Source organism: Strix uralensis, chromosome 6 (genome assembly GCF_047716275.1).
Source record: "Strix uralensis isolate ZFMK-TIS-50842 chromosome 6, bStrUra1, whole genome shotgun sequence".
Classification (NCBI taxonomy): Eukaryota; Metazoa; Chordata; class Aves; order Strigiformes; family Strigidae; genus Strix; species Strix uralensis.
Window position 1 is genome coordinate 18,415,078 of NC_133977.1, and position 144,179 is coordinate 18,559,256.

General features: G+C 38.5%; 3 protein-coding genes across 6 annotated transcripts; 2 read left to right on the forward strand and 1 right to left on the reverse strand.

Annotated features, from left to right (window-relative positions):
- Positions 1-2,366: 2,366 nt before the first annotated feature.
- Positions 2,367-5,188, forward strand: NEUROD1 (neuronal differentiation 1). Its single transcript, XM_074873060.1, has 2 exons — positions 2,367-2,725; positions 3,967-5,188. The coding sequence occupies exon 2, from the start codon at positions 3,976-3,978 to the stop codon at positions 5,065-5,067; it is 1,092 nt and encodes a 363-aa protein (XP_074729161.1). The 5' UTR covers positions 2,367-2,725; positions 3,967-3,975; the 3' UTR covers positions 5,068-5,188.
- A 10,321-nt stretch (positions 5,189-15,509) lies between these two features.
- On the forward strand, positions 15,510-74,352 carry CERKL (CERK like autophagy regulator). Of its 3 annotated transcripts, none has more exons than XM_074873057.1 (13): positions 15,510-15,801; positions 40,886-41,128; positions 48,809-48,940; positions 55,014-55,077; positions 59,401-59,543; positions 65,648-65,722; positions 67,185-67,362; positions 67,640-67,708; positions 68,040-68,068; positions 68,153-68,261; positions 71,259-71,355; positions 72,587-72,762; positions 73,563-74,352. In XM_074873057.1, exons 1-13 carry the CDS (start codon positions 15,510-15,512, stop codon positions 73,642-73,644), a joined length of 1,689 nt encoding a protein of 562 aa, XP_074729158.1. In that variant the 3' UTR covers positions 73,645-74,352. The 3 variants fall into 3 exon arrangements, with proteins under 3 accessions (XP_074729158.1, XP_074729159.1, XP_074729160.1); XM_074873058.1 differs by lacking the exon at positions 15,510-15,801 and adding an exon at positions 16,189-16,303; XM_074873059.1 differs by lacking the exon at positions 15,510-15,801 and adding an exon at positions 40,179-40,254.
- A 1,138-nt stretch (positions 74,353-75,490) lies between these two features.
- Positions 75,491-114,213, reverse strand: ITGA4 (integrin subunit alpha 4). Of its 2 annotated transcripts, XM_074873054.1 has the most exons (28): positions 113,965-114,213; positions 113,737-113,858; positions 106,590-106,696; positions 106,362-106,491; positions 104,956-105,023; positions 104,125-104,254; positions 100,999-101,084; positions 100,605-100,664; positions 100,375-100,512; positions 99,268-99,379; positions 96,175-96,269; positions 95,707-95,797; positions 94,335-94,380; positions 93,803-93,957; positions 92,148-92,302; positions 88,787-88,936; positions 87,447-87,523; positions 84,618-84,768; positions 83,782-83,880; positions 83,269-83,348; positions 82,859-82,945; positions 82,221-82,311; positions 81,438-81,545; positions 81,045-81,164; positions 79,514-79,633; positions 78,913-79,011; positions 78,577-78,696; positions 75,491-77,740 (listed from the first exon to the last, which is right to left on the reverse strand). In XM_074873054.1, the coding sequence occupies exons 1-28, from the start codon at positions 114,153-114,155 to the stop codon at positions 77,648-77,650; spliced, it is 3,081 nt and encodes a 1,026-aa protein (XP_074729155.1). In that variant the 5' UTR covers positions 114,156-114,213; the 3' UTR covers positions 75,491-77,647. The 2 variants fall into 2 exon arrangements, with proteins under 2 accessions (XP_074729155.1, XP_074729156.1); XM_074873055.1 differs by lacking the exons at positions 75,491-77,740; positions 78,577-78,696; positions 78,913-79,011; ... (7 more) ...; positions 84,618-84,768; positions 87,447-87,523 and having other exon boundaries at positions 88,794-88,953.
- Positions 114,214-144,179: the final 29,966 nt, after the last annotated feature.

Genomic DNA, 144,179 nt, shown 5'->3' on the forward strand with positions numbered 1-144,179 from the left:
TCGGGGCTCAGCCCCGGCGGCGCCCCGCGGAGGGGCTGCGTTCCCCGCCACCGCACCGGCCCCGGGGCTTCCCCTCCGGCCAGGGCCGGTGGCCGCGGACGAGGCGGGAGCTGGCGGGGCGGGGGACGGCCAGGCCGGGACCGGAGCTTTGCTGGGACGCGTGCGGTTCGCGTGCCGCGCTGCGGGGGACGGGGAGGGGAGAGAGAGGAAAAGGAAAAAAGCAAGGAAAAAAGAAAGGAAAAATGAAAAACAAAAAGAAAAAGGAAAAAGAAAGAAAAAGAAAAAAGGAAAAGGGATTCGGGAGGAAAATAAACAGAAGCCGAATTAGAAGCCAGATGGAGAAGGAGGAGTCTGTAGGTCGGGGCTTGGGGCGGGCGGGAAGAGACTCTTGGAGCGATAAAATCAAGGGTCTGGGGGAAGAGGAGAGGCAGGGAAGGTGGGAAACCGGCGCTACGGAGGCAGGGGACGGCCCGAGCGGGGAAGGCAGAGCCGGCTGCCTGGGGGATCGGGAGGGGAAGCGGGGCCGGAGCAGCGACAGGAGCGGGAAGGACGAAGCCGGCCCGGCAGAGCCCCCCGCACCCGGAGCGCAGCGCCCGTCCGCGGCCCCGACGCGCTGCACCGAGCAGTTCCCCGCACCTGCCGGCCCGGCTCCTCCACGGCCACGCGTGGCCCCTCGCCCACCGCCGCCTGGGGCGGAACCAGCCCCCCGCGCCGGGCTCGGCGGGCTTTAAGCCCCCCTGTCTGACTGCCTGCCTCTTTATTTGTGTATCTGCTGATCCGTCTACCGACAATTTGTTGACTTTATTTTGCTCTCGGGGAAGCTGACTGTACTGAACTCGCTCAGAGGCACACGCGCATCCCAAAGCTCTCACCGCTCCCCGGGATGCAAGTTTTCTGCCCTGGTGTTTTTGCCTGGTGTTCCCCCCCCGCCCAGCCCCACGCTCCCGGGTGTGTTCCAGCCAGTCCCGCGGGTGACATTTTCCAGCAGCCCCATCCCTGTCCCGCGCGCTCAAAACCTGTTCAAACCTCACCGCTTCCCGCCCGCGGCGCGGCGGCCCCAGCAGCGCTCCGTTAACGGGGTCGCGCTCCCTGGGGGGCGGCCGGTCCGGCGGGGCGCCCGGCCCAGCCGCCCGGGGCACGGGCAACCCTCCCGGCCCCTGCCCCGGGGGCAGCTCTGCGGGCAGAGAGGGGCTCGCCACGGGCAGGGGCTGCTGTTCAGTGGGCAGGCACCGACACCGCCCTCCCGGCCGTGTCCCAGGGAAGGGCCGCAGCCGCCGGTGACCCGAGCGTGCCCCGCTCCAGCCCGGCTCATCCGAGCCGGCGGAACACGCCGTGCTGCCGCCCCTCGCTTCACACCGAGAACCGGCCAGCTTGGAAATAACAAAACGCAGCCGTTTGCCCTTCGGATTTGATTACCGAGAAGGCAAACAGCCCGCCAGCCCCAGGGCTATGTAGGTCACGAACGGGAGAGAAACATTTTAAAAATAACCCGACCTGGAAAAATATCTTTCGAGTCTGTCTCCGCAAGGCGGAATTACTGGTTTCGGGTTTAAAGCCGCATGAGGCGAAAATAAATGATTTTTTGTTTGTTTTCTTTTTTATTGATTAAATCTCCGGATAACGCGTGCCGGTAGCAAAGCTCCCCCCGTGTTACCATGCGAGGGGGGGTACCTCCCTCGTTAAAGCGCATCTCTGAAATTCCGCGGTGTCCGCGAACTCCGCCGAGGCGTTTAAAGACTTTCAAAGCCACCGCTCAGCCTCTTTCTTTCAAACTCCCCGTTAAACCGACCGGATTTCCATCCAAAACCCGGGCAAAGCCAAACAACGTTTACTCCAGGCGGCAGGACAGACCGAGGGGCACAGAAGCCCCGGGACGCCGCTCCACACACACACCCCCCCCCCCCCCGCCCCAAGCACCGGAGAAAGGCACGGGGGTCTGCGGCGGCGGGGGGGGCGGCAAAGAGGGGGACAGGGAGTCTCCGGGAGCTGTACAGGGGGGCGGCGGGGACCGGCGGAGGGTGCACCCCGGAACAATGGGAACAATGCGGCTCCGCGGGTCGGGGCAGGCGCGCACCCCCCCTTTTCACCCCGGGTGGCGGCGGGTCGGGCGCGGTGCGGAGCGTAGCTCCGCTCCGCACCGCGCCCGCCCCGCCGCCCCCCGGGAATGTTGAGGGGGGGGGGAGGAGTGTGTGTGTGTGTGTGTGTGGGGGGGGGGGGGTCCCGGTGACAGATGGCGGCGCCCGGCGGGGCACAAAGGGCGTGGCGGCTCAACGGGCGGGCGAGCGGCCGCATACAAATAAGGGGTGTCACGTGGCGGGGGAGGGGGAGAAATGGGGGGGGGGAAGAAGAGCCTGACGTGGGCGGCCATATGGCGCGTGCCGCCGGGCGGGGCGGGGCGCGGGGCGGGGCGCAGGCGCGTTGGGCGGTGGCGCTGGAGCGCGCGGTACCCAAGTCCCGGTGCCGGCCCCCCCCCCCCTCCTCCCCTCCCCGTTCCCTCCCCCGCCGCGCATCCTCGGTCCCGCTATATAACGGGGGAGCCCGGCGCTGCGTAACCTCGGGGAGGAAAAAAAAAAAAAAAAAAAAGGAAAAAAAGAAAAAAAAAAACGGAAAAAAACCCACCCAACCAACCAAACCCCACAACCAACACGCGCGGCGCCCTCGGACGGGAGAGAGCTGCACCGGGGTTATGAGACCGTCACCGCGCAGGAGAGGCTGAGCAACGGAGGTAACGGGAAACCGGGTTTTCACCCCACACGCACCCTCCCTCCTTCCGCGGGAAAGGGGTTGGCGGCGGCTACCGGGATGGGAGAGGAACCTGCGGGGTCGGGGCGGGCGGGACCTGCCGCTGCCGGAGCGGCTTCGGTTTGTAGTGCCGCTTGCGGTCGTGGGAACCGGCGGTCGGTCCTGCCGGTGTGCGCAGGCGGCTGGGTGCGTGCACACCTGTATCCATCCATACGCATGTATGTGTGCTTACATTATATATATGTAAAGGTATATGTGCGTCCATACACACATTTAAATACGTGTATGCGCGTCCATCTACGCACACACCTATTATATACGCGCTTGCACCTACGCGCGTCCTAACTTCCAGCTCCCTCTCCTCCGCGGAGGGCGGCCACCGCGGTCCCACCGCAGGCTGCGGCCGGGCGGGCGGGCGGCATTGTTCCTCCCCGGTGTGCCCGCTGCGACCGGGGGACGGTCGCAACCCCTAACGAAAAGCCCCCGCGGGAAGCGGAGGGACGATGCCCGTCTGCGGCGGAGGGGCCGACGGAGACGGAAAGCCGCGGCCGGTCCCGCACCTGTTAGGGCGGGCGGGGGCCGCGCGGCACCGCCGCTCGCCACCCCGCCGCCGGCACCCGGCGACAGTCCTGGGGACGGAGGCGGGACCGGGGGGGGATCTCGCCGGGAGAGGCTGAGCAGCGTCGCTCGGGGGAGCAGGTGTCCGGCGCCCGTCGGGGCGGTGCGGGAGCCCCGCACAAGGCGGCGGCGAGGGGGAGCCGCGGAGAGCGGGGGGGACAGGTGTCACGGGCGGCCGGCTGGACGTCCCTGTGGGTATCCTCTGTGTCGTGTGCCCCCCCCCCCCACCCCCCCGCCTTTCCCCCTCACCGATTCAGCAAGTGTGTGTGTTTGTTTTGGTTTTTTTTTTTTAAAAAAAAACGCTCGGTCTGCCCGCGCCGTGCCGCTCGGGCTGCCTCCCGCACACATAATCTGCTTATATTCCCCGCTAACATGAGCGAGTTACATAACGGCATTTGAACATATGTCAATTTAATTATAAGGCAGGACCGCGGAGACAATTAAAAGTTTGCGCTGGCACCCGTGGGGAAGCCGGGGCTTCCCTCGGGAGGGGACGGGGGCAGCAGGGGGCGGCGCGGGCGGCTTCTCCCCGCGGGTGGCTGCGCGGGGCCGCGGCCGCCGGTCCGGGTGCTGATACGGCTCTTTTCTGTCTCCTCCGCGACGCAGAGGCTCACCATGACCAAGTCGTACAGCGAGAGCGGGCTGATGGGCGAGCCCCAGCCGCAGGGCCCCCCGAGCTGGGCGGAGGAGTGCCTCAGCTCCCAGGACGAGGAGCACGAGGCGGACAAGAAGGAGGAGGACCTGGAGGGTCTGCACGCCGAGGCCGAGGAGGACTCGCTGCGGAACGGCGAGGAGGAGGACGAGGAGGACGACCTGGACGAAGAGGAGGAGGAAGAGGAGGAGGAGGAGGACGACGACCAGAAGCCCAAGAGGCGGGGGCCCAAGAAGAAGAAGATGACCAAGGCGCGCATGGAGCGGTTCAAGCTGCGGCGCATGAAGGCCAACGCCCGGGAGCGCAACCGCATGCACGGCCTGAACGCGGCCCTGGACAACCTGCGGAAGGTGGTGCCCTGCTACTCCAAGACGCAGAAGCTCTCCAAGATCGAGACCCTGCGCCTGGCCAAGAACTACATCTGGGCGCTCTCCGAGATCCTGCGCTCGGGCAAGAGCCCCGACCTGGTCTCCTTCGTGCAGACCCTCTGCAAGGGCCTGTCGCAGCCCACCACCAACCTGGTGGCCGGCTGCCTGCAGCTCAACCCGCGGACTTTCCTGCCGGAGCAGAGCCAGGAGGTGCCGCCCCACGTGGCGGCGGCGGCGGCGGCGGGCGGGCCCTTCCCGGCCGCCCCCTACCCCTACCAGTCGCCGGGGCTGCCCAGCCCGCCCTACGGCACCATGGACAGCTCCCACCTCTTCCACCTCAAGCCGCCGCACGCCTACGGCGCCGCGCTCGAGCCCTTCTTCGAGAGCGGCCTGGCGGAGGGCGCCAGCCCCGCCTTCGACGGGCCGCTCAGCCCGCCCCTCAGCGTCAACGGCAACTTCTCCTTCAAGCACGAGCCGGCCGCCGACTTCGACAAGAGCTACGCCTTCACCATGCACTACCCCGCCGCCGCCGCCGCCGCGCTGGCCGCCGCGCCCGCCCACGCCGCCATCTTCCCGGCCGCCGCCTCCCGCTGCGAGCTCCCGGTCGACGGCCTGGCGCCCTACGAGGGCCACCCCCACCACGAGCGGGTCCTCAGCGCCCAGCTCAACGCCATCTTCCACGACTGAGCCGCCCCCCGCCGCGGGAGGGCGAGGGGGCGAGCCCGGCCCCGCCCGGGCGCCACCGCCTTGTTTACAGGGGGCAGCCCGGCGGGGCCCGCCGCCGCCGCCCCGCTCCGCCGCCCCGCTCCGCCGCCGCCCCGCTCCCCCGCCGCCCGGCTTCCGCGCCCCGCAGCCACGCGGGGAAGCCGTGGCAGGGGCACCGGGATCGCGTCAATCACCTGATCGGGATAACAAAATCACAAGCAATAATTAGGATCTATGCAATTTTTAAACTAGCGATGGGCCAATTGCAAAATATATATGAAATCTCTATTTTTCAACCAACGTTTTACTACTTGTTACCTTTCCCATGCTGAATTATTTTGTTGTGATTTTGTACAGAATTTTTAATGACTTTTTATAACGTGAATTTCCTATTTTAAACCATGCAGCTTCATCAATTTTTATACATATTGGAAAGGTAGAATTATATCTAATTTATACAAAATAATTTAACTAATTTAAACCAGCAGAAAAGTGCTTAGAGAAGTTATGTTGCCTTAGCACTTCTTTCCTTTCAAATAGTTGAAGAAGAAAAAAAAATGCACGATCCGGGCAATTTCTTTCCCATTAAAGTCTTTTTTTTTTTTCCCTTTTTTTTTCTTTTCTTTTTCTTTTCTTTTTCCTTTCCCCCCTACAACAAGAACCAGATCCCCTAGGTCTTGAGAAGATATAAGAACGAGAGACTTATTTTCTATTAAAACATATCAATTCAACACATTACTTGCACAAACTTGTATATAAAGATTATAAGCAAATGCCAACACCCTTTTTAAATCGAAAGCTGCTTGACTATCACATACAATTTGCACTGTTTCTTTTTAGTCTTTGAACCCCTTGGCATTCCGTGGTTTTTTTGAAGAGAACTTGAAGATGTTAATGTTTCCAGGCGATATAAATGCATGATTTTATACATGTTCACACGATCCGTGGTTGTCATATGCTCATCTTATAAATCGGAACCTAAAACTAATCAGGTTGTAAAAGTCGGGCTATATACCTATTGTAGTCGATTAGTACGGTAGCTTGAAACAAATTCAAACCATTTAATCCGTAATTAGAACAATAGCTATTGCATGTACAATGCAGTCCAGAATAAGTGCTGTTTGAAATGTAACGCTGGTTCAACTGGAATCAATCTGTACTGTAATTTTGTTTGTAATCCTGTATATTATGGTGTAATGCACACTGGGATTTTAGAAAAACATCCATCCTTTGGCAACAACATAGTATTGAACATTTGGTCGAATGTTGCATTTCTCCTTAAATGTGATTTTTTTTTTTTTCTTAGTGTAAGTAATTCCTATGGGATTATTGTTTTATTCGGATAGCTCATGAAAGGTGCAACACTTATTATTTGTAGAATAAAATTGGAGAAAAAAAAAGGACACGGATTCTGGAGTTACCTTGAGGGGTTCCGGGGGGAGGGGGGGGCATTTCGTTCGTTTGTTTACAGCGCGCCCGGCCATTTGCAATGCTGATTTGTTGAATGAGGGGAGCGGCGGCAGAACCGCGGCTCGCCTGGGACCTGCGGCGACCCGTGTGGGCAGCGCCGAGCCCCCCGCACCCGCCTCGGCTCGGCCACCCACCCGCGGGGCTCCCCTCCCAGCCCACGGGGGGAGCATGCCCCCCCCCGCCTCGTCCCGGCATCTCGGGACCGGCACACCGGGGAAATGCCGTTTCGGCCCCGGCTCGGCCCCGCCGGCAGCAGCTGCTCCTTCCCCCGCAAGCCGGCCCTGGACCCGGCGCTATCGATTCGCCGGGCCCCCGCCTGCCAGCCGCGAGGCGTGCGTGTCTTTAACCGTCACTGCTGAGTCTGGGGCTTAAGGAACCGGGAGACACCACCTGCGGGAGGGCAATTCCCCTGATGGCCGGGAACATTTAGCAACAGGTCTTTGCCTCCGACCCTCAGAGACAGATTTGAGACGTTCCCTGAAATCCCTTAGATGAACCCGTCACAAAGCAGAGGTATTTCATAAATATTTCACTGAAGTCCAGCAGAAAGGGAACAGGCTCTCCTGTGGATGAGGGCATTTTTTCACGAGAAAACAAGCTACTGGCGTCTATTTTAAAAGGTTTTCATAGCTACGGAAATCCAACGCGTAAGCGTTGCAAACCTCCGTTAGTACTGCCGCACCCTCACGGCCGGTCTTTCGTGCTAAAAACACGCTGAAAATTAATTGCGACGCCGGCTGATGCATTTTGCAGCATCTCGCTGCGTTTTGCCCGAGCCTGCGGCTCCGCACTCCAAACTGTTGCTGCATCTGAAAAGGAAGAAAGCAAAAGGGAACTTTTCAAGTACCCGATTAACCTTTCCCAGTCAGTGGTAACAGAGTTAAATATACCCTAGATAACCCGAGGGGGGGAAATGAATGACAATTTTTCAGATAAAATTGAAAAAGCTGACCCAGGCTTGCTCGCCTTTTGGTTATGCACCTTCTTCTTAAACATAAGGATTCTTCTAGTCAGTCAAGGGGCAACTCACATGCCACCATCTTTTATTCAAAGGCAGGCACAGATGTTCCTTCTGCAGGGGAGGTTTTAATTTATGAAAATGATATTGTTTATGCATGAATGCACTCTGCATAACACACAGTACTTCCATCTGATGAGAGAAATACCACAGAACCAGTGCCAATGTCGGGAACATATTCTGCAAATTTAGTCGCTTAAATGTTTAATGAATATTTGGAAGGCATTTCCAAACCACAAGAAACCTTTTCAATTACCTTTTCTTTTTCCACGGTTGATAACAAAATTCAACTCCTCTAGCCAATGCAATTTACTTAAAAGATCTGCCTAGGCTATCTGAACGTTCGCTACTGTGATACTTTAGAGAAAAACAATATTTTAATGTTATGAGCAACCTAATAAGAAAAATTAATTAGGCATTTTGGTAACTAGAGGCTCCATTTTACAAATCACCTGTGAGTTCTGTTATTTCAATTAGTTTAGAGTTGGGTTTTTTTTCCCCCCACCCGTATAAAATATTGGAGATCTCCCCCACACACCCCCTTTGCTGCTGCTTCTGATGCCTCCATGATATTTATTTTTTTGTACTGTTAATATCAAATCTTGAAATCTCTGCTCATGACTCCCACAGGAAGGTCTATCAAGGTCTCTTTCGAAGGAAAGAATTACTCATGCTGTTCCTCTCTTATGAGCACATCGCTAATTAACTAAGGCTACAGTGGGATTATCTAACTTCCGCATGCGGAGGAAACTCCAGGGTTGAGTCATACCCACTCACATACTGGGTCACCCAGCACAGGCCTAGGAACTCTATTTTTATGGCTTGTTGGGACCTTCTTCTTTATGCCATGCTTCTGACAGTAGGGATTGTTCTAGCACCAATGCACGCTCGAGAAGACCCTGGTGAAATCTCCTCTGCAGGTACAGCACATGAGTAGCAGTCACAACTTGCACCTTTCCCCTTCTTGGTGTTCTGAAGCAACAGAAGAGGGCCTGGAGGTTGCAGACCCATTGCTGTCTGTGATGCAGCTGAGGCCCCAGCTATGGCAGAGGGATCTGAAATGGTGGAATTCCAGGTTATATCCACAAGATGTCTGAGAGACTGAAAGCCTCAGGTTTTACCTGGCCCGAATGAAAAATGTGCCTGCACGTCATCAGACTTTGGTCCAGTGCCTCCAGGAGGACTCCCCAAGGGAAGGGAAGTAGATTCATGGAGAACCAAGATTCCTGAATTCACCAGAAGACAACAGAGTGTCACTTTCTCCAGAAGATACTGTTCCATAATTTTAATAAACTAATATTAAAAAGCAACATACAATTCCAGAGGTAATAGGAATTAATAGAAATAATTCTAAGTCTTGAGAGCAAGTTAAACAAATATTTTCTGTCATCTGTAACAGTAAAAATTCTTGCAATTATTTCAGTATTGTAAATGAACAAAACTGGATCCACCATGACCTTAACAATTGCTTTTGACATATGAAAAATATAATGAGTCTCCTTGTTTTTAAAAAAAGCAACAAGAACCATCTTGTCAAATGGTTTTAGAAATTAAATTCCATTCTCTTGTTTATATATAAAGTATCTAAAGATAAAAAACCAAACAAACCCCACTCAGTTCTCACTCATTCCTATTGAGGAAAAACTCCAAGAAATGAAACTTGGAGTTCTGCCTGGTGCTGTGTCAGGGAAAATATGCAGAAATTGGCCTTTGCTTTTATTGACCAAGATGGGTTGTATGGTTATTCTTTCAGAAATTGTAAATGGTCTATACTCTTTCCTTAGCCGAAAATCCCATATTACAGAAAACCTCAAAAACCATAGTACATGAATATGTGTTGAAACAGTGAGCTGAAGATCTACAAATAGACTGTTATTTAAATATGTACATAAATGTTTTTTAAATAATTCATATATGTATTTAACAAACTGTCAGAAGCTATGCAATACAAAATTAAAACTGACAATGCTCTCAAAGCATTCACTTAAGTATTTAGGTTGCCTACAGGGTATGTAAAACATAGAATATCAGCCCTGGCTTTCAGTTTCCTAGCTTGTAGTAGTTTGCAGCAGAAAGCTAACTGCATTTTGTATGACATAAAATAGAAGCAACTAAGATTTACATTATTGCCAACATTTTGATGACAGAGCAATAGAAAACAAGAGTAAAACTTTATTACCTTAAAAAGATAGCGTATCAACTTTAATGCAAAGAAAAAATAAAATGTCCTCTGATCAACATGTTCTCATTTTACATTCCCTCCCATTACCACATTTTCCTCTATTGTTCTGATTAAGATCAGTTTCAACTCATGGTGATCTCAGGAATGACTTCAACTTCAGACTCCATTCTTGCAGCTTCTTATTCCTGTGTAATAATTTCACTCATTTTTGTTCTCCTTTTTGCAGAGATTTGTCCATCTCCACAATTTCAGATTTTCTTTTCCTTACCTTCTTTCTCCCTCTTGTTATGCTTTCCTTTTTTTCCAGACATATAGAAAGATGTATAGTAATAGTAATGCTCTCTTCTACAGACTATTGGTGCCATTTTTCTTCAGAATCATCTATGACTTTGCTTATTGTGTAAAAAGTTTGGTGTTCAGCTTAATGTCTCTTCTTCAAAGTCAAGGAAAACCAACACAATAGAGCTGAATTAATATTGAGAGCTATAAAAGATTCTTTTCTAGAGTAGCGATGTAAGAAGGGAACATAGGAGAGCTAATATTTGGGAATGAACAGCTGAAGTGTAACTGACTACACGCTAAACCTTCATTGTATAAACAGACACTGTAGCCAGAAAAACATACAAGCCAAGGGTATGCTGCCAATTTCAAAATTCAGGTTTCTCCAGAAGCAAATCTCTATTAGCCACTGAAACAAGCCAGCTACCAGAAATGTCCAGTGGAATCCTCCAGAGTAGGCATAAGGTATTTTCCTCATAGCATCCCCTCATCTCTTCTTGTCTTAATGCCTGTTTCTTAACTTCAGCATCACATTATCCATGAATGAAAAACTGGCCTTCCCATTTCTTGCCTATTCACCTCATTGCATTTTTCTATGCATTTTTCTTGAGGTGAGAGGATTTATTTTCCAGTAGCATGCTTTACCTGCTTGCTCTCCTTCAGTAAACACTACCTGTACTTCCCTCACTTGCTATTTCGGCCAGAGGTTGTCCTACTTCTTCTCGTTCTTCACTTCACAAGCTTCTTCTGGAAAAGACTACCGAGACTCCCTCTACTTCTTAGTATCTAGATAGCAAGAGATTATTTCCTTCATCCAGAGAGAAGCAATGTTAGTTGAATTTAGCTCATCTCCTTGTTTCCTACTACCTCTTGTCCAGGCCCAGAGGATTCTCCCCTCTCCTAGTTCATCTGCTTGTGCTCAAGGCCAGCACCCTGGCACAAAAAAAACATCTCCTCTGGGTCCAGACTGCTGAGAACAAGCTTTAAGAAACCACAAGGTGATCTCCTCTCCCTTACACAAGAATTGTGTTTAAGAAGAGGTTCTCACCCTTGGTATCTGCCTTCATGATATTACAGCCATGTCTGTGCCTGGCCATATCCAGACTCTGACGCACAGACTTGATATCCTTGCTTAATCTTGGACTTGCCTTGACAATATAGACTTCCCTGGTGGCTGCTGGGCTAGCACTGACACCGGTTACTGTCATCAGACCTGACCCTGACCTGCTGACTCTGTTATTCAGCTTGATGTTGAAGCTACCTCATAACAAGGGGTTTGTCTAGCGATTTAGAGTCTTAGCTGAACTAGGCTACACACAGCCCTGCTCACTTTGGTCAGGTATGCAAGACCCTACCTGACTTAAGGTCATTCTCAGGTCCACTCCCTTTATAAAGCAGCCTGCCCTTACTGCTCCTTGACATTCTTCCTCTTGTGTTTCTGGCTGCTAGGGTCCTGAGCGCACTACCGAGCCCTAAAAACCCTGACCAGCCCCACCTGAACCACCCCCCCACCAGCCCTGCCCAAGGGCCTGGAGCTCCATTTAAGCTCAGCCTGGGGCTACCAGTCTTTCCTTTAGACATACTGTAGGATGCTGGTCTCCAGTTCAGCCACAGCCCTGATCTGGCTATGAGCCCTGCTGATCCAGATCTGCAAACTGATGTCCTGGCCTCAGTCCTACTTCTTAGATTTGGATTCTTGGGGGATCCTAGCACCCTCCCCCGGGCTGCCTTGCTCAGCTACCACCACGTGGGTCCTGACCAGAAAGGCCTCTGCCTTGCTAGCCTTGGGGTTTCCCTTGGCTCCCTGGCTCTTGGGGAGTAGCTGGCCCTTGCTGTGCCCTGACAATGCCTTTGCTTCCCCTCCTGGTGTGCCCCCCACCTCTTTCTGCCCTTTCTACTTTACTTGAGCTATTTGTTTAAAAAAGCAAACAAAGTAAAAAACATTAAGACAATTTCTAAGGCAACTCCACAGGCTCTCTAAGTAAATAAAATGGAGTAACAGAGTCACCTGGGATTCAGACTATAAAACACATCAGAGAACTCTTCTGTTGACTCAGTTCTAGGAACTTTTTTATTCCTGGTATACTGAAGAATGTATACTTTTCATACTTATCACTAGCAAAAGAGAATAGCTATGTCTCGTAGAGAACTACTGATGAACTAGATGTCCTTGTGCACTGCATATTTAGTCACCTGTAAATTGAAGGAGGTACATTAAATTCAAAGACAAAGTTACTTTATGCGTGAAAAACACCAAATAATTCTAAATATTTGAACAATACTTCTGGAGGCTATCTGAAGAGCTGCAAAATTTAATTTGAAGGATATTTATAAAAAACGTCCTTCAACTTACTCATTATTAAGAGGTGAATAGGGCTTCTCTATGTTCATGTGTCTATTGCCATTGAATCAAAATGCACATGAGAAAACAGGAAAGTAAAACACATTTTAGCTGCTCTGGGTGACTCGCAATGCTTTCTGTATCATCCCTATTCCTCGTGCAGCATACTGTATTTCTAGATGTCCCTTGATCATTCTGCCATCACAAGTACCTGTGTGCTCCAGTTCCAAACTCTGGCTATGATCAAAGGTGCAGAAGAAATCAAGGCTGTTACATGTAGGTTCAGTGCTCTGTGCTATTAAGCTGCCTACTATACAATTACTGCTAAACATTTACTGTTTGCCTTGTCTCTCTTTTTTTCTCTAATATGGGAACATCACACAGCATACTACATGAGATCATCAATACACACAACCCTTCTTACAAGAAAGGACAAGGAAGTGCTATGTGTGAGAGTTCCAGACATAGTCTAGAAAATGGATAAACTTATATTGCTGGACTATTCCATGTTTTTCCAAATTCAGTGTGCAAATCTGAAAATTGTGATATTTAAAAAAAAAAAAAAAAAAAAGTCTATTAGAGTAGACTTGCTTAGAATAATTTTTTTCCCCCAGGAAAAAGTGTCTGTCTCAGACTTACAAGGGACTGTGGGGATTGAGGATTTGTGAACAGTAGCAAACCAAGAGTGAACAGACTTGTATGTTCCTCCTGTGGTTTTTGTTACTATATACAGTTCTCTTACTATTTTATCTACTACATTTTAGTATCTTAACAGTTACTGAATTAATACACCTCTCAAGTAACATCAGGAAAAGGGTGTTAGAAGTTTTAATGACATCAGTTGAAGGGTATTACAAGTCTCTTAGGAACTGTAATAGTCTTCCACTGATGGTACTGAAAGTAGTATCATTTTATGGTTCTAAGACAGTTATCAGCTTATCCTTTCCTGCACCTTACGAGAAATTATCTGATGACAACACATAATATACATAGATGGGATAGGCTAATAAATGGTCCCAGAAACAAATACAAATGACTGCAGAGGATTATAAAGGGCATACAGCCTCAAAATTGATTCAACTATATCCAGTTTCATGTTGTGCTTTAGCTTCTAGTTAATGATTTAGCTTTCCTTTTGAATGACATCAATGCAAACACATTAAAGATCACCGATGCCAAATAACAGACTCAAGTTTAATTGGTTCATCTAATGTTGTACCAGAATGATAAATTGGTAAGGCAGGCTTGTTTGTTTGGCTTGCAGTTTTTCCTGCTTTGTCACTTAGTTATCTTTAGGCAAAAAGACGTGTTTTGTACAAAACTTCCACTGTTTACACATAATTTCAATTCTTTACACTTTATCTGATTACTCTGGAGTCAAGATACCTATATCCCAACAAAGAAGATCTAAGGGACAAAAAATATCAACACAAAGTCAGAATAAGACTATTGATGCTAGCAGCTTTAAGCAAGCAGAAACTTTACGTGGTCGTGTTATAATTCAGAAAGGCAAATTGGTGATGGCTATATTTCAGTGAAAGCTGTATCAATGGTTCCATGCAAATTGAAAAGCACTTACAAGTTGTATATTTAACAAATATTCAGAGCATACTTTAAACGTGGCAAATAGATGGAAGTAAGTATCAAAAAGCTGTACCATAGTGACTTTTAAAATGTGTCTTAAGACTTTCTTCTCAGCTACATAATTAGCATCTTGGTACAGGTTATGGAACTACTAAGGAAGGAAGCTTAATAGTAATGAAATCATGTATCATCTCATGGACTCTCAGCTGGTTTGATTGCAGACTATCAGATTTCCTTACCCGTAACACCATTTCTCTTCTGGAGAGACAAACATCATAGGAAGAGCCTTGGATATTTTCAGTTGTGGTTTGAACTGTAATTTGTATCACCTTGCAAAAGGCAGTATTTTTAATTTATTGCTTTATTTCTCAGAGGGATGTTGTATATTTGTCTTATTACAAAAACTAAAGATAAAATTACTAAACTGCTCATTTAAAAATGTCCTTTTCATGCACTAATAAGCCACCATGACATTATAGAACTCAGAACTTAAAAAAACCCTTGCCGTTTTCCTTCAAATTAAGCCCTTACAGGCTCAGGAGCACCTTATAAATTGGAGTTGATGCTGCACATCTGATGTGATTGTCATCAGTGAATCTTACAGCACCTGTGAGTAAAGCCATCATACCTCCGAACTGTAAAATCTGTCATTTACTGAGGCGGGAATAAAGAGGCGGTCTCCCTCCTTTGCATTTAAGCTTTGAGGGTGAGAGATGACTGCGCAGCCTTCTGTGTGCACTTTCTGCATTGGCCCACTTGATACAGAATCTAATGTTGTACAAGTTTATATCAAATTCTGAGTCACTGTGTTCCTCAGTTGTTATGAAGGGTTATGTGTGACTGTGGTACCTCCACCTGGGTTTGTGATAACATTCTGTTTTGCAACATGAACGTCAACATGGTATTTATCTTGAGGCTAAGCCATAGACACAACCTGTGAAAGACTTGACCTTTTTAGTATGAAAGGGCTATTGCAACTTCGTGTCATAGCTCTCTAAAGCTAAGTAACAGTAATGTTGTTAGGGATAATAGAAAAGCAGAAGACATGGGGACTCCGACAAAGAAAACGCATTTCTGGAGGTAGAGTGAATATTCCTTCATTGCTCTCCCTGGGGAAGAAACTTAGACGAGCAAAACCGTAAGAAGCCCGGGTGCCTTTTGACGGTTCTCGCCGCCACCCTACGAAGCACGGTACCTCATTCGGGGCCCCGGGTTTGCGCCGGTATCCGCCGCAGGCCGGGGGCAGCGGCAGCGCCAGCAGTGCCGTGGTGCTCGGCCCGATGCCAGCGGCCCGCGGGGCCCTGCCCGGCTGATGGCAGCGAAGGGCTCCCCCTCGGCGGCGGGAGGGACGTTTCCCCCAGGAGGGGCTCGGCCTGGCCGCTGCCCGCCCGCCGCTGCCGGGCGAGGCCGTGGCTCCCGGCCCGGCCCGGGCGCCCTCTCGCCGGCCCCTGGGCGGGTGCGGCCCCTCCCGCGGGGCGGGGCGGGCGCTGCCTTGGCAGCAGCCGGGACGCCGCCAGCGGCCGGTGGCGCGGGGCGGCGGTGCCGCCGCCATGCCGGGCGCCGCGGCCCCCTTCCTGCGCCCGCAGCGACGGGCCTGGCCCGAGCGCCCGGCCGGCGGCCGCCCCCCGCCGGAGCAGCGCGCGCAGGCGGCAGCCGCTCGCGCTCGCTCCTCAGCGGCGGCGCCCGCGGAGCGGCGGCGACGGGTGGCCCCGCTGGCGGCGGCCGAGGAGGGAGAGGAGCCGCTCCTCAGGGGCATCTTCGAGATCAGCAAGAGGAGCTGCGACGTGGTGCTGAGCGCCCGGCGGCTCCGCTGGAGCCCCATCCTGCCCGAGAGCCCCACAGGTGGGACGGGACGGGGCGGGGCGGGGCAGGGCGGGGGGTGTCCGCCGCGGGGCCGGGCTCAGCCCGGGCCGCCTCCGGGAGTAGGCGGCGGGGCCGCTCGGGGCGGGCCGGCCTTCCCGCGGCGCTGCGAGGGAAGGTCAGCTACGGCTGGGGCCCCGCCGGGCAGGGCGCTGGGGAGTCGCCTTACAGCGGAATTACCACAAACTAGTTAAAGTCGGTGCTGACAGACATGTCTCTGTCCGTCAAGGTTGCGCTGGTGATTAAAAAAAGTAGAACAAGTTCTTCATAAGGGCAAGGAGTGGCTTGTACCTGAACCAACTCTTCCCTGGCAAGAGCCTTTACTTCTTGGCAGGTGATACGAAAAGGATGAGATGTAAGAGATGGTGTTTTTTGTGGCCTCTTAGCCCCAGGCAGAAAGAACAGTAAGAGGATTTGATTTTGTTTCTGCTGCATCAACTTTTCTCAGCTTACTCTCTTTGACAGGCACATAAACTGCGTGTAGGTGGGTATGGTTTTGTGAGATGTGCATGAGTTTTGTGATGAGGCTTCTGTGGCAGGTTGTCCTTGCTCTGTGCTTTTCCGATAACGCAACACGCTGTGAGAAAGTGCTGTTGCAAAAGGGTTTGATCAAGTGAAACAAATCATACATAGAAGTTTTGGAAGAAAAGGAATGCTCCTTAAATTTACCTAGTCCTTTTTTTTCCTAGAAACTGTGAAAACATAAACTTACTTTCAAAACTGCATATGCGCTCTTAAAAGTGCTTATTTACTGCAGTGACCTCCCCGTACTTATGTGAAGGAGAAATTGAAGTTGCGTTCAGGAACGCAGAGTTTCCAGGCGGCATTGCTGCCTTCTGGTACGGCACGGTTAGCTTGTCCAGGCCTAAAATTTACACCTTTGTATGGGTACGATCCAACAGCCGTAAACCCAGCATACAGAGAAACAGTGTTTCTTCCACATATCGGTTTTTCTCTGTTATGATAATCTGTTCATCTTCAAGGCAGTCTGTATGCTGCAGAGGCTTGAGGAAGCCTGTGATTCCAGTGGTGCTGCTGCAGAGGAATGCTCAGATGCTCACAGCTGAAGTCGTTATGCCTCATTTCATATAACCATGTTGGGATACCAGAGCTACTGAAATCAAACTGATGTGGTGCCAGGCACAACTATTGACTCTTATCCTCCAAATAGTGTAACCGTGTTAACGCAGTGTTCTGCTCAGACTTAGATACCTGCTTTTCAGCAGAACTGTTGAGTTCTGATGACGGCCGCGCTCATGTGCGTACAGTCCTTTCTCTTGGGGAGCCAGTCTGGGTGCCTTAGTAATGCTGTTATGCAACGCTGTAGCCTCTCTTCTGTCCCCTTTGGGATTAACTACAGGCCTCTCTATGTGTGATCTGAAGTGTGGTTTATTAATTATTTAGTTCTGTGTGCAATGCTCTAATTTGATTGCCACTTTATGTTCTGGCTACTTTTAATGTAGCTTGAATTGCCATATATCAGGAACTAGGGACCATGATTGTCTTTTAATTGTCACCAGTGAAAGATTTGAAGGTACAGACAGGAAGAATGAATTTCGGTATCTATTGCTCCATGCTTCCAGGGATGGGAATATATTCTGGGTTTGATTGGTCTGTTGGTTTGGGGGTTTTTTCCCCCTAGGAAAAATCCACCCCCTAAGTTGCTACTTTGTATAAGATCTTGTCATCCTTAAATGACTCATACAGACATCAGGGGCTTTTCTGTCTTAGTTCCTGCGAGGTAATAAAGTATTCAGTGCTTAAAGTCAGTCATATTGCAGATGGCAGAACTTCAGGAGTCTTGTGGAAAGGAGCACTGACAAGTTGGCATCAATTATATTAGGATTCAGGTGTTTACTGCACATGTATTAAATGTATGCCGATACTTCTTTGTCTCTGACAATTTGGTTTTGTACTATGTAGCATTGAACTGCTGAATATTTTGGTTTCTGAGAAGCTTTTAATGTCCTACTTCTTTACTAGCTTCAGTAGAAAGGGCAGTGGTGTCTTCCAAATGCTGTGTTTTTCTTGAAGTCAGTGGTAGGCTATGAGTTTTTACTATAGGATTTCCAAATTCTGAAATGTTGAGTACTGACATCGAAGATAAAGGGATTTTCAGTTCCACTGTTGGTATAGATGCTACCTCTGCACCTGTGGCTGTTCCAGGCTCTCTTTGAGAATGAAATAATCTTAAAAGGAAAACTATTAGGTTGTTTCTGAGACCCTTCTATCCTTCTGGATACATTGTGATGGGAACACAACAGTCTACCTGAGCAGTGTTCACAAGAATACTTGCGACTCCTTCCTTCAGGCCAGCGTGGCTCTATGTGTGCCTGCCTGTGCCTGCAGATCAGCTGAGTAGGAGCTGAAAATTGCACTGTGTAGGGCTTGTTGCCCTCTCAGGGATGAATCCAACAAAAGTCTTGTCTATTTTTCCTTCCGTCTCGGATACAGTAGGTCAGGATGGTTTTACCTCTGCAGTTGCAGAGGTCAAATACGGATTTTACAGCTTGAATGCTTTTTCTCTCCTACATTCTCGGATCCCAGTAGCAACTAGCCTCGGGTGTTGCACAGTCTGATTCAGCGTAACAGAGGTACAGCAGTGCAGTGCTCGGGTGGAGCTGTCAGTAGGTACAGTGGATGGCCAATGTCTGTCTGGGCAAGTCTTTTCCACTGGCATTTGGCTTAAGCATACTTTCTTCAAACCAAAAGCTTCATAACATAATTTGTCTTAGGTCAGGTCAGGTCTTTATGCTATGCCAGTGATGCTAAATGTCTTCTGCTTGGACTCATATGTAGTAATTCTCCCTGTTTTAGGAAAAGACCTTTCTTCTATGTCAGTCACTCCAGCTGTCAAGTCAGAGATCTACCAGGTGGTCGCTTTCTCCCCTTTCCCCAAACCTCCCATCCCCAGTAGTTCCCCCAACGTATTCCTGCCTTGCTGAAGTTGTTTGTCATACTCAGTTCTGCGGTTCCCATCATACGTTCTTACATGTGGTAGCTCGTGCAGCCTTGGCTCCTTCAGCTTCTAAATAGAACTCAAAGCTCCAACTTTAAGTTCCCAAGCAGGTAACATCTGCTGTGCCTGGGCTTGATCATGTCACGCTCATGTATGCGTAGTTCTGCCCCACTGCAGCGGTTCTGTGGAGCTCTTGGCAGTGTGGTTATCAGGCAGACTTCCTTCTTTACTCTCTCTTTGATTTCTGCAGCTTCTGTCTTCTAGAGGTTTCTGGCTGCCTGTGCTCGCTGAGGATTTTTGATGTCTTCCTTTGTTGTTCGCTCTCCAGACCTTATAGTAAGCTCCCTAGCAACCTCTTCCCTCTCAAACAAGCATGACCCATTATGAATTTTGTTCTCTATTATAACAAAGCTTTGGGCAGAAGTAAGGCCTGGGCAAGCAACTGTACATGGAGCCTGAAGGAATGAATGTGTCAAGTGGGAACGCAGGCAGTGTGAGGTGTGGCTCGGCTGCCCCCTCTGAAACGCTGCGATTACAACCTGGGTGTGCAGCGCTGCTGAGCTTTTTCTTCTCACCGGATGGAGCCAGATACCCTCTGACCCATACCTGGTTGCTTCCTTTTAACAATGCGGTGGGCGTTACAATAAGAAATAGAGCTCACAGTCAGTAGTTACTAGGTTTTGTTCCTAGCTTCTTTCTATGTGGCTTTCCTATGCTATAAATATAATCACTGAAATTAAGAAAAAAACCAGGACTTCTCTCTCTTAATAATCCAACCCCAACCTGTAGAGCTTCTAATTTTGGATGCTGCTTCAAAACCATAGCAGAGAACACTATCTTAAGTACAGATCTGAATATTTTATGTGATGTTTAGAAGTTCCCAGAGGACAATAAGCATGACTGAATGATGGAAAAAAATAATGATTTACATTTAAGTACAAATGCTCAGAGTGGATTTGGATTTTTTCTGGTGCAGCTAAAGTTTAAAAACTAATGAAGTGTAGGGGATTAGCAGCAGTGGCTGTAGGAATCACTTGTATTTTAGAACAGTTTCAGTACAAATAGTGTTAATTCAGTCGTCTTTATGCTGTTCTTCCAGTATGGCTTGTTTTTTGCTGTTGAATGAGAACTTTAATCCTGGTATTTCTTTAAAGCCTTCAGCATCTTTTTAAAGATTGCCACAGAATTTCCCAATTTACAATAATTGCAGTTTTTCAGCATATTTCTGTCAGGAAATGGAACAAGACTGGCACTCGCTTAGTATTTTACTGGTATGTGAAATCCGGAGGTTTTTGATCATTGTCAAAAACTTTGTAAGTATAGTTTCTTGTGTGTGTAGTGTACCTGACTGAAGGATATATGAAGTGTTCTCAGACTGACAGCATGTAGGCTGAACTGGGTATTTGGATAGCAATAATAATAATTTGGATAAAACTTGCTTTTTTAATGTAAGTAATTGAACATAATATTCTAAGTTAATTGACCAATAAGAAAGTAAGATCTCTGGAGCAATCCAGAGGTTAATGTATATTTGAATATATATGAATATATATTTTCATAATGAAGTAAAAAAGATCAATGTGTTGTTTAAGTATACTATTCTTATATAGTATACTATAGTTCCTGTTGATATTAATCTAAAATATAGATTTATAAATATTCTACATAAGTGCAGCAATACACTGATGTATTTCAACAGTGAAAGAGTTAGCAATAAAGGACTTAAAATTAATTCCAAGTGCATAGTGGCCTGCTGCCAAGGCTATTTAGCAACAGATGTGGCTGAAATAGATACCAATAGTCTGTTTGGGATCTCTAAAGTAAGACATCTGTCAGTCTATCGGTCAGTCAGGAATAATGAAAATGGGAACTGGCTGTTACAAAATCTGTGTTACTGAAGTTCCACGTTGGTCAAATTCAAAGCTTCTGATTCCACTTCTGATGTGTAGAGAACATAATTCGTCTATGTGGCTTATCTATTGTCCAAATAGGAAAACTATTTTTAAGGAAGAGACGTAAAAATAAATAATATGAAGTGTAACGGAGAGTGAGATGTACATGTATCACATCAATATATGGCTTTAAGATGTAAACTGAAGGAAGAAAGCATGCAGTTTTAAACTATCCCTTGGTGTCTGAACTTGAAAGACTCTTAAATCTTTTTCAAGGAAGTCCATAAAATTAATGTCTTTTAGATAAATGCTGCATGAAACTGTGAAAGAATTTATTAATTTACAACTTCTTGTGAAAAATTAAAAATATTTAAGGAAATGCACTATACTATTTAAAGATCTCTTAAAATTTGTTCTTTATTTCAGATGACTTCTAGACATAATGTCTTGATTCTCTGGGTGGCTTTTACCTTTTATCAGCAGATAAGTTCCTGACTAATTGTTTGTGGAACAGTTTATGTTGTTTCATGCTTTCTGGTGTTTTTCTTGTATTTCACATGTTTATGCACCTCTCTGCTTGTGTTGAAAGGGATTAACGTATCCTGGGTGTCTGATAGTGGCTCTTTTATGCGCTTTAATGCTCTACCTCCAAAGAGAGAGATCAGATATTTAAATCTTTGTTCCAGAAAATAAGTTTCTATGCTAGATCTTGCAAATTGTATTTTAGTGTGTTTGGGTTTGCATACATGTTAAGCTGCGCATGTGTTAGCTGGATTCTGAAGATACATGAATTTGAAATAACAGTATTTATTTAGCTTTCACACGAAGTGTTCTTCATGGCCTTTTCTTTTTGATGCAAAACTGTTTCTATTGATGTTGTGGTTTGTGTTATCTTAAAGCTGTTGTAGGCCATAAACCAGCAAGATTTAGACTTGCCTAAAGGTGATGGGTTTTGTTTTTGTGGTTGTTTGGGGTTTTTTTTCCCTTTGTTTCTCCTGTTGCGTTATGTAATAACTAGGCTTTGCCATGTACTGTTATTATAGATAAGGTGATGTTCTGCTTTATTCATCTCCTCTGCCTGCCTGGCGTGTGAGGGACAGTGGCTGGCTGGGTGCTTGGCGTGTTACGCATCATCAGGCAGTTGGCACACCAGTAACAAGCCAGACATAGCTGGTGCTGTTTTTTGGCTGCTGAGCAGGCCAATTGAAGAAAGATAAGTTGGAATCAAGGAGCAATCAAGAATACTGTGGTGGGGGTGAGCTGATATATTAAGGGAATGTAAGGGTTTTGGTGAAGTACCATATGGGCGTGGGAGGGATTTGTGGGTACTGTGGAGAGGGGTATTAGTGAACGGAGGGGAAACTGAAGCTGTTGCTGGGCAGACAGACATGCAGGGTGGTGGCTGTAGCGTGTGAGGTATGCGTGATACAGGGTAAGGAAGTTACTGGAAAGTCAGGGGAGACATAAGGTGGTGAGGTAAAGAGAGGTAGTATGCAAGTTTGTTAAAGTTACTCAACTGCCATAATTTTCCTGTTCATAGAAAAATTGCCAATTCTTTTGACTATGCTTTCTGTGCAAAGGTGTGCAAGAGTAAATTAATGGTCTTGCTTATATAGCATGATGGAAAGAATCCAAATGTGTATACTAAAAAAATTTGATATGCTAATCAGTCTTTGATGTCCGTGCTAGTGCTATTTTCATGTCTGTGATAATGTTATAGAGCTGAGTCCCTTCCTCAGTGTAGATTAATGTTCTTTTTTAATCATTAAAATGAGTATGCAGTCAAGTCCCTTATCTAAGTATAAATCTTGTATCTCAGTTTCTGAATCGTCCTGTTCTTCATCCTTTGAGAAACTATTGGGTTTTTTTTATCCCTCTTTCACATTCTAGATGCTGCTGTAATCTTTTCTTGGTTGTCATTTTACCATATCATCCCTGAATCTGTATCCCTCCACTATGCACCTTTACGTCTTTTCTGTTGTGTCTAATGTTGTCAATTTACCTTGATTTTTGAGTGTAGTTTATTGGAAAATGTGTGGTTTCTTTCAAGCAATTGCTTATGTTTAGAAAGCCAAGAAACTACATCATTCCTGAATTTTTTTTTTTTTTTTTTTTTTTTTAATGGCTAAAGGAAACAAATGCAAAATCTGATGAGTAGCTTGGCCATTCAGAGTCTGACACTACTGCCTACGTTCTTTGTCCGCAGCTGTTTCTCTCCTTGGACTATGTGTAGGATGTGGTTCTGTAGCACCTTGTGGGGGATAGTTGTGGGGATCGTGGTGCGTAACGCAGTCTTCTGCTATGGTAAATCCATACAAGCTTGTTTCCATAGTTGTAACTGTTCATGGTAATAAATGGGTTAGAATTCAGAATATGATGTTCTTTTGCATTTTCTTATTTTGTATCTTGACAAAACACATACTCAGATTAAGGCATTTCTATCTTTATTTTACAGTTACAAAATAAAAATAAAGTAGGAAAGTCTGTCATCTGCTCTGGTTGGAATCAAAATAAACAAAACTTAGATAAACAATTTTTCTTTCATTGTAGATATCTTATTTGTTAACTATGTATGTTATAAAAGCAGCAGGTAAATAATAGATGTTACAATTATGCAAAACCCAAACAAATCAGGTATTGGATAGAAGGAACCCCTTTTTGTTTGCTTTTTCATTTGGGTATATCCAACTATATTATGCATTGCCTTTAGATGGAAGTTTTTACTTCCATACACATAGTACTCTAAAAATATTTTTATCCTTCTTAGACCATTTATGAAAAAGCCTAAATGGCTGAAAATTTGAGAACAGAAACCTGAAGAATTGAGAAGTCTTTGTGACCATTAGTGGGGCGTGGAACTAATGTTTTCCTTTGAAGGAAATCAGTGGTCCTGGGTTTTATGACTTATGTTGTGACAGTATGTGCAGACAAAAAACCATAATGTGTTGAGTATCTGATACACGTATTACCATATTGCCATAAGGAACTGCTATTATGTTAGACACCAACTGATTTTGTGATAGTGTTGGATTTCTCTCACATATGCTTATGTTTTTGTACAGATGATCCTTTAGGAACATCTGCTAGTTTTGTGGTGGTATCTGCGGTTTCCTTTCAAAATTTGACCTTTTTGTCATTTACTACTGGGACTGCTATAGAATTGCATTATGCTAAGATCCTTTTCTAAGTTGATTCCTGTCTCATAGACATTAATTGGCAATTTTTTGAGTTACTTGTGTTTCACCGTTCTCTGACATACTACAGAGTTGAGTGCAACTGTAAAGTTAATATATTAACCTTTTAAAATACCATTTAATGATTTTTTTTTTTAAACTGCTAACTTGAAATAAGCAACTAGAACTTCCTCCTTCCAACTGTTTAGATGGTCTCAAAAATACTTGCATCTGCAGACTAAGTGTGAGGATGGTATTTCTCAAACTATTTCATTAGGGAAGAAGTTTTGGATCTCCCTTCTTGCTGTTTAGGAACCCTTTCCCCTTTATTTGGAGTGCAGATAGTATCCTTTGAACAGTGATACCAGTTTAGAATCACATCTTTAAGTGTAGCTGAATAAGTGAAAATGCATGCACAATTGAAATTCAGTTGTGTATGTGGGAGTGCAACTGGCAGGGAAGTCATGACTCTGTAAATGCAACCAAAAAAAAGGGCTCTTATCATGTTGGGAACTTCTTGGATGAATTACCAAGATGTATTATAATCTCTTTCACATGTAGATGTTGTCTGGGTAACTGGATTTTATGTAGTTACGATGAAGAGTTGAAGACATCTCTATTTCCTATTTCTGCACTCTGGCTGAGCATAGAAATCGTTTTTGTAGGACTTCAGATTTTATGATGAAAATGTTTTGCTGTGGCCTTCTGTAGGAAAACATGGTGTGTTGATTTTTTGTAATTTGGAAAGTGGCTAATTATTTTGTTTCCAACATAAGATGTATACTTGTACAGAAATAGTGGTTACTTTCACATAATAGTGTTCATGGTTTTAAAAGTTTAATGTGTATTTAAGCATGCATGAGACTTAATATTTTGAAAAATAATTAGGCTTCCAGTATTTCTTTAGCTTAATTTCTTGATAAGTGTTCTCAACCAGTTCTACCATTTTACTCCAAACTGTATTAATTCCAAAGGTGATTTTGAAGTTAAAAGTAATTGACTTCATATTTTTCAGTGACAATGCCGCTACAGGAAAAAAACAGTTCATTCATTTAAAATGCTTTTGTGACTTTCTTGTCACATGAACATGTGTTTTGTTATTATCAAAGTGTGCAGATTAAAAATGCACTTTGGAATGAGAACATTTTGCTTCCTGTAAGGTCTCAAGGTAGCTGTTTTCCTATTCTGTTTCCTTATGGAGCCATAACCCACCCTTCCTCCCTCTCGCTGCCCCCCACCCCCTCCCTCCCCCCGCCAGGTAAGTTCAGCAGAACAACAAGAAATATCCCACAAACCTGTAAGTTTTATGATACTAGAATTGCCAATATTACCAGCTCTTCTGTGGAGAAGAATCGGTCACCTGTGTTTCACACAACATCCCAATTCCCATTATTTAGGTACCATTATCAGAAGTGGCTTGTTTATGGTGTAGAACAGTATTAGCTGAGTTTATCTTTTGGGAATGAGTTTGGTGCTTGGAGATGAGTGCATTTGTTTGAAGCCTTGAGCTGTATTTTATATTTATCATGCTCGTAAACGTGAGTGTTTAAAAAAGCTTATGTAGTGATTGAGAGGGTGCTTCTGATTTTATTCCTTCCCCAAATTTTCCTAGTTTGTTTCTTTTTAAGACTGAAGAATATCCTCAGTTTATTCTTCAGTGGATGGATATTTGATTAAAAGAATTTATTTTTCGTGTGATTTACATTTGTAGTTCTAGCTGAATATTGTAAAATATTTCAGCATAGTGTCTATTGTAAATGCCAAATATTGGATGTTATTTTATGAATGTTAGAGATTAAATAAAACAAAAACACAGCACAGAACTCATGTCGAGCTCTTTATTGTGTATCTATCAATAACAACATAGCTCTTAGGATCTTTCATGCAATATATACATAAACCCTTAAATTGCAAAACCAAGAAAATGCTTCAGACCACACTTAATTTGGAGGGTTTGTAATATGATTGTAAGCCAGAGCGTGTAGAATGACTGTAAGCCACAGTGCTTGATTTTTGTAAAATTGATGCTCAGAAACCAGAGTAGATCACAAATTATTCAAATTATCCCAGGATATCTTGTATAAGAATTAGAAATTGTTTTCCAGGCCCACCATTGGCTTTATTTTACAAGGAACGATTATTTTTCTGTACTAGTAATACGGAAGCTGCTATTTTCTCTTATGGTCTGTCAGTGGTAACAGACACAGATAAATATATTTGCTTAAAAAAAAGAATAGAAACGGTGTTTTAAATAAAAATTGTAGGCCTGAATTTTCATGTGAGCCTTGATATATGGCAGCCTTTCTGTAAGAGATTTGATGAAAAAAAATTCTTCTTCTGTTTAAGATCTGGTGCAACTTCCTCTGGCTTCTTATTTAGTTATAGATGTAGGAATATATTAAATCTCTGCCAAAAAAAAAAAATGTACAATAACTTGGTTTACCTCACAGTTCTTTAATCTAGCACGTGGCTGTTTCTTGCCTGTGTGTTGCAGTTTTAAACAAATGGTCAGTTCATGAACAGAATTCAATGCCAAACTCTGGATTTCCTGGATTTTGTCTATTTAAGCTATGTAAGATGGTAGTTACTTAGATGCTTTTCAGTACGGAGTAGTTGTCGGTTTATTTAACTGTGACAATATATCTCTTCTGTCAGTCCATACACTTAAGTGAATATAGGAAAGTATGCTTTGCGAAGCTCAGAAAATGCAAAGCAACAGATGTTATGTACTGCACAATTAGACGTTTCCTGGAAACAGATCTTTACACAGTGCAGACAGTCTTGGAAAAACAAAATTTGACATACAAATGAGCAAGTTAAGGGTAACAACAATAAATACTTATGACTAAATATAATGCTGTTTTACAGATACTGTTCTGAGTTTCAGTAATTAAATACTCATCATTCTACTAAAACCCTCTATTTGACAGATGTTTAAAAATCATATTTATATTTTTTCTGTATTGTTTTAGTACAGTACAGAATAAGTATTCTCACTTAAAAATAAGGTTGTAAGAAAATGGCTTTTAAAAACAGCCTATGTTATTCTAACAAGTGAAAATTCTTGTAAATAAATTGCTAAAAGTAAATAGAAAAAATTTCAAGATAACTTGCTGGCTTTCTGTGTGAAAACAGCACATCTTTGGCTGGCTGCTCTCTTGACTGTTCTGAAGATGGTTCAAAATGAGATTGCTCCTGTCCAGGTCCTCTCCCTGGTACACTGTTTGTTGCAGGGCCTTTTGGAGACTGGTCAAACAGCTCTGTCAAGAAAGGTAGTGAATGATTTCATACTTGGATGGTTTTGGGCTTCCCAGAGGCCTGCTCTGTCACATCTATGTAGTGTACCTTGGGGTGAGGTAATTAGTTAGGGATCAAAATTATCATAGCATCATACCACTAGCAGTTAGATGGCTATAGATAGTGGTGACTCATGTCCATGTCAAACTTTGAACAGATTTATGGTTTCATTTAGTAGATTCTGCAGTTGACGCATTCCAGGGTAAACCTAAATATATTGATATGTTACAATAATCAGGAGAAGATTGTATATAGATGTCTATTTTTAACTTGGTACTATTTTTATTAAAGGAAAAAGAATGCTTCTGAATATTTCATGTGAAATGTAATGTTTCTTGGTCACTTGACTGCAACACGCTCATTAAACAAGGCTGTGATTAAACTAAGAATATCTTCCAGATCCTTTTCTGTTCCATAGATCTTTTGTGATGGAGGAGTAGTAATAACTGTCATTGCTTTAGCAAACAATGCTTAGCAGAAGAAAAGAGTAGTTGATAAATGTTTGGTTTTGTTTTTTTTTTACTGTAGTACAAACAAAAATTAAATGAAAAGGCTTCTTTTTTTCACTTACATTTGTTGAAGAGTTAATTATTTAAAATATGATGGAAACAAGCAGGTGGTGTTTTTGAAATTTTGTCCCTAGGTCTCACTTGTTTTATGGAAACCATTTGTGGAACGTACAACCAGAAATTCAGTACTGAACTTCCAATGTAATTTATACATTTATGCTTGTTTGTCTTGCTTAAAGCAGCTACTTACTGCTTTTTACATTTGCAAATTTAACAGTTTAGCAATATTAGTTTGTATGCAGGAGCATACCAATAAAATGAACTTACAGTAAAAAGAAAGCTGTTCTTAAATATGTTTCTCTTTGTTTTATGTTTCTAATGTTTGTTTTCTTTGTCTAATTCATGGAGTAAAGGCTGCCTGAAAAGTTCATAGTGCCTTTGGTATATTAACAATGTGGTCTGGAAGGAGTGTGAAAGAGGAAAAATGGCATGGAATAAACACAGAAAAGCAGAAATGCTAAGTTTGTCTGGGGACTGTTAAAATGAAAGTGGAAGAACATTTTGAGATTGTCAGTTATGTCCTACAGCACAGGTTCAGAGACATGGCCGTTTTACAGATTTGACTAGGCAATGGGACAGCGAGTCCAAGAGTTGATACAATTAAGCATAGTGTAATGTATTGATCTCTTATTTGAAGGCCATCAGCTTGGGATCAAGATCAGGATCTGTAGATAGACCTTTCCTAACGTATATGATCATAGGTTTATTATGTGGAAAATGTCATCTGCCACTTAAACAGTTGTTAGGATTATTATATTAAGGATCATTAGAACGTAAATAGAGACTAAACCAGGTGTTTTGTATGCTCTATAAACCAACGGTTCTTTTAACCACATCTTGAATACTGTGTGCAGTTCTGGTGTTCTCAACAAAGATGATGTGGGTTTGGAGAAGGTTCAGGGGTCACAATGATTAAAGGAAAGGAATGGCTCCTGGATGAGAGTGACGGACTAGGCTGGCAGCTTTTGGTCTGAAAGGGAAGCAGCTGAGATGTGGCCTGGAGAGAGTAGATGTCAATGGCTTTCTATCTTCCAACATAAGAAATATGGTGCATCTAATAAGGCTAAGAAGAACCAGTCTCCAAACAAAAGGAAGATGCAGCAAGTAAGAGAACTGCAAAACTTACTGCCGAAGGGTATTGTTAATGCTGAAAGACTTTATGGATTCAGCTGGAGATGGAAGGCCTCATTTGAGTGCTGTTAAATGTGTAGAAACTGCAGTCAGTTCAGGATGTCCCAAACAAAAACAGGTGGGGAGTGGAAAAGTGTTAGTGGAAAAGAGAATAAATGCTTCCTTTATTCCTTCTCTTCTTTTAGCATCTGCTTATGGCTGTGGTTTGACATAAGATACTGGGACAGATGGACTTTTGCTCTGACCAGGTATTGCTGGTCTTACATACCAGAAACTGGTTAAATTATGTTTTATGTAAAAGCACACACATCACTAGTCTGTAACTCCATCTGTATTTGCACTACTAAGCAAGCTTTCTTGGTAGAATTTGAACTTCAGTATGCCTAGCCTTCCATTTGCAAGGTACTTGTTTTTATGGGTGGATTGATATAGTTTAAAGAATGTGTGTTCTTTGTCTGACAAAATATCAAGAGGTTAATTTTATTGAACATTGTTAAGAATGATAATACAGTAGCAGACTGTATAGGATTTACAATACAGTAGCAGACTGTATAGGAAACCTGTATTTCTTAGCCATAAGTACCTTGAAAATGTTGTTGATACATATGTTTATAATTACTATACTCTTGGGGTTTTTTATTTTTATTGTGGAGAAGGGAAGTTAAATTCTAAATACCGTAGCAAAACTTGTACAGGGTATGAGGCTGAAACTGTTACAAACCATTCCAGAGGAGTAATGAGTTTCATCAACCTCAAGTTTAGGAAAAAGTGCAGCTTCAATATGCTTACCTGGTATTTTTCCATAAATCTCTTTCAGAAGGTTTCTGATGTTCACAGGGTAGAAGATGACCCCCAGTGTAAAACACCCATTTGTTATGTCACCAGTTTAAAGATGTGTGCCAAGGTATCTATGGTAATTAATTCTTGAACACAGGTGATGATAATTTTCTTGTACTGGTTCATTTTGAGACGAAGTCAAAGATTATTGTCTGATTTGTAATGTGTGGCTGGGTATGTGTAGAAACTCAAATTTGTTAAATTTACTTCTAAATGAGCAAGGTAAGTTTAATATTGTGATAGAGGAAAATTTAGGTAGAACAGTAACAATAATACACATAGTGTGCATGTGCCTGTTGGAGAGTCTGAAGATGCATCTCTGTTAGTTGCTGATGGGTGCTTTGAATATAAATCGCTCTCTGATCCTGCAACCGTATTCAGGATCTTTATGCTGTGAGTAAAATTCTTAAGATCTGCAAGTAAGATATTTACTTGAATCCTATAGTGATAATCCCTGTACATATGTGTCTGTCTGGTGTAATGCTAGCATTTAAAAGTTTGGGGGAGTAAAAACTCATATGTATTATGAGAGGTTTGAATTGTATCTTTGTCACCTGACATGCATTTCTCCAACAATGAAAACTCATCTGCAACTGCTTTTTTTGATATGTCAATCAGTATTTTTTCTGTTTGATTTTGGTGCTTCTTAGTATAGGATTAGGTATAGACTGCGATTAGGAATAGGTATGTAAATATGGTGTGTAGCTACAGTTACCATACTGGAGTTTAGAGGAGTAGATGGGAGATGTCAAGGAATTTGCTTAAAATAGATAGGAGACTCTTTGAGGCTATTGCTGCACGCAAGGATGCAAAGCATACGTCATGGAAAATTGTTGGGTGGTTTTTTTCTTGGTGTTTTTTTGACTGGTGGTTCTGTTTTGAAGCAGTTGATATGCTTGTCAGAAAATAAGTAGGTTTCTGTATGTATCTTAGTATACTAATGTGGTTTGATGTAAAAGTTATTTCTATGCTGATAATTAATTTTGAATTTCATGGTACTTAATGCTGAAATTTAATTCACAAAGCATTTTGTGGATTCTGCATGTTCTTTAAAATGCATTAACTTATTCTACTTTATGCACTGGTTATTACATAAATCAAAACCAAGATGGTGATCTTTCAATTTTTAAGAATCTCATGAAAATTTCAAATAATGTGTTTAAATGACTCATTACCTTTTATTCTTAAAATTCCTGAGCTGTATAACAACATAAAATATTAAAACAACTCAAAGTACTGGCTTTACCTGATAATTTTTGAGTATATTTTGATTTTTGAAATAGCATTGTATATAATTTTCTTACAGTCTAATAAGATATTTCCCAGAGTTATTTTTTTCTGGAAAACATTTTGTAGAGCTGTTGATACACTTTATCAGTGTCTTATGTACATGGTTTGAAATTTAAATTGCCTTAAAGGTATTTATTATTTACAAATTTAGTTTTATTTCAATGTAAACATACTGCAGTGTGTATTCAACAGTTCTGCTGCTAAATGAAGTAAGCATATACTTAGCTTGCTGCACAGATACATGGGCACAGGTGGACATCTTGGAAGCATGCACCATGCAGTGAAACACATGGCACTACACGACATGGGGCAAAGAGCACGCAGTTTGAATTAGAAGTCATTTTATGGATACCTTGTAAATTTGTGCTTGTTCATATATGGGCTGTAATTTCTAAAAAGGGTGTACGTGTTTTTATATTGAACTTTCGTGATACCCATATCACTCTAATGTAGTTGTCCTTTGTGGAGAGAGGCAGTATTGTATGAGCCTGTTTATGTCAATATTGTAATAATTTATCTTTATAACTGCTTTTGTCTATATTTATAGTAACATTGGCACCCTGTGTACAGAAGATACAATCAGCGCTGAAAGGAAACTTGCATCCATCTGGAAGCAATAAACTTTTCTAAAAGACTGCACAGTGTTACTTAATCCTGTGATTTCTTACTGTGAGTGAAATTAAGGTTTGGTTCAGTTGTGTCACATCGTATTGGTATCAAATCTTTTGTGAGAGCTTTGTCATAGTGTTAAGCTACAAACAAAATTTTAAAATTGATGGAAGTCTGAGAATGTAATTTCCTCAGCCACAGGATTATGCATCACTGCAAATGTAGTCAATTACATATAATAACAGTAATTGTAATATCAGAAAGCTTCTGGAGTATTGCATTTTGTAAGCTTTCTCTTTATATGAAAGGATAACTTGTATACTGCACAACTGACTAAGTATACCTTAAATTTTGCGTTGTGTTCTAAGGAATTTTTAAATCATGTAGTATAAAATATATTTTTAATACGCTGGAGTATTTTACAAAGTTAGAGAAATATGAACAGTTCCCCTAAGATGAAGGGAAAAACCCCATGTATATTGTAAAGAAAATCTAACAAAATTCTGTGGGTTTTTTTTGTTGCTTTTCCTTTAAGTCTGTTACAAGTGTGGTGTACATGAACAAAACAGGATTCATTCATCCCTGCAGGCAAAGTGGTGCAGTTTACATCCTGTTCCTATGTGGCAACTGAGCTGAAGAGCGTTGGGGTGAGGGAAGGGTTTTATGCTTGTGAGAGGACTCTGGTGGTGCTGTTGCAATCTCTTACCCTTGGGCTAATGTAGAAGGTGCAGATAGAATGATACAAAGGATGTCTGAGTTTATGAAGAAAGCTCCAAAAAAATCCAAACCAAAGATCAACGAGGATAAAGCCAAACATGTAGCTGTTAATCAGTGAGAAGTTCATGGGTGATCTTGTCTAGCAGCTGATAGCTATGCTAAAAGCATGAATTGCTAATATACATGAATTACCAATAGTTTATGGAAGGAAATTGACCTGTGTTTAGAATGGGATGTGTCTGTTCTTTTTTCCTGAAGAAAATGTTTGTTTTAAAGTCTTTTCCAGAAAAGACCAAAATTCAGATATTTGAGGCATGTTGAGTTCCCCGAGACACTGATATTTAGCAGTATGAATGGTTTGTAAATCTGTATTTGAGGCTGAAGCAAATCCTGAGCCAGTAAGAGTCAAAGTAGAACTAATTATTAACCTGTAGTTAATCAAACTCAGTGATGTCATGTGGCCGTAAGAGGCTATTAGATTCCCCACTTCCCCTTATTTTCTGAAATGACAGAAGTAATTGCCACGATTATGACATAAATTAGTAGGTACAAAACTGTGTATGTGTGAGATTTTTTCAAAGGAATGTAAAATTAAGCTTGTGTTTCCTCTTTGGGGATTCTTTAGTATCTTTCAGCTCTGCTAGCCCATTGTATTAAATCATGTAAGCCATTAGATTCCAGTCTTCTGTTTTATTTCAGAATTCAGAATTCTTTAAATGAATTCTACTATATGATGGTTGTATTGTTGGTCAGTGTAAGACTAGTCATTTCATCTGATGCTTGTATTTGCAGAGGTTTTACAAAATGATGGAAATTGTTGGTGTTTGTTACCCTGATGTTACTCTGTTACATAACTCCATTCACTTATTATATGAAAAGCCCCAAAGTTTCAGGCGCGTAATAAAAGGTTTGCTGCTGCTTTTCCAGTCATATTATGAAATTAGGCAGTATGTGGGCCAGATTCTTAACATAAAACGTAGAGCTTTCTATAGAAAATTTCTTTTCAGTGACTTGTTTTTTGGTGTGGTGTTAATGAGAAAATGTAACTATTAGAAAGCAGTCTTTGCTGCATGCATTCTCTCAGATGCTCCAGGTTCAGACACTTAGTGTCTGCCTTGCTTCCTTTCAGCTAGCACTGTTGTTCCGTAAAGCACTGTTCCCAGTAGATCTTCTTGTTAGGGGTGTTATTTTTCATTTCATCATCTCCCTCAAATTCTTTGTTGGAGAATGATGGGGTGAAGAATGATTAAGGTGAAGCTTCTTGCCTGGAACAGTGTTAGGCCTTGTGCTAAGCTTTAATCACACTTTTCCATGGAGGTATTTATTCAAGAAGCTATTGGTCGTCTTTTCAAAATGCCAGTTTTGGTATGTTTTTCTGACAAAGTTCTGCTGTTAGCCTGTAGTTAATAAGTAAGGTACTTCACTGCTCTAAAACAGATGGAACAAGATACTAATGAAAATTTTATGATAGGTGTCTAATGAGCCTCATTACAAGAAGGGCCTTATCCATGGCCTGCTGGGCATCACAGAGACCCCGGATGCTGGGTGCAAGCGTCATTCCTGAGATCTGGTTGCACTCAGAGGGGAAGTCCCCAGGTCTGGCTCCCCTCCAGGGGGAGTCAGCTACAGCAAAGATGACCTCTGAACTGTACTAAAGTCTTCCCTTATGATATGGGATTAATTGAACAGTTCCCACATTTGCTCTGCCAGTTAACCAACATCATTTTCAGTTTGGTTCTGCCAGAATGAGGCAGTTTGGCAGTGGTTATTTTTTGTCAGAAATTTGCCTATTGCCATCTTTTAAAGGTGTATTGAAACTTAACCAAATTTTAAGTCTTTGAGTATCATCCAACTCAGGACTTTAAGGACTACATGAAATGTCCCCTGAAGTTGCTCTTCCTGCAGTTGCTGTGATGGTATCATACTGGGCACAGCAGCATGTGTATGCAACAACCCTCTTGGTTTAATGAGGATGTTCAGAAGAATCAAGATTAGTTTCTAAAAGATATGGTGGAGAACAGGCATTGGAATCAGCTGGTCAAGGGGTCTTGGGGGAAAGAGCCATTTGAAACATGGAGAGAGACAAGAGGGGAGGATGAAAGGTAGGAGATTGCCATTTTAGATGTGTTTACCCATGCTGTGAATATAGTAAAATTGTCAAGAAACTGACAATTGAGCAAAGAATGAAATAAATTCACTTTTTGTAGAATGTCTTGAAACTCGCACAACACCACCAAAGCCAGTTTTTTATTGTTATATTTGTCACGTTTTGTCTTTTTTAAATATTTGTAAGGATTACTAAACAGAGAAATAAAATAAAGTAATTTCTGTTATCTAATATAAGCATTTATCCCATGATCTGGGATTTGCATTGGAAAATTACTGGGTTTTTTTTTTAGTTGTTTTCTTCTGTGGTGTGTGTTTGTTTTTTTTTTTTTGGCACGGATTGAGTTGAAAAATTGGAGCCTGAAGTACAGATTTGTTCAAGAATATTATTTTTTTAGTATATCAATTATAATCTTCATAATAATCTTATTTTTAGAGATAGCTATCTATGATAGTAGTTTAAAATTACTTCTCTAAGCCAGAATAGTGAATAGTGCTTTTTACTGCTGTGTTAAAATATTGTGTAACTTTCTATCCAGCGAAACTAACTTAATGTGCCATTATAGGTTTGTAAAGTGGTTTTATTCTGAGACTTATAATTTTTTAATTGACAAGATGTAAATAGACTTCTAAAAAAATTAAGAGAAACCATTGTGCATCTTTCCCAGTTCTTGCTGACTCCTGTTGATCTGTGTTTGTGTGATCTTTGGGGAGTTAGCAATTGGAAGTGAAAATGCACAGCAGATTGGCTCAAACCATGTTGACTTCCTGCTGATGAAAGGAGACAATCCCAGTCCTTCCTTCTTCCTTGCTGTGTATTTTCTTACCACTTTGAAGCATCTCAAGTTTTGTAGGACTTGTGTTGGACTGATTATATTATAACTTGTCGTAAGACTAAGCCAGCAAAAAAAAAAAAAAAAAAAGTGGACAGTCTTTGTTACTTTAGGAAGTTGAATTGACTCAGCTTGGTTTTGCCAAGTACCAAATATATGGAAAAGGCCTGGGCTATACAGTCCAGAAGGTGAGTGAGGGTAGGTGACTGTATTGGAAGAGAGATTAGTGGCAAGGTATTGCATTGACTTGGCAAAATACATCACTTCAACCTCAGATCCTCTATAGAAGGAGAACGAAAATTGGTTGTATTCCTGTCAGATGTTTTTAAGCTCGATTTTTCTGCCCTGAAGGAATACAGGTGTTGCTGCAAGTGAATAGCTGCTATTAAAAGATGAAGTTAGTGGTTACACCCTGCTTTTACTCTCCAGCTCTGGAGAAATTGAGATACATCTTTTCAGTACTTTGTAGTACTTTCTGAACTCCCTGCTGTTCCTAAGGAGGTCACGACACACAGTGCGAGAAACATTTTTCTAGACTAGGGCCTTGTTCTCTTATGCTTCTCTTACAACACCGTTTAAAAGGACTGGAGTAGCATAAAGGTAATCTTCAAAGAAAAACCAGCCCCTCCCCAACCTGGCCCTTGCTGTAGCACTTTCTCCTCAGCTTACTGTTTGATACTCTTGGCAAGCAGAAAGTGTAATTTTGCTTTCTCTGCTTGCCAAAGAGAGTAAAAGGCATAGCGTCAAATTTTACCAAAGGTGTTGCATTGTCTTTTTGAAATAAAAAAACCTTGAAAATTCAGATGTTCTGAAAATAGCTTTTCTGTCTCATGTTTAGAGTCTTTAAATTAATGTTAAATAGCCTGATGATCTATACAGTGATTCTCAGCAGTTCTGACAAGAATGATCATACTTGCTCCTTTGTATTTCTCATTGCCAGTCCTTCTTAATCAAAGTTGTAGCTGAAAACTGTAAAGGTTTTATGAATCAGTTACATGCTACTTATTGTGCTTTGCAGACTACAGAAAGGTAAAAATGGACTTAATGAGTTAATAGTTGCTGTTTCATATGCATTAGACATGATCATACTAATTTTAAATATTCCTAAGCCTAAATTTGTGGACATATTGTCAAAACTAACTAATTTTTTACTCTATTTACTTTTTGGTTTTATATTAATACAGTTATATTTTATTGTATATCCTGAATGGTTATTTTGAAAATAGTGTTCATACAGTGTAGGATGATCTGTAATCAGTTCTATAATAACTGCTGTTGATCACTGTATTTTCTTTGGTTTTTATTTCTGATTATTTCTGTTATGTTACACTGCACTCAGCTATAGCAATCAACTATTAATGAAGTAAACTTTGAGAGTGTAATGGAACAGCCTAAAATACGTAAGAGATTTATCTATTAAATGGAGTTAAGCAAGGCTAGGTGTCTTGCCAAAGGTCATAGGAAGAATTTATGACCAAGGGAGTATAACACATTTTCCTTTGTCTCCAATTCTCATCCTTGAATTATACAGTCACATTTCATGTGTATTTTCTACTGTTTTCCATGTATTCCAGATATATACTATGGAAATTAAATCCTCAAATACAATTCTAGATGTTGGACCCCTATGGTAGGAAAACAGTCCAATAAGTGTTTTGTTGTTGAAGTGTTGATGTTTATGTTTTAATAACACACCTCTCTTTACAAACTGTTCTATTTTTCAGTAGTACTGGTTTTTTGCTTTGTGTAGGTTTTCATCAATTTTGCTGTAAACATGAGATAACCTGTTTGTTTAAAGCCCATTTTAACACTCTTAAACAATTAAAATTTGGTTTGCTATTTACAATTAAACTGTATTTGAGTGTATTAGTTGCTCACCCTTTGGTTTATCTCAGGGTGGTATATTTAGATGTATTTTTTTATTAAATAAGAGATTAGACTGCCATAAATAGGAAAAATGTAGGATAGTCTCATTGCTTGAAATCAGTGAGCAGATAAATAGGGGCATAAAACTTCCTAGAAATTCATATATCTAGGCAGGCTTTTTTTCCATGCTGTATTTGGGGGAAAAAAAAAGTGGACATGTGCAGAAACTGTGAGTACAATTAGCGTCAAGCAGATAAATCCAGCTCTAATCCTGTTTACGCTCTACATCAGACAGATGTGCTGAGATTGATTTAGACAAGCCCTTGGCTTATAGTAATTTTTTTTTTTAAGTGCCATATATTCTGTTTTTGTTAGATCTTTGTTAAATGTTAAGTGCTGTTAGTTTTACTCTTTCCTATCGCCTGTAACCTAGTTTATACAGGTTCCCTCTCTGCTCTCATGATGACAGGGCATCCTGGTAGAAGAGATTATCTTTATTCCTTGTAATTAAATTGACTTTTTTTTTCAGAAGATACAACAATGGGAAGTTGGTACTGAATTAAATAAATAGCATGATATCTAATAGATGTATACTTAAATCTCTTGCAAGAACAGATGGTACCCAATATCTTTCTAAGTAATGTGAGAGGACAGTTAATGTCCTGAAACAGCTAGCAATAACCAATATGATACTAACGAACCAATAGCTTTTTTGAAGTTTATAAAAGTGTCTAATCCAATATATACTCTAGTTTTAAAGTAAACTTGGTTGTTACCACATACTAGATTTTTTTTTATAAATGTAGCTCATGACTCACATTTTCTTGATCTGAATTGTTTTATAAAATTTTACTGAATTTGCAATGATCTTATTTTCTGTAAAAATAGAAGATGAAAATTATAGAATATGCCTAGGGACTTTTATGCAGATTTCTTTTCAACTTTAGTAAAATTTGGCTGTCCTAATCCTACTAGCTAGTTCAATATTTCCTCTACAGTTTTAAACTTGAGGATGATGCTTTTGTATGATTCAGTATTCCTACAGTTTATATGCTTCTCCAAGGTGTATCTGGAAATGTATTCCAGTAGAACGACTACAATCAAATACTATTTTTGAAAGTGTAGTGTTGCCTAGTAAGAATATATTATTTTAACTTTAACTTAAGTTTTAATGTGCGTCTGAGCAACACAAGAATTTGATAAATACGGAGTAAGAGGAAGAGGTAAAAGCAAATAAAAATCTGTCTGAAATAGTAGCATGAAAAGAAAAGACAAGCCTTATCTGGCTTATGACTAAGTGTCATTCTGTGAAAGATAGTGGGGGAATAAAAACTATTTTAACAGGCCTTCATTTTACTTCATTTGTGCAGGACAAATAGACTAATGTTTGTAATTTATTTATGATGCATAAGCATAACATTAGCATAACAGAATTTATTACATTCTCAGCAAAACTAATAGTTTAATCCAAAATGTAATTTCTTCTTAAATTTAAAAAGCAAACCCATTTAGCATATTTGGTCTGGGGGAATAAATGCTGCAGCTTGGTTGTTGCTGCAGAACAGTTGTTGTTACATTTCACATGTCTTTATGTTTACCCATTTTCCTAAAACATTGAGTTTGTGTGCTGGAATTTTCAGTGTTCTGTGAGTCTAACAGCGAGACTTTCTACAAAAAGATAAGCAGGCCCCCTCGAAAATGCTTGTTTTAAAATTAAAACAAGTCTTAAATAAAGGTATTAAACTATGTAGTTCTAGGTAAGTGATTCAGGATATCACGGGTGTTTAATTTAAGGTGTACAAAGACTATTTACCCCCAAATGTTTTCGAAGAGCAATACAATGTTTGAAAAAACATCAAGATCTCTGATTTTGTAATGTTAGTATTAAGGTTGCTTGTACGATGTCCACTCACCCTTTGAGCCTATGCAAAATCATAGTTCAAATGAAATAATACAATTTTTATTTTTTTCCCCTCAGTCCACTGGTTTCATTCAATATATTTTATAAAAAATACTTTTACAGCAATCATTACAGTACTTTAATTTGTGTTTTGTTTTCTGTTGTTTGGTGAGTTTCTTCCTGTTTATTTACCACGTACTTCTGAAAATCTACACTACAGAAAATTTGCTGTGTACTTCTCACTGCACATAAACGTATACTTGTCACAGTATTCCTGCTAAGCATGGAATGATTTTAGTCCAGTTTTACACCTTAGTAGTTGACATATGGAGAAATTAAGATGGTAAAATGTAACAAATTGGAAAAATATGTGGGAAGTATAATAAGGTCATGCTTCTATCTGCAGTAGGTCACTTGGTATGGAACAGGAAAAAATGGGTTGGTTGAGAATTGTCAGGAGAGGTAATACTGACTTGAGCTTTAGCTGTGTTAGCATTGCTGAGGTGCAGTCCTCCAGGATTATCTGGATAGAAAGATAATCACTGCATATAGTCTGGTTCAAGAAATGATGTTGAGAAATGCCAGTGTCAAACTGTTACGAGAATTGACGCAGGCTTCTTTTTCCTGCTCAGAAAAAGTATGACTTTCTGAAGCCCTCAGCTTCCTGTGGTGTAATGAAGTAGGTGATACTTGATTTTGCAGTCTCACCTGCAGTGCTATCCATCTTTCCCAGGAAGACAGTTAAAATAGACTTTTGCATCTTCTCCCTGGCACTTCAGTACAGAGTGCAGCAAATATTCATCAAACAGAATCTGTTAGGGCTTTTGCTATTGAGAAACCACTTGACTGAGCTGTTGCTAGATTTGGAAAAGATTTCTGGTTTCTAGGTTTTCATGCCTTGGGCTGTAAAGTGACCTTTATTCATCTAGTGTATTGAATCTGCTATAATTACAAAGAAAGCAGGGAAACTTTTATTTTCCTGTCCAGAGTATCTGACACCTACAGGAACGGTGATATTTTTCCTTCAGTCTATGTATTTGACTTTGTTTTTGAGAAATCAGGTGTTTTACAGCTCAAGAGAGCAGAAAAAGAAGCAGCGTGTACTACAGTGGTTTAGTTGATACATCTCCAAAAGGCTTTTGGAACTGCTGTCACTGAAGTGATAGTGTCAGCAGCCACAGGGTCCATGTGTATAACAGCCCTGAGATAAGAAAACCTTCACTTAGTGTTCCAGCTGAACACAAATCTCCCCTGAGGTGAGGGTCTTGAACTGTCACAAGTATATTGGAAACTGGTTTTCTTTTACTTGTCTTCTAAAGTAAATTCATAACTCAAAAATGAAAGATAAGACAGGTGTTATGCTTTTGGCTTAATTTTCTGTTTTTGCTTAACTATTTTCTGATATGTCTCTAGTCTAAACTCAAAAGGCAGCAATTGTATCAAATGAAAAAATACATTGAGCATAGTCAGCTTGGGTCATAGCATACTTTCTGATCTATGATTTAGGAGAATACAAGTGCTATGATTGCTATGATTTAGGATAATACAATGAAGAATTTGCTTTTTGATTGCAAATCCAAAAAAATAAAAGTGGTTCAGTGTTCTTAGAGTCTGCAATTTTATTCATTTTTTTGAATATCAGAAAAGTGATTAAATAACCTCTTTGAAATCATGTTATTTTTGTAACTGGATACCTAACCTAAATAACAGTAAGTTGGTAAAATATAAGACAGTGATTGAGGCAAATGATATGCATTAAGTTTCAATATAGGCAAAAGCAGATGCAACAAGTGAAGCTAGAGATGAAGCCATAACAATACTTTTTTTTGATATTACTCCTAATCATATTGATAATATTTCTTTTTTCTTTTTTCTTTTTTCCTACAGGTGATTCCAGTGTGGTTTCACAGGCTCAAGAGGAAATTATTGAAATGAAAGATGTATTTTCAGTAAAACTGAAACGTCGTCGTTTTGTAGGGCAGAAAAAAGGTGGTACTTTATTGGGTATCACAGTTTTTAAATGCTTGAATAAAAAAGAGAATAAACTAACAGACTATGCTGTCCATTTAAATAACTTAAGTGAAGATCATTGTCATCTATGGTTTAGACATCTGAAGGAAATTTTGAATGGTAAGCATTTAATTGGGGTTGATATTATTATTTCAGACTTGTTTCTATTGGCAATACATAAGGCTGAGTGAAGCTTAGAAAAATATTTTGCCTGTGGAAATTAAGACACACAGATATGAATATTATTGCTGGAAAATGCTTACTACTGAAGTTTTACACGGTGAAGTGTAAAAATTTAGAAAAGTGACAATAATTGCAAAAGTTAGACAAGTTAATGTTATTTTTTGGAAGGTGCTGAAGATAAGTAGCTTACTGTATTCTGACCGAAGAGTCTTCTGGAAAATTTGTTTCTTAAAGAAATAAAATATTTGGTTGATGTTTTCACTTGGAATTGCACCACATCTGATGATACTACAGTTGTTTCTGTCCTGGGAACTCATCAGGGACTTCCTGATGTGTGTTTAGGAGCTCCCGCTTGAGACCTGCAGATTCTTTAAGACAAATGAGAGAGGTTTTCCTCCTCTTCATATACTCACAGGTGGAAGTGCTCTTAAGGTTCTGTAGGACTCCTATTGTATAATTTGATACAAAATGTATTGACACTAGCTAGTGATGAGAGGCAATTCTTTATTTTAAAAATGCCTTTCTTTGTTTGCCTGGGCTAATGCCAGTTTCAGGATGCTTTGTTTAACCCATGACAGCTGCATTTTTTTCATGGAAGCTGTATCAAATTTAAGAAAAAAAGTATGCACCTTTCACGGAAAAAAACCCCACAACAAATCAAAGCCTTTCACTGTAATTTAATACTATCAATATTGGAAAGACATAGAATGTAGCACACTTGTGATTTTAAAAAAACAAAACAACACCCCCCTGCCCTGCCCGCCCCCCCCCCCCCCCCCAACCTCTCTGATTTAGCTCCAATATGCGTCTCTGTTTACAGAGTATAGCAAACGAGTTTGTTTATTATGGAAGAAAAACAATCCATCTTGTAATAGACCATTAAAACTCCAGCTGAATTGTTAATTCTGAGCCAGATTACAGAACTCAAATCTTACACATCTGTAGTGTTTGTAACACTTTCAATAGCAATTTATAGTGTACTTCTAGTGAAGTGACTTTGTCAAAAGCAGGTATTAGAGAAAGTAAAATAACGTGTTATTAACAGTACGTTCTTACATTGTTTGCTTACAATATGCTTTGAATTTTTGAAATAAAAATGTTTATTGAAAAGTGCCTTCCCTTGCCCCTTTTTGGAAGACTTTATCATGAAATATCTAAATCTGTAGAAATGCCAGGATTCTTGCAGATCTCCAGCTACCCATAAAGGCAAGGACATTTGCATAAGGAGCAAATGTCTGTTTTGTTCCCAGATTACCCTCCATCCATCAGGAGCAGTGATACCATATGTTCACAGAAAAAAAAGCTGCAGTATCTCTTGCTCAGGTTGCCTTGACTTCGAGGTGCAGTCTCTGTTTTATGGCTTTGTAATTGGAAGCCACCTAAAAAAAAAGCATTCTGTGCAATGTTGCTGTTTCTAGTTCTTCCTTCAGCTTCAGTCTTTCTCCGGAAGCTCAAACCTTAAGCAGATTTTTCTTGATCTCTAATCAGTACATTTTCCTCCTTTCCTTCTACTTCAGGAAAAATCAGCACTCAGAGGGGAAAAAAATAACCAAACACAACCCCCAAAATATAATTTACTAATGTGTATATACCCCCAAAATATAATTTACTAATGTGTATATTGGTTTAAATTCTGTAATTACAATAAAAGTAGTTTTCACACTGTTACATTTTGAAGTCTGAGTAGATATACAAGCTGTCTTTCTATCCAGAAAATCTGTTGATTCCTCAGTAACTGAAATCTCAAAAGGCACATTGAGATATCTCTGCTTGAAACAGTGATGCATTTTTGTAGTTTTTGCCCAGCTTGTTTTCATAATAGTGGTGGTGACATCTTTTTTAATGAACTCAAAATGGCTCCTTTTTGGTTTCCTTAGAAACTGCAGGATAAAGTTAAAATTTCATCCTTCTAAAATAGTCAAAATTTAAGGATCCATGTTTTTTTTCTAATCTATCTGATCACAAAGTAAATTTTCATTAGCTGCTGCATTATTTACTTGAAGGTTTTTTATTGCTTCTAGGCTGGAGCAAATTAAAAGTAAGTGATTTACTAAAGTAGTGTGTGTATATATGTTTGGGTATGGCTGTCAGTAAACATGTACTTTCATTTGTCAGAATGGCTAAATATTACTAAAAGGTGTATCTCCTTTCCAAATAAATGCAATTTCTGTTTGTTTACCTTACTCTTTGACAAGTTTTTAGATTTTTATGCACATATATTAACTAAGGAACAACAACAGCAAGTTTATCAGTAATGATACAAGCTAGAGTTTTACCTGGAGATTTAATCTAATGAAGATTTCATTTTTTTCTGAAATACCATGTACACAGTTTCCCTTTTACTGAGTATTTTCTGTCTGACACAAACATTTTTTCCATGTTTTTTCTCTTCATTCTTACTCTCGTCCTAGTGAGTATCCTCTGTTGCTTTGAATTTGTGTTCAGAGTACTTCAATTCAAAGTCTAACTAGGCTATAATTTTTTATGAAGCCTGTCATATAAGTGAGCACACAGATATAGTTGTTTAGAATTTAGTTACAGTGTCTGCTATTATGGGTTTTTATGTGTGTGTGACAGGGCAACAAAACACATGTACTACCATCTTTTAAATAAGTTCTTGTTTTCCTCATAATTTCTGCTGTTGCTGCTGTTCAGATGCATGCCAGCTAGATATGAAGAGCTTGCTCAGTGATACAGTGTTCAGGAAAACTGATCTTCTATATATCTTGTATTTGTTAAACTGATATAAAATAACCACTGCCATCTTAAGGCATGCACCTATGGAGCCTTGGTTCTGGACTGCCTCCTGGAAAGCCCCACATGGCAGTTTAGACGGATTCTAGTATGCTGTTGGTGTCACATCAGATCTGTGGTGCACCTGACTCTGTGATTTCCATTTATACATCACTTCTTTTTGTACTGGATTTAGGGGCATATATAGTGGGGACATACTGTGTCAGTGGAATTCACTGTTTAATTTAAAATCCTCTGTGCATGCAAATGCCCAGTGTTTCTTAAAGGGTTAGGGCAGGCCCAGAAATAAGAAAATGTATTATTATCAATGCTTATCCTTTTTTTTTTTTTGAAATTTTTTTAGCAAGATAACACTGTTTTTAACAGTTGATTTGAAGAAGTTTTACTTAAACTCTGTAAACTAACAGAAGGCAGTAAATATGGTTAAGAATAAATGATAAAGTAGCAAAAAATGCATGAAGTGCATTTTATTTTTCTCTACTATTCTGTAGTATCTCTCACACTGGGATTTGATATGAATGTCTGAAACTTCATGCATGAAGTTTTAATTAAACCATTAATGTTAAACATTAACTTTGGTTAGTTAATATTAACAGTGGTGTCTCCATAGTTACATTAACAAATCTGTCTCATATTATTAGTTTTCCTCATGTATAATATTCTTACTGTTGTATAAAGTATTTATAAATGTATGCAGTAATGACATGATTCCAGGCTCTTAACTTTTGTAACATAAACCCATTTTCATAAAGCTAAGAACTGAAAGCAGCACAGATGTATGTCTGAGCATAGCGTCTCTGCTGCCCTATGAGCCTTTGTTTTCAGAACACCCTGATTGACCCACCACCCTTCATGGTTCACTGATTCACTTGATAGATCAAGTTTAAACTAGTGCATATTAGCACATTTGTTAGTACTAGAGGAACAGTTGGCCTTCCTGCTTTAGGCTGCTGGTTCATTTCAAATGGAGCAGCCACAGAAAACAATAACAGAATATCAGTTAGGAGAACACCAAAAGGCTGGCAGACTGAAATCAGTTGCAGAATCTAGTAAATGACATTGGTTCATTCATATAGATGTGTTTAAAGAAAATTTAAAAATTATTATTATTTAAAAATACTTTTGAAGAAGTTTCACTATATAATTGTGTGAAAGTTTAATTTTTGACTGTTATTGGATATTCTTTCAATAAACTCAGTTGTTTGGTGCATTACAACATGACTATTGAATGCTGGGAATGATAAATAATAATTTTTGTTGTGATCATCCTTTCATGTCAGTTGGCAATCATTTGGCACAAACAAAACCACATCAGTAATGTACTATATCTCTGCTCAAATGCCTTGTTTGTGATACCTATTTCTAGAGATAAAAAAGTTTACCTCTCTAAAAAAGTAAATTGACATTCAAGTAGTCATAAAGAGAATATTCCAACACTTTTATCCTGTGAATTCATTTGATTCTTGAAAATTTCACTAGGATTTATGTATTAACTCTGATCTACTTTTCAGCTATAGCCTGATTATGATTATATATAATCATAAATACAGTTCCTGGGTTAGAATCATTTAATGAATAAATTTTTGGTTTTAAAAAAAAAACCACACAACAAAAATTCAACTGTTTCTTTAAAAATCTTGGAATTTTTTTCACACCAAGTGAAAAGTCTGTGTTCTTTTGCCTGCTTGTGCTTTCTTTTGAAACTTTATATTGCCATCTCAGGCTTAAATTATTACACCTAAAACTCAAAACCAGTTATGTGAGATAACAATGTTTGCTTTTTTTCCTTCAGTTTTCTCCTAATGGTGGTTTAGCAGTATTGTAACTCACACTGTCTGGGTAACAATTTATGACACGTCATCACCTTTCTGTAGTTTTACAAACTGTACTTTCCTATTTTTTCCCTCTGCTTTGTGTATTATAAGCATGTTTAATATATGTATATATACTTAAGTTTAAAGGTATGCTTTACTTACAGATCAAAGACTCTGTAGTCAGCTTTTACAGTTTTGTGGCTCTGGCTGTTGGTGGGGGTTGAGTATTTAGGGCCAGATGATCGCAGGTAGGACGAGTTCCTGTAAAGAAGATAAGAAACATGACAGCACATCTATGAATGTGGCTAGATTTTTTTCTCTTTTAAATCAGGAGTCCTTATTCTTGTAGTCTTCAATTTAATTTCTATTGACACTTTAGGCAAAATATCAAATAATTGTTTTTCTTAATATTTTTATGACATCTAAAAGACCGCAACAATACCAGATAGCAGATTTCTATTAAGTGTCTTGAATAACAATTATTATAATATCTTTATGGTGATGATTTATGTGTTTTAATAGTCTTTAGGAACTTTTGTGTAGTCTTCCTTGTTTGTGGTGTAATTCCTAGCTTTAGAAATTACACTACAGTACATTCCTGCAGTGCTTGTTACTGTTTCCAGAGAATCAAGAGTAATTGAGGTTGGAATGGACCTCTGGAGATATCTGTTCCAGCTTCCTGCTCAGAGCAGGTGAGCTTCTAAAGATCAGTTTGCTAAGAGCCATGTCCAGATAAGTTTTGAAAATCTCTACATTTCATAGCCTCTCTGGGCTATGTGATCCATGGCTTAACCACTCTCATTCTGAAGAGTATTTTTCTTTATTTCAGATTGGAATATTCCTTGCTGTAACTGTGTCCATTGCCTTTTTGTCCTTGCACCTGCAAAAAGTCTGGCTTCGTGGTCTTTGTTACTCCCACAGTAGATACTTAAGGGCAGTGTTTCGGTAGATTCTCTTCTCAAGGCTATACAAAGCCATCTACCTCCGCCTCTTGTATGTGGCCTGTTCCAGCCCCTCTTAGTCACAGTTCTCTCTTGGACTCACTTCACTTTATCAGTCTTATGCTGGGGGGCCTAAAAATGGATGCAGTTTTTGAGATTCAGGCTCAAAAGATGTTGAATACAAGAGCATAGTGATATCCTTTGAACTGCTGGTTGTCCTCTTGTTACTGTACTCCAGTGAGCACTTGGCCTGCAGGGCATTAGTGGTACACTGTTTACTCATGTGCACCTCCTTGTCCGTCAGGAACTTCAGATACTCTCTAAAGAGGTGCTGCATGGTTGGTCAATCCCCAGCCTACACTGTTAGGGTTTTGCTGGGCCAGGTGCTGAACTTTGTGTTTGTCTTTATCGAACATCTTGAGGCTTTTGTCAAACCTTTCTTGTAGCTAATCAGGGTCCTTGTGAATGGCAGCCTTGTCCTCCAGCACATCCGCTGTCCTCACTAAGTTCCCTATTTTCTTTTTGTCATCTTTTTAAAGGAGATACTTTTAAATATAGGTACCAAGGCGTATTACTGAAGACATTCAGAATTCATCAGGCATTAAGGGTTCATCAGGATTAATTTGCTGTGCAATGACATGGCACTGTATGTAACACTTTACAATAAATCAGAAATCTTGGTTTTTATGTATGCTTTCAGGTTATAGCAGCAAACCGATCCAGTAATTTCCTTCAATATCTTTAAGAAATCTTCTAAGATTTACTAACACAGAATTCATAAAGTGCTAGTTTTAATTTCCAGATTCTTTGATGTGTTTAAAATAAGTGAAAAAATAATCTATGGGACTTTTATAATTGTTATGTTTTGATCTTAAGGAATACTTTCCCTTTTGATGCTGAAATAGTATTTAGCTATAATTTCTCTGAGGATTGTTCCTGTTCAGTTGTTGAGATAGAGTAAGTGGGAAGAGCTTCAGGAAGTCCCAACTGACACTGAAGGTACGTGTGGCTGTAAAAATTGAAGTAATACTCTACATGGGGCAGGAAGACGAGCTTTCACTCTTGGTTTGTTTTGGAGTTCTGGCCTACTACTAATTTTATTCTTGAGTGTTGAAAGCAGTATACTTGCCAGATATTCTAGCTTTCATTTGGATAAGAAAGTGATATCTAACCTGATACTAAAAGAAAATTTAGAGTTTATAAATGAATGAATTGAATACAAAATTGTTCAAATCAGTGTATTTTAATTAACTACCAAAGAAACAGCAGTATTGCATGCCACCGCTTGCTTTTTGTAGCAAACCAACCTCACTGGCAATCATGGCAATTGTAGGAATCCTAGAATAGAGAGCTTGAAAAGTGATGTTACTGTTCTAGTATTAATTATTTACTATTCAACAAAATGCCTTATTCCAAATAATAAAATTATTTCATGGGATCAATGTGCAAGAGAAGGTACTGTTTGCATAGCAGTATTTCTCAGTGCTGTTTGCTCAGAGTTCGTTACTTCGAAGACCTAAGTCTTTAAAAAAATAAAATGAACAATAGGTATCAGATTTCTGAATGATATTACCAAGTTTTCTATTTCTTTGTACTTCTTCAGACCCCTTTCAAGATGAAGGAATTTCCTTTGCACTGTTTGATTTGCAGTCTCAGAAAACAAAGTATTGGATTGTAGTATCAGTTTTCTTGGGTGTTATTGTCATATGCCTGCTGGGAGTGTTTCATATTAAATTCCAACAAAGATATGTTTTAGTGTTTGGTGGGGTTTTTTTGTTGCCCAATCGTATAACTTCTTCACATTCGCCTTGCTCCTATATCAGGTTTTAACTAGGTTATGACATATACTTTTTTTTTCCTGGTTCCTACAATATTTTGGTTAGTGTGTGATTCATTTCTACTGTTTATTAGCTGTACACACAAAAGTAATCAGTACTGTAATTTTAAGATAAATAGTGCACATCCAAGAAGAAATTGAGACTTTTTTTTAGACTGTAATTTACTTACCCTGTTAATGTACTGTAATGGTTCTAATATTAAAAATTCATTTAAGCTCTAAAAATAGCTGGGCAGTGTGTAATCTTAAATGTTTTGTGTTTTCTTTTTAGGCTTTCAAAATAGACCAAAATCCTTAAAAGTGTTTGTTAATCCAAGCAGCCACAGAAGAGAAGCCACTCGTGTTTATTATGACCAAGTTGCACCTCTTTTTAAGCTTGCTGACATCAAAACTGATGTCACAGGTAAGTTGCCACAAAAGCACAGTTTAATCCTTTGTGAAACTAGTACTTAAGCATGCAAGACAATTTGAATTTACTGCTAGTCCTTATTGGCTTTGCCTGCAAGTAGTGCATTTGGAACTGTAGTTAATACAATGCAATATATTTTTATTTTGTGAAAAAATGTTTTAGTATTTCTGTTATTGATTGAATAGTTTTCCCCTGTAGCTGTCAATACTAGCAATATATTTTTTGGGTTTTTTTAAAGCAAGCATGCTATAAAAATAAACAAGCATTTAATGTCTGACACTCTCATATATGCTTGCTAAGAGTTGTTCCTGCATTCTGACAAACACATGTCCTTAAATATTACTTCTCTTCTGTGAACACCTATTGGCTTGACATCATAAGAGGGGCTTATCTGAAGGACACATTATTTCTGGTTTCTGACTCACTTTCAGGGATGACCTGGAAGCCTAAGTGATTAAGGTCTGTGATGACAAAGGCAGTTCTCACAAGGCACATGGGCATGACTTGGTGTCTGGAGAACGTGAAGGTACAACTTTAATGTAGAGATGTTGCCTCTGCTCAGCAATGGGTTCCTGATAGCAGTGTTGGATTTAACGCCCCAATTTCTGCCAGAGTTCTGCTTTATGTCCCAAATTTACCCTTTGGCTGTTTCATTTGATTGGCTTTTTGTAAGAAATTGAATAGGGAAACAATGAATTTTAAAGAAGTAAAATATTAATAATCTGATCGTTACTTCTGTCCCCTTCTGTGAAGAGACTGAAACTTATGCTGCATCAAATTTGGTCCCAAAACCCACCCAAGTTTACAGAGAAATGTTATTAGTATTTCCCATTCTAAATAATGGTTTATCCATAGTATTACAATTCCCTTCAATACATTGCTAATTTTTGACTCTGCATTTCATATCCGCGTGAAGTGTAAACTCGGGTGCAAGACATTTTAACACCAAAAAGTCTTTTTTCTATGTCGGTTGTAATTGGCTTGCAAAATAATCAGTTCCAGCTTAAACAAATTACAAGACAGAGGACTCATCCTACAGTTGTCTCTTAAACTTCTTGTGAAACCATGACTAGTTCAGGTTGCAGGACAAAAAGCATTCTGAGTAAATCTGATTGAGGCATGAGGATATAATAATGCAGTAAGTGTTTGTATATGAGAATTACCTTACTAATTTTATTACCTGTATCTATGTTTTTTCTAATTACTTATCCCACAATTTAAAGTCAATTGAAGATTAAAGACACATGAGAATAAGTGTGAAAAAGATTGTCTGTGTTAGAATTCTGTAGTGATAATTTCTCAATTTCTCTTAATTGATAAGGGAATGCCAGCAGCTTTATATAAGTTTTGATTCTCACAGGCATGTTTTTCACCTTCAAGGTGTAGATGATAGTGTGAACAGTTTAATAATAATGCTGTCGTCTTAGAAATTGAATTTAGCCTTGTTTAGTCACAATTTTTTAAAAATAGAGGGTTTTTTTGTCATGCAAACCTTAGCTAGAGATAACTGACTGTGTCATAATGTTAAATTAGTTATTACTTTAAACAACTATTTAAAGCAAGTTACCGTTTTAGAATTTTATTCCTTAGTACTGGTTAGTGTTTCTTTCATCCTTACTGTGAACATGACCTTGTTTATTAGACTCTCTTAAAGGCAGTATTATCATGAACCTGTGTAAGATTTACATTTTTAGCTACGTAATGTCATCTGGAATCCTAAAGCTGAACTGATAAACCATATCTGTATCAGTAGTTTTTAGATTATAGAATTTAATATAAGCTATGACTATAATTTGTAGTGATTTTAAAAACGTTTTTCATAATTGAATAAAAACAGTTTAAAGTTTATTTTTTTTACTTATTTTTCTTTTAAAATTTGAAAAGAAACTTCTGGTTTTAGCCAGGTAAATGTTTAATGTCTTATCCTTAAAAAAGGTTATTTTGGCAATGTCCAAATGCTATTGTGCTTATTAGCTGCCTGACACTCCTCCTACAGGCAAAATGAGAAAACTACATTAGAGTTTTAAATTCTAGTAGGGAAATCAATAATTAAGAACTATGCATTTAAAAAAAAAGGGGGGTGTGTGTGGTCATGGTAGTGGATGCTGAGTGAAAGTCCTGTCTACTGGTACCATCTTCTCATAAAACTGACTCACTTCAAGTAAATTGAACAGGTTTTTTTTCTCCCGTAATTGTTTTGGATTTTGTGAAGTAGAAGCATGCATCTTGCTGTTACTGCTTTTTTGAAACATGGCCAATATTTACATACAGAGTGGTGTACAAAGGTGTATTAGGTAGAAAAAGCTGAAGGCTTTTGTACAATTTTTACACTGAAGATAGTTTACTTTTAGTCTTTTCACATACACATGTTTAAAGCTTAAAATTCGCTGTACACAAAAATCTTAAAGCGAATTTGAACCTCTGAAGTGACTTCCAGCTCATACACAGTACAAGACTTGCAGGTTACTTTAAAAAAAAAAAAAAAACAAACCACCAACAAACATTGACAGTGGAGTGCTGAAAGACAGAGCTCTCTTCATCCAGTCTTGTATTTTGGTAGCTGACTGTTGCTTCCTACATGATCAAGCTTGCCAGATCTTATTCTTCTGTTGGAATAAACTTTTTTTTTTTCATTTAGAAGTTTGTAGTGGAGGTATTCTCTCCTACTTAAGGATATACAGCAGTCAAAAGGCATGTATGTAAATGAGGGAGTTCTGAAATAGCATTTACTTTCTCCAATTATCTTTTGCCAAATTACTTTGTACATGACAGATGTATTAATTTTAGTGAAATTAACCAAAGGTCTTAAAGAGTGGATTGTCTTTTATTGGGTTTTTTGGGTTAATTTTTGTTACATGAAATAAACAAATCTCTGAAGTGCTTAGTGCATTAGAAAGTGGGAATTGGCAAATTTAAACTGAAACAGTACTTTAACTGTAGCTAAGCTAAAAACTGGTCTTTATCCTGTCTTTTTAAGGGTTTTGCAATCTTGAGTGCTGCAGCTGGGATATGGCTATTAGGAGAACAACAGTGACTCTTCCAAAAATCCAGTTCAACATAAGCTAGCTCCATATTTGGGATACTTACAAGTACTGGCAAATACTGATAATTTGGGCTAGTATTTTAGAAATTTATTAGTATCTTGCAAAATCTTACACATACTAAAGAAAAATAAATAAAGGTAACCCCAACAGACTCCTAGCTTTGTCTCACTTATCTTCCTAGTTTTGACTCTTCTGCTTCCATTTATGCATCATTACAAGCTGGATGTTTAGGCAAAAACAACAGCCTTCCCCACACCCCCATTTTTAGGGCAGGATCACAAAGGAAAAGAGAGTGATTGAGAATTGGACAAATAACATTGGTTTAAACTTACTATACAGTAAATAACACTATTTTTTTTTTTTTATCCAGTGTCAACACTAGTTAATCTGTTGTTATCATTAGCAGTTTTAATCCTACTGACATTAGTCTGTGACACAAGCGCCAGTATTTATACGTGTCATATGGAAGGGTCCCATGTTTTGCAGTGTTGAACTAATTATATGTTGCTTTTCCTATATGTAGGGGCTGAACCCTTAGTTTCTTGTTGGCAAGGTGAGATAGGGTGTTAAAGTGTGTTTTGGAGTATGTGTGACTGTTCAAATGAGGTACACTGACAGTGCTCTTCTTTCAGAATAGTGTTACTTGAAACTTAATGTGTACTGGAATTTACAAGTTGGGAACAAAAAGTCCTTGAAAAAGGAAAATCTTTTCAATTATGCATCAGAAATGGTTGAAAAAAGCATTAGAAATGATTGAAAAAAGCATTAAATAATATTTTTGTGATAGTATTTTTGTCAAATATGTAATCTGACTCCTTCTCAAGCAGTGAAAGAAGCTCACTTTCTCTTAATCAAATTTATTGCTTGGGTTTTTTGGTTTTGTGTTTGATTTTCTTGTGTTTTTTTCCCTCTGAATTGGTACAGGACGAAATAAACATCTAGCTTTTTTTCAGCTATCAGAATGACTCTTACGTGTCCCTCTGGAGGTTGTCAAGCCTGCTGAAAACTTTTTAGACATGGTCTTTTTATGTCTATGTTGAATTTTTACATTTTTTTTCTACTTGGGTGATTTTTCTGTAAGTTCTCAAGAAGTTTTTCCTGGAAACTCCTTTTTTTCATTACCTTTTTGTCACAGTGTTTCAAAATAAATGCTGTGTACCTCTGTCATTCTCTCATTAAATTTTAAATTTCTTGGAATTATCCCCAGTGTTAAACCTTGCAGTAGTCTTCCTATATAATTTCTAAACTTAACCTATTAGATGCAAAGAAGATGGAGTCCTCATCAATCTGGCTGACACTAGTAATTTCTACTGCCTTTATTGATTTCTCTTTAGACATGAGTCCTCTTTATTTTCATGTCCTTGTTCTTTGAGTGAATTAATTTTGTAATAGTAAACATAACTTATATACATCACATTAAGAAACCACTGAGCATGTTTTCTTTCACAAAATAGAAATCTTACTTACTGTACCCTTTTAATTAGACTGTACTCATAACTTTCTAAATGTCATTTAAAAAGGCATGTAACCTGGTAACAAACTGTATGTTTTCATGGGAAGAGTTTCTTTCACAGTTAAACAATGGTAAGATATTTGAACCTTTGCATTTTTGTATGATGCGGTTTTATTAGTCACTTTTTTCACAATCTACAAATAATGATAAAATGATAGTTCCCATTGGTAAAAGCAAAATTGAGTACGATGGCTTAAATATTGTGCTTTGATCTTCCAGAAGAGGTCCTGCATGAAAGTAAATTCTGTAAATAATTCCCGAAAGCTATTACAGTGTTAGGTATTTCTGTAGCAAGATTATAATTCTCTGCCTTTGATATAATCAAAATAACTCTAGTTTTTCATTAAGAATTTCCAAAATACCAAGAGCTCGAACTTTGCTAATACTGGTTGGGAGATTTTGAAGCTTTATGCTGATATACAGTTGTTTAGTGTGCAGTGTACTTTTTTATTTTGATTTTATTTTGTTTTTAAAAAGTTATATATACACACATTCTTATGCGTGCATATATATATAGGAAGAGAGAGAGAGGCATTTGCAGTTCTTGTAAGCAGTATTTGAATAGTCTGTAGAAATCTGTTATAACAGGTACAGATACGGAATGATTGTTTTAGACACCAAGACTAATAATTTTAACAGTGTTTAGAAACACTGGAGAAAAGCCTTGAACTATGCTAGCACCAGGGACAGACAAGCATGAAAGATTAATGTAATTTTGCATATAATGATGCACATTCTTACACAAAAAATCCATCTGCAAGTGTCATGTCAGTCAGCAAAAATCTTTGATGGGTGGCTGCAGCTGGGCTGTCTCTTCTGGCAAAGCTGGCCTAGAAAATGCTAAATGTAGTTATGATGCTTTGTGCCATCTGTAGTATGCCAGTTTATCCTGTCTTCACTGGCATTTACAGTACTATATAGGGTATCAGCAAACACAGAGACATCAATGTAGAGTGACAGATTCGTTTCCTCCAGAGGCTATGAACTCTGGTGTATACTTGTGCCACCTTCCTCTGTGTGTTATATTCTGTTGTCACTGGTATTTGGCTTGATTTCATACTTCAGTGTTTAACTCCTCATATTTTTGATTTAGCAATTTGCATATCCTAACACAAAGGCAATTAAATTTGACTGATACTGAAATAATTCAGTCTTAACTGAGGATATGCTTACATTTTCCTGAAGTTTACCAACTGTGTCAATGCTAAAACTTCTATTTTGATGCCACAAACATCTTCTCTAATTCTCTGAATTTAATGCACTAAATAGCCGTGTGTCTGACGGCAGCTGAGTTTTAATGTCTTGCCTTTTCAGCTAGCATAACTGTAAAACATATCTTCTCATATTTTTAATGCATTTAATGATTTAAAAAAAAAACCTGTACAGAGTTACTATATGTTCCTTATGTTAGAAGGGCAAAAAATTAAAACCCCTTTAAATTATCTAATCTTCTGATAAGTAAATTAAATTATCTAATCTTCTGATAATTAAATAATGTTATTTTTCACAGTAACTGAATATGAAGGACATGCTCTCTCAGTACTTAAAGAATGTGAACTCCAGGCATTTGATGGGTAAGTTGGTTAGTGACAATGAATGTTAGTAAACCTCATCACATTAGTTTTTATTTGTATTCCATCCAGAACTCTGCTAGTAGGTATTTCATGAGTTACTCTGTTTCACATATATATTAAGCCTGAGAAAATCAGTTCTTATTTGATGCTTTGTTTTTTATTACTTGCTGGCAATAGGTATGTATTTTAGATTCATAAATAATGGTAAATAAACATAAAACTTTCCCAAATATGCTTCATGAAAGCTTTAGTCTCTGTATTTGCAAGGGTGGCACAAGTGCCTTGTATTTCACTCTTTCACTGTGTTCATTCAAATGAATCTGAAGGAGAACGTTTTATCTAAAAGTAACTTGAATGTTTTTCCATTAGGAAAAAAAAAAAAATAATAATTCAAACTTACTTCAAGTCAAGAATGAAAATGCTTGTTCAGTCATTCTTAAAGACCTTGCTATGTGGATTAATCCTGCAATCTTTGGCATTTTTACATTAATCATTCAGTAACAAGGTTCAATAATATACAAGAATAGTCTTGTATAATGTGAAAATCTTAACAACTCTTATTGGGATATGCAGTAAGCCATACAAGAAGGCTGAAATACTGTTTTGTAGTCTAATCAATTTCTATTAGTTCTAGAAACTCACAGAGTTATGTAAGAAAATATATCTGAAAATGTATGTATGTATTCCAGGTTGTGAGAAAAATTTCTTTCCAATTAAGACATGCCTCTTAGTGTGCTAGCTGGGGAACCGTTTGTCCTGGGAAGCAGATATGAAGACAGAGAAGAAAAAGCCTGGGTTGTATCTTCTTGCACAAACCCCTTCTACTCAGTCATATTTGAGTGGTTTCATCTTTGATCATTGGTTAGAGTCACTGTAGTACTTCCCCTGTAAGTCTTCTCTCCAGTAGCCAGAACTAAGGACAAATAGGAACAGAAGAAGCTGGAAGAAAATAACCCTTAAGTCAATATGATGTTAGGATTTCTGAGGTGAGAGGATCTGTGTCCTTTCCAAGTTAGCTGTTTAAGTGTTGGTGTTTTTTTCCTCATGTGGAAATTAAGTAGCTTTTATTATCAGAGGTTATGAGCAAACATGAAATTTCTGAAGCGTTTGAAGAATGAGTTTTATAACTTCTCAAATAGCCTGGCCTCCATCTATGTACTCATTCAATAAAGCGCAATACAGAAAACATCCTATTAAAGAACTAACCTGGGATACTTTTTGATATGAGATCATAGGGAAGGTGAGTTGCAAGGGTAACTCTTTACACTGACATTCCTAGAGATATTTTTAACTGCTATTTTCAAGTAAAATCTACAGAGACTGTTAGGATGAGGTCAGCATTCATATTATGCTGAAGGACTGATTCTTTGAAAGAGAAAGCTACAAAACATCAGTTGTCTCTCTCTTCTCCATTATCTTTAGAGTTGTTCTTAAGATCAGGAAGAGAATATTTGAAATTGTGATTTTCTTTTTCAAATTGTTTAAAGGTTTACGGTATACTTTTGATGATGTTCCTGTGAAGTCATTTGTGACTTCCCCATTGCTGTCTAGCCTAAGAATTTTTGCTATAGATATAAATATCTTATAGGCCCCCAAAACCACCTCAGTGTTTCCCAAATAAAATTTTAATGACAATTTTGGTTTATTGAAAATTAAACCAGAAAACATATGGAATCTGGTTTGAATTGATAATTAACTCCGCAACAGTGAAATTGTCCTACTGATGAAAACCCACGCTTTTAGCAATTCTAGCAGCCACCTGACATAACATCTTTTCTTTCAGTCTTGAGAAGTTTTACTTGTTTATTGAGCAGCATTTCTTGTGACTTGGCAGACTTCAGTTCTTTCCTGTTTTGCTCTGGCTTCCTGTCCAGTTTTGTTCAAGTCAGATACTGTATTTGTCGCTTAGCTCCCTGTTTAGAAAATAGAATAGCACTTCTCTACCTCCTTTTAGATGTGGAAGGCACTGTATGTGGTGGTAAGAGGTAAGGTTGTTTTTGTGCTATTTCTACATGGCAGAGTTCATGTAGACCTGACCTGCCTTGCGCAAGCTCGGAAGCAACTGGAGATGAGTTAGGTGTGGACTGAAAGCCATGCCTGCATGCATTAGTCTGCTACCCTAACTCAGCTCGTGCTTTTCAAGTGTTGCCTATTTCAGGTTGACTGAAAGCTTAATTCAAGTAAAACTGTATAAAGGGCAAGACACAACAGGTTTTTATTCTTTACAGTAGGTAAGCAGTATAGCAACATACAATTTCTGATCTTTAATTTCTCTCTAAGAGAGTTATGGTTCCCTACATGTTAAGCAGCATATGAAGTAAATTGAGGCTTATGATTTGCAGTAGTAAATTGGAAGTTTGTATCTCAGTGCTTTCTGTAAGCAATACTGCTATGTTTTAATTCTTCATCAAAGCTGTTTGTTTCTATATATAATTTCTTTTGTCTGATTTCTCCAGTTTCCACTCTGTTTTGCAAAATCTTAGGCATATGTCACGTATCTCATATACTCCACCTTTTTTGCTGTCCACTTTATTGTTTTCCTTACTGACACTGGAAATTTAGGTACTTTGCCAACTAGGCAGTGTGCTTTTTCTTCCCCACCTTGGGGCCAAGTCTTGGTGACAAATAGAGTGCATTTGTGATGCTGCTATCTCAGCTGCATTTTCTTTTTTGCACAGTGACAGAAATACATAACATACATGCATGTATTTCTTCCCTAATCAGGAGCCTAAGGTATTATGGATATTGTTTAGAGTAGCCCAGGTTAGTCAGACTTTAGTGAACTGTTGTTTAAGAAACTTGTGTCTGATGGTTAGACAGAAGTTTCTTCCTCTAAGAAACCTTCTTCAAGGTCTTAGTCAAATCTGTTTGCTCAAGACTTTCTACTCCTTATGTGTAGCAGGTTCTTGCTGATTTGGAATCCCTGAACCCTGACAGTATCTCTATTACCAGCCAAAAAGGCAACTCTAGATGATTAATGCTAAATTAATAAAAATTAAAGTTAGCAGCATTTTTATGTTATTCCTTGGACTCTTAATCTATTTCCAATAACAACAAACACAGCCCCCCAAAATCAGAAGAAAATATATCTGTTTTCAAAAGTTTTCATAACCAGAAGGCAATCCACATAAGTCCTTCCAGGTGTACAATTTATCAGACTACGAAGATTAACTGGTTTTGCTGCTGTGGCAGAAACTTTTAAGCCTAGAAATGAAGCAATCTAAACCAAAAATGAGATAAAATACAGGAGATGACCCCTGATCATGATATGGAAGAAAATGTGCTTCAAAGTTTTGCTATATACCCCTTTTTTTTGTGGGCAGTGTTTAGCTAGATAGAGGAAACATTCCTAAAAATGTAGAAGTTAAAAATAGCTAGGAAATAATAATAGGAACTAAACAAAAATGATAAAGGAGCTGAGATAATTTAATTTAAATATTTAATAACAAAAAGTATTTTCTTATAAAGAACTTAACAGTTTTATCTGGTTGAATTACTGAACATAGTTTCACAACTGCATTTATATAGATATATGAAAAAATATTTTAAGTGCCTCCTAAAGTAAATCTGACATTAATATTGTAAATGCTTGGAGTGTACTATTACTATTTTTATCATTAAAACGTGTCTATCTTAAAAACATTTAACTTTCAAACATTAGTAATTTGGAGAATCACTTTAATAGTTACTTAAATAAACAAAAACAGAGAAAAAAAATCGTTGCTGTAACAGAGCTTTTACAAACAAATGCATTCCTCTCTATAGCCACAGCAGGTGGGAGTTTAATTACATGCTCCAGAAGCAGTGATTAAGTACCTTCATGCAAAGGATTGCTGGCACTACGGTTTTATACCTTGCTAAATCCCTCAACTGCCTGCACAGTGTGTGGAATTAGCTGTTTTCAAGTATTTTTATTGTAATATTTGATGAGTTGTTGTTATAAGGGCAATTAAAAAGCATTCGAATGCTTGTGTGGGTCAGCATTGAAAGATTTAAAGAACTTTTTCACTGAGGCACTTGAGCATGTGCTTAACTCTTCCATCTGATCAGTTCACGTGTATAATGTGTGATAAGGTAAGAAGTACTTTGTAAGTTGATAAATATATTTACTTCTACTCAGATAGAAGAAAGCAGAAATAAGGATGCTTGTATCTTGTTAACTTTCACTGATCTGACAGTGAAGCCCTAGCTTGTTCTTAAAGAATGGAGATTAGTTATTTGAAGTATCATTATGTATATGGTGTGTGGTAGCTGCCTTCCACTAGTTTGCTCAGCTATGGAAGAGTTTAATCTGAACTGTTTAGCATTTTTGTTTTGTAATAGGGTAGTTTGTGTCGGTGGAGATGGATCTGTCAGCGAAGTTGCTCATGGTCTACTACTTAAAGCCCAGATAGATGCTGGAAAAGACACAGACTATATACCAACGCCTGTCAGAGCACCGGTTCCTCTTGGAGTAATACCAGCAGGTGAGACTAAAAGGTACTGTTACATTTTGTAAGTCATCTGGTTTAAGTCCCTCTGGCACGTTTTACAGTTTTAGCTACTAAAGGTAGTTCTTGATGCTAAAGGTTCAGTTACTTAAGGGAGCTATTGAATAAATGTCCTAAATTAGTGATTTAGATTGATTACAAATGACTGGATTTTAAATCATTATGGTAATTTATAGTAATGGCACAGATGAGCTCTTTGCCTAAAGGAAGATGCTCAGGAAGAAGAAAACTAAAATAATTTTCAACTAATCCATGAAAAAAGAAGGCTTGTCCTTATTTGCTGCCACAAATGATACCAAATGAAAACTGTTTTCTAGAATTTCCGTAATATAAGCCATGCTGTTTTGCTTCTCTCTCTCTAGCTTTCTTGGCAGGATTCTCAGTTGGATTCATGCTTAAGGTCTATTTTTAAATGGTGTCCCAGGAAAACATTTTGTGGATTATATTAAAAAAATTAAAATACTCTGCACACAAAACTCCTTTCTCTCTCCTTTACTTCTACAGACCTGAAAATGTAGGTGTCTGTCTTGAAAAATCCTCTTACTCTTTTATTAACTTGTAGTTGCATCTTGTGGTGTGTTTTGTTTGTTTACTTTGGGGAGTGTGTGTGTTCCTCTCCTCCCAATTTTTGTATTTGCCTTTCTCAGAGAATAGCTTGGGCCAGGCAGGGAGGCTTAGCTAGAATTAGTACAGCATGGTTGATTCTGGACTGGTATATTAATCACTTCTCTTTAAAAGAGGGATATTTTTGCATTGACACTACCCTCTATTGTGGATATGACTACCTGATGTAGTTTCTCAGATGTTTTTAACTAGTAAGTAAGAAACTCCTGCAGCTAGGTGAAGAGCAAATCGTTGTTTTTGGTTTTCTACAAAAAAAGGAGCAAGTCGCTGCCAAACTGAGCAAGCAGGTTTTACTGACTTGCTTTGCACTTCTAAAAGTAGCATCAAGACAGGGACTAGTTGCTTGTAAAAATGCAAGATCACACTAGCTTTTTTTCAAGTTAAAAAAACCTTTTGTTAAAAGATGCAATAATCTCAAAGAGATGAAACAAATGAATTTTAGTACAGCAGTTGGACCATCACTTATCAGTCCAGTTGCTGTGAATATCTTGATGGTGTTGAGAGGGACTTGCTGCAGCACTTGACTCCATGCTATCTGGGCATGCTTAGGTCACTGTGCCTCATCATTAGTGCTTGCTCTCTTCAGTTTAAGACAAATACGTCACGATCAAAAGGGATTTGTAAACCCAAAAGAATCCTGTATGGCTTGTTAGACAGAATGCCATAGACCCTGAAAGAGGGTGAGAACAATTTATAGAATGATAGTGTGAGAAACTCCTCAATAGGTTCTTATAAATAATCTTTAGCTTATTTTATTTCCATATTATTGATACTTCAAAAAGCAGTCGGTTAGGAAATAGGTAAGTATGATACTACATGAAGAAGGTGGAACTCAAGGGTCAATGTAATTCCCCCACCCCCCCGCCGAAATCCATTGTACCAAATTATTAGGATTCTCCAGCTGAGTAAAAATAGAAACTGTATTACAGGATAGCATTATCTGAGTGGCTCAAAAATCTGGTTTTAGCCTCTATTACAAGTAGTTAAGACAGCGTTTTGAAGTTTCAGCCAACTTGATGGGAAGGAGCTGCTCTTGAAGCAGTTTACCTCCTGAAGAGAAAGGTCCAGAGGGGAGTGTGTTTTCACTAAATACTCTACTGAGCTGCCTTATTCTGGTCCAAATCAAATGGATGAGATGTGGGGAAGCCTGCAGTTGTACTGCTGGCCATTAGCAAGAGTGTTTGTTGCTATGGGAACTACTGCTAAGAAACTGTACGGAGGGGGAATGAGAGAAAGGGGAGGGGGAACTGGAAGGACATTAAAAAAGCTATCCAGTTGTTACAGAACAAGAGACAATCTATATCTGATGGCTGTAAACCTTTTGGTCCTCAATGGTTCATTTAAATAAATTCATAATTTCCAATTAATTCAGAAAATAAAATATTACTGAGGGACTGTTAATTTCTGTGATATTTCAGGCAAAGAACCAAAATGTTGGTGCAGTTTTCATCAGAATTTTAGCTATGCTTGACTAGGAAGTCATTACATCACATTTATCTGTTTGGATGGGGGAGACATTAACAGCCTTATGAATATTCATGTTGTCTGGTTAATTAAGTTAATTGTGCTGCAGAAGTGCTTGCACTTCCAAGGACAATTTTTTTTCTCTACAATTTCTGTTTGGTGCCTTCATCAGTCATGCTTTACATGATCTGTAGATACTTTGTCCTTACTGTGATGCTTTTGCACATTGCATAGGAAGGAGGTTGTAGGAAGTTGGTTGTAATGTCAGGAAAATAGGTTAATATTTTGAACAGAATTATATTTTTGGAATAATAAAATCATTTTTCTTTCTGTCTAAAAAAATGCTGGTGATGGAGATGCTGAGGTTGTATGGATGAAACCTTTTTACATTAAATTGAGTAGTTGGAGCAAGATCTGAAAATGTGACTGTTAATAACCTGTGAGGGGTGCAAGCCCATATATGAGCATCAAAGAAGGTTGTTAGTCTCTGAAGTAATATGATAGTGTTCAGGGAAACCATCTTGTTATTGGTAAATAATATTCTGAGCTTACATAGGGGAGAAAAAGATGACTTGAGGAGATGAATAATGGCATTAAACCCATTATTGAATTGCCGCTAAAATCAGCAAAGCTTGTATTATAAAGTTTTTTGTACAATAGCTTTCATATTTTTCGCTCTGTTTATAAGCTTTTTTTTTTTTTTTTTTGGTGGCATCTTGCTTGTATAGGACTTGTGTAATGAGACACATTAATCAGTCATTATTGGGATCACAATGCTGTTAGGCATGTATTAAAGGTTTTTTTAGAGGTGATGGCACTTGCTACTCCAAAACTGCACTTGTTCTAGATCTTCAATTTGTGGAAGGGTGGATGTTGTACTTAACGTTTTTGAACACAGACAGAACTTGTTTTATTTTCCCAGGAGTCATGAAAGGGTGGAGTTTTGCCTTGTTTACTTCTGCAAATGTTAATGAGAAAGATGCAATTACTTGTGCCTATCCTGTTTAGTAGGAATGAGATTTAACTCTCATTAAAGTCAGTATGAAGATTGGTATTGACTTCAACCACAGTCATTTATTATCTTGCTGCCATCTGTATTGATAAATTACTCTTACTTAACTGAGGAATCTCAGTTTTAAGACACACCAAGCCTCATCTTCAGAAGTATATTCCACCTTGTGCTCTTTTAATAGCTTGATCTTCAGTGACAAGGAAGAATACTTTTTTCAGGATAACAACTTCCCTGTTGTCAATTTACAGAAAATAAACATGATTTGCGTGACTTGTAATGATCTGCTGCTTGTGTGTGTGATTTCCTTTGTTCTAGAACCCATAAAAGTTGATAAGAGTTGCAGAGATTTGATTGAAGGAAATATTTGAGTATTTTTGAGCCACTTGTTTAGCTAGCTTCTCTGGTTAAGCAGAATTAGTTGGATCTAGAGGTTAAACCTCATAAGGCACTCAAACATAAAATGGTATTGGGCATATACTTCTGTTATCCTGTGAAGAACTGCTTTTTAGGTCAAACCTAAATTTTTTGTCCCCAGATTTTCCTTAGAACTGTATTTTGTGTTCACTGAATTGATACCACTTAGTATGAAAAATAGTGAGTTTTTCTAGAGCTACAATTTTGTCTTTTCTTTTTTATGGGTATTGTACAGAAAGGAAAGTTCAAATTACTTTTGGTTGTTAGATATGAATTATTGGATATAAATTATTGAAATGGCAATATTTTTAATAAACTGGACTTCCTCTTAGTGTATCTAGAGACTCTTTTAGAAGAAAAAAGCAAAAACTTACATTTAGCTTTTGAAGTAGTCAGTTTATTCTTCTTTCAAAGTACTTGAGAATCCCAGTTTGATGGATTTATTTAAACATTACTTTTTTTTTAGAAAAAGGAGAAAGAAAATAATAGTATAGTCACTTATAAAATTCTGAGAAAAATGTGAATGAAATTACATTTCTTCTTGAATTGTTCAAAGAATAAAACTGTACAAAACCTTGTTTCTTCCATGTACCACTGGAGATGTAAACTTCAAAGAATGTTTTATATCTATTATTTTATTAGATGTACCTCACTTATTTCCTTCACTTAGTAGGAACCCTGAGAGCTTTACTCAGAGCTTTTCCCTCTGGCATTATGAAGGCTTTCCATGAGGTTCTGAATATTCTGAATTACTTTCAGAGACTAAGGTGCTCTAAGGATGTAACAGGTGGTATGTGAGATACTAATACAATTCAGTTATTTTACAAATTCTTATTCAGAGAAATTATTGAAAAAAGTTGAAGCATATACTCCTGAATAAGAATGATTATGATTCAGCATATACTCCTGAATAAGATGCCGTTAGAGCTTTGTAGTTATGTACATCAATCTTTCCAAATATAGTATTTTTTTCTACCACTAATGTGACATCAAAGATTGCAGAGTTTTGGGATGAACATAATTTTTCAGTCTGGTACATGGTGTTTTAAAGTGCTTCTTTAAATATTGAGCCCCTCTTGTTTGAAATGTGTTAGTCTTTCCCTTTCCTCTTTTCTCTCCTTCACTTTTGAAAGACAAGTTTAAATGCTTCCATAAAACTTAAGGCAAATTTAGCATCCAGGATTGTCTATTGCTGCTGCAAAATATTAAATAATTCAGGCAACAAGAAAATTATTTGAAAATCTAAGTGAACTCATTCCTTTATGGAATGTTAGATTCTAAATTGTTCTTTTGTAATTCTTGTTATTTTAATTAATCTGTTATCGAATTATTCATCCCTTAATCAGTGATATGAAGAAGCTCAATATTCTGCCTAGTTGGTGACAGACCCTGGTACTTTATTTTTGCAGAAATGAATTCTGTGCCTCTGCTGCTTGACTAAGAAACGCCAGAGATGTGATCAATGGGAAAAATCAACTTGAAATTCTGTTAAATACCCATTTAGTAAAGACACAACCATTCCTTGTTCAGGATTTTAAAAATAAATTGATGTTTAAAAGTCGGCTGATACACAGTATTTTATGTCCTATACATTAAAGCAGAAAGGCAAAATTTATGTATATCCATGTTTCTTACACAGGTAAAGTGACTCAACATATCAATCGCCACCAAACATGGGCCTCCAAAACCATACTTCTTTCTTTAATAAACTGACAGCTAGTTTTCCACTCTCTCTTCCAACTCCATGCTGACATTGCAGTTCTTCACTTTTTTTTTTGTTTGTTTTGTATTTACCAGCTGATTTACTACTCATTCCCTTGTTTCAAAATAAATTAATCTCTTCTGTCCAGTGGCTAGTGATACAACTGGTCTGCCAATGTGCAGGAAATGACAAAGAGAAGTTAAATGGGTCCATTTTAACACACTGAATGCAAATCGGCAATTTGTCAGATGCACATCAAATTCTACATTATCTCTGGTTTTCAGTCATTAATGTGTTCTTATATTTAAAGCTAACATGCAGTATTTAATTTTACTCACTATTGCTTCTAAGAATTTAAAATTTAGCCTTCAAGAGTCACAGTAGCTTAGACTAGATCTAGTAGAATTTTGTCTGGGAAATGTATAGTTTTACACTGACTGGGTATTTTATTATTTTCCCAACTTAAAAATATTCCCCCAATATATCTTATTAGATAATCTGCCTTCTAGTACAGTTCCTCAGTACAGCACTTAGGTATGGAAGTGAATTTTTAAGGAGATGGTTTAAAAAAAAGGGCAATTTTTGTGAAGCTTTTTTTTTTTTTCTCCCTCCCTTTTGGTTTTTATGGCACTTATGAATGAATTTGTAGAGAAGAGTTTATAGACTTCTGGAAGTTTTAATGGTTTGAATTTGTACTATTCAGCATTTCTGCTGTTACCAAGAGTAAGTAATTTGTGGGGAGGCTTTCTTTTTTTTGAGAATTCAATAAATGTCTCAGTGTCTTCATTCAGAAAATGTTATATATATTTTTTCTTGTTATTCTGTATCTCTTATTTTTACAACCATTTATGTTCACCTTTACAGGTACTACAAATATTTTGGCCCATACTCTCTATGGTATTAAGCATGCAGTGACTGCAACGTTGCACATTGTAATGGGTAAATATTTTTATATCCATTAACAGATTTTAAATACTAAAGCAGCATTTAGAGTTTGCCATAACCACTTGTTTAATAAAGGCATAGTATTATGCTCTATTACTGTAAGCTACGTCGTAAGACTTTTAAACCCAAATGATTTTTTCCTGATTTATAGCATACTGGAAAGGTTATGATTCTTTGAGTATAGTTCAGTAGCAAAGGTTGTGGACCTCATCTCCTGATAACTAAAATCTGCCATGGAATAATGTCTGATTTTGGCATTCATGCCCTATTACTGATGTTATTTTAACACAAAAAGTAACCTTTTCCAGACTTGATTGTATGAATAGTGTTACTCTGTGTGTGTGTGTGTGTTATTACGTCATGATTGGCTGCCTAATCACTTGATTATTTTAATGTGCCTGCTGAAGACAATAGGAAATATACAATACTTTCAGTCTGAGGAAGTGGTTAGGATTGGATTTTTCAGGAGAGTATTGTTGTATTTCTGAGAATGTATCAGTCATCTTTTTAGCTCCATGTGCATTTCTTTTAAATACTAACAGTTTCTATAAGAAAGCTTTGTTGGTAGAAAAAACTGTATCACTTGCCATTTGGTCTGCACAGTAAATAGGTTTTTGCATGTGAAAATGTATTTATGCTAAAAGGAAGAACTCAGTTGCTAGTGCAAACCTTATTTTCAGGTCTTAGGAAATAGCAAATACTTAGTTGAGCAATTTTAGTATTCCTCCCAAAGCAATTTTTCTTTAGGACCCTATTTTTTTTTTTCCAAATGAAAAAAGAGAATAATGGAGAAGGTCCACTTTGAGTATCGATTTTCTAGACCTTGCAGTCAGCAGTGGAAGAGCCTTTGCTCTATTTCTTAAATAGTAATACACCAGCCTTTACAGGTAAAATCTAAAACTATCTTTTTAATCAGAGAAACTCAATCTAATGGAAACCACCTGGGTTCTATTACAGAAAAAAAATTATATACCCTATCTTGAACAAAATTAGATGTCTAAATTCTATAACTGTAAACATAAATATATTTAAAACTGATATTTCAGAGTTCCCATATCTCCTCTGGTACAATGTTCAGTCATTACAAATATCTGGTGAAATGGTTGCAAATATTTATGTAGCAATATTACATTTTCTTTGATAGTAATTGTTGAAAATTTGCTTAGAATTAAGTCAGACCCTTTGCAGCCTGATGAAGTAGCTGAATTTTTGCCATAAGTTTTTTAACATTTGGAAGCATATGAACTTTGTTCTCCAAAATGACTATTTTATAAAGTCCTAATTATATTTGGATTGATTCTGGTTTCCATTAGTAAAACTTGACTTCATAAAGTTAGGGAAGAGTCTGGAGTTTTTTCCCCACAGCTAAATTAGGTGAAAAAGAAATGGTAAATTGTACTCCGTTTGAAATACAGATGTTATTTGTAATTTCTGGTCTTTAACTTTGAAATTTTAGGACATATTCAACCGGTAGATGTCTGTACTTTCAGTTCTCCAAGCAAGCTGTTGAGGTTTGGGTTCTCAGCTATGTTTGGTTTTGGTGCAAGGACTCTAGCTTTGGCTGAAAAACACCGTTGGATGCCCTCCAATCAGCGGAAGGATTTTGCTTTTATCAAAACACTGGCAGAACTTAAGTATGCCATGAGCTGTTATATTTTTCTAGTATTTCTCATTTTCTTGAAGAAAATGCAATAATTAATGTAGTAAAAATATAGACAGTAGTTTAGCTGTCTTGACTACTTAATTGCAGACAGATTTAACTCAGATGTGATATATAGCCCTCTTACAAGTTAAAGAGGAGATAAATTCTGTATATTCAGCATCTCATTAAAATCATCTTAACTTAGATGAAAGTCTGTCTAGCAGTCAGAATATTGGTTTACATGATAGTAAATATCAATACTTTTCTAGGCCAGAGGAATGTGAATTATCATTTCTGCCTCTACAAATTCCACAGGAAGACTCTCATGAGAATGACAGGTAAGTAAAATTGAGTCAAACAATTCCAAAGCCACAAAAATATGAGTCTTTGAAGATAAAATTGTACAAATTCTTAATTTTGTTCAAATTTGATCATCAGGTAAAACAGTCTTAAAAAACCTAAAAAACTTATTTTGACAACTGCAAACTTGTCTACTTTGTATAACGTTCCCCGTAGACTACAGAGGATTTGTTACAAAGCAGTCTTCCACTCAATGTTATTGGTTTGTTCAGTTCCATTGATATCTTACTTATTTTTCTAAGGTAGATGTTGTTTGAATGTGCTAAAATTACTTTAAATTATTTTACCTACATGTTTCTACCCTTTTAGAAAGAAGAAAGAGAAAACTAAAAAAAAGGGTGAGTGTTTGCTTTTATGATTATTTAAAAGTGAACTGTGGCTGGTTAAACTGGAGTATTACAGAATTACTCTATTATATTTAGGTAGCAAGGATCAATGGCACAAAATTCAGGGTCACTTCCTGAATGTGAGCATTATGGCAATCCCTTGTCTGTGTTCAATGGCACCAAGAGGCTTGGCACCTAATACGAGGTCAGTAGGGGTTTAGAGAATTAGTCATGTCTATAAATTCTGACATCTTACCTTAAGACCTTGGCTTTTCTGAGAATACGAGCCCGTGTTTAGGTAGTCTAGACCCTCTGGAATGGGGGAGGGAGCATGGACTGCAGTAGACTAGATAATCCCAGGAATTGTAATCAGTTTTAGATCAGGCAAATAAGGTCAAGCAGTCTAACTAGAATAATGAGAGGATAATTGCTGTGATTAAATTAGTTGGCAAGTCTGAATTAAGTAGTAGTCATGGAGCAGTCATCTGTCATAGGATTTGGCTATATGTAGAAACTTCATTCTTGGATTTTATTTTGTTTTTTCAAATATAAAGGTGCCCCTCATCTTCTGCTTTACAGCCAGCAAAAATGAAGTATGAATCTTTCTTCTGTTAAGAAGAACTGAAATTCACACTTGTCTTCTGCCTTTTTTTTTTCTTTCTTTTTTCCCCCCTGAATTTAGGAAATGCAGCTTCTACATGTAGGATTTTGGGAAACAAATGAGTATGTTGGTTGATGACATTAACTCATTTTGCCTTTAGCTTATTGTCATAGCATGCTTTGTGGTGATCAAAACAGTTATCAGGTGATAAATATTTGTACTTGATGTATCCCGTTGACAATTAAGCAGAATAGCAAGTACAAACTTTGTAGTTGTACATGAAATACAATACACTCCCTCAACAAAGAATTCAGAAACTCATATATATATGTGTGTGTGTGTATGTATATCTATTTAAAAAAGCAACAAACAGCACTGAGGGAAGTTTATGGAATGAGTCTGTTTTATTTCATTTGATTATCATTAGGTGAAAATAGATGTGCCTTAGAATTGATCAGATATTTTTCTTCAAAATCACTGGCTGATTTGGTGGAATTTGACTTCTTGGTAACAATGTAGAAACAAATGTTTTTGATGAAACTTATTGAGAAGTTTTCTTTGCTACAGGGGTCATGCTAAGATTCATATACCTCAAGATAGTGCCCTGATTCTGTCTCCTCTTAGGAACTTACTCTGTTCAGCATTTAGTGTGTTATTATACCAGTCAGTAGCAAAACTCTGACAAGAAATGACAAAATTATTCTTTTTCAGATTTGCTTTCTCTTTCCGTCTGTTCTGGCACCTGTTTCTCAGTGACAGGGAACTTTATGACAACTCCATGCAATTATTGCAGGTTTGAATGAGCCTGTTTCTCCCACAGTGTAGTTGCTCAGTGGATCCCTCTATCCTTTCATACAAGGGCATCCTTTTTTTCATCTCTTTAAAAATAATCTTAGGAGTGCAATCAGCTAGTAGGGTAGGAAGAGTAAACTCTTCAGACAGGTAGCTTCTCAACTGTAAGGCTTTTCAATACAGGAAACAAATGTTGCACTAATTGTTACAGACTCTAGACCCATTATGGAAGCATCAGCTAAACTCAGCTAGGTTTCTTCACTCTGTCCTATTTTCCCCAAGAGGTTTTTGCCATGTAAAGACATTTGAAGTGGAATGAAAGGTTTGACTGCTGCCTGTAACTCTAGTTATACTAGTGTAAATTTGCAGAAACATGTCAAGATATGTTTAACTGTCTACGCTGTGTGAGCCATGTGGGACATTTGTTTCTCACAGCATAGGTGTTGTGCTTTGGTGCAGATGGGACTTTCAAGAGAATTATTGAGAATTCTTAGTCATCTCTGAAGATAAAAGGCCACAGTGCCAAATGCATTGTCCAGTAGCCTGCTGTGCTCTTTTGTTGCAGCAAATGTGATAAGGAGGCAACTTTTTCAATTACACCATCACTGTTTTCTAAATCAGCAGAGTAGTGCTATGTCAGGTGCCTTGTTTAATGGTTATGTAAAAATTATCTTCCTAGACTGTGCTGTATTGTAGTCTGAGAACATTCCTGATGCAGTTGTTCAGTAGCCAGAGAACTATGAGTGGGGAGAGATCCGTGGTGGTAGGCTGGAAGTATTTTTTTTTAACATTCTTAACATATTTTCCAAGCATACATGCTGAATAAATAAATATACATGTACATATATATGTACACATATATATTCAGAAGATATATGAAGTACATCATCTCTATATAGAATACAATCTCAGCAGTGATTGTCATGTTCATCAGATATTCTTGTTGAACATTGATTTGCTTCTATAACTTTAATGGGACTTAGGCATGACTGCATTGAGATTCAGGTTGTTAGCTTCTGCAGCAAGGTTCAGTTGCGTTAAGGAATCTGTGAACTGATACTTGCTCATTGTCAGACCCAAATTCTCAAAGATGCTAAAATATCAGTGGTGACTGGATACCTAGGAGCATTGAATATCTGCACTGTAGGGTCTCTTCTTGATTAATCTCTGGTATATGACTGTTTTGTACAAAATTCCATTGCTTTTTAACTTTTATGTGCTTTGTGAAATATGTAAGTAGAACTGCAGTGAGAACTGCTAAGAGAGTTTGAATAGCGGTAGCGTTGAAGATCAGGATCTTTGTTAGGGCAGCATGAGTGTTAATGGTGGAGGTGAATGACCCACCTGCACTGGGTTATGTGATGGGGATGTGCTTACATAAATCATGGAAATGGTTTCTTGGTAAAGCTCTGCCTCATGGCATTTATGGTAATCATTATACTTTGCTAGAGAGAAAAGTGAAAAGATAAATTTATGATCCCCAATGTTTAAAAACCATCTGTTAAGTAGAAAAGCTATTTTTTTAAATTATATGTATTATGTTCAATACATTATGGATATTGATAAGGGAGTACAATTTTATTATTACAGTGTATGTTATAAATATATCGATACTAAATGACCTCAATTGCATAGTTTATATTGATCTAGGGGAAGGTGGTGGCAAAAAGATTTAAAACAACATTGAGACTATTCTGTTAATGTACTCTTGTTAGCTTTTTTTTTAAAAAAATCTAGACTATTGAAGAGCCTATGAAACTTCCAAATTAATGAATTTTCCTTTGGGAACTAAATTGGTCTGCTTTTCAGGTTGAATAATGGAAGCATGGCTCTTATTGCTGTACAAAATACTTCTCGAACAGAGTTTATAAAACATCTGAAAAGATATGCCAGCATGAAAAACCAGGTACTGTTAATTTGTTTCTGGTGATTATAAAAAGAACATTTAATCGTAAAGGTAGACATGCTGCAAGAGTTAACGTTAGCGTCCTTGTAAGAAGACTTAGCTTCTTGTCAGAATACATTAGCCCCCTTTTATTCTGAGTTTTTTTTTCTTAAATCACTAGACTAATACCGATTAGCCTATTTCAGCCCATCTGTTGTGGTTTAAATTGTATTTGTGTGGTACCATAGTTTTATGGGTGTAAAGCCCTTTCACCACAATAAAGGCAATGCATGCTGTGTTTAACTTTTGTGTAGTACAGAGATGAAGAATGCAGACTGGGGTGGGGGGCATCATGCAGCTCTTTGTCAGAAACAGGTAAAGTCCATAATTTCAGCAGACCACTGCATGCTGTGCTGGTAGCAAAGGATTATCACCACTGATTTTTAGCAGGTATGCATTCCATCTAGTAACGAACGCTTGCACAACTGCATTTCAAGATTGTGGTCATTATTCTGTCTCTAAAGAGAAAAATGAAGCATCCAGACACAATGCCTTATTGCTGTCCTATATATCCGATGCATAGCCTCAGCAAACTGGTGCTCATTTACATGTGTCAGGATTATGTGAAATCACTTTTACAAGGAGGTTTAGGTTTGAATTGGTCAACAGTCAGAGTCTGGGGGAGAGGTGGATGATAATTCCATGTGACAGCACTAAGGCTGCATTTAGGAAATAGTTTATGCTTTCCAGTTATGCTTTTGGAAGAAGGCTTTGCTTTTCTCTCTGCCTTTGTAATTAGAAATTAGACAAGGAGATGTGGACCCTCCTTTAAACTTAAGATGACAATTTACTAGAATCCTAACTAGACTTGTTTAGGACAGGATTACTGGTAATGATGAACAGAGCACACGAAAAAAGCTGCTTAGACTTGCACATATTCTGAAAGCACGTGCCATTTTGGTGTGTGTAAGATACGCCCTCACCTGTAGACTGAGCAAGTCTGATATGGGAATGCAACTGGAACACTACCATTTTTGATGAGGCACTATTTAGGATAAAAGCAGCATGTTAATCTATAAATGCTAGCCAGAATATATAATGCCTCATGTGGTCAAAGCTCGAGTTAAGTGTTCCCATTTACTTAAAACAGAAAAAAAAAGCAAGCTTTTTAATTTCAAGTAATCCAGTTTGTTGCTAAGCTACCACCTATATCTTTCATCTTCATTTAATATCTGTCTTGTGTTTGGTTTAGTTCAATTTTCCCTTTGTTGAGACCTATACAGTTCAAGAAGTAAAAGTACAACCAAGGCTTAAAAGTGGGCTTGATGCCAATGAAGATACGTATTTGAATGCTGCTTCTGCAGAAGGAAATCACCCTTGGAATATAGATGGAGACTTAATGAAAGAAGCATCAGAAGTTCATGTTCGGTAAGGCTAAGCGTTACGTTTATGGACTGTACACCTGTAACAGATTAGTACTGCAATCTTAGATGTATTACATCTGTATATAATACAGATGACACCAAAATTGGGTGTTGTAAATGCTGTAAGAATAGTGCCATTGTGCAGTGCAAAGCCTGGCCCTTTTGCCATTGTTTGGGCCTCTGCCCTGTTGCCTTGTGCCCATCTTTGGAAAGGTTTGTTATGACCCACATGGCTTTTCCTTTCTAGTGCTTCATCAGCTTCCGGCTCCACTTCTTTCTACCTGTTACTTCACCCTTTTGTTTCTTAGAGGAGAACAGATGTATATAAAAGTCTGTGACTCCCGGGAGGAGCTTCTTTTGGGATGAGGATTCCTGCTTGGAAAGCAGTGTGTGTAAGCTGTAATAAAAACATGTAGTTGTTCAATTGTGGGAAACTTAGTGCTGCTTGAGAACAGTTTCCATCTCCAGGATATAAGAAAGAGACTATAAATGCACAGGGAAATAGGAGGGTTATCAGGGAATTAAATGGGCGGTGGCTCATTCTTCTGCAACACACACAGGATGAGCTGAAAGCGCAGAGTTGGAGTAACAGTCTGGTATGTAAAATAAAAGGCAGATCATATTACAGGATATGTAATATATACTTCTGAAGATGACCGTATAGGAACTGTCAAAATGTAATTCACCTGATTTTATTCCATACAGCAATTCATACATATTTGTTCTTCCCCCCCGAACCTCAAAAAGTGGCACACCCATTGCAAGAGTTAATGAAACTGATAGTTTGACTTCCTCACTTCACAGGGTGCATCCTCAACTGATTAATCTCTATGGTGTGAACACTGATGACCTGGAGACTTCCCAAGCAACATGCAGTTGCATATAGAAGGGACGCACTACAAGTTCTGCGTCGAAGAATCCTTTTCTCACCTCTATGCAGAGCTTTCCGAGGTCCCAGTCTTTCACTCACTGAATTCAGTTGTTGTAGCAGAAGCTTAACGGGGATGTTTGTAATATTTCTGGTTTTCAATTTTTATCAAGTTATATATTTTTATCAGGTTGTATTTAACTGTAAAGAAACTATTAGGCTGATCAAGAAAAAATGAAAACTGATTATATTGATCTCATAAATTTGGGGTTCAGGAAATGTCTATGAGAATAGAATAAAATATTTTTTTCCCTTTAAAACTATTCTAGCTTTTGTAATAAATATAATATGAGATACTTTTAAGTCTGCTGCTGCTTATCAATGTTGTCAGGTACATCAGTTCAAACAGAGCTGGTGAGTGGAGGTAGGGTACCACCTCATGCTGAAGAATGGTGGCAACATATAATTATTTTTTTTAAATGAAGTACTTCCACTTCTAGTCATAATTTTTAATGTTGCCTTAATGTATTTGCTTTCAAATAGTTTCTAGTCAAACTAATACAAAATATGCTGATGTCTTAAATGGCTTTTCTTTGTTGAAATGTATTTTAAGGACTACTCTTTGTACAAAATAAGTATTTAAAACATTTTATCTATCCTAGAACTGAAATTATATTCAGCATAGTTTTTGTTGTTGCTGAGAATAAAGTTATGATAAATAACTTAGAGTTGACTTAAATTTTTATCACTTCCTTATAGGAAACATAATTTTTAGGAGTGTCTTTTTTCCTCACTGATTACATATTTAATATAATTATTTGAGATGACAGCAAATTAAGACTATATTCTTTTGGGGAACTGGCTTTCTCTGGGATGATGAAGAGTGGCAGACCAACAAGTTTGTCCGTCTGCAGGACCACAGGGATAATGAACATTTTCTTGGTCACTTTCTATGAATCTTTGAGAAGGTGAATGGCATATAATGGTGTGAAAGCTGCATTGTCTTGTGGCTAGAATGAGTTAAGTTCTTTCTTCAGTAAGCAGTCCAATATAATGTGAAATCCAATTATTTTATGATTTTGTTAAAGCAAGGACCTAAGCCTTTACATGGGATCTATAGCTACTATATTTGATTTGATTTTTAGATACTTGTGAAAAATTCCTACCTGTGATAAAAATACAAGACAAATAAGTACTGCACCTGAAATACTGTAGCAGATTATTTGTCTCCTAAGAACAAGCTGTTACTTGTTGGAAATCTCATGCAGTTTCTGCAGACAAACCTGGCCAGTAGTAAAGGCCAAAGTCATAGACAATCAAATGCCTGCTTCACAGGCAATTATTATAGGAATCTTATAGCTAGTTCTGCTCTTTGTACTGAGTCAGTGGCTGCAGAGTAGGACCAGGGTCACAGCATCCTCTGGACTGGACAGGGCCCCTGCAGGGCTCTAGCCCAGTCTCTTGCTCCGAGCGGGTCCAGCTGAGATCAATCTGGTTGCTCAGGGCTTCATCCTGTCCAGCCTTGAAACCTCCAAGGAATGGAGATGGTGCAACCTCTCCGCACCCCTGTTCTGATGCCTGGCTGTCCTCCTAAGGAAAATGTTTTTCCTCATGTCCAGTTGGAATCTCTCATTTCAGTTTACACCCTTTGTTTGAGTCGCAGTGAGTAGTCTCCAGTTAAAACTACTGTAATTGGTACTGTATCACATCAAATATTTATAACGTTAAGACAATTCAAACTAAACTTCCTAAAGTTGTCTAAGAAGGAGATTCCAGCTACATTTACTAGATTTAACTGTTTTTATTACATAACTAACTGAAAATTAAAAAAGTAATTGAACTTGCAGAAGAAACAGCATTCATGTGTTTAACTTCTTGGGGTTCTTTTTAATGAAATAAAATCGAGTGATACTTTATAACCTTGCCACCACTGGGACATTGCACATTCATTTTTTTGTCAACCTGGTTTATAAAAGCTAACTGAATTTTGCTTCATATCCTAAGAACAGGCAGCCAACATTTACATGCTAATAATAAAATCTGAATAGGAAGTACATGATTTCCAAGACAACATTATCACATGTACTGACTTATGTAAAGTATTTCAAAGATAAATAAAATGCTTTAGTTTCACTTTTAGCATTGTTTGTACTAAAAAGAACGTTAAAGCTTCTTCCAGTATGTGAGGTATATTTTTCACAATATGCTGTAATATCAAACTAATTTCTGTTCAAAGATATTTTGGTTAAAGTGCAAAAATTCACTAAAGCCATTTGGAAAATAAGCATTTGTGTATGTTTTCATAGACTTGTAAGAAAATATTTAATTCTTCACATACTTTTTTTAAAAAAATATATGCACATTCATTTGTCCTTACACTGCAGAAGATTTTTAGAGAGAAAATTTACTTTTAGAGTAATCCACATCTTTGGCATGAAATCAAGTGAAATTACAAAATGGTCCCCAATACCTTTAGAATCTGTGGACAATGTGGCTTTTATGGCACCAAACTTTATTAGCAAAGGTGCTTGTTGAAGGCACTCTGTACTGCTTTTGAGTCTCAGGATAATTCCCGTATGATGGTGCAGCTTCAACACGTACGTACATACTACATTCATTTCTCCTTGCAGTTCAGAAAGACATCAAAGGCATGGCAAGAAAGGCCATATTGCATACTGCTGTTGCAATACAGTTATGGAAGAAGCTGTACATTCTCCAGTTCTACTGGGGAGCAAAGTAACTTTTTTTTTTTTTTCCCCTGGATTGTACTATTTCACCAAAGCTAGGTGGCAGTGCAAACTTATCTAGCTGAAGAAACTTCCTGTAGTAGCAAAGCAGTGGTTTGAACCATGTTTCTATTCAGTCATTTGTCTTTCCGCTGAGTGGCTTCTGAGCATGCCTGTTTGGATGGTATTTTTCTGAAAACTTCACAAGAACCCAAGCTAGCTCTCCAAATGACTTCCTTATTAAGTCCTTTCAGGTAAAGCATGGCACATCTAAAGATAAAATTTGGCATTTGGGGTCTGTTGGGTATGTGTTTCTCTGTTTTGTCATTATGTGAAGTCTTCTTTTTTTTTCTAGGTTCTGGCAGAATGCCAGTACTAATACTACTGTGCTGAGTACTATAGAAAAATATTCAAATAAATAAAAATAAATACTTTTAAACACCCCCCCCCCCCCAATATATAATTGGAGAAGTCCAGAACATCATGGCAGCAATATTTGAGAGAGAAAAACTAATTCTGTCATGCTTGCAAGTACCATGTTAAAGATGGCTACAAATGATGATCTCCAATACATTACTCTTTCCACAGCTGAGAGAGGATTCTGTTCTGCATCTCCAGGCTACCCCACAGAATTCCCTGCTCTGAACCCACCTCTGACCTTCGTGGTTCTGGCTTGCCTGGGTGTCTAAGTCTCTGCAGTGTTGTGGCTGTGCCTGTGAAGCCAAAGCTTACGAGGTTACCTTCAGAAGCCCAAAAGAGCTTCCGATAGCTGTCTTCTACATCTGTGCGCTCTGCTTACAGTGCCTTCTATTGGTTTAAGCTAACTTATGCTTGTAAAACTGCCAAAGCAATATGAGGGAAGATTTCTTCTTGAATGTCTAATCAGAAGATTATTGAAACTTGAGAATGAATAGAATAACTCATGCTAATGTGCTTGAGATCTTATTTTCCAGGATTGGCCAAACATTATTACTTTCTAGAAATTCTTCTTTCCAGTAAGTAATTCTTCTTATATTTAGTGTTCTTCTGTCTGTTTGAAACCAGATACATATATAATATATGTATGTGGCATTTCAAATATTACTGTGAGACTTCAAACCAAACTGTTTTATCATTTTTGTGTTAGAAAAATGACAGTACTTTAAGGTGTAGTCCTCCATACAGTTCAAGGGAATAAAGTGTATTTTGTAAGAGCAAAGGAGCTCAAGACCAGTTTTCTTGTCTCTGATGTTTCTCCTGTGAATTAACCTGAATCTTAAATTCTTCATTTTAAAATCAAACATTTATTTGCCATCTTAGTCATCTTTGTTCCCACTTGTAAAACTCCAGCTGTCTCTTCTGTTCTTGTCTTGAGGGACGGGTTTGTATTGCCTTTTGAAAAAGCCAATCTGAAATACATAATTTTGGAATCTGTTGTCAGCAAATCTTTGTTAGCACATCCAAACCATAAAAGATGAACTAAAATAAAATACATATGTACGAAGTTTATGAAAGATGGTATTTGCTATTGCTTTGTCATACCAAATAATCAAGTGTTACTCATCAATCAAAAAAGTGGGTTTGCTTTTTCTTTTACTTTCTGGGAGGCTAATACTCTCCTGCAAGGAGTAAGGACATGTGGGCTTGTGAACTATTAACAGTTCACAGAATCCAGTATTTTTTTAAATGTGAAATGGTAATAAACCTTTCTTTCATTTCTACACTTCCCTGGGAAAAATGATGGATGGAGCAAGTCTGCATGTTTGTGAAGAAGTTAACAATCTCTTAATCGCTTGTCAGAGAAGCAGCATCCTTTAGTTTTCTTTTTTACTTACATACAGTATTTTTGTGTTGCCATTTAAAATCTGAAACATTTTATTCTGGCATGAAACTGTTGTAGACTATGAGTCATCGTGTCGTTAAACGTGGAATACCATCTCACAAAAATGATCCACTTGATATCATTAAATTATATAAATTATTTGTAAACACGACATGCCATATAAAACATGGGAAGGGGTTTGTGGCGTTAAATAAAGAAGACGTAGAATACACAGAAGATAAAATGAAGGAAAAAGGAGAAGTATTTTGAAAAATCACAAGTTACAGGAGGAATTATGTTTCTTTAGAAAGGACAGATCATAATAAAATACTATTTATCCTTTAACCTGCATTAGCAGATCCAAAGATCCACAATGGTGTGAACTCCTGACTTGAGAATAACTGTGAAATACTGAAAACCTACCTTCCATAATACAAATGAAAGAAGCAAGAACAAGGTAACACCAACTATTAAGCCTATTCCAATAATCAGCACAGTGACACGGTATTTTGGCTTTTGGTGGTGCACTCCTTCCAAATAGACCTGGAAAGCAGAAAGTAAGTTTAGTGCTAACTGATTTTTTTTTTTCCCCCCTAGAAGATACTAATACAACAAACTAGGAAAATTAATTACATTCTTAAGTAATTAACACTACAGTCATTGTCTGGGTATAGATATGTATAGAATTCAACAATTTTAATTGCTGTTCATTTTTCTACTTTAACAAGTTTATCACAAATTCATTAAGAGAATTCTTACATATGCAACTTGCTTGTCCTTGTGTAGTTCAATAACTTTTTCACTTTTTTCTGGTGAGGCTGTTGCTCTCACTTCAAACTTCAATGCTGATGCATCATCCTGATTAAAAAAAAATAAAACCTATCTTTTAAAAAATAACTTCAACACATTAATTTCTACCCAGCAAAAATGGTAACACAGCTGCTCACAGAAACAGAATCTCACACAAACACACAATGTGCCTTTTTCTGATCACAAAACAAATTAGTACCAGAAGCTGGAATGAAGCCCAGTTGGATTTTACTTAAGTCCCCGTGCTTTTCTTAGAAAAGTACAATTATGAGTTGAAATTAAAACCCAATCCTCCATAACCCAGCCAGACTAGGCAAAGCCATACATACTATAAAACAAAGTCATAATCTAAAATACATATTTTTTCAGTGTTTTTTTCATATACCACCTTGAGATTTAGCACTGAAAACATAAAACAGCTTAACATCTGAAGATTTGGATTTAATCATACTGTTTGCAAAAACATATTAATACCTAGAATTTATACGCAGAGAATACTGCAAATATGCCTTGAAATATTCCCCCCAAGTATGAAAAATTAATGTGTTACCATTTCTAAAAGTGAAGGAGTAGCCTCCAGATGCAACTGAACAGTTGCTTCTTTTCCACTTTCCATGTTTCCAAGCTTGCAATATATTTGTAAGCAAAGGCTGTCATTTTTCATGCAGTACTGTAGAAGGGAGGTAAAGATTAAAACTTAAGTTTATCAACTTTATCATCTTAGTACTAAAGACACTCAGGAATCGAGTAAAACAAAAAGATCCATGTTTGTTCTTGAAAAGTCAGGGTGTAACTCCAGGTTGTCATCCATCAGTGTCAATCCATAGGTGCTAAAGGAAGAGTGCAAGGGACCAACCTAATTGTTTTAGAAGACAACAGGTCATTTTTCTTAAAAATTAAAATTTTTTTCAACTGAAAAATAACAATTGTCATAATCTGGTTGTATGGGATTTTATTACACTGTTATTTTAAATTAGCTTTTATCAAGAATGATAAATGACAATTACTATATGATATCCAGTATAAACAGTGTAATTGATTGATTCTTAAACTTGTACACTGGCAGCTAGCACCACTTCACTCAGCTTTGGAGAGACAAAAAAGCAAGCCTGTGCATGATTATATTCTTTATCCAAGACTGCAATGCCTAAGTTCTGATTTGATATTCTAGTGCAGTCTGTCTCTCAATCATTGGTTGATGTTTCCTGTAACATACTTACTTAAACGTCCCAAATTAACATGTTTAAAAATGTTCAGCTTCTTTTAAGATGAAAGCATTAAACAAAATTGTACTCTATCAAACACAAGTTGCAGCACACAGATTTCTATGAGAACCAACCCTCAAAAATGTAACACTAGAACAGCAATTCTGGTTTGGACTACATAGTCCAGTATCTGATCTCTAGCAGGGTCTGTAACAGGTACAAAGGGATAAGCTTCAACGGGCCAGGCATGTATAATATTCTCCCAGTCTTCCAAATATTTTTATAAGAAATATCCAGCCAAAAGTGATTTCCATGTATTTTTAAATTTTTAATGACTTCCAGTCCCATTAACTTGTATAGCATCCCTTGGAATTCACTTATTTATAGCATTCACAACACCCTTCGGTAAGAAGTTCCACCATGAGTAATACTTTTGTTTTGTTTTTTTAACCTGGCTCCTATGAGTTACATTTGATGGCACTTTTTTGATGTGGAAAAGGCAATGAATATTTGATCTGCATACTTCATGTAATTAAAATTAAGACTGTTTTTCCCACATGCATCAAGTTTGATTTGTTGCTGAATTTCATCTGCCATTCTGTTTGCCCACTCATTCAGTTAGGTAACCCTTTGGCAGTTCTTCACAGGTGACTGTCATCCACACTGACTTCAGTGACATGTCATTAATCAACTTTCTCATCTCAGGTCTCACCTCTTTCACTGAAGTCACTTAAGACTATGCTGAACTTAGCACAGGTCCCACCACAAATCCTTGGAAGTCTGCTCTGGTGACCTCATTATGTAAGATATACCACTGTCTTAAGGCTCCTTCATAGAGTCATTTATTTCTCACTGATGCCAAAAGACAGACCTTACCATTTGTCTCTTAGCAGGTTTTGAAAAGAAAGCGACAACGTCCTTTAATATGTTTTCATTTTTTTCTGCTGCACTACAGTTTCTGGGATATTTATTATAGAAGCACTGTCCAACTGTTGCCTGGAAATAAAAATAACATCTCTGTTAGAATTTAAACATCAGATAATAATCAGAATATAGATTTCTGAAAGGCAAGAAGCTCAAAAGGAATGCAAGTTTTACTTTCAGAATTCTAAAACACATGGGGCAGAAGATCAACCTATTCTTGTTCACTCTCTTTCACCATAGCTAACAAACTGAACACATACTCGGTACTAGTTCTGCTACGCTCTGCTTCTCTTTCTCGTAGAATTCATATAGCTAATAAAAATACATTAAGTAACCTGTGCTTACCTTGATATCCAATGTGTTGAATAATTTGAAGTCATTGGGTGGAAAAGCATTAGGTATCATTATCTCTAAGTTTGTATTTGGAGCCATGCTTGGTCCTACATTGATAACCTTGTGGGGAAGAATGTTATACGTTTAAAAATTTACTTCGTGGTGGCTATTCAAGTAACAAAAATATATATAAAGTATAAATGCATAAAACTTCACAGAATGGGGCAGCACCTTGCATTGTTACGCTGTCATGAAAGTGGATTCTGCGAGGAGTTGTAACATTTTGCTTAATTCATTCTGTAGGTTTACTGAACCCTTCACTTCTCTGAACCCAATGAGTAAGTAGTGCTAATCTGCAATGACTACCCTGAGGTCATACAGACTGCCTTCTGGGAGAATATGCAAAAGGAACTAGAAGAGATTAGTGTCTAACTCCTGCTTTTAATCCATTGGAGACAAATCTGGAGCTCCTAGTTCCTTTTGCTTAGGGTAAGATAATTCCTTTTGCAGTGTTTCTTAATGGAAGAAGTGGCAAGTCAGAACTGCTCTACCACTTTCAATCCTGCTTGTGCCAAGTACTTTTTCTCTAACCATTCAGTAGAAGAGGCCAAACACAGTGTTCAAAGAGGGATTAACAGCCACTTCCCATCACTAATGCACAAAAGTTGCTCACCATGCCCTTGTACTCTTAAAAAGTTCCCTTACTGACTGTGCAGGCTGTCATTAGATACACTGGAAACCTAAACATTAACCTTCAAAACAAGGATAATAGGGTTTACAAAGAAAAACTCTTACATGGAAAGTGAAGTTGATATTTTCCTTCATACACATAACTGGTGAATCTTTCTCATTTGTTCCATAAACAAACGAAGCTGGTGATACAAATCTACAATGGTTTAGAAGTTGTTAATTAATAGAATTGCTATATATCATTAGCATAACTTTCTGCTCCATGCTATCTCCAGTACAATTGGTTCTAAGAAAATAACCAAGTTTGCATTTAAGTAAATCTAGGAACACTGAGTACCTCTATCTTTGTACTCTTTCCTCTTAAAAAGGCAGATGAATCAGAAAAAGCCATAAATCCTCACCCAAAACTATGCTCCATGAATGCCCCACAACAAACCCAGAACATGGTTCATGTTAAGCAAGGAATCTGAGGATCTGCTGTGCTCTTATTAAAGACCTCACTTTATAAAAAAATAATAGTCTGCTAAGAGACAAGTTCAAAGCACCATAGGTATCACTGGTCTCATATCACAGTAATGAAAACAAAATCTTAGAAATGTATGGGTCTGACCCAGGATAGCTGTGCCATCTCATTCCCAGCATTCTTCAGCTACATCATGCTTCTGCTTAAAAGCTTTGGGAATTTAGAGTAGTAACAAGACAACAGTTCTACCCGTATGCAGGTATAGCAATAGCTGACTTACCCATGGGCATTTAACTCAGTCTCATATTTTAGAGGTACAGCTAAAGTCAGCACGTTATCCAGCAACATGTTCCCATCTTCATTTTTACTATAAAAACAAAATGAGAGAAAAATGAATATGGAATACGTCATCATATGCTATGCATATTTCTATAAACAAGTATTAAACAGACTTTTCAGCTTATTAAAACATGTCAGGCAGTAAAAAAAAAGAACATTTTATAGAGGCAGAAACCTGCTCGTTATTTAAATATCTATTCTCTGGGGTTTTTCTGTAATTTCCCTGCCTTTACAGATTTGCAACTGATCTGCTTTCTTGCAACTGTGCTTTGCTAAGTCTTTCCACTGTCCCCTATTCTGTTTTCCAAAGCTAGTAATATTTTTCACTGAGCAATTTTTATTAGACTTTACCAGGTAGCATTAATGATGATGTTGAGGTCATCTTCTGCTCTGGTAAATGAGCTTGCATCCAAGAGGAAACTAAAATCCAGCTGTAAAACAAATAAAATTTTATTTATAGCAAATGATAGTGTGTCTTAACACAGTTTAAATAAAAATATTTTATTAAACTCATTTAGAATTTCCTGCTCTAAAAAAATTCCTAAGAAAATACTTGCTTTTTTTGTGTCTTCTGTTCCCTTTCTATTGACCTAACACATTTGTTCATAGCCTTAGTCAGCTCACTTGTCTAGGAAGCCAAGCACAATAAGTTGATGCATAACACAATGTTGTCCCTTAATGAATTATTCCAGAGAGTGTTTAAGCAACTAATTTTAAAAGCAGCAGAGAGATTCAGATACCAACATGATAAAAGACGTTAGTTGGGAATGGAGAGATTCTGAAAAGCAAGGGTTTTTTCTCCCTGAAAATCCTTATAACATATTTAGGGTGTTTTTAAAGCTAGGAACTTCATACATAGCTTACCTTTGATTTTTGATCTACATATAAATAACCAACACTGCACTCAAGTTTCACTGCATGAATTTCTTTATCTAATACTTCACAATGTATCTGTTTTTCTTCCTAAAATAAAGGACAAATTATTAATGATTAAAATAAAACTGCTTTTTTCAGACATTTCAAATTACACGCACACACTGAAATTGGGTGATTTATATTTCTGTGAACTAAGTGTTTGTTATTTCACTGATGCAAATATAGAGAACATTCATATTATTCATGACTACTTTAACATAACCTTATATTGGTTACTGTATCCTGTTACTTCATCTTCTGTTTGCCTGGACTGAAGCTAAGGTGCATGCATCAGACCCAGACCCACTCAAGTTTAAAGCCAACCTCTGAAAGGTGTCAGGGGGATTCTACACAGAGAGCAGTTATTTTAAAAAGGCAGAAAGAGAGACCAATTTTATTTGTGACTTCTTTGTAAGACTATGTATCTCTTAAAAAGAGCAGGTTCAATGAGATCTTTGTGATCACTGAGAACATGATCATCTGACAAAAAGTAGCAGTAACATCCTGAAATACATTTAGACACATTTTAATTTTAGTTGTTACCATCACATCCTGTTACTGAAATGATTTAAGTCACCTATATTAATTAAATTGCATATGGTTTAGGTAGCTAGAAGTCTGAGAACTTCAGAACTGGAGTTTTGTCAGCTTTTTTGGGGGGTATGTGTGTGTTGGTTGTCAGTATCCAAAGAAACTCAGCAATTCATTAACATAATTTGAAAAATATCTGGCTGAATACAAAAAATACCAAAGGATTAGTGTTTGACAGATTTTTTTGTTCTTACCGATTCTAAAACTCGGATGAAATAAAGACCTTTAGGGATCTGAATGTGGAGGACAGTTTCATATGCATCATCTCCACCATTCAGCAGAGAAATGTCCAACAATAAAGTCTTCATACTTCCAACAGCAAGATACGTTTTCTTATCATGAGGCCTATAAAAATAATTATCATAAGTGAAAAGTAATACTATATACAGCTTGTAAGCAAAATTTTCCTTCATTGCTCTTTTAGTTAATTTCATTTGGTTCTGACAAAGCTCAGCTGGAGATCATTAGGAAGGTTTTTACTCAGTTCTGTAAGTGAAGGTACTACACAAGTTATATGATGGTCAACTCCAGTATTGTACTTAAGGCCTGAGGTTATTAATGAGAGAGAAAGAGAATGGTTATCAGACCAGTTGTACTTCTGGCTTTTACAAGATAGGTCCTTTCCTTTACAGATGAGAACAGCAGTGTGCTACCGCTACAGTATTTTCAGACATTATTTCAAAATTCACTCTTTGTACTCAAAGTACAGGAGTGAATATGAAACAGGTCACAAAGAGGGCAAGTGAACATGCCTGTCTTATGATCTATGTAATGTTCTATAATCATGTTACAAGTACAGACAACCTATGGGGGGGCTAAATGTAAACTTCAGCTTGACATTAAAGTTTAATTAAGACTTGTGGAAAGGCTGCCTAGAAATAGACATTTATCAGATATTCTGGCTCGAAACCAAAGCATTAGTCACTGAACACCTTGGGGAAAGAAGCTGGCACTTAGAAAAGCAACAGAAGGTAAAAGCACTGCATAAGCAGATAGGTTCCAAAACAAAAGCGAATTAAAGAAAAACAATGTTAACATTTCAGTGGCTTGATTAAGTTTAGGTTAAATTTTAAAGTTGTTTTACTAGTTATATGCTTACCTTTCAGTCCTCTTATATGCATTAAAGTCAAGCTCATTAACAAGATGCTGTCACAAAGATGCCTCCCAGCTTAACACACAAGTACACAAAAGCACCAGGTGCACATCTGGGACTACAACAAAGCTGAACTAGAGCTTTTCCCTGGTAATCATATTTCATTCTTCATTAAAAAATGCATGATGCGGACTAGAAATTTACAGAGCAGGCCAAAATCTAAGCAATTTAAACAAAACATGATAGTGTATACATGAAAACTTGTAACTCAGTAAGTAAAGCATTACGTTGACACCCCTATTTCATTTCATTCTTTTAAGACTAAAAGTGTTTGCTTTGCTGTTCAAGGATAATGAATGCATTCTGTCTAGACAACATAAATTAACGCTTCACAGCTAACTAGTTTTTAATCGAGATTCTAGGGATACAATGTAATTTAAGGTGATACTTCACACCTTAGCAAGATATTTAGCCTATTTATTTACACTGAAAATCTGTTACTGGAACCTAATGCCAAGCAGGTATGTTGTGATCTGTTTTCCTTTCTTAGAGCTTTGAAGTACTTACAAAACTGCATTGCTAATGTCACGAATGGAAATGCTGCACGATCTTTATTTCCAAAAAGTTTATGATCGTTCAAATAAAATAACTACAGGCCATGTGTTAAAGTAGGCAGAAAGATACTAATCTTATTCTGAAATCTATGAAGATGAAAAAGCTTATGCTCAGGGTCACACAGGTGTGGTTTATCAGCATTATGTGACTGTCATCATCTTTTGGTGTCATTTTAGGTTGTTCAAACTAGCATCTCGATTAAAGTAGAATCAACTTTAAAAGTGATAAATTACACAAGAAATTACACAAAATACCTATCTAGCTGAGATTCACAACAGGTACAATTTCTCTTTTTGAACACAACAACCCGTATTTCTTCCTTTGAAGTATAATATTCAATAGAGAAAAGGGTGGTGATGATAAAATACAACTTAAAAATCAAATAATTAAAATCCATTCTGAATAGAAACAATGGTACATGGCTTAAAACTTTCCAAAGATGCTGCTAAATAGAAATATATCTCACAAAGTATTGCTTGGTGTAATACACATCCTGTGAGACAATAATAATTGTATTTAAATACTTTGAAAATGCATTAATTATCTTGCATAACAACAGATTTAAATGTGATACCTAATTGGAACGAATGGGAAAAAATGAAACATACTAAAGGGTATATAAAAAAAAATTAGGGACATAAATAAAAAAAAATCAGAAAACAAAATTAATTTTGGAAAACGCAAGCTAATTCCACATAGAGAAAAGAACTCTAAACCTCACATAATACTCAACCATCTGGTGTCTCAATCGGCAGTATAAAACTGAACATGTAATATTCTTAAGTAAATGAGGAAAAAAAGCCACTTGTTTTACAATTGAAATAATCAATATAACAATGTCTTAGTACAAAACCGAAGTATCTTCTTTGTACAGTGCAAGTACAGTATCTCCATAAAAGCAGCAGAAAGAATTGATAGCTTGTCAATATAACAGCAGTTATGATGTCTACATATTGAGCATGCATTGTGCACTGTATCTTACCCCAGTTATTTATGAAGTGTAGAATACAAGTTTACCTTTCTGTAAGTTTACCTATAAATATATCTTCTATAAAGATATATTTTATGAGCTGTAAAGTCTTCTAGTTATGCAAGAACAGTTCTTCAGTTATATACATTTCTGCTGCATTTCCTGGAAGATTTAAGATTTTAAAATATTCTTCAACTAAACACAGCTTTACTCCTCATATTTTCTCAGGGAGTCCATAGTCTGCTTTTGCAAATTAATGTTCTTTACATACAAAAGATTAAGGAATAATTTAGATAAAATCTTACTGAACCTCTTTCAAAAAACTGAAAGCCATATTATACTTACTTTGGAAAAGCAACTTTTCCAGAAACGCTCAAGTCAGCAGAACAATTTTCTTCAGAGCAAAATCTTGCAAAAACAAACTATAAAAGACAAATTTTAAAGAAGCACTTTAGGGTATTATGCATTATAGTGAGTAAAAGTATTTCCAAAGAAAGAAACCTATCACATTGTTATCTGGAATTGGCTAATAGCTCTTGCTCCTAAAACCAATTCAATCAGGCTATGATTTGCCATTTTCCAAACACATTCTGCACACCCAGAACAACAGAGAGGTGTTCCAGACTCAGTCTCTCACAGTTAAACCAGTGGGTGTATGCTCAGCTGATTTTTTAAAAAGTAGTACGTAAAAAGGGCAGTGTTTTAAAGGGTCCAGAAACGAGGTCTCTGCAGCCTCTCCTATGATACAGCACATTAACTTTTGCAAGAAAGTTTCATTACACAAAATTTTACTTATCATACTGTTAGTAAGGTTTGATGAGACCAGAGACACCATGCATGTGTCCGTGCCTTGGTTACCAGTATGCTATAGAGCATGTTTATGTCACTATATTCAACAACACCCTCTTTCTCTCTAACTGCGGTTTCTAAAACAAAATTTTGAATGAAGATGAAAAGGAAAAGCATACCATTTAAAAGGAGCTTTTATATATCTCAGAGATTCTGGTAGTCAGCTGTACCTGAATTACATGAAGCTTACCGTTTGTGAAAAGTAATAATATGTTTATGACCATTTAATAGTTAAAAACTCAGAGCATCCTGACTTTTGCTTAAGTCAGAGTAAAAGTCTATTAACTCTTAATAAGTTTTTTTTGGAAAAAAGTTAATTTCATATTCTTTTAAGAATACAGAATACACTTTTTTCCCCACAGACTTTGTGTCTGAAAACCTGCAATACCTTCATAGAACTAATATTTCAGCAACGTCGTTGAAATACTCCAAGATTAATACCAACACAGAATTAATTATAAAGAACAATTTTACACTGGAAAGTGACTCATCCTGTGTAGCTGAAAAAGAATGAATATTTTAAAGACTGAATTTCATACCTGTGTGTTTTGAGGTATATAGTATTATATATTCTTGCAAGTTCTCTGCAGGTAGGGTTTTTTTTTTTTTAAATCATAATACAGATTGTATACCAGCTCTGCAAAGGTTTGTTTTAGCAAAAAATTAGGCATTTTTTTTTTAGAATGTTGGTTTATTAATTAAGATCAAGGAACTAGGTACTGGTCTGAAAAACGCATTCTTTCGCATACTATGGATGTGTGAAGCTTTTTTTACCTGAAGATCAAAATGTGAATATTTACTTACTGCATTTGAAAAAAGAGAACTCATACACTAACCTTGCTTGTTATAACATCTTTTTCTTTCCTCTGTTGAAGAACGGGTTGAAGTGGTGAAAATTCTTGAGCATTTCTTTTCTGTAGAATATGATGCCCCAGATGATAACTTGCTTCAACATGTACAGGAGTCAAGATATCCCTTACATCTTTCTACGAAAATTGGAAACCTAATGAGTTAATCATATAAAACAAGACATGTATGCTTATGTTTTAAAGATTGTAAGGTTCCCTAGAACCAACTTAAACAGGAACATTTATTTTTGACATGTAAAATAATTTCATAAGCTATATGGCTCATATACTTTTCCACACATCTTTGTTGACAAAAAAGGTAATCAGAAACACAGATAAGCATAACTCATTCAATGACAGCATCAGGCATTTCAGAATGTAAGATTCTTATATTAAAATAAGTCATTGAATAGTGAACCTCTTTCTGTCAATAATACTGCCTTACACACCTATGAAATGCTGTACTCCCCAAATAGAAAAATAGGCAAAGGTTGGCTAAAATGGAGAAAGTTAACCAGTGGGATAATGTCAGACAAAACCCATGGATATTTCTGTATGAAATCAAAAGTTCTCCCATGCTACCACTAAAGCAGGTCATGACTGCATTTTATTTTTCTCCCTATTTCCTACTCTGTATTAAAAAGATTAAACTCCTCAATAAATGCCCATTTTGTACATGAACCCTTGACTGTGTAGGAATGTTGCATATCAGAGCCCAAACTACCCACTCGTGGAAACTGAACAGCTTGAAGCACCAAGTACTAACAATAGCAAACCTGATTAAATTATTCCCTAAGTGTAGGAGATAGACAGACATTGATTGTCCCTCCACATGGCCACTACTTTAATTCTTAACTGCAAGCTTGCTTTGGCCAAATCACATATTATCTAATTCATAATAATTTTCCACAAGGTCTTCTCTGCATCTGCTTTATATTACTTCCATTATACTAATTAGCTATTAATTAGGCTTTACTCAAAATACATAAAACGTGCACTGTCTCTTGCAAGGACTGTACTTGACAGACATTCACACTTACTTAACTTTAGAAGCTTCATATAAGTACAGAAACCTCAGTGGGTGGAAGGAGATGCTTATAATGCTATTAATTAAGAATTAAAAAGAAAATTGAATTATATGGAGGAAAAAATACTAATGATAAACTATAGGAACTGATGAGCCAAATCATATCCTTCCTCCTACACAAATACCTGCTGATGCTGGTACAGCAATCTGTACAAGGTCGGCTGTCACTCAGATCTCTCTTAGCTTACTTTTAAAACTCTTAGTGGCAATTTGCCATTGCTCCTGTAAGTAGCATTCACTTAGGTGCAACTACCAGTTAAGATGCATCTGGGCAACTTTCCAGTAGATAACATAAGCTTTCCTTTCTACCCCAAAGCTTTATCGTGGAGAATTGGCTTCTAATGGTCTCACAAGCAAAAAATAAGTAAAAGGAAGGAAGAGACTTTTTCCCTGCAGGTTTTTTTGTAGCTGTAGAAAATCAGGTCTATTTCCCAGACTCTGTGCAAGACCAACTGCACCAAACATCTTAATAGATGTTTGTTTCAAAAGGTCACAGAATTGCTACCTTAAGAATTTTAAAGAAAATTTAAAGAAAAGGCTAGGCAAACTAGTCCATTATTTTATTACCCTTGTTTCCCCTAACACTCAAATACTCCCTGTCCTTAGTATTTCTTTAAAGAATTCTTTTCCCCCTTAGATAAGGTCTTACAGGAGATAAACTGGGGGGTTTTTGAGTTTAATAAAACATGGTTCCTCTGTGTCCACTAGTTTTTATTGTTTGTTTGTGGTTTAGGACTTAAAAGTTTTTCCCATTTATTCTCCAAAATTTTTGTTGGAATAGGCAAGAGTCTAAGATGTCTGACAGATCAAATCACTTTTATTATTTCTCATCCAGTGAATGAACTTAAAAATATTATAACCTTGTCCCGACTGCAGTTGTTTTTACTTTCAGGACAGGTCTCTCATTCATCCTTCAGAAGGATACATCAAGCATGAATATAAAGGTTCATTTCCTCCAGGGCAACAATGACTTTGAGACTACTACCGTCTTAGGTTAGGATCTTACTGATTAGATTCTTACTAACTCATTTCCAAGTCAGTACCATCCTCAGTTTCAAAGGATGGTTGCTGTTGAATCAAACTCTACCTCTGGAGAAACCAACAGCCAACTTCCCCCTGCTGAGTAGCTGGTACCATCTCTATTATTGGTCTTGGTACAGGCCTCCCTGGCTAGCTGACACCTTTTAGGTCTCCAACAGCCTTCTGCTGAATGCCTACTTGCCCTGGCAGCACTTCTACCTCTGTGGCTTTTCCTTGAAGCCCTCCTAGCAGCAGATTCCTTTTACAACAAAGTTGTCTATACACTTTCACAGACAGAGAACTTTAACCATGTTCAGTACTAATCTAGTCCTGGATTCAGGGTTGGTATGTCCAGGAGAAGGATGTATCTGTGCAGGCCTCACTTTTGTGAACAGAGGCGTAGAGAGATCACTTTTTCAGCACGGTGCGCATTCTTCATACTGCTCAGCTCTAAATTCTTTCATGAAACTCTCGTGAGTGCTCTTCCTACCCTGTTTCCACCTCTTGATTCTCTGAGTATTTCCTTGGTGAGTGCTGCATCCCTTACAGGAAAATATCAAACAACTCCAAACAAGTGTTCTTCATGCCTTGCTAGCCTTCGGCTCCTTGCAAGAAATTCACAAAACAGACCACACTATAAACCTCGAACTACAGACTGTCTTCCAGCAATCATTTCACTTCCTATGGATCAGGAATGGGTTCTATTATCAGGTGAGTCTACCTCATCTACTCCCAGTAAAAAGGTGAGCAACACCATACACGTATTCTTTGAAATAGTTACAAATGACAAAACATAATAAACATTTTCTCTGTGCAATTACAAGTTTAAAGATTTTGCATTAAAGAGTACATAGGAAAGTTCCATCAGCAATGTTCAGCAGAAGATGTATGTTATACCGCATCTTCTTGGTTGCTCCAAACTAGCCTCAATCTATGATCTGTCATCCACAAAAGAGGATGAAAAAATGTCAAGAACGCTTATGTCCTACTTCATCACTCTGATTACTATTCTTATGCACACTCTCACCGACATAAGAGATGGCAGACCCACTGACTTTCCCACAGAAAACTGAGAAAGCATCAGCATTAAAATATATGAACTGTGGAAGTTATGAACACAAATATTTTACTTCCAAAATGATGTGATGCAAGTGTAAACAAAATAGGTTCTTTTGCAGCAGGTGTGCTTTTCAAAGGAAAACAAAGGATTTACAGGGCAATACATACTGAAAATTACATTACCCTCATAAACGCTGGATGATCTTTGCAGGCAATATTCTTGCTGTAAATCTTTACATTTCCTGAGATTGTATCAGATGTTCCATTGGAGGAAAAATAAAATCTTGCTTGTGTATCCACTTTTCTGTTCACATCAACACTCAGATTATAAAGCAGTACTGCAAAATAAAACCAAGAGAAAAGTTATAAAAACTTTAAGTGTTATAATTTTAACGAACTTATGATAGAAATTACATCTTCTGACTCACTTCCTTAAGTATGTTCTATAATATCCATTTTTAAATGCTCTACTTAAAAATCCTCTGACATAAATCCCTACCTAACAAAAGCTTCTAGCCCTCTGAAAATTGACTGCATCATGACTGATTCCTCATACACACTTTTATATCAGGGATAGTTTTGTCAAGTTATAGTTTTGTACCACAATCTATTTAAAGAAAACCTGCTTCAGTTACTTACAGCGCTGACATGAAATTTCAACAAACAGGTAAGTCAACAGACTCACAAATATTGTCACAGTTTTTTCTATTTAAGTTAGCATGAATTGCTATGATAACAAATTGCAAATAAGTTTCAGAGCATTACTAATTATTACTTCTTAATCTCTGCCCAAAGTCAAGTTAGGATATCTAGATTTTCCTCTAGAATTTCCTATTTAAATTAAAAGGTCTTATGTCCAAATTCAGCAAAGATAATCCAGTCTGACTGCTCATTTTTCACAACAAATATGAATTTCAAAAGATCTGAACTCGAAACTTTACAGTTCATTGTTGGGTATGTTCTCTGTAATGTGTTCCTAAAGGATATTGAATATTCTCATACAGAAGATTTAAGCAATTTAATTTTGTATACTATGTATTTGCAGGGCTGTTTGCAGTTTACAAATAGCACATGACAAGCAGGTTAAAAGCACTCAGGCAATACAGTCAAATTTAGACAGTACATCATTTTAAATAAGTTCACCATGAATATTCCCTCCAATAGATATTGCTTCAAGCAATACCAGTTTTTGCCAAATGCAAAATAAGCATTATATAAAACAAAATACAAGATATGTTTTCAGTAATTTTGATGGGACTCCCTCTCTTTCACATAACGTTCTGTAATGGTATGATCAGGCACTTGAGCTGCTTTATGGAGGGAATGCCTTTTCTCTCTGCTAAGTGGAAGACTGCATCCTACAGCAGTCTCGTGTGGTTTGGTCCATGTCTGGGAGGACTGCTTTTAGAGGACATCTGAATATCATGCTGAACAATCCATTTGATTCTACATTAAGAAAAGACATTCACCCACCATTAATTCCACTTAATTGCAAAGCAACAGCCCAGACATTTGCATGTGGAAAGTTCAGACAAACTTGACAGACACTCCTGTTAGGCCCTGTGCAAACCAGAATATGGTCCCTGGGCTACTATGTAAAAAAGGTGTTCACAGAGTAAGTGCACTCTATTTCTTTCTGAACCCTAACAGCATACTAACTCATTCAAAAACCTATAAAAATGACGGATCTAGTTATGATGCTATGAAAGGGACCATCTGAAATGGCATCATTACAATGTAGTTCAGAAGCGTAATAAACTAAATACCCATAGCATTATTCTCTAAAGAGGTACATTTAAAATGAATACATATACTGGAATTTTTTTCAAGTAGCTTACCAATATAACCAGGTACCTCTCGTCCTGTATAGGAAAAGCATATCTTCAAATTCATACAGATGGCAGGCTGGTCATTTTCCATGCAGTTTAAATTAGTTCGATTTATTGAATTAAGATGTTTTAAAGAAGCTTCAACAATTATCACTGGTTTTGTTCTAAGAATAGAAAAGTGTTAATGTTCACAAAACACTTCAGAAATAGTTTACAAAATCTCTGAAGAATATAACAATATCTGACAATCTATTTTTATATTTTATAATTATAATTTTTTTATCTGCATTTTTCGGAATCCAAATAGTCGTATGCACATTATTTGTTGCCTCAAGAATTTTCAGAATGATACTTTGTTTCTTCAAGGTGTTTACTTAAATGTTTCAGCTGTAGAGAATTCTAGAGCCTAATAACTGAAGTTCAAGATACCAAGAAGAATATCATGAGGTTAAAGTAGACTACTGAGTTTTATTTTACATTGCATTAAAAAATGCAGTTAAATTGTATGGTCTTTAAAAGCACTGAAATGTAGCAAACTCACCTCAGCACCACAGCAGAATCAGAGAGAAATGCACCAACTGCTACATCTGTACAAAAAAATAGATGAGTAAGCATAATTTGTCAACAGGAATTACTTCTCGGGTACAAGCATTTTGTAGCATATTCACCTTTTGGTCAGCATTAAAACACCATTTGCCCTTTATTTATTAGAAGGAAGTCATTATTATATTCAAAAGTGGTGTTCTCCGTCTAGAGGATGATTCCTCAAATACTTGTCCACTGTCCATTAACGCTGCATGTTAATTTCCTGGACTTGCAGATATTGGTAACGTGATGATTTAATTTCTATTCCACATTTAAGTGGCTGATACTGAAGGACAATTCAGCTAAATAGGAGGTGCTTGCCTTGTTATTAATCCAAATATTCAATGTTACTATATACACACACATATACATAAACAATTCAGTTCTGTATGTATGAAATTATACATATAGATAGAAAAAAAATATTTCACTATTCCAAACTAACTGAAAACTATTCATGCAATAAGGAAAGAAGTATACACTATATATACCTCTCAAATGACGTAGCAAAAGTGAATCATCAGATGAGTCTAAAGGGTCTGAGTACATGACTGCCAAACCAGTAAACAACAGGTGACCTGACAGCAGACTACTTGTACACTACCTCTTAGCCGAGCATTACAAATTAACCTGGATAACTTTTCTCTTGACATAGCCAGAGCATACAACATGCAGTTCATGATAACTTTATGCTTTCACACCCATGGGGCAGGACAGGCAATACCTGACATAACACTTATCTGCAAAATGTCAAAATATTTTGACAATATGTATAAAGCAATGAGTATATACTCAGAACCAGATAAGTTGTTTTACACCAAATTAGCACTTTTCTGTCATGTCCACAAGAACTCCACAACAGTCTTAATCCAATGCTGTGAGCCCTGAGTCAGGTTACTGTATTGTTCACACACACTGAGAGTCAAGGAGCATAGTGGTGCCTGGCAAAATCCAGACTATGTGAAGATCAGTAAGATTTTTAGGTGAGCTCACTAGCCTGGACAACAAACATGCTTCTAGTGCCCAAACCAGCTCACTGTGACATTAGCAGGTAAGATGGCTGCCATAAAAATAAAAATTATGTTTCTCCTCCTCTTATGCACTATGATCTTACTATTACATCATTCTCAGTCCTTAAATAACAGATGACTGTGAAAACTGACTGCTTGGCCTCAGCTTTTGTTTTATTTCCCAAAATGCAAGATGTGACACGTCATCTTAGTAACAGATTTTGCTTCTGTTAGAAGTAACAAGTAGCATTGTAGGGTTGTTCCCTATGAACCTCTACTTTTTTAAAAATTAAAAACAAATAAAATTGTTTAATTTACCTTGATAACCATTGTTATCTGCATCAATGCCACCTGCTATGGATTGTCCAAACATGCTTAAAGAGTTACTGACTTGATGTCCTTGTATTCTCTGATGAGGAAAAAAACAGCAGAGAAAATTATTCTTGGAAAACTAATCTCTGAGTTACAATCTCCAATGAAAAATGTTAGCAAAACCATCCTGCTGCTGAAGGCAGTTTCATGCTTACTTGTGAAATTATACCTCTGAAAGTAATATTCCTCAATTACTGCAAATGTTATATCCCATAAACCCTGTCTGAGGCCTCCAAAACAATTTATTTTTGTGTTTCAGGTTATGTTATGACTGGAAATCACAGACTATGTAAAAAATTTCTGAAGTCTTTTAAAGTACCTCAGATGGTCTGAGTGTTAAATGAAGGGAAAACCCTCTTGAATTTAAACTTAAGGTTTTTCTTGACTGATTTATTTTTCATTGAGAAAGCGTACCTGTGAAAATGATGGCGTTATTCCATCTTCCCTGCCATTGTATATATAAATAACCCCTTTTAGATTATCTTCTTGTGGAGCCCCAATTGCTACATCTGTGAAAAAAACAATTTAACAATAATCACTTGACTAGGAAACATGAACAAGGAAGAGTTAAAGAAATCCAAATCATGATGCATGCCATGCCAGACCAATTTTACTTGACTGAATTAAAAAAAAGTGATGAAGCTGGATATAAGGCAAATGGAAACAATATAGACCAGCTCAGTAATCTGATTCTGCCTCAACTACTACGTTTCTGGAAAACAAGGGCCAAATACAGCCGTTTTGGTCAAGAGAAAGCCTGTTCCTACCAATACTGAATGTGATGGTTAAGAGGTTACCATGGAGAGTAGCCAAAATTATCATGATCTTTTAAAAAAAAAAAAAAAAAAAAAAAAGCAGCCTTGTATTCATGGAACTATGGTTATTTTCCTGCACTCTGCTGTTCCCACATGGATTACATCACTGAAACAAAAGAAGTACTCTTACTGCCTGAAATGAAGCCTTTATTCTTCTAGGAAATGTCCTTAACAGCTGCTAACAGGCTTGAACAGGCATTTAACAAGGAAATTAAGGTATCTGGTTTGTACAAAGGGTATGATTTATGCCTACATGATTTAATCCCAGAGGGGTGTGGCAACACATAAACCAGACAGCCAACCCACCCACCCACCCTCAACAGCCCTTACCAAAAAGCCCCATGGTTCAAATAGCCAGAGGTTGTTAACCAAAAAGTGGAGGGACGGAGGGGGAGATGAATTACATCATCTTGAAAGTCACTAATATAAATTAGTAATTGTGAACTTTCATTCACAAGTAAGCAAAACTGAACTATCTGCAAATCAGGAATACTGTATATCCCACCCAACCACCAAAGCTCTGACGATTTGATTTTACTGAACAGTTCTCTGACTGAATCCATATTGATTGAATCCATACTTTGGTGGCTAAAACACACAAAATGTATTATGTCTCTCTACTGGTGAGATGAAAACAGGACAGCCAAGCTGTACTAATTAAAATTACACATATGTTCTTGAGGAGGTCAGATTCTACACCAACACGCACACCATCATCTTCACAGGGCTGACACTGATGGTTTAGATCATTGAAGAAGTTTGCTCTGCTGTGCTTTTTTATTACTTACTACAGACAAATGGCTTCTAACACCCAATTTCTCTTTATATTTTGCTTCCAGCTGTTTTTCTTGCAAAATTTCTTTTCCTACTGCCACTCTCAATATTGTCTCCACTTCTTCTTTTCAATGTTTTTGCTCCCTTCCAAAGCTAATCCACTTGTTTGCTCTGCCTCCCTCTGCAGTTTTAGGAAGCTCATTTTACATTATATTCTGTGTCATACATCTACTTTGCTATGCTGCCATTAATTTGATTTTACTTCTCTGTTCCCCAGCCCTACATTTGGATACGATTTTTCTCTGCAGTTTGCAAATTTTTTGGGGCAAAAACTGAAACTTGTGTATAAAATTGTAAAGGTAATGTAAAACAGGAGAAATCAAATTCAACAAAAATTCAAGGAACAGGTACCAAAGAAGGGGGGAAAAAAAGAAAAAAAAGACTACTTTAAGGAAAAGGACCAAGAACACAAGACAAACAGAAGAGTGAAAGAAGAAACCTGGACCATAACTGCAAATAAAAAGGGTAATTCAGAAGCGTGAAGAAAAGAGGTGGATTTGGTAAGAACACAGCCCAGAAAAAGCTGACAGTTTTTGCACAAAGGATATTAGCTCCCTGCATACAGTCCAAGTTCTGATGATGGAAAAACTGAAACTGTTTACGAATTTTTGAACAGTATAAAATGCCTGCCGTATTTTTATCCTGTCCCTACACAGTCTTTTATGCTGGCCGTTCTGCTGGAGGGGAAGCGCATGCCAGTCTTTCAGACAGGAATACTGGCCATTCCTCTCTGTTTGAAACCATGACAAGATGAATGAAGCTGCTGGGCCAGGCCCCCTCTGCTTATCTTCAGTCTAGCTGGAGACCTCTCAGTCAGCTGTGCTTCTGCAGGCTACCTAAAGAGCTAGTGAATGGTCTTAGAAGGAAAGAGGGTGAGAGCAGTTGACCATGGGGCTTTCTGTAGCAAATACATTTTAGGCAGCTGACTGGACACAGAAGGGAAATAGAAGGCCATGAGAGTCATTCTAGATGTTGTAAGACACCTTATATCCTTCCATCTGTTTTTTTGTAACTAAAATACCTTTTATCTGTAACCTTCACATGGCATTCTCTTTTCAATGTCTATTACTTTCATGTGTATTACTGAAGTTAGACACAAGCCTGGAGACTGACTGTCTGCCCTCTGAGAGGTTCCACCTAAACAACATCAACAGAAATTTCAGCACATATCATACTTAGAGAGGGTGTTTCAGCCTGGGTGGTGGGGAAAGAATGGAGAATATTTTCAGTTTCTGTTTAGGCATACAACTTTATATGCATGAAATAGTTACTCCTGTATAGACAATAGGAAGAAAAAGCTCCCTCAAAGCCCCATTAACATTTTGAATTCACTACTGGGGCATGGCCATCAAAGTCCTTCCCTGTGTTCTCCGTCCACTGGGAGACCCTGCTAGGCAATTTGTGTGTCACCTGAGGGCCTGACTGGGAAGTAGTCCCGCAATAGTTTCTCCACTTGCAGGTTGTTTTCGATATCCCCGTGTGTTTAGCACTTCCATTGGTGACACAGAAGCAGATCTTGACTCAATGTGTAATTTTTATAATGTTGCAAAATCGCCAAATTGTTCCCCAACTGTTGTCTCAAGATGCCTAAAACAGGATTAGGGATTCCACTTGAGGTCCATCACCCAAAGTTACAGACTATGTTATCACCTTATGCTTTATTAAAGCGACAGAACCTAATTTCTTGGTATTACATATCAATGACTGTGAGGCAGCTGCATTTCAAATGAGTGGCCTAGAAAAGAAAGGTCAAGTTGACAGCTGAAAGTTTTCTCAGACTTCCATAAGCCTCCTATTTATTGTGACAGTCCACTGCTCTGAGAGAATCAAACTCAAGGGGTTTTCTTCAGATACTTACCTTCAAAACCATCATTATCTATGTCTCCTAGATTGGCTATGGACTCTCCAAACCTGGCTGCATATGAGTCCCTCCCGCTGAGCTCTATGTTCAGTTCTACCATCTTTGCCTCCTGAAGGAAAACAGAGTCAACAGCACATTAACAGAGCATCTTCCAGGTGACCTAGAATATTACTAAAAATGTTAAAACTGCCTTGGAAGCCAATATATAATCCTACTGAATGCCTTGGTACAGAAGTGAGCATTATTTAACAGTATTTAGTGTAAGAATAATAAAGAGTAAGAAAGTTGTTCTTTAAGAAACAGAACAGCAATGTGTTCCCACAGCAAAGACCTGTAAACAACAGCAAGCTTCTGTCAGAATACAGGGGCCTACTGCTCTGAGAAAACTGTGTTTGCTGAAAAGTATTAAACAGTAGCTGCTTCAGAGCTTTGTGTGTGCCGTAGTTAGTTGTATGTATCCTGGAATGACTTAGCTCTCTGTGAAGAAAACCTGTTAAAAAAATGTTAACTGCAAGCATAAGAGAATTATATATTAGTGTGGAGAGAAAGGAAGGGAAATAAAACACGAAGACAAAATTTACAAAGCCAGACAAATTCAAAAGCCACAAAAAATAGTGATTATACCTTCACTTCTGATCCTTAAAACGAATAAAAGGAAGCTAATTGTAAAGCATGATCTGTCCAGTTACTTTATTTGTCAAACTGAGGACTGTCTCTTTCCTGACTGGTACCACCAACCACGCAAATTTTTCATTCCTTGTTTGTTTCTGAGTGCTAAATAAGTTGCTCTTCACATGCCAGCTCGGTGGCAAGCATGGCAATGGAGGAGAGCTTGTAAAGAGGCTGCAGTGGCAGACTGTCACCATCTGAAGAAATAAAACCAGTCTGTCCTCAGTTCTAACACTAGTGTAAATACCAGTGTGTTACACTTCATACAGCTAGTCTCGGCAGGTGTGCTACACATTCCCACTATGATTGTCCTCACAGTTCTAGAGTTGTTTTTCCTATATCCTGAAATACTGTATGATGAGAGAAGGCATCGCTTCTTCTTAGCTTGTTATACTAGAACAACTGCGTTACCATGTGTTAAGAGAAAATACTTACAGAACCTGAATTGATATAGACATAAACTCTCCCTTCTTCTCTGATGGTACTTTGCATTGGAGCACCAACTAGCAAGTCTGAGAGGCCATCTGAATTCAGGTCCACAGCGCAAACTGCAGCTCCAAAGTAAGAACCAAGCTGTGTGCAAACAAGAAATCACATTATTTTTGAATTTTGAGGAAGACGTTCTAGAAGTTCTAAGGTGCAGAAAAGTTATGTGAAAGACTTACCTTTTTACCCCTTAGTTCAAATAGAATATTTAGTTGCTTCTCAATGCTAAAAATGTATGCCTAAAATGACAAGAAAATAAGTGGAGTTCAGCAAACTGTAATCTGAAATACTTCACTGTGCTTTCTCTACAGCATGTGCTAGAGAATCAGCAAAGCAACACATGACACCACAAGGAACAGCTATTTCCTATTTCCTATCCATACCTTTTTTAACACCACAGTTCACAGCAATATTATCTAAGATTACCTTCCCTCATTCCTTCTTTGACTTTTCTCCCCGTGAGAAATCATATCTATCTGATACTTGTCTTTAATACGTTAATCTAAATTGGAAAATCGCAGGTAGGTATGTGGGGGTATATTCTTCAGACCAGTAGTATAGACAATCTCTTACTTTACCAGTCTGCTCCTGTTGGGGAGCCCCTCCAATTACTTCTGTACTGGCTGACGTCAGAAAATGTCCAGCTCCAACAGAGTATCCTGTAAATTAGCAATGCACTATTCAATACCGGAAATACTATACAAAGAAAAAAAATGGGATCATGACGTATAAAAGCTGTCAACACCACAAATTATTGAGAGTCTGACATTCAGACCTCACGTAAGTTAGCAATGGAAACAAAAGTTTTTGATATATAAGCAAAAGGTCAATACAAACAGTAGTTCCAGCAAGCAGAAACAAGTATCAGAAACACTCATTTCTTCCCAGGAATGCAATTATCTGCCATACTTTAAAAGCCAATAAAATAAATGGCAAACACCTCCTGTTAAAGCATACTCTGTAATTGTTCAGTGAGTCCATATTGTAATACAAATAAAAATGATCAAAAGTCCATACAGTGCAATATGGAAACACTCGATTCAATTGTTACTCTTTCACTATTGTTGCAACTAGACTGTAGAAAAATGAAATGCAGTGCTACTTATGCACATGTGCACATATATATACGCACACAGAGAGCACTGTAGATATACGTGTATGAAAATGTCAGGAACAAACCGGAGCAAAAGCTTGATTATGTAATAAGAGAACACTGCATCAGCTTTTGTAAATGCATATACATAACAAAGCATTGCTATATGTGGAGACAGCTCTTAACAAACAGGACCATATTTTGGTGTAGACATCCAGCCACAGAATTGCAAACTGAAAGCTAATGCCTTAATCTGTAGCTACACAAGTCATCCGTACTCTTTCCAGAATACATTATAGCTAAGCTGAAACACGAAAGACAGTTAACATATTCTGCTACTCTTGCATTTACTGAATGACTGTTGATTTTCACAGCATGCAGAGAAAATGGAAAAATCATCTTGGATCAGATGAGAAGAAGCCTTAAATCTTTCATCTATGAAGATAACTGTCTAGAATTCAAATTCTTATTAAGCCAGCTTTTTCTTTTATTTTAAGCTAAGAGGTGAACAAGGCAATTTATCATTTAAAGGTCAACACCTAGTTTTTACTTATTCAACAAAAAATTAAGCTTAAGCGGATGAACCTTCATTTACCTCCTCTGACCTTTATTTTCTAGTTATTTTCATTTTGCTGAAGTATAAACATTGGTAATTCTAATGAACTTTTTCAAAAAAAAACCCAAAAAACCCCAAAAAGCCAAACACACCAAAAAGTAGTACAGTGATCAGATAGTCCTCATTTTTATTGTGGTATTAAAATGTTAAAATTAATTTGTTAATTAATACTCTTTGACAGCTTAATGAAAAATGTAAACAAAGAAGCCAACTTCTCAGTCGCTGCCAGAAAGATAGTGTAAGTAACATCTAGTCACGTGCTTGAATTACACCATGGCCACAATATACTTCCACCACTCAGTAAAGATATTTTTGTTCATTATTTAATGGAGAAGCAAACCCAGACTTAAAAAAAAAAATAAAAATCTTTGGTAACAGAATTAACCCTAAACAGATTTTGGCCTTATTATAAGGCCAAAGATGGGACAGAACAGAAGCTGAAGTAAGGGAAGGAAGGTACCTTTACATTCTTTCAACTACACTATGTATTATTATGAGAGAACAAAGTGGAGGTTTAAGTAGTAACAATGCCAATTTTAAGGTTTATCACAGTTGCTACTGTAGAGACACGCAGACGCGCTCATGGCCCCTTTCTTCACTTTCCTGTAGAAAGGGCAAGTTTAGAAGACACATGGCTCTGCCAAGCCAGTGTGCTGGCTGTTTCAGTTGCATCAGGTCACTGGAGAAGTATTTGTGAAGCAAACTCCAGCTGATCTGAGGTCCTGGATGGCCAAGGGAACTAGGAGAGACCACATATATGCAGGGAGGCCTTTCCTGCACGCTTCCCAGCACAGTCCTTATGCAAGCTTTCACTCATTTGCCTGTATCTGGCTTTTGGCTATCAATGATTTGACTCATTCGTTACAGAAATTCTCACTCTTATGCTTATAGAAGCAGAAATCTGGAATGAGCTTTTTGCCCCAGACAAGTGCAATAATTTTTCTGTTGATTGCTACTGAAAAGCTAGAGCAAGCATTCGCTCTGCAGTTTTTCATTCGTCATATGAAAGGTTAGAAATGTTACTGGTTAACCATAGTGATATGGGTATCTGATCACATTTACCATCCAGCATCTCTTTTGCTTGACTTTCCTGCAGAGCCCAAGCAAGGCTCAGTACTGAATTCTGATGTGTTGGCCACTCTGTATTTGGTAATAGTTATTTCATGATGTATGCCTGCTTCCTATCGTCAAAAGAGTGAAATCAGAAACAGGAAATGTTTATTCATGTGAACCAGACTTATGAATGGGAAAATGCAAAAAACAGTGGTTACAGGCAAAAATATTCTTGCTCAGGAGTTCAGGAAGGACAGACGAGGTTTTCTTACATGTAGTGAGAAAACTGAAGCTGCTGATAGTTCCTGGCATAAACCCCTACAAATTCTAGCACTAAGTTCACCTCATTACTTGGATATAAGTACATGAGTAGGAGCTTCATGGCTTTCTTTGCAGACATTTGTAGATAAGGTTTGCCTTCTCATGTATCCAGACCAAGATATGGTTGGAATAAAAAAAAAAAAATCATCATCATTGGACACAAGTTTGTCTCTTAAATCATACCATACTTCCCCTTATTGACAATGCAATTAAGACTTGTTTCCTTGCAGCTTGTGCTGTAACAAACTTTTCATATTTCTGTTATATGTGAAATCATTATGTCTTTTGCTATGAAAGCCCTTGGCAGCATTTCAGACTTGACAGTGAAGTGCAGACCACTGTTAATCAGAAGCATATCTCTACCTTCTAAATCAAGAAATGATAGAAACTCAGTGGAGAGATGCTAAAAACAGAAATCCAATGTTTGAGAAGTTTCCATGTAAAAAGAACAGAGAGGAAGGTCTTAAATAATATTTAAACAAAATCAGAGCACATCTTTAGAACTGTGGCCTCTGGGATTAATAAAGAAAGCACTGATAAACTCTGTGCACTCGATCACCTATTTAGCTAATTCTTTGGCTTATATTTTTGTAAAGTATTAAATATTTTTAAGTACCTAGATAACTGCCAAACTTCACTTGGTTATTTGAATCTGTATAAGCATGGATTGTATTTGCAGTTGTATTGTATACAAAAACAGAACCAGTCCAATAAAATGATCCAGGTGCTCCCATTATAATTAAGTCCTAAAAGAAAAATAAAACAAAGCCATGTTATTCATATGATGATATGAGTACGATATATGATATTCATGAAAATAAGCAAAACAAGTCAAATGCTTTTCTTTAGATCTCCTGTGAATTCAATGAAGTGCTACTAGAGAAGCATCTGGCTCAGTACTGGGGGATTACCACAGTACACGCTACACACACAACAGTTTTCAGACTTTCTGAAAATAGAGTTAATAAAAACTTTCAGCTGTGAACAACTTGAGAACGACAAACAGGATATTCTCTTCTCAGAAGTTTTTTTAGAAATCACAACCTTCAGGTGAAATGGAGATTAAATAATACAGACTATTACTCTGTAAAGCAAGAAGGTAAGAATTACTAGTGTTAACGTTACACCAAACAGATTACTTTGAAGAGAATAATAAAGCTTCATGCTCTGTTATATTCATGCTCTTTTTCCAGACAAAAAGTAACTTTGGATTTAGTAAGGTGTAAAAGTATTGTTGGGAATAAAAAGTAAACGTATTAGTTGGGAATTATCATGCAAGTCTTATCAAGATTAATTTAAAAAGAAATGAGAAAAGTCTGGGGTTTCTCTCCCACAATAAAAGACACTGTTAATGTTTGCATTTACATACACACCATTACGCATGTATACATATAAGGAAGTATATATATATATATAGAGAGAGAAGTCTGGTTTATTTAATACACACCTCAATGTAAAAACTAGACATTCCAGCCTGGCATGACCCATGATTTTCTCCAAACTTTCGCACATGATCTGGAAATGGGCAAGAAATATTAAAAAGGGTAAGAAGCATGCAGTTTCAGGATTTGTTACCAGGTTTTCAACAGAAATTGGGTCAAGTTAAAAAAAACAAACCAAACCAATGTTGGTTTTCAATTGTGTTAATAAAACTAAAAACACTAGTTCCACTATATAGCCTTTAGCTTCAATATAGTATTGTAACAAACTCAAAGCACTATGTATCACTTGATCAGAGCTGCCTTTGAAATCTTGTGACTTTAAAGGCCATACTTTCCTTTTTAAATTGTTCCATGAATGAAATAGCACAAATTCTTTGAGCAGTACAGCTAGGTAAGCTTGACTCTTCTCTTTCGCTCAGTATAACTGAGGCATAATCTGATTAACAGGTTTACATATCTTGATAGGAGTTGCCCTGATACTCCACTAGTGCTTTGAAGGGCTTTTGTTACCGCTTTCTTAGATGTATTGGTATCTATCATCCTTAGCAGCTGTCTTTACATCCAACTCTCCCAGCTCTGTTTTCCTGCTTTTCTTTGCTAGCTGCCTCCCATCAGGTTTCCCTTCATCTCATCCATAGATTTGTTCACTTAAAAAGTCTCCGAAGACAAAAGCATGATTTCACCAATGCTCGGAAGAGTCTCCAAAGCCAGCACCAGGATGTTTGATGGCATTACTCTATCAGTCTGCACAGAAAGGCCAGATTGTCAGCTCTTCCTTGCATTGGCAAGGGGCAGGGTCATGAGTTTGTTCTCCTGGATGGGAGGTAGGTATGAAAGGGAAGGCAGGGATGGACTAGTTTGATAGCTTCAGGTCTTGACTCTTATTCTGCTCCTGAAGTCCTCTGAGGAAAGACCACTGAAGGTCTCGTGCTACAGCAACGGCCTTGGCAGGAGGCAAGTAAGGAACACGCTGTGTCGAGGATTCACCAGATTTGTATTAAAGGGTAAGGAGCAGATGGCAACAATCACTTGCAGGTATTACTGCTGCTCTGGTGTGAGGCACTCTCCTGAGCAGAGCAAGTAAATGACACAGTAAAGGAAGGAAGGATGTCCTCTACTAGTCTATTTTTGAGAAGCACACATCCTTCAGTGATCTAGTCCAAGAAGCAAGTATTCTGATGCCCTTTTTAAACTATTTTTTTTTTGCCTGTTGAGAGAGGCTTTTCTTTGTAGTGATAAACATCTTGCTAACAAATTTACATCATGAGTTGCGCTCATATCATCAGCACTCTATCTTCAAACCTTTGGCTGCAGAAAGCCTGCTCAAAGCAACACAGGCTCTTCACAAACTCTGCACCACGCAATTATGCACCTCACCCTTTCCTACAAAGGGCCCAAGCATTCTGCTTACCTATATAGCATGGGCATATTCTTCTGCTCAGTTCAGTTCGAAAATCAGAAGAGACGGCAAAACAAATACCATATGGGAGCTTGTGTTCGTTTTTTACATAAAAGATATTTTTCCATCTATGTCCACAAGCCTATGGATAAAAACCAAACATGGTATTTGACACAGAAGCGTAAGAAAGGTGAAGGCAATCTGACAGACAGACACGCAGCTCCAGCGGTTAATACATACAACGATAGATCCATTTTCTTTTGGCTGCCTTGATAAGCTGACACCCAGCCACTGATTATCACGCTCTTCCAAACAAGTCTTCCCACAGCGCTCTCCACTGGGGTTGCCTAGGACACAAAGACAGGGGGACAAGCTGAAGGGCCACATGGTGGGTAACAGGAACCCCCAAGAACTCTACAGGGAGACCACAGTAACTCAGGTTTGGTGGATCTGACCTCTGTCTCTGTCTTACACAGGTCGTGTAGTCTCTTCACTTTCTGCTTCAACAAAAGTACAACTGCATGTGGCCAAAGGGGGCATATTGGTTCTGAACATGATAGGTTGGCAGTGAGGACTGGCTTTGCCATCGTTATTGAAATTAAGATAAAAAGTGACATTACAGTCAATCTGATGAAGGGCTGTCTTTGCAAGTGTTCTTCAGCCTAAAAGTTCATAAGAAACACAAGTAATACCCATGAGTGCTACCTAAACTCTAGCAAACATCTCTCCAACTACATATCTATTGGTAGCAGACCTTAAAATGGTCTCTGCTGCAAATGGCTGTCAAATAAAGGGTACATAACTGCAGTCTCTACTGGGGATGTCAGATCACTATGTATGCATGGCCTGTGTACTCCTTGCACTGTTGCATTTATTCAGCACTAGCTCTTTGTTTTTGTTCTTAAGGAGAGTTAATTTGTAAAACCTTAGAGAACATAGTGAAATTTATTCTAACCCCCCCAAAAGGCTACAGTGTTGCCAAGATAGCAAATATTTCCTTCCTTCTAGAAAGCAGTAGTGGTACCCACAGTAAGGAGAAGCTACACATTTTAAAGTATTCTAAGTTACATAAAGCAAGCTTTTAATTTGTAAGATGTTTGTATGAATAAGCATTAACCAAATTATTGAACCAGTATTTTATATGCATCAGCATCACACAGTTTATGAAAATACTTCTTATAAAGTAAGGAAACACGTCACATCATTTGAACAAGCTCTTTTGCACAATTTTTAAGACTTTCCCAGATTCAACATGGTTACTGGTGAACCCAAAACTTTTGAGGTTTAAGGGGTTTAGTTTCACAGAATAGGGTGCCAATTTGGGTCACAGAGTGCCAGTGCTGACAGGGACATTGTCCAACAGGAAAAATGCCATAAATCAACCCCCGCTCCAAACTGTGCTCACACCAGAGCTGAAATTTATTACTGTCCAATGCATTAGACAGTTTAAGTAAATACACTCCTAATTTAGTGGACTTGTTGAATTCCTTTTACAGGACATACAACTGCACAATATTGATTAAGTATGGAAACTTAATCATAAGTTTCCATAAGGAATAAAGGGATACACCTAGTCTATTCAGTAGCCAGGAGAAAGATGAATGACTGCAGGCTTTGCTACATACATTCTCACAACCAACACTGACTTCAATTATTTTATACCTAGAATGTCATGGACTTTTTGAGAGAAAATACCAAATTAAGGGAATCGAGACAATTCTTTATCACGTGGTAAGAAAAGGTCAGGAGAAGCATTTGTAGGAATAAAACCCAACAACCATCTTTATTTCAGAGCTTGTTCCCTACTGTTTTGTGACAGGCCTAGCAAATGACATTTGTCTGAAGAAACTGCTGGAGCCTCGATTTCTTCTACTTCTGTACTATCTCTCCACTTCTTTTTCCAAACATCATTCTCCCTGCTCCGATGGAGAGACCAGAGTGCAGTCTGGAACCCCTTGCCATACTGCAGAGGGAACACCACATCCTGCTCACAGTACAACTGTACTCTACCTTCTTTCAAAAATAACACCCTTCACATGGTCAACAGTCACAGCATCTGACTCTCCTCCATCTCTTCTTTACCAGTTCCTCCCCTATGTGCCTTTCCCAAAGACATCAGGCAAATAGTATGCAAAATCCAAGTAAACAGGAACCAACCTCAGCACACACAATAAAATCACATTCAATTGTCTTTGGGCCAAGAGATTTTATGTTACTGTAATTTAATAATTCCTGTAGGTCACCTGAGGAATCATAATTAGATACATGTGAGCTCCTACTACAAGACAAGAATGAAGTAAAATGCATTACTTTAAAAATCTACTAAAAAGAAGTTGATTTTTCTGCAGGGTCAGTTACTGAGGTTTAAATGGTAAGCTTCCGAATTCTCCTACTTGGCTAATGTCAGTGACATGAACTTCCACATATTGAATATATACCATTTTCAGACACAAGTCTGGAATTTAGTTTTGAAATTTAATTTTGGAGTTGTCACGTAGTACTCCTCACTTCCTAAGGGAGACATTTCCATGGTTTGCATGAATTATAGAGCACGTTAATCTGATTGAAATCTCCTCAGAAAACAAAATTCCATTACACTCCCATGTGTAAGAATTAATCCTCCCTTAAATCACAAAAGGCACTTCTGGTAACTCCCTTCTAGCAATGCTTTCCATCCTCTTATGACAATGACTTACCTGGGACTTGCTTTATAGTGTATGCAGATTTGCAGGAAATGGAAGAATGGGAGAAGATCAATGTCATAAATTTAGATCTCAAGAGGCTCTGAGACTTTCTATTGGTAAATCAAACAAGACCAGATAATGATGACATAAGAGAAAGTTTCGCTAATCTCAGTGCTTCATTCCTGTGACTATTTCAGAGGTTCATAACCAGAAAAAGCACCATGGTTCCTTCACATTTGGTGGATTGTATTCCCCTTTTCCTTGGCTCTAGCACATGTTCTTGATTCAGGTTCTCTTTGGCCCTCTGCTGACCTTATGTCTTATGTCTTCTCTCTTCATTGACTGGTAAGTATTCAACCACCTCAAAAATCACAGGCCTTTGTAGGCAAGAGAGGGGTGAACTTGACATCCCAGACACCAATGAGCCCCTGCTCAGGGTATGACATTGTAAGAGCTTTATCAAATGAGAAGAAAAAATGCTATATTCTGCATTAGCAACAGAGCAGCACTGCATAAGCTCAAGAGTACATGGCAGCTTGGTTGCCTCAGGGAAAAGGAGCACACGCTGTCATGAAGTCACTGAGAGATAAGTAATTGCCCAGTCTGTGTACATTACACAGCTGGAAGATACACTTCTGCTATAATCCCCGCTGCATGCATCCATAGAAACAGCACAATCGCATATAAATAAGGTCACAACTTATAAAGCCACTTCTAGCTTTGGCCTCAAGGACTCTAATACAGATGTTTGCAATGTCATCTGAGAAACCAGTTTTATGTAACTTGGCTCCAGTGCTTTCCATGCCCAGCAGCCTGCCACAATCCTTCTTATCCCAGAACGCCTCTGGTCCTATTGCTAATTGCTTAAAACTATGAAGTCTACTGCAAAGACGACAACCTTTCTGATATCCTACTCCTAGATGTCAGGGCCTTATCAGACTCTTTTTTTTTTTTTTTTTTCATCCAGGGCAATCTTTTCTCTTTTCACAATTTGATAGGTCTTATCCCTCTTATGTCCTGCAAACCACTTCTACCCAAAACATCTTAGTTAAGTGCCGGCTGTTTCCATAACTCTGTAAGAGACCTAGGTCCAGAAAGGTCCTGTCTTCCTTGGAATAGTATGGCTATTTCAAAGGAGATCACAGGCAGGGTATGAGTAATGCAAGTGAGATCAAAAAGCTGAACTACCGCAGGCAAAACTTACTGAAATCAAAGTTGAACAAACACAGGTCAGATTTTTGGGGAAAACCATTAACTGTTCACTTTTCCACTGTAATGATTCAGCTGGGGGAGCTAGAGGGCAATTTGTTCATAGGTTAACTGTAGCAGGGACTTGAAGGGTGGAAAGCTGAAACAGAGGGCAGAGGTTTTTGGACTTCTGTTAAACAACATGCACTGAATTTACTGTGTACATCCATAGTTAATTATTTATTTATTTTTTTAAGACTGGATGGCAAATTTTGTAAATTGCATCCTGTATTTTTAGCCAGTGAATCACTCTGTTTCAAATCTGGGAGCAATTTTGTTGAAAAATTTCTGTAATGTTTTGCAAGTCCAAAATGTAATAGGTCAAAACATCTAAAGAACTTCGTGCAAGTTCCTTTGCAATAATCTATGTACCCCAAACTCACGTGGGCAAGGTTTTGAAATTCAAAAAACTAGAACACTGGTAGAAGACGGGCACTTAGTGCTCCAAATAACAAACCTGAAGCATTCTATTTTGTATTTGTGCCTAGAGCTTGATTACAAGCCTTGGCAACTAACATAAGCCATTGTTTAAAATTACTCCAAATAGAAATAAATCAGCACTCTAGAATATTTGACACCATTGGCAGAAGTACTAGAACTAGAAAAGAAACTCTCAAAACATTAGTCCTGTATTCAGCAATCAGAGAGAGATTTAAGAGTGCCAGTGAGGAGCTGGGAAGACAAAGATTTTCTAGTGTATCTCATGGCTTCTCTTGGCTCTTAAACCAGCCCAGGTCCCTGCAATACCCTGAACAACATTAAAATTCTCTAAAGCATGCCTGGATGAGTTATTTCCAGACGCTGGGATGCCTGCAGCACACGACTACTCCCAGCAACTCTTCCTCTACTGAGGAAGCAGATAGGAACGTGTGACATAAAAAATACAACAGCAGTTTTGTGTGATCAGAGGCTTCCTAACTGTGCATGAATCTTTCATTAGTTATGCCAGGTTCAAGGCTACTTTCGTGAAAAATAGCAACTAAGTGTTTTAACATATTTATCTTTCTAAGTAATTCATATCCATTTATTAGAGGCCCAACATTTGAAAAACTCACTTCTATTGCCTGTTGTCACTTCTACATTTCTATGATTCATAACTAGAAACTTACTACACCAAAGAGTCTTTTACTAAAAGTATTTAAGAGAAACATAGAAATAGCTTTTTCTCAATTTGCCTGTCCCAGCAATACAATATATCCGTGCATATTTTTCAGAGGAAATTACCCTATTCCATGAGACCAGAACCCAAACTCATCACTGGCAAGAATCCAAGCAGAAGAATGAGGAGGTCACTGACTGAAAGACACAGTGTTGATAAAACCATTCAGTCCAAAAGTTGCTGACAGCCTGAATGAGTTAGACAAGAGATAATTAAGTTCAACTTTGCAATGTCAAGTTCCCTTGTGTATTTCTGTGACTGCTCAGCAGGATGGCAGAGGCTTAACAAACCTCAGATACTATCCTACTTCATTTACATCCCATGCACCACAACTGCCTTTGCCTTCTTCATTGACCTCACTGACCTGTTTTACAATAGAGCACTTCTCAGTATCTAACTTCAGAAATACCGTAGATGTACCTTAGTGATGTAAAGATGTCATCTAGCACTAAGGGAAACATTTTGCTAAAATCTCTTGTGGCATCACTGGTTTTAAAAGTGCAGGACAGGACAGTAAACCTCACTGTGTAACCTGTGGCTTCTAAAGACAGGAATAGAAGCTGTGTTAAATTAAGCCTTTGGAACCACATAAACACTTTCATTCATCTATTGCATCATTCTGTTTAGAATCCCCTAAGCTACTGAGGAAAAGCCCATCAGGTTCCTTCGTCAGAGCTTTTGCTTCTCCGCTAGCTAAATGAGTCAGTCAAGAAGTATCGCAGATGTTTGTAGTTTTCAAAGAACCTGAAACTTTCTACCTGTCCCTCCTTTCCTTCCCCCATGCAGTGAAGGACTTTTTACCTCCAATCCAGGAGTAGGGGTTTATTGCCTCTTAGCATATGCTATTTCATCACCACTGTAGTTGACTTCTTTGACTTTTGCAAGCCTCATCTTACAAACAAGCAGTTGGAGAAAAAAAGCTCTTTGTTGAATATAATTGTTCAATAGGTTTAATATTGGAATGAAATTACTCAAAAAAAAAAAAAAAAAAGAACTACTTGGGCTGGAAGTTTAATTGCAGTTCTTTCTACAAGCAACTGCTTGCCTTTTCCTTATGTGGCTACAAGTAAAGTACCGCTGAAGTATCTTAGGTTTTCATAGCTTCGTTACAAAAAATAGTTCTTATTTCTATCCGTAGGAAAAAAAATGGATAGAACCCATCAGTTCTAGGCGCTATGCACAGATGTGTAGAGAAATAACTGTTTTAACATTTTTGTCACAGAATGCTGCATTCTGCCCTGAAAGCCCATCGGTTTATGGTGTGCTATCGCTCTCATTGGTTTCAAATATTTTCAAAACCCTTTCCCGCGCTTCTTATCCTTACTGGGCGGCAAGTTCATAGTTTTAACGGATCGGATGGTCTTGGTCACAGCAGGACAGAAAGTTCAGGAAGCTTTCTATGCATAGCCTAGGAATAGAATGAGGGGCACTGTATGCAAGGGGGACAAGAATAGAGCCCAAAGCAATTCACACGTATTCACGGTAATCCACTGCAAAGTGTTCTCCTTTTTAACAAGTATCAAACACTTGGAAATTGGGTTAGTGCATCCAGTTGCATCTCCCAAGCATGGGGACTGGGGAGGTAGGGAGGAGTTAGGTTAAACGCCGGAGCTGTAAAAATCGATTCCGTCAAAAATAGTTTTGTTCCTCTGAAACTCAATTTTTCAACAAATCTGCAAGCAGGGAGGCCCCATCTGCAAGACGACTGTGGTTCAGAGTTACTTTAGGGTGGCTTCTACGAAGGGAAGGCTTTGCAGGAAAAAAGACATTTCAGGCACATACTTCCACCCCCCATCTCTGAGCTAATTTCATTCACCCCCTGCTCTGAAAGCCGGCCTAGCTTTCTGCTGAGATGTACGATAGACAGACCGAAACTCTCAGGAGGCTTTTGAACCGGGTGCTGAAGGGTGCGAACGAAAACTGTGGGAACGGGAGCTGTCACACGCGACTTCTCTAAATGAAGTTTTGGTGCATTTCTTTCTGTCTGCATAAAAAAAAAAAAAAAAAAAAAAAAAAAGTGGCACCGCTGCTGCCCTTCGGCAGTAGCCCTGATCTCGCCGGTTAGTGCGAGGTAAACGCCACTCTGATCTGGAAAGGACCCGGGAGAAACCGCCCGCAGCCCGTCGCCTTGAAGGCGTCGGCAGAGGAGCCGCGGTGCGATCACGGCAGGCGGGCACGGACCGTCCCGGCGCCGGGAGGGGGGACACCCGACACCCCGCCGCCGCCCGGGCCCCACCGCCGCCCCTCGGCGGCCCAGCGCCGGGCTCTCCCCGCCCGCCCCCCGCCGCCGACTCACCCAGCTGGAGCTGCTCGCACCGCCCGCGGGGGTTCCTCCCGATTCGGCACCGGAAAATGGCCCCGGGGTTGGCCACCGAGCTGTTGGCGGGCCAGCTGGCCCGGGGGGCGCCCGCCACGAGCCTGCGGGGCAGAGACGGCAGCGTGAGGGGCCGCGGCCGGCGGAGCCGGGAGAAGCGCGACGGGCGGAACGGGCGCCCGCAGGGGCGGCCCGGCCGGGGGTACTCACCATCTCTCCTCGCCGTGGCCGTGCAGGAGAACCGAGTACCCGAAGAGGGTCCCGTTGCCCCCCCGGAAGATCAGCGGGTGCTGAGTGTCCAGGTTGTAGGGCCGCGCCGTCAGCAGGCACTGCCACAGCAGCAGCAGGAGCAGCGGGGCGGCCCAGCCCGCAGCGCCCCTAGCCCTCCCGCAGCTCCGCATGGCTCCGGCCGGCCGGAGGCAGACGGGCGCCCGGCGCCGGCTTCCCGCCTCGCTCCGCTCCCCCGCCCGGCGAGAGGGCAGCACCGCGCCCCCACCCACCCCGCCCTGCTCCGGGACGGGACGGGACGGCGGCGGCCCGCGCCCTGCGCAGCCTCTGCTACCGGCGGGCCGGGCCGGGCCGGGCGGCCTCCCCGCAGCCCGGGCTGGGGGTGTCCCCTCCGGATGGGGGACTCGCTCGGCCGCGCCGCCTCCTCCCGCGCAGCGGCAGCCCCTCTCCCCTCCCGGGCGGCGGGGGTCGGGTTTCTCCCCGCCCCGTCCGCGCCCATGGGGGTGCAGCGGAAGGGGGGCACGGCCCCCGGGACCCCATATTCCCGGGCAGGGCAGGGCACGGCTCGGCCCTGTAGGACGCGGCCATCCCCACCCCCCGCCGGGACAGCGAGGGGGTCGGCCCCCCCTTCCCCGGTACACCTGCCCGGAGGGCGGCGTGGGTGCGCTGCCTGTGTGCCGAGCCGGCGGGCGGCCTGAGGGAGGTGGCGAGGGGTTTGTAGCAGAGGGCGAAGGGAGAGCCAGCAGCCTTTTCCCAAAGACTCCACGCCGACTCCCTCCACCCCAGCTGTCCTTGAAGCGCCCGGGTCCACTTAGTTCAGTTTCCTCCTCCCGGAGCCCGTCTCCCCTGGGCACCAGCCGGGGAGCTCCAGCGCTCCCCTTCTGGGAGGGAAACGGTTCGAGGCTTGCGTTTTCCTTTTAGATTTAGAAAAAAATCCCAGTACCCCTGTGCTGTAAGCCATCCCACCTAAAAAATCCCAGTACCCCTGTGCTGTAAGCCATCCCACACTGCCATTGCGCTCAGGAGGTCCTTCTCGCCCCCCTGCTTGGGAGGGTATTTGAGTCCTGGAACCAGTGCCCTAGCACCAGAGAGTCCTGAGTCTGGCCTACCCACGCTGTGTAAGACTGCTCGCTGCTGCATGAGATGGAATAAGAACAATCCCCCCATCCCTTTTTTTACATTTTAGAGTAACTTTTTCACATTCCTGTTCAGTTCTTCAGTCACTGACAAAATTACCAGCCATTCCTCCAGACAGCATGGGAACAAAGAAAAACCTGAGCATCATGCAAGAGATCTGATATTTAGCAGGCCTTGAAAAGGCTCCCTTGATCTTAGCGAGGAGCTTTACTGTGTGTGTTTTCAGAAGTCACTGACTTGCTTTAGCTCAACTGTGTGTATACTGAAATCAAGGCTGTTACTTCTACCTACAAACCTTGCCTTCCTGGAGTCTCTTGAATATCGTGGCTTCCCTGCTGCTATAATAATCCGTGTATACAGATAATGTATATATAACAGTATTTTGAGCCAGAAGAACAAGAATATAAGCACTTCTTCAAATTAAATGTTTGGTTACAAAGCTTACTTACTGTATCTGGAGGACAAATCCAGTATCACTTCAACTATCGAATATTATACACATTAGAAATTACTGTGAGATACTAGAGTACTATCCCCTAATGGAAATTCAGAACACAGCATTTCAAGCTTCTTGGGTTAAAACCCCCTTTTGTTTCCATTCAGTTGGTGGAAATGTGGAAAGTTTAACACTTCTGCAAAAAGCTGAGCAACCACCAGAGCAGGACACTGAGGCAACAGAGGAGCGATACATCTTGTCATCCTAAGCACATGCAGATGTATAGCTCCTGGAATGAGATCAGCACGTTGCAAGATCTGACAGTTTGTCAGTCAGTCAGCAGTGTATCTTTTTTAAAATCTTCATCTGTAGAACCATCAGAGGGGTTCCCTGGATCACACTGATGTGGAGCAGTGACTGGTTAGTGTAAAGGAGTTTAACAGCTCCTCAGCTGCTATTCATCTTCCTTCCAGCTACTGACATCAAAGGAGTTACAACAATCAACAGCAGCTGTGAATCTGCATTTCTACCAGTCAAGAAATTTTCACCATCATTCTGAAAGCAGCAAAACAAGCATGATTCAAAACTGAAATGCTAAATTGTGGTTTAGTTGGTGGGAAATCATAACACATTTCATCACCACCCTGACTACTTAGCCAGTTTTGGGGTACTTTCAGGCTTTTCTCCAATAGATCATTACAATTCCTGGGTTCATTTCTTGTTCACAAAAATGGACACAAAGCTCTATCCCTTGAATGACAGAGAAGGGAACAGGTTCCAAGACTTCCCTTGCAAGTTTATGTTCTAAACATCTCTGTTCTTTCTGCTCTCTCAAGACCTCTTATCATTTTGCAAATAGCTCATGCAGGAACCATGTGACTATGTCTAAGCAATCTCTTTGCAGCTGTATTTCTAACCATTTGGGAGAAACCCCTCCCTAACCCTTGATTAGATGACTTGTTCCTCATACTTGGCATTGGAATTTACCAATGAGTGTCGTATATGCAAGGGGCAATGTGTGCAAGCTGCTTATGGTACCCAGAGACAAATTACAGTCTCCTAGGTTGTTCTAGGGCATATGTGGTCATGATTCACCAGACATCAGTGAAATCAGCAGAACATAAATCTACTGAAGGGTGAGAAATATGTATTTTGAGAAATACTTGAGGTTTTTAGTACTGATCAGGTGCAGAACCAAGCAGAGAGCAAAATCAATGCAAAGCTGACAAAATGGTGTAATAGAGAACTTGAGTCTTATTAGGAATTAGAAGAACTTGCAGAAAAGTTGGAACCAACACTGGAAGCCAAGTACCTGTATTTACAAGGAACATATGTATTTATAAAGTCATCCTGAAATAATAAAAAGAAATTCTTCCGAAAACATCTTGCCACGATGCAATCTGGACAATACATCTCTCAGTCCTCTGTGACTTATTAATACCAGAAGCAAAATATCACAGTGACTTGCTCTTCTGCTTGACAATGGTTCACCATCTAAGGCAATTTCAGAGGAGAAATTGGGATAGCTTGTTAAGTGAGAAAGTATATTAGTCCACAGTTTGGCAAGCATTTTTTATAGCAGATGCGTGCACTTCATCTGACTGTCCTCATCTCTTGCTGCTCATTCTTGAATCATACTGCTGCCTCTGTCACACTGGTACTGTTCTGTGTCTGAGCAGTGAACCAGATCAGAGAAGTAATCTGTGTTAAAAATAACCCAGCAAAACCCCGAAACCTAGATCAACATAGGTTGTGTGGCTGGCTAGTTGTATCGGTTGTAATAGTAGGGTGGTTTAAGCCACTGCTGCAGCTTCAGGAGCTTTCTCAGGCAATAGAAAGCCTTAGCTTTTTAGAAGTGGCAAGAGTCTGCAAAGTTAAAGCCTATACATCTACCTTAAAATGGAAGTAGAAATCCATTTCCTCAGCATTGATCTCCCGCTGGAGTTCAGGGATCTTGGTCCAAATACTCTTCTGCCAATGTCCTGAGGGGTCCAGCTTAAAAAGAGCTGTATTAGAGTAAACCACATTTACTGGTGCCATAAATGTCAACATACAACATCATGCGAACAAGGTGACCATGCAGTTTTATATAGGATCATATATGGTCCTTCAAGATTTAATATTTCAAATGCAATTATGAGGTAGTAACTACTGCTGAAATTTTCATGTGTTACTTTTTGCATTTGGAAGGGGTATGAAAGGAAGTCGTCAGGAAAAAAAAACAAAACAACAAAACACTTGTCTACCCCATAGCTGTTCAGTTTGGGAAAAGCAATGGTCTGGGTCTTTAATCACTCTTTCAACATTGCTTACCTTTAATACATCCCACTGATGGTGAGAAGAAAGGAAAGAAAATCCCTGTGGTAAGAACTCATTCTGAATGTCTGTCATTAGCTTTCTCCTGCCTAACCTGCACTCCTTTCTGATTCCCTAACTTGGAAAGCAGTTGTATTAAATGAAGTCCTGTGTATGGGCTGATGTTGGGTAACTGATCACAAGAGTGCTTTCACTGTTTTGCAAATACAAGGGAAGGCACGTGTTCCTAAAAATCTTCATGCATATGCCTGCTTTCAGCTGTGTCTGTCCTTGGTCTCCTTTCTGTCATATAAGCCTACCACTGCTTATGGAAGAGCATCTCCAAATCTACTCTCAATTAGAAATAAAAATGATCAGCAGTTGATTTCCTGTTCCTAATTAGAAAAAGTTTCATTCTGAAATTGTCTAAGTACTTAAATACTGGTATTTCAAACTGAAATTTTCTAAACCTTTGTAATTCACTGAAACATAGAAAATCTAGGGTTTTGGTCAGACCAGAACTATGTCTTGTTTTCCTGTAACTTTTTTCCCCCCTCCCCCCAACAATGGCAGTGGGCCAAAAAGTCTGTTATTCATATGCTGTCATCTGAGAAACTATAGAAAGCAAATATACTGTTACACTTACCCCTAAGATTCTCTTCAAGAAACTTCATCTTCCCTCTGCTGTAAGATATATGTGAGCTTGCACGAAGAGGATATATTGTCCACTGACAAGTATAATTAAGCACAGATGTCTGAGGCACCAAAAAGCAGTATTAGCAAGGGTCTTAATTTTTATTGTTTTGCTTATGTTCTCTTTAGAGATCTGAATTTCATTTAGAACCAGTTAAAGAGGAAGAGGCTTTTCATTTAATCAACAAATAATGTCTTCACGCTCACATGATGTCTTTTTAGGAAATACTTCAAAGTTTTTTCTTCCCTTGAACACTTATGTTGGTGAAGTACAGACAGGCTTTCCAAAAGAGCCTTCTGATATTTAAGCTTATAATAGTGTCATACAGACAATATCAACCTGACTACGAGAAGCAAACAATAGTTCATTATAGTTAACAGCAGCTTAACTAATGACTGCGTTCTGATTTACAGATAGGTAAGACTGGAAATTAATCAATATATGTGTATGTGTGGTTAATGCATTGCATATTCTTTTTCTTTCTCACAATTTTCTCTAAGATTTTTGAGTCTCAAGATCAGATCCAACCATAAATAATTAGCTTTGAGTGGAGCTGGGCAATAATCTCTTTTCCCATCCCAAAGGAGTTGCTGAGCTTTTGAGACTTTCCCATCTCAAATTCAAACAAAGAGTGTTTTCATGTGCTATCTCTGTGTCTTCCATTGCAAAACTCTGGATCACCACAGCTGTAGCATTTTTCATTATTTCACCTTTTAAAACAAATATTTTAGGTTTGATACAGTTATTTTGACATGAAAAGCAAATATATATGTTCAGAGAATTTCAACATTAAAAATTATTTAGTTTTCATTTTTTTCAAAATGAGTAATTTCTTTAAATTGACCCTTTCCTGCAATTAATTTCTCTTTCAACATATTAATCTCTCCACAGAAAAATTCCTGACCATCTGTTGATATTGCGAGTTTCTAGTTTTTTCATATTTCTATTCTTCTATAGGTTCCACATGTCTGCTGAAGATACTGGGTGCAATGGGAATGGAACAGAATCCATAAGAACTTTACCTAGATTTCTTTCTTAGCTGCAAAGCAACTTTAAATTAAACATTGGTCTGTTGCTTCTGCTAGGCAAGATAAATCAGAGGACAAGCTGAAAGCACAAGCTTTGGTTATTTAACCAAAGTAGACCAATGTAGATATTACTTTTGCTGACAAGAAGCATTGGTTTGGTACTCAGGTATGAATTTATACAGCACTTACCATCACTAGACCAAAATCACTTGGACATATGATAGTTTCAATTTGTATCAGCCTTTGAGTATGTACATATGTCAATGCAATGAGGCTGTTATGTTACACAGGACTAGCCTTAATAGCCATTATTTTCCAAAGGTCAAGGATACTTCGATGACTGAATGTTTGAGAGAAGTGGGGGTGCTCTTTGTGCTTTCTTTTCTTTTTAATTTTTTTTAAAAATAATTTGTGGCAAAAAATATGCATGACATGATTGGTGAAAGTTGGACAATTAATAGTTTAGAATCTGTGAGTCAAATGATGCTGAGGCTGAAAGCCTTTAGCTTCATATGAAAAGTGAGCACTGTGAAAACAGCTCCGAATTATGAAGGTTTTGGTTGTATGGAGCATGTTCTTTCAGCAGTGACAACAGCTATGCTGCAGATAGGAAACAAACTCATAAGACCCCTTTATTTCTTGGAAGAAAAACCAAAAACCCAAACCAAAACAGTTTTTGGAAGAGAACTGTTGAAAGGAAACATCTGGAGGAAATGCCAGTCCAATTTCAATCTTGTCTTCAGGATACCATAACTTACATTTTCCAGGATGTGATACTGTGCTTCATCAGACAACATCACAATGAGATCATACCTCTGAATATGGACTCCAGGCCACCTTTATGAAGCATGGTAATCATTATGTCTGATTCTGCTTCCTGAGAGTGTATATTACAAATATTTCTTTTCCATTGGTCATTTCTTTGATGCTAGCATGGAATCCTAGATATGCACAAAAATGATTACTTCACAAACTCCAGATCTGTGTGAGGATGGAAGCAAGCATCTCTAACCAGAAGCCAGCCCTGAGATGTAAACAGAGTTGCAGAAAGAATTCTAAGATAAGCCACAGCTAAATCAGGAAAATACCATAAGAAAGAAATATGGTAGAAGGCAGTGAAAATGCAGTAATTTTGTATAGCTATATTCAATGTGAGACTTCTGGAATTTTTTGGAGGAGATGAAAAACAAAGAGATTGTTCTAGCTTGTTATGTATGTATATTAATATTGTTCTAGACTCCTTCCATGGATGCTCTTAGTGTGATTACAAAAACATCCATTCCCCATAAGGTGTCTTCATGGATTTATTAATCTCCTTAAAAATTAGGGAAAACAAAAGCTTTCTGGAAAGCTATCAGAGCTCTAGTTGTTAAAATGTTGACTTAAAATGTCCTTGGTAGTAGCATTACCTTCATAAGTAGTTATTTTCTAGCTGTGTATCTATGATTTCATAGTAAGCGGGTCCAGTAAAAGTTTAGACGCTCACATTTTAAATGTAAAGAAATTTTGTTGGCTTGCAGAAACAAGACCAATCTAAGTATCATTGTTGCGTAGTCTGCAATAGGTTTTTTTTAAAGTTACAGTCTCATATTCAAGGAAAATGCAGGAGTAGTGAGGCTAGGCAGAAAACGAAGTCTGTAGAGAATATACTACTAAGTGTTCATACACTTATGGGTAAACTTAGTTGTCCCAGTTCCAGTTTTTTGCTGAAGTAGGCTGTGTCTATTTACCTGTTTGTTTTGGTTTTTTTTTTCTGTATAGTGATCTACATAATAGGCACCATAAACAATGTTACAAGTTATTGCTATAAAACTTGAAATGAAATGAAGCAATGAGTTGCTGTCCTACTTAGAGAAGTTTCTCTGAGTTGTCTTGGCTCTGTTTTAGAGTACTACATGTAGTAGCTTTAATATTTTCCTTTTTAGGTTTTGATTTTGACACATACTAATTCTCAGTTTCTTTCTGAAATGTTGTAATCATAGCTGGATGTGTTTGAAAAGTATGTAGCCTTTTGTGCGCCTGTAAACTCTAGACTCAACACCCAATATACATGTTTGAGCTATGTACATATGTATTTTAATCTTATATTCTCATGGGTATGTCTTCTGTTGCAAAATGGACCGGGAGCATTCATAGCATAGTCTTGTACTCTTTCGTTAACTTGTTCTAAAAATTTACACATGCTTTATACGTAGGAATCAGGTCTGGAAAAAGTTACTCTCCTTCTTCAGTGAGTGCTTACCATACCTGAGCAGGTGCCCCACAGTATAGTCTGTACTGAGAAGAGAATACCTTGACTACATTGCTCCTCCTGTTATCAAAGAATATTGATATTCAGCTCTTTGTTGCTAAAATACATCACTTGCAAAACAATTGTGTGTTACAGCAAAACAATAAGCAAGATGCTTTAACAAACAAAAGCTTTGGCAAAAGAGCCTTCTTATCAAAACATTATTATAGAATCCTAAGATATCAGTGATTTCCTAAGGAAGGAGTAAGATCTACCATGTCTTTTCCTTTTAATGAGACAGAACTTCCAAAAGTCAAGGAAAGGCCATATGTCTGTCTTCCACATAGTTGTGGTTTGCCTCCAACTAAGCACGCTAATCTTTTTCTTTGTGGGGGAGAACTGTAAAGACACATGTATAGGTTATTTTATGCCAAATGCATAAATGTTTATATAGGAGCAGAATGAACACTGAACCTGATTATTTAATAACACCAATAGCTCAAATGATTCAGAAAATCACTCATGTCGTGGAGGACTGTGCAAGCATGTGTTTGGCTGTAGCACAGGCCTGAATTTTAGTGAACTTAAAGTTCAGCTCATACACGAATAGCTTAATTAGAAACTTAGTGACTGAATTTGTACCAGCTGCTAGCTTTTGTTTTGAAGCTGGCTCCCCCAGCTATATTTGTTTTCTCCAACTCTTGCACCAGAAGGCTCAAGGGGTAGTGAGGCCCTGTGCATGTTCCCTGCGCTTTGCTCCCCCATCTCTTCCTCAGGCTGAAGAGGCTTGGCCTAATTTGTAACTCCTTGCATGGAAGCCATTATGCCTTTAATGAGCACTTACTGAAAGATCGGTTGGGTGTCTGTGGCAAGGTGCTGGCAGCAGGGCAGCTGCAGGATGGTCTCTGTGGGGGGAGGCCCTGGGGCTGCCCTGTGCCTGGCACAGCCGGTTCCCGCCAGCTCCTCAGCGGCCTCCCTGCAGACTGGGCCTGTCAGCAAAGCTGGTGGTGCCTCTGAAAATATCTAACAAAGGCCAAAATGCTGCACAGGCAGTGGGGAGTGCAGGGGAAAAGAGTGAGAAACAGCCCTGTGAACACCAGGGTTAGGGAAGGAGGAGGGGGAGGAGGTGCCTTAGGTGATGGAGCAGAAACTCCCCTGCAGCCTGGGGAGAGGAAAAGGCCATAACAGATATCCAGGCTGAAGCTCATGGAGGACCCCGCCCTGGAGCCAGCGGCTATGCCCTGAAGGAACTACAGACTGTGGAGAGCCTGCACTAGGGCATGTTTTCCTGACAGGAACTGTGGCCCTGGAGAGCCCACGCTGGAGCAGGTTCTCCTGACAGGAACTAAAGCCCGTGGAGAGCCCATACTGTAGCATATTTTCCTGACAAGAACTGTGTCCCTGGAAGCCCACACTGGAGCTGGTTCTCCTGACAGGAATTCTGGCTCTGGGGAGGCCATTTCCTGACAGGAACTGTGGCCCCTGGAGATCCCCCACTGGAGCATGTTCTGACAGGAACTGCGCCCATGCTAGAATAGGTTCTCCTGACAGAAACTGTGGGCTTAGAGAGCCTACACTGGAGCAGGTTTTTCTGACAGAAACTGAAGCCCATGGAGAGCCCATACTGTAGCATATTTTCCTGACAACAACTGTGTCCCTGGAAGCCTGCACTGGAGCTGGTTCTCCTGACAGGAATTCTGGCTCTGGGGAGGCCATTTCCTGACAGGAACTGTGGCCCCTGGAGATCCCCCACTGGAGCATGTTCTGACAGGAACTGCGCCCATGCTAGAATAGGTTCTCCTGACAGAAACTGTGGGCTTAGAGAACCTACACTGGAGCAGGTTTTTCTGACAGGAACTGTGGCCTCGGAGAGCCCATGCTGGAGCAGGTTCTCCTGATGAAAACTGTGGTCCTGGATAGCGCATGCTGGAGCAGTTTTTTCTGACAGTAACTGTGGCCTAGGGAGAGCTGATGCTGTGGCCAGTTATCCCAACAGAAACTGTGGCTTATGGAGAGCTGATGCTGGAGCTGGTTCCCCTGGCAGGAACTGTGGCCCTGGAGAACCTACACTGTAGCAAGTGGTCCTGACAGGTACACCCATGCTGTATGTAGCATGTTCTCCTGACAGGAACTGTGGCCCTGGGGAGGCCACACTGGAGCAGGTTCTTCTCACAAGAATTGAGGCCCATGGAGGAACTGCAGCCCATGGAGAGGACCCACACTGGAGCTGGGAAAAAAGGTGAGGAGGAAGAAGAGACAGAGAGGGTTTGTTGTGTACTCACAGTAATCCCCCATTCCCCATCCCCCTTGCACCTCTTGGGCATGGGTAGAGGGCATGTAGAGGACCCAGGAATTAAAGAGTGAAATCGAGCTGGGGAAAAAAAGTTGTGGTGGTGGGGAAGGTGGTGTTTTAATTTGTCTTTGTTACTTGTTAATTTGTCACTCTCCAAATCTACTTTAAATGGCATTAAATTATTTTTCCCCAAGTCAATTCTTCTTTTCCTGATGATGGTAACTTACAAGTGAGGTCCCTGTCTTTATCTTGACCTACAAGCTTTTTCATCATACTTTCTCCCCTTGTCCTGTTTGAGGAGGGGGAGTGAGAGCACAGCTGGATGGGTGTCTGGCAGCCTGACAAAGTCAACCCACCACAAAGTTCCAGACCTTTCCCAATTCTACAATACTGCTTTCAGTGTAAAGGAACTAGGGCTGTAAAATTCAAGGTATAATCAATGTTCAGCATAATATTCAAGGTGTAAGTGAATGGATTTATATAATATCATGTAAATGTTTTCTATTTAACTCTTTCGTAAAACTTGATTTGGCTTTTTTTTTTTTACTTTTTTGGTGCAGCTTACCATGAGAGTCATAAGGAAAGAAGTCTTCATCAAGATCTAGTACCTGCAGGTGAGTCAAGCTAGTTCTTCATAACTAAGTGATAAGAAAGCACACATTATTTGATTTTTCCAGACTTTAAACTAATGTGGATTTTTTTGATACAACATATAAGCAAAGGATCCCAGTCTTGGTTACACAAATATCTCCCTGGGGTTTACAGCTATTACAAGCTCAGTATTATACCTTGTGATCTCGCCTCTGATAACCCTTCCCTACCATGTATTTCCCATGAGAATCCTCCCTGGGCTGTACAGAGGGTTGAAGAGTTCAAAAAGGGCTGAGGATCTTGTCCTAAATATGTGAATTTGTATCAGTTTTAGATAAGGTGAGTGAAGAATCTACAGCGTAATATATATTACATAATGATTAGAGATATGAAAATGCATCATAATTTTAAGAACACAGGATTTTGTTATTTTAGGCAGAATACAGTTATCTTTTTATGGTCTGTCATCATTTTAGAGCAAGTGAAAATATGTACTAATAAACCACACCTATATTTAAGCATCATTATAAGCCATATGTGATGATAGCACTTAAAATTTTTTATAAAAAGTGGTATGGGTATTAACCTACTACATAAGAAGAGAAAAAAAATAATGGAGCCATATTCTGTCTTGTGACATATCTGAACCACAGTTTTCTTCTTATTCTCACAGTCAAGATTATTTCATGTACACAAACTGACCATAAATGAGCATGCAGTTTACATCATATACAGGCCTGTGGGATAATAAGACATAATATCTGTTTTAAGAAATGAGTGTTGCTTATCTAAAAAATTCTTTTTCTGCTTACTGAGATCACAGAAGGCAGTTCAGAGAAAAGTGAAACAGAATTTGTGTCATCACAGATGGGTAAAAATAAGATGTTGAATATGTATTTTGTGTAGCTAAGACAAAATTGTATGTTTCTCAAAAAAATTCAGATGTAGAGCTAACAAATGCTGAACATCTTCAGCAATGGGCCATGTCTCTGTACCCCTCAGTAGTCATAAAAGCAGTTTGGCATTTCACTTAATAAAGCAGAGATTTTCCCATACTATTCATTATTTAAGGTTAGACTCAGTTTGAAATTCTAGCTCTTTTGATAGCTAATGGAGTTTTTACATTGTTTTCAACTAGGCCACAATTTTGCCCATCTGTGTATTTGTCTGGGACTGTGTGAAGACTGAAGCATAATCATTAGATAGAGTCAGATTAATGTGCTTTGCAGTGTGATTTTTTTTTTCTTGGTTTTCTGGCCAATGAAAATTGATCTTCTATTTAAAACCCCCACAAAAATTCTGACATATTTACTTAAAATATGATTACATAAATACTTGGCACAATGTATGAAAAATAGTTAAATGAGTTTTCCCAAGATCTTTCTGTTTTGAAACTATATCGTATCAGTATCATCAACATTCTGTTTTGTAGAAAGAAGTTACATTATTTTCTTCTTGTTAAGTAGAATGAAGTGTAATATTATACATCTCTTTCTGAACAAACTTTGTTTCTGCTATAAATGTATAGCAATTACTATGAGGAACGAGTCACTAAACATGCCCCCTCATGTCCCAGTGATTCATGTGTTGACAGCAAGACTTTCAAAGTCAAGAGTAAAGGTCTTTACAAGCATAAAATGTATGAAATTATAGAGTTTAAAATCGGTTTTAAAAAAATAAAGGATTCATTTGCTTGTGGTAATTTTATCTGTTCCAGATCATTTTGACCATTTTGCCACTTAGTCATTTTTAAATTTATAACTTATCTGAAATGGTAAATAAGGTTTACATAAGCAAACCTGACAATCAACCAAATTTTTATATGCTGGAAAGCTTATGAGTTGGGTTATCTCTCTGCATTAATACAGTTACAGCCTTCTGAACCCAACTGGATCACACATGCAGAGATGTCTAGATGTCTGCATTATTTTTCCATCTTTCTTCTTGTCTAGATCCAGACTTTTATTTGCTTCTAGTTTTCAAGACCAGTAATGTCTACTTTTGAAATTAAAAATCCAAAACTTAGACTTGTGTCATCTCCTTTTTCAGAAGCTTTTTGAATATTCACATTGTTGTCTGCTTGTTCATCTTTCATGGTTTTGATCTTGAAAATGTCATTAGATGCAGTTTGAGAAGACTGTGAAATCAAATAGCTCTAGTTTTATGTATTTCCAGGGGGCCTCGTGTTTTGAAATTAGGAAAGCCACATGTCAGTCCAGTAGTACAATTCTGCTCCAAAAAAGATACTTGGGTCCAGTGTTCATGGTCGCTAAGTTTGATATACCCATAAAATGCTAAATATTTTTAAAGAAATCTCAGTGAGACTTTTTCATAGAAAGGGCGATCTAGTGTTTCTGAAATCATTAGATGACTGTTGGACTTCAGGCTTATTGTAGATGAATAGAGAAGAATAGAACAATCCCAAAAGTTAATGGTACTAGAAGGCTGCTTTCCACAAGGGAAAAGAATTGCAGCTTTTCAAATTGCAGCTTTTCAAATGTCTCCATGTTTAAATGAACAAGTTGGCTGATGGAAATCTCAGTGCGAATGTTAGTGTTTGCTGAAGCTTGTTTTTTGGTTTGCTCTTCTAGAAACTGCTTTCTGAAATGAACTTTTCATTTTTTTCTGTTAATCATTGTTTATGCCTGCTAACTGTTAAGTATAAGCAATAGGTAATTGCTCACAAGGGATGTTGCTTTTCCTTCATTTTCATTTGTACAAAAGAGAAAGCAAAAAGAAGTGTTGGTGTTAAAATTTCAGAGCAAAAAAAATAATGTCATCTGGGAACAAAAACATTTCACTTACAATCGTTAATTTTTTGGGGTCTGTTACTGTAATGAGTCCTTCTAATACAGGAAGATAGATGTAGAACGTGAATACAGATGTAGCTATAGATACAGATATAAACACACACATCCATTCATGAAAGTGAAAATACTGTTCTCTGAAAGGGTTTAAACTGGTCCCTACATCTGTTAAAATCTACAGCATGGCAAACTGTATTTCAACAAGACCTCTAGTCACTGAAAAGAGAGAATGCAGCAAGCACTCTGCTACTTAGGAGTGGGGAAAGGCCTGTTTAAGTCTGGGGTGGTATCTGAAGGACAGATTCATAAGCACAAAGGAAGTGTCATGCATAGTTCCGTATTTGGATCAAAATTGCAGCTCTGGATCTAATCAGTTGAGCACAGGGTCTGACTCCAATAGATGCATATGTAGGAGTACATAACTGTTTGCCATCTTAGGCTGTAGCAGCCAGCAGAGCTTATAATGAGCTGTGACTTGTGGAGAAATACACCATAGGAAATCATGCAGGTCATATATAAAAAACTTTAAGATGCAGCAGTACAGTTTCTTAGGCAGAGTGCAGACTTTTATTCCGTGTCTCAAAGCTAAATAGTATAAGCCTGAGGGATGGTTGCGGATGAGAGGTCAGTGGAGTTAAACTGATTTACATTAGCTGAGAATCTGGTATGGTGAATTATTTCCAATCACTCCTTAAGTAGTAGATATATATTTTTGTCTTTCTAAAATATTTTCCTCTCCACTTGCCTCTGTTTAGCAGTGGTTGCTGACATTAAATATTTGAGAGCAATTTTGCCACAAGTAGGGCCAGTTTCAGTGACAGCTGAAGTTTTCCCATAAACTTGTGTGGATTATGCAATTTAAATGGACAGAATTCAATCTTAGCTGCCTGTCATGTTGATCATAATCACAGTTACTTTTTAGAGAGTATTTTTGTAGTCTTTGCACATATGATCTCTGCAACTCAGAGTGTTTGCATACCACGCAGCATCTGGCTCAGTTTTTACAGGATCTTAACAGATGCAGTCAGGAACAATGTACAACTCCCTGAAGTCTAAAAATAATTGTATTTCAGTAATCTCTTATGCTATAATCACTATCCCATACAAATATAATAATCATATAGCATTGGAAATGGCTCTGAAAAATCAGAGAAAATGCCAATAGCCTGTAGCTACTGAATCTTGTATTTAACAAAGAAGAAATATTAAACATAGAGAATACTTAAAGAAATATATTGAAATCTTTGCATCAGAATAGTTTTAACTTAAATCATGTTAGAAAGATTTGGAATATCAGATCAACCCTCCATATGAAAGATGTAAATGACATATTCACTTAAACAATTGCTAGGATTTGGCCTGCATTATTTTATGTGAAGGAATTTACAAAATTGCTTCTACTTTCTTCATATCAAAAAGAAAGAAAACTGTTTTGTTTACATCTGCAGTATAGATACACATTGTAACATACTGTAAGGAAGTCTAACTTCATCAAGCCACATGTTGGGTTCATACTTCTAGTTCTTCCACAAAAGTATCATTGACTGAAGTGAATGTTTTGCCTGAATAGACAAAGGTCAGAGAAAGCAGGATGACATGCCTGATGAAAGAGACTGCTCACAGTAACTTTAAAATAAATATAATGTCCCCCAAGTGTAAGGAACTCCAAGTACAAATCTTGTGTAACCCTGTCAGATCCATGCAGCAGATCCAAAGTTAAATCCTATCCTCAAGGTGATTGCTGAAAAGTAGAAATAATTAGGTGCTGAAAAGAAGAAATACATAGGCACTGAAAAGTCTTCAGCCATTCATCAGTAAAACCATGTTTTGGGATATTATTTTGTTGTAGACAGAATCTTAAAGCTAACATTTTTCTAGGTTTTCCCTTTTTTCTGTCCTGAAGACTGATGGGAAGAGAGAAGTATGACTGTTGTCTGGGTTTCCCAGGTCTCCAGCAGGACTGTGGGCTACAGCCATTGGAACTAGTAACCACTAGTACAGTAACCACTAAGTATAGTTTTTTTATGCAGGGCATGTGTCGTGAGATGGAAAATGAACAAAATTAAGAACAACATTAGGTATGACTCTTCAAGTTAATACAAAGGCTTCAGGCCAAACATGAAACAGTTGTCTAAAATAGTGTGCTATTGAGGAAGGATATAGTAATTCCTGCATACACATATAAGCAATCAAAGTGAGACCAGGCTCTGTAGACAGTGTATATGAACAGAATCAAGCACATGTCTCCCCTATTACTTGAGACTTGTATGTCAAGGAAAAAGGAAATGAAAATTTTGTTAGGTGGCTCACTCAAACCAGAACGAGTTTTGAAATCTGAGGTCTTCATATATTACCAGCAAAGATGTCTCTAGTTAGTCAGATTTCCCCTGCAACACACACACAAAATTATTCCTGGAATTAGATATCTGTCTAATCACTTAGAGATTCTAAAGGTAAATGATTTTCAGGTATGCTCAATTTTATGAAACAGAGATAATCTAATTAACAGCTAAATAACATGTGACTTTCGTGATCTATCACATATAATTATGTGCAAATAATAGCCTTACATTTCAGATAATCCAGAGGTAGTAATTTGTTTGGACAAATGTCAGTGAACAGTGATGAATAACAACCAAATTCTACAAGATCATTACTGGTTTGTGGTTCAGTTCTAACAGGGAAAATGACATGTAGCAAACAGTGTTAATTTTGAACAGTTCATCCAATTCTACTAAAAGGCTTCTTGGGGAAAAGATGACAAGGTTTCTATTCTAATTTTCAGCAATTCATTTATGTACTGCAAATAACTAATAGATAGCAAGTCAGGAATGTGCTCCTTTACAACATGAGCAACTCTAGCTGTGTGTACAATAAAACATTCTTTGGTGACAGCATTAATCCAGAAAAGCCAGATGTATAATATTTTCATGTTTGCTTTTCCTGTCAGTTTCACATGGTTCCAGTTTTCATCTTCTAAAGGTTTTTGTTTTCACGAGCAAGGTACACTGGAGAGCACTCCAAATTATCTCACATCCTTTAAGTAGTGTCTTTCTGAGATTTCAGAAATTTAGAATGGAAGTCTTAGAATCTGAGAGGTGTACAGTAGCATAAATTATTTGTTAATGTTTAATTATTATGGATACTGAATACACCATTCAGCCAATAGCTAGTAATGTTGTTTGTCTTTTTTCCATATTACACAAGTCTGCCCTTTCATCTTTTGAATAGCACACAGTTCTTCTTCAGCCATCTTTGAAGGTTGGTTGCATGACAAACCTTTGCTTAATCCTTTTTATCATCCTGCATTAGAGGAATAGCAGACAGTAGGGGTATTTATCTGCTCCTTTTGTGGACCCTGTTCCTGGATGACCTGCCAAGGTTAAGTGTGCTCTGATATCCATGAAGAATCAGGTTTTCTGCATATAGGCACAGCTTTCAACTCTAGAAGCATCAACTGCAACCCCATATAAACGGGATTTCTGCTATCCTCCAGTGAAGGAGGGGTGCTATACACTGTTGTGTCTCAGTGATTGGGATAGAATATGATGGAATTTTTACTGATTTTTATACCCGAGTGCAAATTTTACCCAGACACTAATTTTAAGACGAATGAATTTGGCAAAATTCCTCTGAAAGAAAAAGCAAAACTTCTGCTAGTAAGTGTTTTTTACCCAGTCATTCATCTATACTAAAACAGTCCTCAGTTTTGTGATGATCTTTCAATGCAGATTAAGAAGTTCTTGATCTGAAAGTACAATGTACAATAGAAACTGCAGAAGTTTGATGGCTCAGAATAAGGGAAGATGAGCTTATATCTTCTGTTTGGTATGTTAAAATACTTTTTTCATCTTCTATTATGCAGAGTATATTTAAAGCAACAGAACCAAAGCTAGACACTTAGTAAGTCCTATTTGTAAAGTTTAGCGAAAACAGATCCATCTGGAGGAAATAATGCCCAAATATTCATGCTTCTTTTGGTCTTCCTGAAAATGTTTAAAGCAAGAGCAATTTTTCTGTGGGGCTTGTGGAAAAATGAAGCTTGCTCGCTGTAAAGATTTGAGATTCTGGAGATAATTTCTTCTTCACTAGACTTTTTGTAAAATGAATTTGCCAGAACTTAAACCATCTCAGAGGGAAATGAGAGGACAAATGCATTCGCAGCAGCTGAAATGAACTATTTTGATTTGGACAGATCGTTCTGGCCTTCTCAAAAGATGTGATTTGACTTCCTCAAGCCCCACATGCTTGAATAAGCATAGAAACTAGCTAGCTTATGTTTCCAGTGATGTGCTAGAACAAAGGCTCCAGTCTTGCAAACACCTTCTTTCAAGGTGAGAGGACACTAAACGATATAAAAGGCACTAAGGAAGGTGCAGGCAAATCAGCTGTTCAGCCTGTATAAAGCAAGGGAAATTGTGAAGCATCCAAACTTAAAACTCCTATTTGAGTATAGCAATGTTTATGCAACAGGAATTGCTGGTTTCAAACAATACAACATAATTGTCTATCTTCTTTAGAAAGTTTTAATTTAAACAGAAAAAAATTTTCTATTTCCAGTTTTGGTGACAGGAAGGGAAAGGAGAAGAAGGGATGGAATGTACTTTTTTTCAGATTAGTTTTACCAATGCTTCCCCTTTCTTATTAGCAATTCTTTGTTCTTACTGTTTTCTGACTTAAACTATGCCCTGAGAGACTCTAAACTGTGATGCCCCATAGTGTGCATAGCTGAGTACTTCTTGAAAAGATCCAGCGAAAAGATGTCATTCCACTTTTCCACAAAGCCTGGAGGAATTGGAGGACCGAGACTGCTGGCATTTTCATTCCTATACACCTTGGGAGTGGGATAAAATTTCTTGAAGGAGCCTGGACGTAACTGAGAGACTTTAGTTGCATGCAACCACAATACATCTGGATGGTTTGTTAGAGAATAAATAGTTTTACTAGATTTTAGTTTTAATTTGATACTCTCAGGAACATAAACTCAAATGAGCCTAGGAGCTGAAAAATGTACAGAATCTAGTTGCATATCTTATTTTAGTAGACTTACTGAAATCACAAGAATGTTTTCATTACAAGATCTAGTTCATGTAAGTAGATAAACTCAAGATATACTTCTTTCCTCTTTATTTGTTTCACTATATTTGTTTTCAGTATCAGTTTAATGCAGTTGCAGAGCTCTCTTTCACAATTCAGCAGCAATACTTTGCACAAGACCTTTCCGTAGAGATTCTCGTAACAGGAAGCTTGATGTAAACAAAGCCCAAATGGGAAAGAGCTTTGCAAGGGACTCCTTTTACATGCCTGGTTGGATCCTGGCAGAGAAAGGAAGGCTTTTGGAAAGGGTTAGGGCATTTCAGAAAAAAAGTTATGGTTTATTACTAATATTTATTTACTTTGTATGACCGGAAGACTCTCCTATGTTCTATTCCAACTCATAAGAAAAATTACTTTCTAGCTAAATATTTAAAGTGAAATTTTCTGATTTGTTTTTGACCACATCTTTAGCTCCTGTGAGCTTTTTAGAGATTCAGCCTAATATCCCTTGAGTGCTTTTGAAAATCTTGTGGTTAATTTAATATACTCTTTTCTATGTCTCTAGTGTAACGTACTTGCTAGCAAAACTTTTTTATAGCTCGCAAACACACAATTTTTGAAAGTTTTACCAAGCATATCTGAAGGATTATTCTCTTATCACAGAGCAAGGAAAGAAAATGTAACCAATACTCTTTTTACTGGTCTTGGGTAAGAACATAAAAATACTGAGAATATTTCTTAATCAGTACCAAATTTCTTTCCTGCTGACTATGGGGAAAAGAAGGCTTCAAATCCTTTAGATAGTACTGAGCAGAGAAAGTGCTTATAAATGAAAGTTGTATGTGAAGTCAGTGAAGAACAAAGAGACTATTGTACCTAAGTGGTGAAGCGGGCTGATTTCTGAAGGACACAATAAAAAATGGATGGGAGAATTGGGTAGAGGAAGAAGATCAGGATTTCTGGTATATAGTATTTTTTCTGGTGTGTTCAGAGGTTGTGTCAGAGTTGTTGTTAGATATGATTATGGTTGCTATCAACAGAAACTAGGATGAAGTTACATGATCTGAAAAAACAGGAACCATTTTCTAACCCAAAGGTCTGGGCATGTCACATACCTCTGAGTTAGAAATGGAACTGGGTGGAAGTAGTCTGAGGTAATGGCTTCAGTACCAGCAGCCCCCCTAAAATGTAGGGAGATATCAACTTGTCCGAGTATATAAAATAATTCTAAAACTATGCAAGCCATTTTGGTTTTGAACTAGAATAAAAGAATGCAGCTTATTTATCCAAGAGATGTTCCCAGTTACCTACACTGATCCATTTCCTCTCTGAAGACAAGACGTTATATAAGCAATAATTTGAGTTATGTGCATTATTATATCTAGTTGGGGTTATCTAAATGATAACCTTCTATATATCCTACATGAAAAATTTCCAGATGACATCTGCTGTAAATATGACTCTAGTACTGAATAGGAATCAGATACAGAAAAAAAATGACAGAAAATGTTTGAGGCTGATCCAGTATTTCCTCAGTTATCTGTAGCAATTTTTTCTTCCCATAAGTACAATACAGTAATATTAGGTGGGAAAAGGAATGAAGGACACACAGGAAGATATTTCAACTGCAAATAAATTATTATCTAGGAGGTAATACCTGGCTTACTTGCTCACAGAAGATATCTCTAACAAAATGTTTAATTTCTTGCTTGCTGTAACAATTGTTTTATTATGTTAATTATCAGTTTTGTAAAAATGAGACATTAATGAGAGCAAACAGTATGAACATTTTTGTAAAGTTACTTTGTTAAATATTTATAAAAATATACAAACTGGGTAGCTACTGTATTAAATTAAATTACCACCATCTGTGATAAATAGAACATATATTATGTAATAATGGGATTTTAAATTGTTTAAACATCCAGATAAATGATGGAGGTGAGATGCTGGAGCTTTTCCATTGGTTTCAAAAGAGACTAGGCTACTGCTGAAAAACCTTAATTTAGTAAATAAGTATCCATGACATACATGTGGAAAAGAATGTAATATGAAACTATTACTAGTGTTGTGAGAGCAATTTTACTGTGATACAAGGGAGAACTTAATAACAAAAAGGAATTCAGAAATCACATGGAAAAGCTAGAAAGAAAAACCCTCATTCACAAGTAGAAGTTAGTGGATCTGTCCAGAAATTTTCCATCAGAATCCTTTTCTGCTGAGAAGTGCAGTTTTAGTTCTGTCAAACAGACTGAAATTTTTAGTGTTCATGATTATTTTCGCCAGGGAAATAAAAAAGAAAGATGCAATTCCTTGGACTTGTAAATCCTTGCCTGGTCATGCAGAGGAGCCACTGTAGAGCCAGGGCTGCCTCAAGGACAAGGACCTCGGCCCCGAGGGAGGCTCGTCCCCCTGTGTCCTGGGGACTTTGGTCACTGCAGAGCTGCTGCCTTTCTGAGTGGGAGGGCTGGAGGCCTACAGGGCTGGGTGGCCTGCTGAGACAGTCAAAGGCCCACTCAGTGGGGTCACCTTGTACTTAGGCCCTTGATCTATGGATTCCTGGAAGTCAAATGGTTTAATAAGGCCATTGGTGACTTTTCTTGACCATACAACTTAGAAATCAATAAATCACGGACAAAAGGTTCACTGGGGGCACACCTCTTCAGAGGTCCAATCCCATGCAGAAGGCTGAGCAAGAGGTGGGAGTACTATGCCTGGAAGTCTGGGTGAGTGTGGATGTGGATGTGTTGTGTGCTGAAGCAAGCATCATGCTCTCTTGAGTGGGCTGGGGCCTTGGCTGTGGTGTGTCCACACAGAGTGTGTGCGTGTTGTGGGACAGAAATCTTATAACAGAAATCGCCATCTCCCTGCAATATCCATTCTATGTAGTAGGGAAATTAGAAATTTTGTGCCACTGAATGATGTGGTTCAGTTCCTGCTGCTCTCTTAATGCCCCATGACAGACTGAAATAAGCTGATACTCCTAAATTGAACTGAATGAACCTTCAAATACCTTATTTTCCTGTTCAAAGTTTCAAACAATTCAACTAAAAAATATATTTATTCAATATTAGCAAGAATATCTGTTGCTGCTTAATTTAAAAAGAGAATGAAACAATAGATCACTATTAAAATATTAAAAAAATATAAGGCCCAGGCAACCTGGGAAAGAAGGAACTCCTAACATTATGATTGCGTAAGTTCTGAACCAGAATTTTGCAACTCTGCTACCAATTTCTAATCTTTGGAGTTTTTTCTATAATATATGAGCAGAAACAGATGTTTTCCACTACCAACATCTGATCTGTGCGTGAAGAATTAAGGGCATTATATACTGTCAAAGCAATGAGTGATATTTAACCATGCAGACTCCTGTTAACCCCAGACAGAACTACAGTGGTAAGCATCTGCATGTTGTCCTCAAACCTTAGAGTAACCTAATATGACAGTCAAGTCTCTGTAAATGACATATATGTATTTAAAGAAACAACTTGGGTAATTTAAATAATTCCAAACAAGGGCAGGGTTCAGTTTCCAGCAGTGTTAGAGCCATGGCATAGTTTTGGTTTGCACGATTCAACAATTTCAGGTATCAATCATACATTTAAAGATAAGCTTGAATCCTCTTCAGTATTGCAGCACATTCAGCTTCTTTTGGTTCTGCAGGCCAGCCCCAGGGTGGGCTTAAATGGCTTTTCTGCTTAAGAGGATCACTGATACACTATTTTTGTGGTTCCTGCTCTGTTTCCCTTCCCGACCTGGACCCAAGAAACTGGAAAGTCAAGAAGTCATCATTTCTTGTCAAGTTTCCTCAACCACCCAGGCTGGAGTGCCCAAGGAAAAAAAGCATTTAGCAATGATAGCTATGTTATTGCTGTCTCAGTACTGATCTTCACCATCAAGTTAGATAAATTGCGGCATGGACAGAGCCTGTGTAAATCAACCTCAGGGTCATGACAGAGCAGAGCCATCCCATAGCTCTTATCCCTCCACAGGGATGTTTTACGTAAAGTTCCCCTGGATCTAGCATATTTAATAAATATCAAATCTGATGCTGTTACTTACAATCATAAAGTGGCAATGGCTTGTTCTATATGGCCTTTGTGAAAGCTTATTTTTGCACATCCAAGTATTTGCTCTGAATTCCCGTTAGTTACTATAGTCAAGATTGGTACTTACAAGAGGAAATTCCCAAGAGCTGCCAAGTTGCTTGAATTGAAAAGAATGCTGGAAATTACTTTTCTAAACCAGCATTTTCCAAAGTCATTGCCATAAATCTGCCAAATACATTCCAGACTGGTATTTTATGACAGAGTATTCCCCTTGTTATACCCAATGGGAAAGACTGTAATCCGTGCCTTCCTTGCATTAACCAAAGAGGCATACTGAAGGATGTTAATTTAGAAAAGATGACCATGATGTAACATTCCATAGTAATTTGCAGTTTGAATAGTATTCATGTAACAAAACAATAATAAAGAGCCAGATGCATTGATGAGGCCACTCTTGTTAGCAGATGCAACACTGTAAATAAGGGATTTGTTATCTGAAGGTGCATGTCAGTCAATGGACCATATTAATTTGTCATATGCATTAATTAGAAAGAAGAAAGCTCTACTGCAAATGTTATAGCCTGCTGTTTTAGGAGAAGCTTAACTATTTTATTTGTTAGAAGAATAGAAATCACAAAACCTGAGAACCCTGTAACTTTCAGGAAAATGTGTGGCCAGGAAAGAAGAAAGATTCTGTGAAAGTTGTCTGGATTGTGCTCTCAGTTGACACCCTGAGCAGTCACATCAGAGGCCTGAATGGCATACTCCTAGCTCCAGCCATGTAAATCTGAGGTGTGCCTAGGCTAGAAATGTTGTATCCATGCTTGCAAAGTTGGACAGGCTTTGTTCATGTCTTCAATAGTGTTGTGATCTGCTGAAACTCTTTTAACTTAAAAAAACCAGGCTGCATTCTGCTGTTTGGAGTAATGGGAGAAGAGGGGTGAGACAAGCAGAACAACTATAAATAAACCTAGACAAGGATTAGGAAATACATTATCATCTAGATGATGCCACTGATGTCAAGAGGCAGATTTAACCACTCTTAGCTGATCCATAAGGGCATGCAGCTGCCTCTTCTTGTCTCCCTAGGACTGGCCCCCATGCCCTCTGGGGATAGTGCCCTGCTTCTCCAGTATGTCACAGAAAGGACATTAGGCTAATGGCTTTCATTGTTTTTTCTGGAAGAGAAGCAAGTTACATGATGAGGGTAAGCTTTCCGTCCTGTCGTCAAGGGAAAATGGTGTGAAATCTCCTTCAGGGTAAAGCGTTGATCATTATTCTTCCTCTTCTGGAGTTATTTCGATGTTTTTTGTGCAGCAGAGGACAGGCAAGACTCTAACAATCAGTCAATTATAAATTCCTTTACATTGGGTAAATGTGTTTTTTCCTATATGCTAAAAAAATTAATGACATCACCTCTTAATTATAGTTAATCGCTCACCCTATTATAGTTCAGCTGTGCTTGGACATTAAAGAAAAATCTGTCACACATATTTTACCATTTTTTTGGTGCCAAAATTCTTTTCCACAGTTCATTTCCCTATGAAGTTAACTTCAGTCATTTTGAATTAATTTAGAAGGAATGGCTTCTCTCAGTCATCTACCCACCCACAGATGCATGCAAAAACCAGAAGAGCTTAGTATATGATGTACTAGGAGATTGTGAACAGCAGGCTACATTCCTTCTTGTGATGCAAGGGAACAATAGTTGGGGGTCTGTACTAACTGGGTTATTCGTACATACCTTCCCAAGATTCCAATTCATGTGTGTAAATATAGTTTACAGACTATCAGCAACTCTTTTACACTCTTTCTCGAGTTAGTTTTAGTGATAATTTATGATTATTAATTATCTCAATCACAAATCTGTATAAGTGAGCTTGTCATGGTCAACTCAGTTTCCATGAGACAGTTTCAAATACAGTCTAATATCATGGCAATGGCTACCACTACACCATCGCTATTCCCAACTCCACACTTCTTTAAATGTACTGTTTCACCCAGCTCTCTGACACATTTGCTGTAACCCTAGTATGGATTCTTAAATGTACCATAAGATTAACTCTAAACTCAAGAAAAAACAAGCCTAAACCCATGAATTGGCCTGTAGTTAAGCAGAGCTGCACATAAATCCCTATGCAACATCATAAATTAGAGATCTCTCATTTATTCAGTTCATGCTTTCTTTAACATTTAATGCTCCAATTAATTTTTCTCCATATTAATCCACATGTCCTTTTTGATTCTCTTGGATTATGTTTTCTGGATTTATCCTTTCTTGAATGTTGGGGGTTTTTTAATCCCTGAAGAATACGATTCTCCTTAGTTTCACAAAATTATAACTGTCTTAGTTATTTCCCACAAAGCTAAAGGAAAAAATACATTTTTGCCATTGGACACCTGGAATGCTTGGAACATTATTTTTCTACCATATATTTATTTGCTATGTAGAGAATTATAAAACCAAATTTCAGCTTGTATTAAAATTTGTTGAACACCTTTAGCAGTGCACAGAACATTACAACTAGCACATCCCATCCTGTAGTATTTCTTTTTGTACTCTGTTCATGGAAAAAATTGCATACTGTAAACATCCATTTATTAAATGTTAGTGAATGTTAGATGTGCAGTGACATATTTCTTGCTAGCTCAGGGCCAAAATCTAGTGTCCTATTTGCAAGACACTATTTAGCTTACCTAGTGAGTTCCTAAGCCATGATCCATTTAAGCCAAATTGATATTATTTTAAAATGTTTTGCCATGTTTATGCAATTTTTGTTTTAAAATAAGGGACATAGAAACCTCTCAATTTTTGGAAGCATGCAGGTGTTGGTGCAACAGAATTCATGGTCTTTGAACAATTTTTCAATAGGTCATATGTGCACATTTCAAGCAATTACAGGAACAATGTTTACCATAAATTCAGAAGTCCTTAACTTTTTCATTCAGCCTTAATGATGCAAGGATCTCTCTTGTCATAAGTTTTTCATTGCATATACAATACACAGCAAAGGCTTAAAGACTTAAGACTAGTATGAAAGGGTGTACTTCTTAAATGCGGTAGTGACTTTCATAGCTTCATGTCCTTTTTTGGTATTTTTGTATTACCAGAAGCAACTTGAACAAATTTGAGAGCAATTTCAATCAGTCTTGCTTAATTCTACCTCTAACTGTACAAAAATGTAAGTGTAATCAAAAGATACTGGTATGTCTGATATTTTTCAGATTTAACAAGCTGATTTAAAATACGTTTTTTTGTTTAGAAACGAGATGACAAATTCATGTCATGAGTTTCCAGTCAGCAATTAGATCTTACACAGTTTCATGATAAAATGAAGGAGACAAAAATCAAGTGGCATGAACTTGTATAGGCTGCGGTTACTGAGGCAAAGATTTGCAGGAGAATAAAGGTACTGTATAGGAAACATCCTTGCTGATCAGATAGAAAGACTTTCCATATTATTCTAGCGTGTAATAAATGAAAACCCCACACATTTGACAAAACAAAGGTGAGCAGAAGGAAAATGTGTCCTAGGAGAGCGCGAGCGAGCCCAGACCCAGAGGCTATTCCAGATCTGTTAGCACAACTGCCTTTAGACCTCACCACGCAGCCAGATGTTGCTGCTAGAGCCTTCCCAAGCTTGGCATCTGGGTCCTGGCATGCCGCGGGAACGGCCGGGGGTGCCACCCCCCTCATTGGGGTAGGTGCACAAACAGAAAGGCCGGGTGAATTGCTTCTTGTCTCAGCTGAAAGATCTAATTTTCTTCCGACTGCAGATCCTTAGACTGTAAATGTGAAATGTTTGAGTAAAAGCATCACAGAGTAAATATTTCTCACTAAATATAAAAATTGTGTACATCTATTAAATATAATTTCCTTTTCTTCTATTGATAGAAGCACTTTTTTTTTTTTTTTTTTCCTCCCCCCCCCGCCCTGGATTTCAGGCTCTGTGTAGTACTTTTTCTCAATTTCTAGTAATTTGTAGTGGCATTCACGAGGTTTAAAAACTGTGGAAGTTTTCAGACTGAATCTTATGAGATTCCTGTAGCCTTTGCACTTGAGATATCCATCACTGGATGCCATATTCTGTCCTAGACAGATAGGATTTCATGCACACAATAGGGATACTGAGCAGTAACTGTAAGCCAGATCTTCAGCTGGCACAAACTGCACTATGCTTAATCAACTTCAGTGTGAAGCTATGCCAGTTTATACCAGCTGGGCATCTAGCCCTTTGTCTGCCCCCACATAAAAACTGTGTTTATCTGCTTTTATTGAAGCTTTACATTTTCCATGTGATCATAAGTAACATTTTCATTTTAGAGCCAAAACTTTTTATTTCATTTCCCATTTCTGCTCCATCTCCATGCATCTTGAGAATTAAATGTATACAGGGAAGGGTGAATAAACTGCTGTCTGAGAGGCATATAGTCTCTGTTTCAGTCTCCAGGTAGAGCAACCCATTTGCATGGTACCTCTGATGAACATATAGCTATTACTGGAAGCAGTGGCTACTTCGCAGGCTTAATGGATGTCCGAATCTTGCTGTGCTCCTTTCCGCTTAACTCCAGCCCACCTTCAGAAGCTACTATCTGAGCCCAAATAGGTTCAGTGATGGACAGATGCTATACAAGGGCCAATGGGCTTGCTCCCTGTGACAAAATCCTGAAATGGCGGCGTGTCTGCAAGCTTCTGCATCTCCCTACTTCAGTCTGAATGAAATTGCCACAGATTTGAGTCTGCTTGTGCAAACCTGAATACATGAGCAATCATGTATCCACCAGTGCTATTGATTTCAACTTCAGTGTCTAAGTGCTCACCACATGAGTAAGGCTTGAACATAATAGCCTTCTGATAGTGTTCCAAGTTTGGGGGGTATATATGAAGGTTAATTGAAGCTACAGACTTGGCAACTTGCCTCAAATGGCTGTGTGCCATGGTGTTTGGGGATTTTAGCTGTTATATGTGTAAGTAATTGCTCTTTACCGAATGCTTTAGGGAGAAAAAAAATCACCAAATCTAACAATTTAACATATAAAATCCTCAATGCAAAAAGCTAAAGCGAAACCAAACCTTCAATATATGTAAGGTATGCCTTGGCCCTGGTACTGTTATCTAGCACCAAGTATCGTGTTTCTGCTTCTGAAAGCATTTATCAGCAAATCATTGCCTTAGTGGATTTATTCTTGCCATACAACAGCGGTATTTCTGAGAAGAATCAGGCCCATCTTGCGTACCTGCAGACTTGGCATAGGCAGCAGGCAGGCTGAGCCTTTTTAAGGCAATACTTTTCCCACCCCTCTCTTTCCCTGGTGCTGGGGGCGACCAGCCCCACACTCCATCAGCAGAACAAAATGTGTGCTCATGCACCAACCACTCTAGGAGAGGGTTTGATATCCTAAAATCCAGCAGATCAGATACACTGAGTTGAGCAGTAGTGAGTCAAACTAATGTGGTGAATTGTGAATTGTGAACTGGAGGAGCTGGGAAACATTCACTTCTCCCAGCCCTGCTATGCAGGCCGTAACCTCCAGCAAAGGAGTGAGGTGGACAGCCGGAGCAATAATGTTTAAGTGACTGATACTAAATCCAACAGAGTACATCTGTCAGTACCCTTAATGAATACTGCCAAAGAGGATAAGTTTGTGTTCATATGATAGGCTTTAGACCAAACTAGCTAAGGCAGTAGGTCTCTTCTGCTGTCTGATACCAGTCAGTTTCTTGGAGGAGAGGGGCAGAATGGATTTCTTTGCTAGGTTATTGTTGCTCACATTTTAACAGTTGAAAAACCTTCACTCAAAATCAGATCATCTGATAATGACTGTAACAAGAATATATCGAATAAAGCTGTTCGTGTTACTGTTGGAGATAAAAAGGGAACTGTTGGAGATAAAAAGGGGAGTTCTTTGAGTTGACACTCAGAGTAAATACTAAATCAACATATTCCCAGGATGTAGGAATATCCTTTGGATTCTGGCATCAGGAGAATGCTATAAAATCAACTTCTGTCTCTTTCTGAGGATGGCAGCATTAGCTCAGCTGTGCCAGTCTGACTGCAGCAGTCAGCAGAAGCTGTGTATGAAGCCATATAACTACAATAGAGTCTGATCATCATCCTGATGAAATTACACTGATCTAATTTGCACGCTGTGAAGACATTTGGCACTGGCTGTATCTGAGCCGTGACATCTTCATTGGAACTAAAAGTACACTAAGAAGTGACATTACATTTCATACTCTTTTGTGCCAGACTGTGGCATTTCTTCCTCCTTAAAGGCATTATTTCAAGAACATTTAATTTGGCTTTGATATGTCTGCCATTTTGCTATGCAGGAATGTACTGAGCCAGAAAAGCTCAGCTGTAATAAAGTTTGGCACCATCAGCCCACCATATACCTGCACCATCCTGTGCAATTTAATTGGCATTCAGTGGGTTGATAAATGGATTGGCTTAATGAGACAATATACGTGACATATGCAGGACTCTCCTGAGGAATAAGATTCATTTTTGCACTTCACACATCAACATGCTACAGATACCAACACAGTCACCTCCAGCAGCTGTGCTATAACCAGTGACATGCCTTCCACTGTGTTGACCAATAACTCCACTATCTCTCACTAGCTTTACGTCATTTTCCATATGAGCATTTTCCTTTCTTCATTTTTTCATTATATTTCCAATTGTAAAAATAAAGCAAGATACTGTAAGTGCCTTCAAAAGTTTCTGTAAAGTATAATATCCACATTTTTTGCTGGTATAACTCAACAGCTTATCTTCATAGCTTCCTGAGGGTTTGCCTCCATGTTAAGAAAAAAAGTTCTAATTATAGTTTGATATATTATAAATAACAACTAAAAATATTTAGTAAAGTACACATAAAAGCAAAGATCTATGTTATGTATTTTCAGTGACTATTGAGTAAGCACAACCTGTTCTCAGAGGTTCATTGGCATGGATGAATTAGGTTTATGTTAGAGCCATCTCTGGATCGAGTGTGAAGATGAGGATCCCTGGGAAGCTGTATAGTAGCTGGCAGAGGGGAGTGTTTCAGTGCTATTACAGTACAAATAATTACTGATTACAGTAAAAGTTTATTCAGGCCTTTTTTAAACAAACCCAATGTTGTCTTAGTCAGGAATGAACAAAAGAGTATCAGTAACATCAACGATCTGGCCTAGTGTTTAGAAAAATAGTAGTTTAATTGTAGATCTTTGAATTCTGCCTCTCAGATGTAACTGTGAATGTAATCAATATCCTTTGATGTTTTTCAGAGGCCTGCTTGTTGGGATTATAGATCTTTTAAGAGTTGGGATTTAACAGCAATCCAGAGAGCTAATCTATCTTGCATGGTCAAGAGAGATATGCATCCAGCTTTCTGGTATTTTACAAAGGCTTGGAAAACAGTTGAGAGACAGAAAACATCAACCCAGTTACACAACACACACACACTGACTTAGTTTCTTAGCTGACATTAAGTCCCTTATTTTAGAAAAAAAAGGTCAATATGACCAAGTCCTCAGTCATCATTACCATCAGGATAATAAAGATAAAAGCCAAATAGTTTTATTGGTCATTCTGCTCTGGTGCAATTC

Excerpts from the sequence above, each read along its gene's own strand:
- ITGA4 (XM_074873054.1), bottom strand. The coding sequence starts at position 114,155 with ATGCGGAGCTGCGGGAGGGCTAGGGGCGCTGCGGGCTGGGCCGCCCCG. Across the intron at positions 96,270-99,267 it reads AGATAATGATGGTTTTGAAG|ATGTAGCAATTGGGGCTCCA; the intron begins GTAAGTATCTGA and ends TTTTTTTCACAG. Across the intron at positions 87,524-88,786 it reads AAGATGTTATAACAAGCAAG|TTTGTTTTTGCAAGATTTTG; the intron begins GTTAGTGTATGA and ends TGTCTTTTATAG.
- CERKL (XM_074873057.1), top strand. The coding sequence starts at position 15,510 with ATGCCGGGCGCCGCGGCCCCCTTCCTGCGCCCGCAGCGACGGGCCTGG. Across the intron at positions 55,078-59,400 it reads GAACTCCAGGCATTTGATGG|GGTAGTTTGTGTCGGTGGAG; the intron begins GTAAGTTGGTTA and ends GTTTTGTAATAG. Across the intron at positions 68,262-71,258 it reads GGCTTGGCACCTAATACGAG|GTTGAATAATGGAAGCATGG; the intron begins GTCAGTAGGGGT and ends TCTGCTTTTCAG.
- NEUROD1 (XM_074873060.1), top strand. The coding sequence starts at position 3,976 with ATGACCAAGTCGTACAGCGAGAGCGGGCTGATGGGCGAGCCCCAGCCG.